The following is a 144179-nucleotide window of genomic DNA, read 5'->3' as shown; positions in this document are numbered from 1 at the left end:
TTTATCAATCTACCAATAGGTGCCCTTCTTCACAAGGCATTGGAAAACTTGGTCTTTGTGGTTGAATCTGTGTTTGAAATTGCCTGCTCGACTGAGCGACCTTACAGATAATTTTATGTGTGGGGTACAGATATATTTTTTATTTTTTTATTTTATTGAACCTTTATTTAAACTAGGAAGCCAGTTAAGAACAAATTATTATTTACAATGACAGCCTACCAAAAGGCAAAAGACCTCCTGCGGGGACAGGGGCAGGGATACATTTTTTTTTTTAAAGAACATTTAAATATAGGACAAAACACACATCACGATGAGAGACAACACAACACTACATAAAGAGAGACCTAGACAAGAACACAGCAAGGCAGCAATACATGACAGCACAGCATGGTAGCAACACAGCATGACAACAACATGGTAGCAACACAACATGGTAGCAGCACAAACATTATTGGGCACAACAGCACAAAGGGCAAGTATGTAGAGACAACAATACATCACGCAAAGCAGCCACAACTGTCAGTACGAGGGTCCATGATTGAGTCTTTGAATGAAGAGATTGAGATAAATACTGTCCAGTTTGAGGGCAGAATTATAAGGCAGTCGTTCAAAAATCAAGTTAAACTACTATTACAATATGTCCATGCAACTTATTATGTGACTTGTTAAGCACATTTTTACTCCTAAACTTATTTAGTCTTACCTAAACAAAGGGGTTGAATACTTATTGACTCAAGATATTTCAGCTTTTCATTTTTTATTAATTTGTAAACATCATTCCATTATACATTATGGTGTATTGTGTGTAGGCCAGTGACATAAAATCTCAATGTAATCAATTTTAAACTCTGTAACACAGGCTGTAACACAACAAAACACAACAAAATTTGGAAAAAGCCAAGGGGTGTGAACACTTTCTGAGGGCACTGTAATGCCCAAGGTGCAATTTCGAAATTTGGTTGTGCATCAGCAGTTTCCTCTTGTTATGTAATTCACTGGTAGACGTCAGAGAGCTATTTATAACCCGTCAGAAATGTCCAGTTGATCAACTAACCCATGTTAGCTAGATAGCTGGTTAGCCTAACGTACCAATCTAAATCTTGTATTTTTCATGGCCAGATTACGTGCCCAGGGGCCCTGACCCCCAGGTGGCCCCTATTGATTTTGTTGAGTCACTCAGGTATCATATGGCTTTCGGAGCCATCATCGACTCAGTGGGTTTTGTCCGACATGTCTCTGGACCTACTCACTGTCACAGTCATACTCTGGACCTAGTTTTGTCCCATGGAATAAATGTTGTGGATCTTAATGTTTTTCCTCATAATCCTGGACTATCGGACCACCATTTTATTACGTTTGCAATTGCAACAAATAATCTGCTCAGACCCCAACCAAGGAGCATCAAAGGTCGTGCTATAAATTCACAGACAACACAAAGATTCCTTGATGCCCTTCCAGACTCCCTCTGCCTACCCAAGGACGTCAGAGGACAAAAATCAGTTAACCACCTAACTGAGGAACTCAATTTAACCTTGCGCAATACCCTAGATGCAGTTGCACCCCTAAAAACTAAAAACATTTCTCATAAGAAACTAGCTCCTTGGTATACAGAAAATACCCGAGCTCTGAAGCAAGCTTCCAGAAAATTGGAACGGAAATGGCCAAGACCAAAGAGCTGTCAAAGGACACCAGAAACAAAATTGTAGACCTGCACAAGGCTGGGAAGACTGAATCTGCAATAGGTAAGCAGCTTGGTTTGAAGAAATCAACTGTGGGAGCAATTATTAGGAAATGGAAGACATACAAGACCAATGATAATCTCCCTCGATCTGGGGCTGCACGCAAGATCTCACCCCATTGGGTCAAAATGATCACAAGAACGGTGAGCAAAAATCCCAGAATGACCTGCAGAATGACCTGCAGAATGACCTGCAGAGAGCTAGGACCAAAGTAACTAAGCCTACCATCAGTAACACACTACGCTGCCAGGGACTCAAATCCTGCAGTGCCAGATGTGTCCCCCTGCTTAAGCCAGTACATGTCCAGGCCCGTCTGAAGTTTGCTAGAGAGCATTTGGATGATCCAGAAGAAGGTTGGGAGAATGTCGCATGGTCAGATGAAACCAAAATATAACTTTTTGGTAAAAACTCAACTCGTCGTGTTTGGAGGACAAAGAATGCTGAGTTGCATCCAAAGAACACCATACCTACTGTGAAGCATAGGGGTGGACACATCATTTTTTTGGGCTGTTTTTCTGCAAAGGGACCAGGACGACTGATCCGTGTAAAGGAAAGAATGAATGGGGCCATGTATCGTGAGATTTTGAGTGAAAACCTCCTTCCATCAGCAAGGGCATTGAAGATGAAACGTGGCTGGGTCTTTCAGCATGACAATGATCCCAAACACACGGCCGGGCAACGAAGGAGTGGCTTCGTAAGAAGCATTTCAAGGTCCTGGAGTGGCCTAGCCAGTCTCCAGATCTCAACCCCATAGAAAATCTTTGGAGGGAGTTGAAAGTCCGTGTTGCCCAGCAACAGTCCCAAAACATCACTGCTCTAGAGGAGATCTGCATGGAGGAATGGGCCAAAATACCAGCAACAGTGTGTGAAAACCTTGTGAAGACTTACAGAAAATGTTTGACCTCTGTCATTGCCAACAAAGGGTATATAACAAAGTACTGAGATAAACTTTTGTTATTGACCAAATACTTATTTTCCACCATAATTTGCAAATAAATTCATTAAAAATCCTACAATGTGATTTTCTGGATTTTTGTTTCTCATTTTGTCTGTCATAGTTGAAGTGTACGTATGATGAAAATTACAGGCCTCTCTCATCTTTTTAAGTGGGAGAACTTGCACAATTGGTGGCTGACTAAATACTTTTTTGCCCCACTGTACCTACACGTACGTTACGGTCACAAGACGCAGGCCTCCTAATTGTCCCTAGAATTTCTAAGCAAACAGCTGGAGGCAGGGCTTTCTCCTATAGAGCTCCATTTTTATGGAATGGTCTGCCTACGCATGTGAGAGACGCAGACTCGGTCTCAACCTTTAACTCTTTACTGAAGACTCATCATTTCAGTGAGTCATATGATTGAGTGTAGTCTGGCCCAGGAGTGTGAAGGTGAATGGAAAGGCTCTGGAGCAACGAACCGCCCTTGATGTCTCTGCCTGGCCGGTTCCCCTCTTTCCACTGGGATTCCCTGCCTCTAACCCTATTACAGGGGCTGAGTCACTGGCTTACTGGTGCTCTTTCATGCCGTCCCTAGGAGGGGTGCGTCACTTGAGGTTGAGTCACTGATGTGATCTTCCTGTCTGGGTTGGCGCCCCCCCCGTGGGTTGTGCTGTGGTGGAGATCTTTGTGGGCTATACTCGGCCTTGTCTCAGGATGGTAAGTTGGTGGTTGAAGATATCTCTCTAGTGGTGTGGGGGCTGTGCTTTGGCAAAGTGGGTGGGGTTATATCCTTCTTGTTTGGCCCTGTCCGGGGGTATCATCGGATGGGGCCACAGTGTCTCCTGACCCTTCCTGTCTCAGCCTACAGGATTTATGCTGCAGTAGTTTATGTGTCGGGGGGCTAGGGTCAGTTAGTTATATCTGGAGTACTTCTCCTGTCTTATCCGGTGTCCTGTGTGAATTTAAGTATGCTCTCTCTAATTCTCTTTTTCTCTCTTTCTTTCTCTCTCTTGGAGGACCTGAGCCCTAGGACCATGCCTCAGGACTACCTGGCATGATGACTTCTTGCTGTCCCCAGTCCACCTGGCCGTGCTGCTGCTCCAGTTTCAACTGTTCTGCCTGCGGCTATGGAATCCTGACCTGTTCACCGGACGTGCTACCTGTCCCAGACCTGCTGTTTTCAACTCTCTAGAGACAGCAGGAGTGGTAGAGATGCTCTTAATGATCGGTTATGAAAAGCCAACTGACATTTACTCCTGATGTGCTGACTCCACCCACGACAACTACTGTGGTTATTATTATTTGACGATGCTGGTCATTTATGAACATTTGAACATCTTGGCCATGTTCCGGCACAGCCGGAAGAGGACTGGCCACCCCTCATAGCCTGGTTCCTCTCTAGGTTTCTTCCTAGGTTTTGGCCTTTCTAGGGAGTTTTTCCTAGGGGTTTTAGGCTGGGTTTCTGTACAGCACTTTGAGATATCAGCTGATGTACGAAGGGCTATATAAATAAATTTGATTTGGTATGAAAACACATAAGACATGGCAAAATGTGTAGTATTGCAAGAAATTTGCTTTAAAACTGGGTGGGGGTTTGTTACTATGCCGATAAATATCTATCCGGACCCTTTGCCACCTAGGAAATTTGTGTGACCGGACCTTCTCAAATAGTAGTTGAGTACCCCTGGTCTAAATGGTATGAGAGATGAGACACATGGAACACAGCACACATACACAAATATCCAGACAGACCTGTGCTGCTGTAGAAGGCGAGCCCACTGGAAGGGTGGAACTTCTTGATGAAGAACTGAGAGAGAACCATCTCATCTGTCCTCAGAGAGTCGTTGCCATTCTTCCAATACAACATCAGATCATTCTCATTATACGCATCTAGAAAGGGGGATGGAGAGAGGGAGAGAGGGAGGCGGGGGAGAGAGAGAGTTTGGTGTGTATTTGTCTAACCAATCAATCAGCAATCAGATTGTTAGTGTGGGTGCAGGTTTGTATTTAGGGAAATATGTGTGTGTGCATGTGTGCTGCTGTGTGATGTGTGTAAGTCAGTGTGACTCACAGCTCTCTAGTTCCAGTGAACAGTTCTGTGTGTCCAGAGGGAAGCTGCTGAAGTCCATGGAGCAGAGAGCAGTCACTGTGATCCTATAACACCCACATAATAATCATATGCCAATAGATAAGATACAGTAAACCTACATATAGTAGCACACACACACACTGATGCTCTACCTGACGCTGTAGAGTATGCTTCCGTCAGGATAGACCCTGATCATGATGTTCTCCATGGTGGTGTCATGGATGAAGGACCTCTTGGAGTGGACGAAGAACACGTCAGGAACCCACATCTTCTTCACCAGACGCCCATCAAATGTCCTGCTCACGTTGCTACGAGATGGAAACGCCAGCCGCTCATCCTTCCAGTAGTGGCGCAGGTACAGAGTCATGGTGAAGTCCTGAGCAGAACAAACACTCATGATTAAAACACACTCACACGTGTGTGGATTATGCACACACGTGTATAGATTATACACAAAGGGTACACAGGCTCATACCATGTTGACCTCTGAAATGCTGTCGATGCTCTCCACCTGAACATCAATGCCTACAGGGATGGCTGCACCTGAGAACAGACACGCACACACATCTCGTCAGGACTGGCAGAGCTCCTCACCCAAAACACCAAAAACAGAGAAACAAACACCAACACCCTCATGCATGCTTCAGTGTTTCTTGCCTCGTAGCGAGCATAAAAGGCATTTAGCTCGCCTGGGGAGCTCATGGCTGGGTTTCCCTTTGTAGTCCGTAATATTTTTCAAGCCCTGTCACATCTGACAAGCATCAAAGCCGGTGTAGTACGATTCAATCTTAGTCCTGTATTGACGCTTTGCCTGTTTGATGGTTTGCCTGAGGGCATAGTGGGATTTCTTATAAGCATCCGAATTAGTGTCCCACTCTTTGAAAGCGGCAGCTCTAGCCTTTAGCTCGACTTTTGGTTGGGAAATGTACATAGGGTCAATGTGGTGACGACGTCATTGATGCACTTATTTATGAAGCCGGTGACAGGTGGTAAACCCCTCAAATCCATTGGATGGATCCCGGAACATATTCCAGTCTGTGCTAGCAAAACAGTCCTGTAGTGTAGCATTCGCGTCATCTGAACACTTCCTTATTGCGCGAGTCACTGGTACTTACTGCATTAGTTTTTGCTTGTATGCAGGAATCAGGAGGATAGAGTTATAGTCAGATTTGCCAAATGGAGGGCGAGGGAGAGCATTGTATGCGTATCTGTGTGTGGTGTAAAGGGGATCTTGTATTTTTTTCCTCTGGTTGCACGTGACATGCTGGTAGAAATTAGGTAAAATAGATATAAGTTTGCCTGAATTAAAGTCCCCGGCCACTAGGAGCGCCGCTTCTGGATGAGCATTTCCTTGTTTGCTTATTGTCTTATACAGCTGGTTGAGTGCAGTCTTAGTGCCAGCATCGGTTTGTGGTGGTAAATAGACGGCTATGAAAAATGTAGATGAGAACTCTCTTGATGTGTGTGGTCTACAGCTTTTCATGAGGTATTCTATCTCAGGTGAACAATACCTCTTTAATATTAGACATCGCGCACCAGCAGTTATTGACAAATAGACACACCCTCGTCCCTCTTCTTACCAGACGCAGCAGCTCTGTCCTGCCGATGCACGGAGAAGCCAGCCAGCTCTATATTATCCGTGTCATCGTTCGGCCACGTCTCGTGAAACATAAAATATTACAGATGTTAATGTCCTGTTGGTATGATAGTCTTAATCGTAGATCGTCCAGTTTGTTTTCCAATGATTACACTTCAGGCCAATAATACGGAGGGTAGTGGTGGTTTACCTACTCATCGGCGAATTCTTACAAGGCACTCCACCCCCTTTTTCTCTGTCTTTTCTTCACGCTGATGACGGGAATTTGGGCCTTGTCTTGATAAACCAGTATATCCTTCACATTAGACTCATTAAATAAAAAATCTTAGTCCAGTTTGAGGTCAGTAATCGCTGTTGTGGTGACCAGAAACTATTTTCAGTCATAAGAGACGGTAGCTGCAACATTATGTTTAAAATGAGTTACAAACAATGCAAAAAAATAAACATAATCGCACAGTTGGTTAGGAGCCCGTAAAACAGCAGCCATCAACGGTGGTGCGATTATTATATGTGTGTGTTTTAATTTATCATTTTTTTATGGTTGTGAAGTATGTTGATGTTCTCTGAATGTTAGCAGCCTTTCAGCCCAATAAACATAGTTTTAAATTAACCTCCCTCACATTTAAACAAACCACACACACACCACATCTTGTAATTAAGCCTCTGCTTCCTCCAGTTGCACAGAGTGACTCATAAACCAACATAATAAACATCTCTATATTACATTTAAAGCCTTATTAACCAGTCAAACCAGTCTCTCTCTCACTGTCAATGACCTGTTTGGGTAGTATGAAGGCCTGTTGTCCACCCTTGGTTGAACTGGGCTGTTTCCAACCCTATTTCCCACCCCTCTATCTGTTTCAACAGTCCTGGATTATAATCCAGATTACTGTTTATGAATCCCCCCCAACACACACACACACACACACACACACACACACACACACACACACACACACACCGTGTAATGTGGGTCAGTGTTGGTTTGGGAGCGATATGTTCAGGGAAACCCAGTGACCTGCAGGTCCTCTCATAGCACGGCCATCGTACGCATCATTAAAGTGGGACAGAGAGTGACTGATTGGATTAGTTTTAGTGTTTCCTGTGTATGGTGGACATGCGTGTTTCTCACCTCCAAAGCCAGGTCTCATAGCGAAGTCGTGCTCCTCGATCCTCAGCAGCTGTTCAGTCTTAATGAGTAGAGACTTGGTGCTGTCCTGCCGCATCAGTTTATGGTCTATACGCCTGGAAAGACAACACACATTATAAACCCACACACCCCGACACCCTGCAATAGTTGAGCAATATGTTTCTTTAATAAGACTAATTGTAAGGTTTGATTGAAGAAACACAGCCTGCGGTTTTCACAACAGCCCTCCCACATACACACACTGCCAAATTTGGTAATTAGCTACTCCCTGGAATCACTCCAGACTTCTTCCGGGCCGGCACTCCGTAACTTGATGAAGACTGATATAGCTGGAAGCCAAGGTGGACCTCAGGTCGGGGAGTAAGTGCAAGGAAAAAATAACAGCAATGGTTCACAAACCTCTCCTTGGGACTGCCAGACATTTCACAATTTTGTTGTAGCACTGAATAGATCAAATACATGGAACTGTTGTGTGTCCCCAGGAGAGGTTTGAGAACCACTGAATTACAGGATGTATAGGGTTATGGAGGTATGTGGTTTACAGGCTTACGGAGTTATGTGTGTGCATGCCAGGGTTGGGGTCAATTCCAGTCAATTCAGAAAGTAAACCAAATTACAATTCCAAACATTGGAGAGAATTTGAATTTCAGTGTACTTTCTGAATCGACTGGAATTCAAAAGGAATTGACCCCAACCCTGATGCATGTGTGCCTATAGTATGTGTCCTCCTACCCTCTGTGTTTGTTTTTGCTGTGCTCCCCCACGTAAACGTCTTTGTGCCTCCGTCGTCCTGGGTTACGGATCCCTGTCACCATGGTTACAGGCCACGTCACGGCCCAGATCAAGCACAGCCACTTCACGGCCAGAAGGACAGCGTTCATGATGTGGTCAGGGTTGGAGTTAAAGGTCAGGAGTTCAGTTCATCTTTATGTAGCCAGTATAGTCCACAGAGCAATAACATGTGTCACTGTTTTTCCAGGGAAACATTGACCAATAAAAGCATATTATAAAAATAAATGACAGTCACTTAAAGCAGGGACTCCAATAGAACTATGATCGCTCCGATCACAGTCAGGGGTTGGGGTTGATGGTTGTGGTCCTTGTTGCAGTGATGATGGTTGTGGTCCTTGTTGCACTGTTGATGGTTGTGGTTGTGGTTGCAGTGTTGATGGTTGTGGTTGTGGTTGCAATGTTGATGGTTGTGGTCGATGATCACTCACCACACAGCTGCATTTCTTCAAATACTCCAAGATGTGATGAGTGTGTTGTTAGCTCTTCCTCCTCATAAAAGTGTCCTGATGTTCCGTTGATCTTTCACTCTCTCGCCAAGTGGAGAAACACCCGGCCAGCGTGTCATGTGTTTTTGTTTTGGAGAACCTCTATATTCTCCAATATTCTCTCTACTCTCATCAGTTGCTTGCTCTCTCTTTCTGTGTTTACCTCTGACACCTTCTCTGCCTCTCTCTATCTCTCCCCATCTATATTATCTGTGGTTCAGTGAATCTGTCTCTCTCTGATTAAAATCAATATAAATCTATTCCTCCGCCGATAGAATGACACAAATTCCACTCAAATCCTCTTATCTGCAGCCCTGGCAATCTCTCACTAACCTACTAACTGAGGGAGGGCACACACACACACACATGCACAAGCACATACACACACATACACATATACACACACACTCCCTTCAGTAATCAGGTTGTACTCCACTTGCGAATTAATACAAATATGGCATATACTGTAATTACACAGGATTAACATCTACGTCCAGGTGTGTGTGCATTAGTGTGTGTCTTTGAACGTCCACATATCTATCAGTATTTGAGTTCTCTCTTGTGTGTGTGTGTGTGTGTGTGTGTGTGTGTGTGTGTGTGTGTGTGTGTGTGTGTGTGTGTGTGTGTGTGTGTGTGTGTGTGTGTGTGTGTGTGTGTGTGTGTGTGTGTGTGTGTGTGTGTGTGTGTGTGTGTGTTGTCATACCCAGTGGTATAAAGTACTTAAGTAAAAATACTTAAAAAGTACTACTTTTTGGGGGTATCTGTACTTTACTTTACTACTTATATTTTTGACATCTTTTACTTCACTACATTCCTAAAGAAAACTATGTTATTTTTACTCCATACATTTTCCCTGACACCCAAAAGTACTTGTTACATTTTGAATGCTTAGCAGGACAGGAAAATGGTCTAATTCACATGCTTATCAAGAGAACATCCCTGGTCACCCCCACTGCCTCTGATCTGGAGGACTCACTAGACAGAGAACATCCCTGGTCACCCCCACTGCCTCTGATCTGGAGGACTCACTAGACAGAGAACATCCCTGGTCATCCCTACTGCCTCTGATCTGGCGGACTCACTAAACACATGCTTTGTTTGTAAATTATAAGTGTGGGAGCGTGCCCCTGGTATTCCGTAAATGTAAAAAACAAGAAAATGGTATCATCTTGTTTGCTTAATACAAGGAATTTTAAATTATTTATACTTTAACTTTAACTTTTGAAACGTATGTATGTTTTAGCAATTACATTTACTTTTGATACTTAAGTATATTTGAAACCAAATACTTTTAGACTTATACTCAAGTAGAACTTTACTGGGTGACTTTGACTTTTACTTGAGTCGTTTTCTATGAATGTATCTTTACTTTTATTCAAGTATGACAATTGTGTACTTTTTCCACCACTGGTCATACCCACCCCCGAACTAATTACCCCCCTGACTCTCCCTCAAAGCACAGTGATTTTTCTGTGTGTTTGTTCTCCAAGTAACCAGTTGGTTCAGTCCAGTCAAACTCCTCACTCAAAAGAAGTTGGGAGCAGTTCTCTCTTTGGCCTCCTCTCTCCCCTCTTCCTCCCTAATGGTCTCTTAAAATGGACTCTTAAAATCTCACGCAAGTCTGCTTTTCATTATCTCCTTCTCTCTTTTTTATTGGAAGTGACTTAGTCACTACAGAGCTATACACAATAAAGCACTGCACACACACACACACACTTTATAGACTTAATAATAATATTAAGTCATTTAGTCCATTCCTTCCTAACACTAACCCTAAAAATCCTAACCAGAACACAAACCAACACCAGGGTGTTTTTTACACACCAGAATCCATAAGTTAGCCAGATAACTCTGATCAACATTTTATACTTTGATTGAAGTATTTAATATGTAGAAGTAATTGTGGTTGGTCGTGCAGGGTTCCCTTGGTCTCTACCTTGGTCTCATACAGGGTTCCCTTGGTCTCTACCTTGGTCTCATACCTTGGTCTCTACCTTGGTCTCATGCAGGGTTCCCTTGGTCTCTACCTTGGTCTCAGTGGGACTCGTTGCTAAAATAACGGTGGAATTAAAATAAAAGTTATAAAGAAGTAAAGAACAGCGGAATACTTGTTGGTATCATTAAGTGTGATCATGTTAAGTGTTTCTGCTTTTATAAACTGGGAAACTGTCACGCCCTGACTTTAGAGCTTTTTATGTCTCTATTTTGGTCTGGTCAGGGTGTGAGTGGGGTGTGCATTCTATGTTCTTTTTTCTATGTTTTTGTATTTCTTTGTTTTGGCCAGATATGGTTCTCAATCAGGGACAGCTGTCTATCGTTGTCTCTGATTGGGAACCTGTTACTGTAATTTAATGATGCCAATGTGTTTTCATTCATTGAAACCCTTAATCTATTTTATGAGAATTTGTAAGATTCTTGTTTGCATAAAATAGACGGAGATCAGTCTTTTCAATAATAGGTAACAGAATTTATTCTCGGAGCGCGCTGCCACTTCACCACGAGCAACAGTTTATATACAAAACATGACGTCATTTCATTGCTTAACAGAAACTCCTCTCGACAGGGACAAAGTGAGGTGAAAAGTTCATTCTAACTTACTAACACACTCCCAGGTAACTTTTGACCCCTCAATATTATCAATCACCACTAAGCTGACAGTTCTAATTAACAGAAAACCTAGGAATGCACTCACTGTCTTATCTAAAAACCCCAGAGCTAAGTTTCGTCGGTTCAACCATAGGTTAACAACCTTATCTGTTTACACAGTCCACTTCTTTCTTCCTAGTTGGAATGGTGTTCATTAACTTTAATTACTCCTTGTCTGTGTCACACAATCCCATCGTATGAACTCATATTGTTAATCAGATCAAATAAAACAGAGTATTAGTTTACTTAGTTACAGTTACATTTAAAATGATTTGTTCAGTCATTTAATCATAATTTTACCAACAGAACCATACTTAGGTAGCTTTTCCCCACAGGGGTTTTGTGGGTAGTTATTTTCTGTTTTGTGTTTCTGCACCTGACAGGACTGTTTTGGTTTTCATGCATTCTCTTTGTTAATTTTGTCATTTAGTGTTCAGTTCAACTAAAAGTATGAACACTTTTACTACGCTGCGCTTTGGTCCACAACTTCTTCAACTTACGATCGTTACAGAAACATTGTTATTTCTGCATAGGTATACACCAGATCATAATTCTGTTCTAGCCCTTCACTAGCACACCTGATTTAGTTAATCAATTAATCATCAAGCACTTGATTAGTTGAATCATGTGCCCGTGTGGGAGGCTAGAACAGAGAAGAGAAACACTGCACCAGAGGGTAATGACTCAACAAGTGTGTGTGATTATCCTGGAGATGTGTTCGATGTCTAACCTGGTTCTGATTCCATGTGTTGCTCCATCCTGTCCTGTGATTTCTCTGCCCTCTTTTCTGATGTATTCCGCTCTCTGTGTATGTGTGTGTATGTTTTGATCTGATTGGATAAATTATATGCCACACTTATCAGGTGGATTGATTATCTTGGCGAAGGAGAAATGCTCACTAACAGGGATGTAAACAAATTTGTGCCCAAATAATCCGGTTTTGTGTGTATCAAAAATTCTGGGATCTTTTATTTCAGCTCATGAAACGTGGGATCAATACTTTACATATTGCGTTTATATTTTTGCTTAGTATACACCCAGTGAAATATCTGTCTCATTGTTCTATCTGTGGTACCACCGTGTGGCTGTCACCTACACTACTGTTCAAAAGGTTGAGGTCACTTAGAAATGGCCTTGTTTTTGAAAGAAAAGCATTTTTTTGTCCGTTAAAATAACATCAAATTGATCAGAAATACAATGTAGACATTATTAATGTTGTAAACTACTATTGTAGCTGGAAACGGCTGATTTTTTTAAATGGAATATCTACATAGGCGTACAGAGGCCCACTACCAGCAATCATCACTCCTGTGTTCCAATGGCACATTGTGTTAGCTAATACAAGTTTATCATTTTAAAAGGCTAATTGATCATTAGAAAATCCTTTTGCAATTATGTTTGCACAGCTGAAAACTGTTGTGCTGATTAACTTCTTTGGGACTGGGGGGCAGTATTGAGTAGCTTGGATGAATAAGGTGCCCAGAGTAAACTGCCTGCTACTCAGGCCCAAAAGCTAGAATATGCATATGATTATTGGATTTGGATAGAAAACACTCTGAAGTTTCAAAAAATGTTGAATGATGTCTGTGAGTATAACAGAACTCATATAGCAGGCAAAAACCAGAGAAAAAATCCAACCAGGAAGTGGGGAATCTGAAGTTTGTAGTTTTTCAATTGATTGCCTATCCAATATACAGTGTCTATGGGGTCATAATGCACTTCCCAAGGCTTCCACTAGATGTCAACTGTCTTTAGAACCTTGTTTCAGGCTTCTACTATGAAGGGGGAGCGAATAAGAGCTGTTTGGACCAGGGGTCTGGCAGAATGCCATGAGCTAGGTCACGCGCCCGGCCGTGAGAGCGAGCTCCGTTCCTTTTCATTTCTAAAGACAAAGGAATTGTCCGGTTGGAACATTTTTGAAGATTTACGATAAAAACATCCTAAAGATTGATTATATACATCGTTTGACATGTTTCTACGAACTGTAATGGAACTGTTTTGACTTTTCGTCTGAACTAAGTGCCTGCACCTTGTGAATTTGGATTTGTGAACTAAATGCGCAAACAAAAAGGAGGCATTTGAACATAAATGATGGACTTTATCGAACAAAACAAACATTTATTGTGGAACTGGGATTCCTGGGAATGCATTCCGATGAAGATCATCAAAGGTAAGTGAATATTTATAACGCTATTTCTGAGTTTTGTGACACCTCTCTTGGTTGGAAAATGGCTGTATGTTTTTCTGTGGCTAGGCGCTGACTTAACATAATTGCATAGTGTGCTTTTACCGTAAAACTTTCTTGAAATCTGACACAGTGGTTGCATTAAGGAGAAGTTGATCGTTAATTGTGTGTTTAACACTTGTATCTTTCGTCAATGTTTATGATGAGTATTTCTGTAATTTGATGTTGCTCTGTGCATTTTCACCGGATGTTTGTTTGAGACAATGCAATTCTGAACATAACACACCAATTTCAAATTAGGTTTTTGGACATAAAGATGAACTTTATCGAACAAAACACACATTTATTGTTTAACATGGAGTCCTGGGAGTGGCATCCGGTGAAGATCATCAAAGGTTTGTGATTAATTTTAATGCTATTTCTGACTTTTGTGACACCTCTCCTTCTTTGGAAAATGGCTGTATGTTTTTCTTTGGCAATTTCACTGGCTGTTGGCGAGGTAGGACGCCGTCTACCGTCCCACATATCCCAGAGAAGTTAAAGAAAAAATAAAACTGTCTTTAGACTAGTTGAGTATCTGGAGCATGAGCATTTGTCAGTACGATTACAGGCTCAAAATGGCCAGAAGCAAAGAACTTTCTCCTGAAGCTCGACAGTCTATTCTTGTTCTGAGAAATTAAGGTTATTCCATGCGAGAAATTGCCAAGAAACTGAAGATCTGGTACAATGCTGTGTACTACTCCCTTCACAGAACAGCGCAAACTGGCCCTAACCAGAATAGAAAGAGGAGTGGGAGGCCCCGGTGCACAACTGAGCAAGAGGATAAGTACATTAGAGTGTCTAGTTTGAGAAACAGACGCCTCACAAGTCCTCAACTGGCAGCTTCAATAAATAGTACCTGCAAAACACCAATCTCAATGTCAACAGTGACTCCGGGATGCTGGCCTTCTAAGCAGAGTTCCTCTGTCTAGTGTCTCTGTTCTTTGCCCATCTTAATCTTTTATTTTTATTGGCCAGTCTGAGATATGGCTTTTTCTTTGCAACTCTGCCTAGAAAGCCAGCATCCCGGAGTCACCTCTTCACTGTTGACATTGAGAATGGTGTTTTGAGGGTACTATTTAAGGCTGCAATCCCACTATCGGGATAAGTGTCATCAACAACCACTGAATAGCATAGCGCTACATTCAATAAATATTACTACAGATATTTATATTCATGAAATAACAAGTGCAATATAGGAAAACACAGCTTAGCCTTTTGTTAATCCACCTGTCGTGTCAGATTTTTTAATTATGCTTTACAGCGAAAGCAATCCAAGCGTTTATGTAAGTTTATCGATCGCACGACAAAACATTAAGTACACTTAGCATCAGGAAGCTTGGTCACGAAAATCAGAAAAGCAATCAAATTAATCGTTTACCTTTGATCTTCGGATGTTTTCACTCATGAGACTCCCAGTTACACAACAAATGTTCCTTTTGTTCCATAAAGATTATTTTTATATCCAAAATACCTCAGTTTGTTTGTCGCGTTATCTTCAGAAATCCACAGGAAAGAGCGGTCATGACAATGCAGACAAATTCCAAATAGTTTCCATAATGTCCACAGACATTAAAATATATAATCGATAATATATCAACCGCAAATGTCTTTCACAGTAGGAGAGGGAAAAGCAATACCTATCCAAACTCTGTTGCGCGAGCAAAACTCATGTGACCACTTGACGCTATGTTATCGTTCTGGCTCATTTCTCAAAATAAAAGCCTGAAACTATGTCTGAAGACTGTTGACACCTTGAGGAAGCGATAGGAAAAGGAATCTGGTTCATATCCCTTTAAATCCAGCAAAGGGAGGCTATGAAGCATGGAGTTTTCAAAATAGAAGCCACTTCCTGTTTGTATATATGAGTTCTGCTGTTAGAGCTCTTGTGCTGAATACACTGAGGTGTTATAGGTGTCACGTTTATGGGCATGTTGCAGCTGCGTGTGCGAGGGAGAATCCAAGATGTGGAAAGTGTGCAGGAGGACATGGAACAAAAATGTATGTGTGCCAACTGTAGGGTTGCCCATGTTGCTGGGGATCGCAGGTGTCCAGTACGAGAGGGCAGGTTGAGGTGGCCATGGTCAGAGAGGCAGGTTGAGGTGGCCAGGGTCAGAGAGGCAGGTTGAGGTGGCCAGGGTTAGAGTAGTGCAGAAGATGTCATATGCTCAGGTACTAAAGACAGTAGAGGAGGGTGGATCAAGGTTGAGGGATTCTGACAGGTTCTTTGTGAATAGTAGATATGTGAAAGAACAGAGGAATAGGCCAATGAGGGATGTACAGTACCGTTCAAAAGTTTGGACACACCTAATTATTCAATGTTTTTTCTTTATTTGTACTACTTTCTAAATTGCAGAATAACAGTGAAGACATCAAAACTATTAAATAACAAATATGGAATCAAGTAGTAACCAAAAAAGTGTTAAACAAATCAAAATATATTTTAGATTCTTCAAAGTAGCCACCCTTTGCCTCGATGAGAGCTTTGCACACTCTTGGCATTCTCTCAACCAGCTTCACCTGGAATGCTTTTCCAAATGTCTTAAATTAGTTCTCACACATGCTGAGCACTTGTTGGCTGCTTTTCCTTCACTCTGCGGTCAAACTCATCCCAAACCATCTCAATTGGGTTGAAGTCGGGGGATTGTGGAGGCCAGGTCATCTGATGTAGCACTCTCTTTCAAATATCCCTTACACAGCCTGGAGGTGTGTTGGGTCATTGTCCTGTTTAAAACAAATGACAGTCCCACTAAGCACAAAACTAAATGGGATGGCGTATCGCTGCAGAATGCTGTGGTAGCCATGCTGGTTAAGTGTGCCTTGAATTCTACATAAATCACTGAAAGTGTCACCAGCAAAGCACCCCCATATCACACCTCCTCCTCCATACTTCACGGTGGGAACCACACATGCGGAGATCATCCGTTCACCTACTTTGCCTCTCACAAAGAGATTAAAAGTTGGACTCATAAGACCAAAGGACAGATTTCCACCGTTCTAATGTTCATTGCTTGTGTTTCTTTGCCAAAGTAAGTCTCTTCATCTTATTGCTGTCCTTTAGTAGTGGTTTCTTTGCAGCAATTCAACCATGAAGGCCTGATTCACGCAGTCTCTTCTGAACAGTTGATGTTGAGATGTGTCTTTTACTTGAACTCTGTGAAGCATTTATTTGGACTGCATTATTTCTGAGGCTGGTAACTCTAATGAGCTTATCCTCTGCAGCAGAGGTAACTCTGGGTCTTCCTTTCCTGTGGCGGTCTTCATGGGAGCCAGTTTCATCATAGCGCTCGATGGCTTTTGCGAATGCACCTGAAGAGAATGTTTAAGTTCTTGAAATTTCCCACATTGACTGACATTCATGTCTTAAAGTAATGGTGGACTGTTGTTTCTCTTTGCCTATTTGAGCTGTTCTTGCCATAGTATGGACTTGGTCTTTTACCAAATAGGGTAAACAGGGTTAACACTTTTTTTGGTTACTACATGATTCCATATGTGTTATTTCATAGTTTGGATGTCTTCACAATTATTCTACGATGTAGACAATAGTGAAAATAAAGAAAAACACCTGAATGTGTAGGTGTGTCCAAACTTTTGACTGGTGCTGTGTGTGTGTGTACGTGTGTACTCACTCTTTAAACTATCACTTTCAGAACATGACTAATTTCCACGCCCAACCTGAACAGGTACTACTGATACTACTGATACAATCTGACTTGATAAGGGAGTGACAGGTGAGATGTTAACAACTGAGTTGCGTTTTGGATTTACAACAATTTAAAACACAGAGACACCGTGCTGGAGTCAGGTCACCATGAAGTCAAAAGGTCTAGTCATGGTGATTCTACTGTCAAGCGTCTGTCTCACAGACGGGGGAGGTGAGTAACAATAACCATCACAGTCTGTCTGTTTTTTTAAATTGTTCATTATTACTGCATCTTATCATAGTTTACTTTAGGCAGCTCACCCACAGCACAGAGAACTTAATGTGATCTTCAGGAATAAGTGTTTTATTTGTCAAAGCAAAACCATTTATGCACAGACTTTGTACTGGAAAAAAGTATGTTGATTCAACTTAGGCAACCAGCTGCAATGGGATTGTGCTCAAACAGAAATGTGGTTGAGCAAACTCACAACAAAAAGTTTGTGTGTAAAAATTATGTTGAGCCAACTCACAATCCTATTGCAGCTGGTTGCCTTATAATTGTACATTGAATCAACATCATTTTTTTACAGTGTGGTGGAGACTGCATTATTATGATCATTGTGAAAATGTTTGATGTTCAGAAAAGGAGCATGGTAAAGGAACAAGTTATTATTTTATGAGTGCACAGCCTGAATGGTCACATTCTCTTCATACCCAAGGAAGCGGCAGGGTAGCCTAGTGGTTAGAGCGTTGGACTAGTAACCGGAAGGTTGCGAGTTCAAACCCCCGAGCTGACAAGGTACAAATCTGTCGTTCTGCCCCTGAACAGGCAGTTAACCCACTGTTCCCAGGCCGTCATTGAAAATAAGAATTTGTTCTTAACTGACTTGCCTGGTTAAATAAAGGTAAAATAAAAAAAAAAAAAAAAAAAAAAAAAAACTTGGCACAGCTACTTAGTGGTCACATTCTCTTCATACCCAAGGAACGTGACACAGTCATTTAATATACAGTACAAATAAATCTCTGAGTTTCCTGGAATAGGTGATGCTGTGCTATGAGTAAGAGGGAGGAATAAGGTGCAGTAGTCTTTCTTCAGGTCAGAGTGTGGCTGGGCCTGTGTGAGGTGGCAGTGGTTTCTCCTGACTGTCTGACCAAACGTACACCAGAATGGAGCATGGTGTGTCTATCTACATGTACTGTGCCAAGCCTTTGTCTAAAGAGCCATGTACCCAAATCAAGACAGTTTTGCTGTTGACTGTCAGAGTTTAACTTACAGTATTTTAAAAAGTATTTTATTTAACTTTTATTTAACTAGACAAGTCAGTTAACAACAAATTCTTATTTACAATGACGGCCTACCCCGGCCAAACCCGGATGACGCTGGGCCAATTGTGCGCTGCCCTATTGGACTCCCAATCACGGCCGGATGTGATACAGACTGGATAACTGAGTTTTTGACTAATCTCAGGAGTAAAGGAGTCAGGAGTAAAGGCAGAGTAATGTACAGTATCAAGGATTGCCATGAACAAATACCAATAAAAAATCCAAGAGTGTTTACCTGCGTTTTTGTATGTATTACACTCACATGAAAACACACTTTTCTATAGAATACTATAATACTATAGAATTTAATATTAAACAGTAGTATACTGTAGAATACTATACTGCACAAGGAAGTATCCCTCGATCATGTGCAGTACTTACTATAGAATGTTGTAGTATACTGTAGAATGATATAGTAAATACTATAGTATTATCTATAACAGAACTCTGTAGTAAATACTGCAGTAATGTCCGCAAAAGCATAAAAGTCATTTTTGTTAACTATAGTAAATACTACAGTATTTAATTAGCATATACCCTGCCTATTCCCCACCCAAGAGTCTTATTAAGTAACTAAATAACGTTCCGATCCCATGGCTTATATGCAACCTTGATTGACTCCACCATATACATTCCTCCTACAGATAATCATTAACTTCTCGTGTAGCAACCAGACTGTGGCCCTTCTCCTTTCCATAGGATACCTGATGTCTAACAATAATGTGTTCTGACAGAACGCATTCCCCTCGCATTCAACTCTCTCCCTCCGTACCATGAACAAGGATATTTCATATTTCAAGTTTAGAAGTCAGAACCCATCACCAAGAGACCATTCTCGAAATGTGAAATAAAACATACCCAGAATGTGGTTACCATGTTCTGAGAACATAAAATATTAATGTTCTAGACACTTTAAATGAGAATGGTGCAGGAACATTTGTGTCCAGTTTTCTATGGTTTAGGAGAATATTCCATCAACGTCCCACCAATAACACACAGAACGTGGTTGACATGTACTCAGAATATAAACTATTAATGTTCTACACACGTTAAATGAGAACGTTGCAGTAATTCTTATTCAACATGTCCTAACCTGGGATTTTTGAAGTCCAACCTCTTGGTTCACGGTACTGCAATCTTCATTTTTCGCCACCATGTCAGGTATAAGTTCATCTGACTATTCTCTCATCATTGATATTCTTCACCTATTTCAGCAACTTAAGGGGTTTCTGTATAGTTGACTAATGTTGGTGGGCCATATTAACCTGTTTTAATGATACTCCTGAATCACCATGATCAATAAAATATTTTCTTGAGTCTACCTTTAACAGAGCTGAGATTTAGTTCAAATTGCATTCACCCTATACTATACTGGTCCAATAAGCACATGCCCTAGAGATATCCCTTATTGGACAGCGATATGGGAGTTAGTCATTGGTGCTGGTGGTCTGGGATTGAGACCCCATAGGGGAGAGTAGGAATGTGAGAGCATGGTGACTCCACTAGCACGTCTCAAACCCAGACCACCACCAATGACGAACACCCTAACCACTGTCCAAATAAGGGATATCTCTAGTGCCTGTTCTTAGTTGACCAGTGTAGTTAGGCTCTGTCCAGAAGAAACCCTAACCCACTCCTCCCTAGGCACTTGTGTAGATCTAAAACAACTTGATAGGTGTAAGCAATAGGGTCAATGCACTTTGAAGTAACTATCAGCTCTGGTAAAAGTACACACAAGAAAAACTTTATTGATCGTAGTGATTCAGGAGTATCATTAAAAAAGGTTAAATATACCCCACCAACATTAGACAACTATCAAATCAATGATGAGAGAATAGTCAAAGTAACTGATAACTACCACAGACATGGTAATGTAGAATGAATATCTGAATGCAGTGAACCAAAAGGTTGTGAGTTCAAATCCCAGGTGACGACATGTTGAATAATAATTTCTGTATAAATTAACATGCCCAATGTAATCACTTGTGTTAAATATGTAAGTTGAAAACATGTTAAAAGCACTGTGTGCGTGCCTTGCCAACAGACAAAAAAGAGCTGTGAATGCATCAGTGGTTCACCAGTCATGGGCTTGGCAACTAACAAGGTGTAATTTTAAAAAATGGGGGGCTAACGTTTCTTTAGAATCATCAGGCGACTTCCTGACAACTGATACACAGAAATGTTTCTTGCCTTATGCTGGGCATCATTCACAAGTGATAATATATCATTCACAAGTGATAGGCTAATATTGTGACCCAAATATATGTCATTTGTTTTTTGTAGAATGGACCATTATCATGGACCTGTCTCGAAACAGGGGATGGGGGGAATAGCAGAGAATGCTTTTCTCGTGGTTCATTTTCATGTCAGCCAGGTAGGCTATACTCCTGTTGTAAAGCAATGTACTTAATATTAGGAAAGTTGATAGATACATTTAGTAGGCCTAGCCTATAGAAAGCTGATTGGATCCTCCTCTTTTTAACAGAGGCTATCACTCTGTTTTCTCTCGCAATTGCATAGCCTATAGAAATGTTACGATAACATCAGCTCACATGTTAGGCCTACTCATCTTGAAGGGTCAGTTGTACAACTGAATGCCTTCAACTGAAACGTGTCTTCCGCATTTAACCCAACCCCTCTGAATCAGAGAGGTGCGGGGGACTGCCTTAATCAACATCCACATCTTCGGCACCCAGGGAACAGTGGGTGAACTACCTTGCTCTGGGACAGAACAACAGATTTTTGTCACGTCCTGAGCTTAGTTCCTTTTTTATGTTTCTATTTTGGTTTGGTCAGGGCGTGAGTTGGGGTGGGCATTCTATGTTTTGTTCTAGGTTTTTTACTTCTGTGTTTGGCCTGGTATGGTTCCCAATCAGAGGCAGCTGTCAATCGTTGTCTCTGATTGAGAACCATACTTAGGTAGCCTGTTCCCACCTGTGTTTGTGAGTAGTTGTTTTGTGTGTTTTCATCTTACAGAACTGTTTCGTTTCGTTCACGCTCTCGCTTTGTTGTTTTTTTGGTTATTGCAGTGTTCCGTTTATTTATTAAAATCAACATGGACACTTACCACGCTGCGTTTTGGTCTGATCCTTCCTATTCCTCATCAGATGAAGAGGAGATTCGTTACAGATTTTTACCTTGTCAGCTCAGAGATTCAATCCAGCAACCTTTCGGTTACTGGCCCAACGCTGTCGCACCTGTGTTAGATTAGATTTTCAATTACATTTGCATTGATGTCAGAATGATTAAAGGGACAACAGAGTGCTGAGTACCAGGCAGTTAGCAAGTTTGGTAGGCTACTAATGATCAAATCAAATGTTATTTGTTACATACGCATGTTTAGCAGATGTTATTGCGGGTGTAGTGAAATGCTTGTGCTTCTAGTTTATTTATTTTACCTTTATTTAACTAGGCAAGTCAGTTAAGAACAAATTCTTATTTTCAATGACGGCCTTGTTCAGGGGCAGAACGACAGATTTTTACCTTGTCAGCTCAGGGATGCAACCTTCCGGTTACTAGTCCAACGCTCTAACCACTAGGCTACCTGCCATCCCTAGTTCTGACAGTGCAGCAATAGCTAACAAGTAATATCTAATAATTTCACAACAAATACCTAATACACACAAATCTAAGTAAAGGAATGCAATTAAGAATATATAAATATATGGAGGAGCAATGTCAGAGCGGCGTAGACTAAGATACAGTAGATAGGATAGAATACAGTATATACATATGAGATGAGTAATTATTAAAGTGACAAGTGTTCCATTTATTAAAGTCTCGATGATTTCAAGTCTGTGTATGTAGGCTGCAGCCTCTCTGTTCTAGTGATTGCTATTTAACAGTCTGATGGCTTTGAGATAGAAGCAGTTTTTCAGTCTCTCTGTCCCAGCTTTGATGCACCTGTACTGACCTCGCCTTCTGGATGATAGTGGGGTGAACAGGCCGTGGCTCAGGTGGTTGATGTCCTTGAAGATCTTTTTGGCATTCCTGTGACATTGGGTGCTGTAGGTGTCCTGGAGGGCAGGTAGTTTGCCCCCAGTGATGCGTTGTGCAGACCGCACCACCCTCTGGATAGCCCTGCGGTTGTGTGCGGTGCAATTGCAGTACCAGGCGGTGATACAGCCCGACAGGATGCTCTCAATTGTGCATCTGCAAAAGCCACATTTCTTCCACCTCCTGAGGTTGGACCTTCTTCACCACACTGTCTGTGTGGGTGGACCATTTCAGTTTGTTGGTGATATGTACGCCGAGGAGCTTAAAACTTTCAACCTTCTCTACTGGTGTCCCGTCAATGTGGATCGGGGAGTGCTCCCTCTGCTGTTTCCTTAAGTCCACGATCATCTCCTTTGATTTGTTGACGTTGACTGAGATGATATTTTCCTGACACCACACTCCCAGAGCCCTCACCTCCTCCCTGTAGGCTGTCTTGTCGTTGTTGGTAATCAAAGCCTACTACTGTTGTGTCATCTGCAAACTTGATGATTGAGTTGGAGACATGCATGGCCAGACAGTCATGGGTGAACAGGGAATACAGGAGGGGGCTGAGCACGCACCCTTGCGGGGCCCTAGTGTTGAGGGTCAACAAAGTGGAGGTGTTGTTTCCTACCTTTACCACCTGGGGCGGCCCGTCAGGATGTCCAGGACCCAGTTGCACAGGGCGGGGTTCAGACCCAGGGCCCCGAGCTTAATGAGCTTGGAGGGTACTATGGTGTTGAATGCTGAGCTATAGTCAATGAACAGCATTCTTACATAGGAATTATTCTTGTCCAGATGGGATAGGGCAGTGTGATGGTGATGGCGATTGCATCGTCTGTGGACCTATTGGGGCGGTAAGCAAATTGGAGTGGGCCTAGGGTGACAGGTAAGGTGGAGGTGATATGATCCTTGACAAGTCTCTCAAAGCACTTCATGATGACAGAAGCGAGTGCTACTGGGCGATAGTCATTTAGTTTACTTACCTTTGCATTCTTGTGAACAGGAACGATGGTGGCCATCTTGAATCATGTGGGGTAAATGTCTTACTCGCGTTGGCCACGGAGAAGGAGCGCCCACAGTCCTTGGTAGCTCACCACGTCGGATGCAGAGTGTTATCCTCAGAGAGGGCAAAGAACGATTTAGCTTGTCTGGAAGCAAGGCGTCGGTGTCTGCGACATGGCTGGTTTTCATTTTGTAGTCCGTGACCATCAGCAGCATCAGAGCTTGGAGAAGCCTAATTACCGTGACTAAACGGTCACATGGAATTTGACTGCCTTCATGACTCGTGACCGCAGGTGTGGCGGTAATACGGTCACCGCGACAGACCTAGCACATGCACACTAGGCTAATTCAGGACACAGATTGTAGTTTTAATGCCCTGATATAAGGAGCTGGTGGTGAAAAGTTAGATTGAACAATTCAGAGACTGAAATTAATATATCAGATGTCAAATATTTAAGGACAGTGAATCGATTTACAATCCAGAAGTGTCAACAGTAAAACAAAGCTTAAAATGGACGTTTGCGTGAACCTGAATCCAGAAAATGAACGGTGAAGTAGTTTCCGGACAAGGTAGACTCCTCTCCCTCACCACTATATAGTATATACTACAGTTTTCTTTTACTACAGTGTTTATACTATAGTTAATATTACTACAGCGCTTATACTATAGTAAATATCACTGCACACTACAGTGAATACTACAGTAAAGTCAACAAATACACTACAGTATACATGTGGGTCTGCTTGTTCCACTCTGCTTCAGATGCCCATTTAACTTGTGTGTGTATGTTTCTGTTTACAGACGTCTATGTAACCTGTGTGTTCTCGGAGGATTGTGTCATGCCCTGCAGCTTTATGCCTGGGAGTGAGGAAGTCATCCACTGGCTGAAACCAGTTGCGGACCTGACTGTCCACTCCTACTACTACAGTACAGATCAGCTCCAACAGCAGAGCCTGCATTACAGAAGGAGAACAGCCCTGTTCAATGACCAGATCCACAAAGGAAACGCATCACTACTGCTGAACGCGATCACTCTCCAGGACCAGGGTAGATACAAGTGTTACACCAGCACTGTTAAAGGCAACAAGGAGTCCTTCATTAACATATCAGTGGAGGGTAAGGAATGTCTATCTGTCTGTCTGTCTGTGATGATCACTTTATGGCTGCTCCATGTGTAATGTCTACTTTGTTGCAGCTCCAGTCCACTTGGTGAACATACAGTTATCAGATGACATCATCACCTGCAGTTCCAAAGATATCTACCCCGAGCCTAAACTCACCTGGTCCACTAACCTTCCCTCTGATATGCCCTTGGACCCCGGAACCATCCAGACCAGCACCAAGGTAGATGACCGGGGCCTTTATGACATCACAAGTACGAAACAGTTTAGCAGAGACCGAACCAACATCTGTACCGTGACCTCTGGGACACGAGGGGAGACAGCAACCCTGAGACAGCAAGGTAATCAATCAACAAATTAATCAAACAATTTATCAATCAACAAAATAATTCCATAAATGTATCTGTCTGCAAACTGTACAAAAACCAGTGGTGGAAAAAGTACCCAACTGTCATACTTGAGTAAAAGTAAAGATACCTTATTAGAAAAATGTTCAAGTAAAAGTGAAAGTCACCCAGTAAAATACTACTTGAGTAAAAGTCTAAAAGTATTTGGATTTAAATATACTTAAGTATCAAAAGTAAAGTATAAATCAATTAAAAAACCTTATATTAAGTAAACCAGACGACACCATTTTCTTGATTTTTTAAATTAACAGATAGCCAGGGACACACTCCAACACTCAGACATATTTACAAATGAAGCATTTGTGCTTAGAGAGTCCGTCAGATCAGAGGCAGTAGGGATGACCAGGGTCGTTCTCTTGACAAGTGTGTGAATTTAACCCTTTTTTTGTCCTGCTAAGCAACGAGTACTTTAGGGTGTCAGGGAAAATGTATGGAGTAAAAAGTACATTATTTTCTTTAGGAATGTAGTGAAGTAAAAGTTGTCAAAAATAGAAATAGTAAAGTAAAGTATGGATACCCCAAAAATGACTTAAGTAATACTTTAAAGTATTTTTTACTTCAGTACTTTAGACCACTGACAAAAACACAGTGAGACAGTATACACAAAGAACATGCTAAAAAGGTACTTTCTCATGACATCATTTCAGATCCGGTCCAGTGTTCTCCTAGCAGTGAGGTGTCTATCCCCTGCAGGATCCCTCAGTCTGACCTCCTGACCTTTAACCTCACCTGGAGGTTTAACCAGATAGTCAATATCCTCACCGCTACCTACACCAAGGGCACACCTCAGATGTACATTAATGACCAGTGGAAGGAGCAGGTTCAAGACATGTCAGAGTCCGGCAGCCTTCAGCTCCACAGGCTAACCGTGATTCACCAGGGGAGCTACAGCTGTGAACTCTATACTTCTAGAGACACACACCTGTTCCTCACTTACCTAGAGATCACACCGGATAAACCATCTGCTGGTAATATACTGTAAACATAACATTAATTTGGACCAGATTCCTGCTTACAGTTCTACCCTGATATCATCCTGATTTAACTAAAGGCTAGATTCCAACCAGACCACAGAAGATTTGCATTATAGTTTTTATTTATTTTTATTTTACCTTTATTTAACTAGCAAGTCAGTTAAGAACAAATTCTTATTTTCAATGACAGCCTAGGAACAGTGGGTTAACTAGTTTGATTGGCATTTAAAGGTAATTTCCGATTGAGCCGACATATGCAGCATTTACTGTGAATGTGGTCTCTGCGAACGCAGGAACATTGCTTTTAAAAGGTGCATAGCCAAAAAGGGCCGATCGGATTGAATCTAGCCCTAAATACTCATGCTTATGGTTGTCATCGGGATACATTGGCACTGACAGTATCATTGGTAATAAAGTGATAGACTTTCTCTCTCCTGTCACTGTCTCAGGCACCATCGTTGCTGTAGTGTTTGTAGTCACTATAGCAGCAGTAGCAACAGCAGCAGGGGTAGACATGTATCTTAAAAAAAGAGGTAAGATGGACATCATAATCAGCCTCTACTAAACCATTTAACACCATAATGTCGTGTTTGTACTAGTCAAGGAGATGACAGTGATTGTTGAATTTGATTGTATTATGCAGGCCGGGAAGATACTTTAGAAGGAGAGGGCATTTCAGGTACAGTAAGATTGACTATTATGTGTATTTGCATCAAGTGATAGTTTAAAGTGGCAATGTGTAACTTTTTGGGCGACCCGACCAAATTCACATAGTAATGTGAGTTATAGATTTATCATTCTACTTGAAAGCAAGTCTAAGAACAAGTATATATATTCTACGTGGGCTATTTCTATGCTTCCCAATCTTAAGTTTAGTTTTTGCTTCTTTAACTTTCAGTTTTGTACACCAGCTTCAAACAGCTTAAACAAAAATATTTTGGGTTATGAAAGATATATTTCATAGCAGTTTGGGTGATCTATTAGTTTTAGAAACCATATATATATATATATATATATATATATATATATATATATTAGACCATGTTATTAGACCATGTCCATGTAACTGACTAACAATCCCTCTTGTGTAGATAATGAAGTTAATCATCTCAACAAGCCCCTGAATAAACGAGGGAAGGAGAGGAAGACAGAAGGCCAACAAGTAGCGCAGGGTGATGCAGTGACAGAAAATGGAGAATGACTGGGGAGGAAGTGTCTCAGTGTTCTACAGGAAGCGGTTACACTAATTTGCTTGGCTTATAACCTTTTGCTCTTTGGGCAGCATATGTCATTCACCAACTTCTTCCATCAGATTTGGTGTTGAGAGGACGCAGGAGGTGAGGAAATCTAATTGATAATACACTGTGATAGCGAGTTTATCTACTGTACCATCACATCTTGATGAACACACGTCATCTCTAGGCCTGCCTAAAGATACCGGTATGTAACATGATCCATCTGGAACTCCCAGACAGGCTCTCTCTGGGGAAGACAACGACAGAGAGAGAGAGAGAGAGTCAGAGAGAGAGAGTCAGAGAGAGAGAGAGTCAGAGAGAGTCAGAGAGAGTCAGAGGCTGGAGTAGGGCTGTTATGGTGACCATATTTCCGGCACACCAGCGGTTCCGAGTCATGACCGCAGTCAAATTCCACGTGGCCGTTTAGGCTTCTCCAAGCTCTGATGCTGTTGGTCATTAGTAGCCTACCAAACTTGCTAACTACCTGGTACTCAGCACTCTATTGTCCCTCTAATCACTCTGACATCAATGCAAACATTTTTGAAAATCCAAAATCCACTTCGAGAGCCCATGTTGCACAACCTTTCTATAAGCTATGCAACTTCGTGAGGATCCCATCAGCTTCCTATATATATATATATATATATATATATGTTTTTAACTGTTGATGCAATATGAAAAAAATGGGTGGAGGAGATTAATCATAAACCCAAATTGAGAACCTTTTGTTTAAGGGTGAATTTGTGTGTGAGATATGTATTATGTATAACCTACCTAAAAGCAAGAGATCGCTATGTTGCACAGGTAAGATCAGGGATATTGTCTCTGCATATTAAAACAGGTAAGATCAGGGATATTGTCTCTGCATATGGAAACAGGTAAGATCAGGGATATTGTCTCTGCATATTAAAACAGGTAAGATCAGGGATATTGCCCCTGCATATTGAAACAGGTAAGATCAGGGATATTGTCTCTGCATATTAAAACAGGTAAGATCAGGGATATTGTCTCTGCATATTAAAACAGGTAAGATCAGGGATATTGTCTCTGCATATTAAAACAGGTAAGATCAGGGATATTGCCCCTGCATATTGAAACAGGTAAGATCAGGGATATTGTCTCTGCATATTGAAACAGGTAAGATCAGGGATATTGCCCCTGCATATTGTAACAGGTAAGATCAGGGATATTGTCTCTGCATATTGAAACAGGTAAGATCAGGGATATTGTCTCTGCATATTGAAACAGGTAAGATCAGGGATATTGTCTCTGCATATTAAAACAGGTAAGATCAGGGATATTGTCTCTGCATATTAAAACAGGTAAGATCAGGGATATTGTCTCTGCATATTAAAACAGGTAAGATCAGGGATATTGCCCCTGCATATTGAAACAGGTAAGATCAGGGATATTGCCCCTGCATATTGAAACAGGTAAGATCAGGGATATTGCATCTGCATATTGAAAGACAATGTAACTATTGTGACCTCGAAGAAATAGAGAATGAAACTAATTTTATTCTCTATTGCCCTTTGTACCACGATATACGCTTGATCTTATTCCAGAAAGCACACCAGATATACCCTGGCATTATGTGGCTGAGCCATGAGGAGAAACTGCATTTTTTTTGTTGTCCATTGTATATATTCCCTTTGCAGAATATTTAGACAAAGCCTGGAATAAAAGGAAAAATGGCTGTCTATAATTAAATTATAAAAATATTTAGCTTCTATGTGGTAAATGGCACGTGTGAATATAGATTGTGTATAGGCTTGTCTCCCACATGAATCTTCTCTTCATGCCTGACTGCATTCAAATGCCTTCGGTTTCCTTTTTCTGTATTTGTTATGTATGTATGCATGTATGTATGTATGTATGTATGTATGTATGTATGTATGTATGTATGTATGTATGTATGTATGTATTTGTTATGTATGTATGTATGTATGTATGTATGTATGTATGTGTCTATACAGTGTGTAAGTATGTATGTGTATATATGTATGTATGTACAATATATGTATTACTGCTCTAGGGATATAATTATTGTTTGGATAACCTATTATGTATTGATTTCTATCTTAAATTTTTTCACTCTTTATGCAATGACCACTGATTATCACTGAATTATCTCAGTGAATTATTGTAATGTTTGTTTGTGTCAATTCATCCAATAAGGGATGGGTTGCCAACTGACGATTTGACACAAAAATAAAATGTAATCCATTCATGTCCTTAATTCCTGTCATTCATTCATTCAGTATTCAGACCCTTTGCTATGAGACTCTAAATTGAGCTCAGGTGCATGCTGTTTCCATTGAGATGTTTCTACAACTTGATTGGAGTCCACCTGAGGTAAATTCAATTGATTGGACATGATTTGGAAAGGCACACACCTGTCTATATAAGGTCCCAGAGTTGACAGTGCATGTCAGAGCCAAAACCAAGCCATGAGATCAAAGGAATTGTCTGTAGAGCTCCGAGACAGGATTGTGTCAAGGCACAGATCTGGGGAAGGGTATAAAAAAATGTCTGCCGCATTGAAGGTCCACAAGAACACAGTGGGCTCCATCATTCTTAAATGGAAGAAGTTTGGAACCACCAATACTCTTCCTAGAGCTGGCCTCCCGGCCAAACTGAGCAATCGGGGGAGAAGGGTAGATCTCCAGAGTACCTCTGTGGAGATGGGAGAAGCTTCCAGAAGAACAGCCATCTCTGCAACACTCTACCAATCAGGCCTTTATGGTAGTGGCCAAGCAGAATCCACTCCTCAGTAAAAGGCACATGACCGCCTGCTTAGAGTTTGCCAAAAGGCACTTAAAGGACTCTCAGACCATGAGAAACAAGATTCTCTGGTCTGATGAAACCAAGATTGAAGCATCAGGTCTGACGGAAAACTGGCGCCATCCCTACGACGAAGCATTGTGGTGGCAGGGACTGGGAGACTAGTCAGGATCGAGGGAAAGATGAACGGAGCGATCCTTGATGAAAACCTATCTGGCCGGCCGGACCTACTAAATTAACTACTGCATAAGGACAACTCAGAGTATGCTATTCTGTTCTTCTGAAATAGACTACATTTTCTTCATATCATGATTCTTTCCTGTTTAAAATAAATAATTGATTTGTCATGGTGCAGCCTATATTACATGGATTCATTAGACTTGTTTAAATGTAGATGTTCCAAAGGTCTGCATCAGTGCCTTGTAGGCTGTGTACAGTTGAAGTCGGAAGTTTACATGCACTTAGGTTGGAGTCAATAAAACTCGTTTTTCAACCACTCCACACATTTCTTGTTAGCACACTATATATATATTTATTTTGTATTTTTGTATTATTTATTACAAAAAACACAAGGAAGGGGTAACATTAAAGTATTAGAACATGAAGGATAAACAATACAGCATCAAGACACAATCAAACATGTATCAGTCTTTCCGCAACAGAGCCATCATTATGTGTGAGGGTGCATGTGCATGGTAGTGATATAACATATGTCATAGTTTCCTTTTTCATGATCACAGTCTTGTGAAACCCGAACCCCCCCAAGATCCCCCCACAGTTCCCCAATAGCTGTCCCTCAACCATTCGAGATCCCTCCCACAGCCCCGGAAAAAAGACATACAGTTCATTTCAATCCCCCAAGAACCCCCCAATGCACCAACAACCAAGAGAATGAACTAAAGAGAAAAAAAGGAAAAGACAGAAGAAAACAGCAAACAACAATGCAATTAAAAAAAATAAAAATAATACATTTAAAACAAAGGACATCATGGACAACTGAAATCATAACAGCAATGCCAACTGTATATGTTTGTGTGTATGTCTGGCACTATTACATGTATGTGTGTGTTCTTGTATGTGTTTATTTGAATGAGAGTGTGTGTATATGCATGTGTACAAACACCTGCATGACATCAGCCTCAGGCAAACCGGCATTAGTTGTAAAAACAGTGCCACTTAGTGTCATTCAAATGTACTTTTATTCTGTTTAATTTTGACTCCCCCCCCCCCCCCCCTTTATCTTAGACTCTGTGTCATGTACCATATGAGTACAAGGTACAAGGAGTGGAATGCAGCTGAACTGAGGGTAGCAAACAAGCTATCAGTTCTTGTCCAAGAGTTTGAAATGACTCCTGGCATGACTCTTGACACACTGGATGGGCAACATTCTTTTACTTGGTAAACACCCAGATGAAAAAATACTATAGTATACTATGGTATAAATACAATAGTGTTCACTGTAGTGTTTTTGCGAACTTTACTGTCGTATTCAATGTGGTGTTTTTATGCACTAAATTCGGACAGGACTCACCCTGGCCCAGCCACTCTGAGCTGAAGAAAGACTACTGCACCTTATTCCTCCCTCTTACTCACTCCCCTACTCACAGCACCACCTATTCCAGGAAACTCAAGCTGTATTTACTTATACTGGATAGTAAATAGCTGTGCTAAGTTCCCTGGCTATGAAGTGAATGTGACCATTCAGACTGTGAACTCACTCAGTATAACGTGTTCCTTTACCATGCTCCTTTTCCGAAAGTCACAAACATTTTCACAATAATTCGAATAATGCAGTCTCCACCACACTGATTCAACTTACAATTGTAAGGATACACACATACACACCTAATCTTACTGTATAAAGGTCATGTTACAGCCAATCAAAAACACTTGTTTTTCCTATGAAGATCAGTCACTCTGGGTGGATGGTCTGGCTTTGATATGTGTGATGTTCAGTCTCTTGATAATTTAGACTAACTACTGATTTCTGACATTTACATCTATACGTTTGTGTTTTTCATGATGAGAAAGATGGGGCCACTAGAGGGTGATGTTCAATTGTCTTTGACCAGGGCTCTGTAGGCTGGTGCAGTGGTCAATTGATTGTTTCAAGGACAAAATTACATGATATTTAACTGTCATTGTTAGTATTCTCAAAAAAGTATACTTTAGGAAAATGTTTTAACATATTTTTATGTTCAGTTCACGTACTATAATTTAATACTATGCATTAAGGTGTCTGTAATATAACATTTCTCTATAGCTTTACAATGGTGTAGGAGTATAAAAAAGGCTTCACAACAGCGCCTCCTATCTGTCATCTAGGGTATATTATACACATCACATTTGAGTTATTTAGAAGACGACATCTTTTCACTCCAATATAATAAAATCCTTTAAAAACATCCTGTAAACATCCACAAATAATAAATACATCTAGAAAGTAAAGCACAAGCGTTTAATATAGATCAGTTAAAATGAAGGCTATTAAAATACCTATTTATTTTACTTATATTTGTATTTGTTTTCAAGCATAGGTTTATAGTTCAGTAATTCATCATAGAGGTAGTGGAAAAATCCTTATCAACATCGTCATTATGATTGTCCAGCTCCCCTACCCATTCCCAACCACTGCGGAATGAATGTCAATACTATGTGTCTGTGCTACGTGCAGTCAACAAACCAGTATACAATAAACCAGAAACTATACAATTAAGCAACAAAAGGAAATAAAATAATTTGAAAAAATAAATATGTTGCAAGTGGATGAACGTGCCCAGGTAGCCTACTAAAGGAGCACATTGAAGTGATTGTTTGAAAATCAGATGAAAACATCATGACTGGTAGTGTATATGCCACAATAAAAGGTCATACATTTTTAAAGTTAAAATGAGAAATCTCTATGACTAGGCCCACACAGACGCTATTGAATTAAATATAATTTTATGATTAGGCCCCACAGCCGGCCCCACAGCCGGCCCAGCCATCAGGATAACATGCTGATCACACTGCCCACTTGAGCCCACAAGCGTTGCAAAATAAATGTATGCATACATGTTATTCAAATAATTTCATCCAAACTGCTTGCGCTAGTCAATGAGCGTCTGTGTAGCCAGGCACTAAAATAGAACATGGATCAGAACATGCAGGTTGAAATATAAAAACAAACCTGGAGGGCGGGCTGGCCGCACCTAGCTGGTCGCGTCGCCCGGCTGGCCAGATAGGCAGGTCTGGCTGGCCTGCCAGATAGCTAGGTCCGGCCTGCCACTTAGCTAGGCTGGAACTACCTGTCTGTCCAGCCAGACAAGACCAATCTGGCCAGCCGGACAAGACCTATCTGGCCGCCCGAACCGGACAAGACCTATCTGAACAAGACCTTTTCTCCCCCCCCCCTATCTGAACAAGACCTATCTGGCCGCCCATAACCACCTATCTGGCCAGGCCGGCTGGATCTACCTATCTGGCTAGATAGCTAGGTCCGGTTGGCCAGCCGGCCAGATAGCTTGGTTTGGCATGCCAGATGGGTCTGGCCGACCGGACCAAGCCATCTGGCCAGACCTACCTATCTGGCCGGCTGGGCCTACCTATCTGGCCGGCCAGATCTACTTTTCTGACCAGCCGGCCGCACCTACCTGGTCTGGTCGGTCAGGTAGGTCTGACAGGCCAGATAGGTAGATCCGGCCAGACAGCTGGGTCCAGACTTAGCTATCTGGCCGGCCAGTCAGCCGGACAATACCAATCTGTCTCTGTGCAGGCAAGTCAAGTTCTTTCAAACCGATCTCGTTAAACCATTTCTGTATAGACCTTGTTTTGTGCACAGGGGCATTGTCATGCTGAAACAGGAAAGGACCGACCTATCTGGCCGGCCAGACCGGACCTATCTGGCCACTGGGCCCACTGGTGTAACTACTAAACTGCTTGCTAACAGTACACTGTACTGCATGATTGTAGCAGGTTTACTAACGCATCGGTTCTAGTAGCTATTTTGCCTTGACGTTAGCTAATATGGTAACAATGACGTAGGCTGTGTGTAGCAGTTAGCTGTTATATGATATTAAAGTTTGGCTTGGAAAGGTTTTTTTACCTGGTCACTGACAGCAGATGTGTTGTACACTGAAGTCCACTAGCGAAGGGAAAAGGTGAGAGAAAGAGGGCGCGTAGATATGAGAAGGAATTATCCAACAATCAAAGGGATCATGCTGTTTTTATGTGGCTGCTATGCAAGTGAACTGTGCTTGCGTGTGATCAGGGGTGTATTTATTGAATGTGTCACTGTCTGTCACCTTGACTACTCAAATGTCTCTCTACCCGTGCACCTACGTTGTAAACATTCAGTCATTCATGACAGGTATAGGGAAAATTCTAGTATCATGTAGTAGCCTAAACCTATCAATGTTACATTGAGCTGGGTGAATGAAATATGAATGACAGTCATCCAGTATGCTGTGATAGAAAGAAGGCCATGCTCATAATAAAACGGCTCATCTTAAACGGCACCGACCGCCACTGACATGTGCTTTGCGGAGACTAGTACATCCAGGAGGGTATTACTATGAAATGCACAAGATTGCCTATTTAACTTTTTTTCTGTGTCATCTCCGCCCAGACTTAAACCGAAATCAAATCAAATGTTATTGGTCACACACACATGGTTAGCAGATGTTAATGCGAGTGTAGCGAAATGCTTGTGCTTCTAGTTCCGACCATGCAGTAATATCTAACAAGTAATCTAACAATTTCACAACAACTACCTTATATACACAAGTGTAAAGGAATGAATAAGAATATGTACATATAAATATATGGATGAGCGATGGACGAACGGCATAGGCAAGATGCAGTAGATGGTATAGAGTACCGTATGAGATGTATGCATGAGTATGAGATATGAGATGAGTAATGTAGGGTATGTAAACATTATATGAAGTGGCGTTGTTTAAAGTGACTAGTAATACATTTATTACATCCAATTTTTAATTATTAAAGTGGCTGGAGTTGAGTCAGTGTGCTGGCAGCAGCCACTCAATGTTAGTGATGGCTGTTTAACAGTCTGATGGCCTTGAGATGGAAGCTGTTTTTCAGTCTCTCGGTCCAAGCTTTGATGCACCTGTACTGACCTTGTCTTCTGGATGATAGCGGGGTGAACCGGCCGTGGCTCGGGTGGTTGATGCCCTTGATGATCTTTTTGGCCTTCCTGTGACATCGGGTGGTGTAGGTGTCTTGGAGGGCAGGTAGTTTGCCCCTGATGATGCGTTGTGCAGACCTCACTACCCTCTGGAGAGCCTTGCGGTTGTGGGCGGAGCAGTTGCCGTACCAGGTGGTGATACAGCCCGACATGATGCTCTCAATTGTACATCTGTAAAAGTTTGTGAGGGTTTTAGGGGTCAATCCAAATTTCTTCAGCCTCCTGAGGTTGGGTGGACCATTTCAGATCGTCAGCGATGTGTACACTGAGGAACTTGAAGCATTCCACCTTCTCCACTGCGGTCCCGTTGATGTGGATAGGGGCGTGCTCCCTCTGCTGTTTCCTGAAGTCCACGATCAGCTTTTTTGTTTTGTTGACGTTGAGTGAGATTATCTTCCTGGCAAAACTCTCCCAGGGCCCTCATCTCCTCCCTGTAGACTGTCTCGTCATTATTGGTAATCAGGCCTACTACTGTTGTGTCATCTACAAACTTGATGATTGAGTTGGAGGCTTGCATGGCCACGCAGTCATGGGTGAACAGGGAGTACAGGAGGGGGCTGGGCACGCACTCTTGTGGAGCCCCTGTGTTGAGGATCAGAGAAGTGGAGGTGTTGTTTCCTACCTTCACCACCTGGGGGCGGCCAGTCAATGTCCAGGACCCAGTTGCACAGGGCGGGATTCAGACCGAGGGCACCGAGCTGAATGATCGTGGAGGGTACTGTGGTGTTGAATGTTTAGCTATAGTCAATGACCAGCATTCTTACATAGGTATTCCTCTTATCCAGATGGGATAGGGCCGTGTGCAATGTGATGATGATTGCATCGTCTGTGCATCTTTTGGGGCGGTAAGCAAATTTAAATGGGTCTAGGGTGTCAGGTAGAGTAGAGTTGATATGATCCTTAACTAGCCTTTCAAAGCACTTCATGATGACAGAAGTGAGTGCTCAGGGGTGATAGTCATTTAGTTCACTTACCTTTGCTTTATACGGGAACAATGGTGGACATCTTGAAGCAAGTGGGGACAGCAGACTGGGAAAGGGAGAGATTGAATGTGTCTGTAAACACCCCAGCCTGCTGGTCTGCGCATGCCGAGGAAACAGCTAGGGATGTCCTTTGGGCTGGCAGCCCTGCGAAGGTTAGCACTCTTAAATGTCTTGCGTCAGTCATGGAGGAGAGCTCACAGTTCTTGGTAGAGGGCTGCACTGGTGGCAGGCACTGTGTTATCCCTAAAGCGGGAGAAAGAAGGTGTTTAGCTTGTCCGGAAGCAAGACTTCGGTGTACGTGTGGCTGTAGACCCTGCCACATACGTCTCGTGTGTTGAGGAGTTCAATTGCGACTCCACATTGTCTTTGTACTAACGTTTTAACTGTTTGATTCCATTACGGAGGGAATATTTGTTGGTATTTGGCCATATTCCCAGTCTCCTTGCCATGGTTAAATGCGGTGGTTCGCGTTTTCAGTTTTGTGCGGATGCTGCCATCTATCCACAGTTTCTGGTTTGGGTAAGATGAGTGGGTACAACATCTCCTATACACTTCCTGATGAACTCAGTCACCGTATCCGTGTATTCTTCAATGTTATTCTCAGAGGCTACCCGGAACATATCCCAGTCCGCGTGATCAAAATCTTGAAGCATGGACTCCAATTGGTCAGACCGCATTGAATAGACCTTAGCATGGGTACTTCCTGTTTGAGTTTCTGCCTATAGGAAGAGAGGAGCAAAATGGAGTTCTAATCAGATTTGCCGAAGGGAGGGCGGGGGAGGGCCTTGTAGGTATTTTGAAAAGTTGAGTAGCAGTGGACCAATGTTTTACCAGCGTGAGTATTACAGTCAATGTGTTGATAGAACTTTGGTAACATTTTCCTCAAATTTGCTTTGTTAAAATGCCCAGCTATAATAAATGTGTCCTCAGGATATGTGATTTCTAGTTTGCACAAAGTCCAGTGTAGTTCCTTCAGGGTTGTCATGGTATCAGCTTGAGGAGGAATATACACGGCTGTGGCTATAACCGAAGAGAATTCTCTTGGGAGGTAATATGGTCGGCATTTGATTGTGAGGTATTCTAGGTCAGGTGAACAAAAGGACTTGAATTTATGTGTTATCACAATCACACCATGGGGGGTTAATAATGAAACATACACCCCCGCCTTTCTTCTTCTTCCCGGAGAGTTCTTTATTCCTGTCTGCATGATGTACCGAGAACCCAGATGGCTGTATGGACGGGGACAGTTTGTTTCCGTGAAACAGAGCATGTTACAATCCCCGATGTCTTTCTGGAAGGAGATCCTCGTCCTGACCTCGTCTACTTTATTATCCAGAGACTGAACATTAACGAGTAATATACTCGGAAGCGGTGGATGGTGTGCATGCCTCCTGAGTCGGACTAGAAGTCCACTCTGAATACCTCTTCTCCACCGGTGGTATTTAGGAGCTGCCTCTGGAATGAGTTCAATTGCTCTGGGGGTACGAACAAAGGATCCAATTTGGGAAAGTCGTATTCCTTGTCGTAATGCTGGTAAGTTACTGCCACTCTGATATCCCAAAGTAATTTCTGTCTGTATGTAATAACATAAAACAATTATTGGCTAATAATGTAAGAAATAACACACAAAAAACTAAATACCGCAAAGTTGCTTAGGGGCTAGAAGCAGAGCTGCCATATCTGTCGACGCCATCTCTGAGACCCGTCTTTCACCTGTCTTTTTACAACCTCTTCATATGATAATACCACACTGAACACAGACACAATAGGCAAATAGCTTTTTTAAACACACCTGTTGTAAATATTTATTAAAAACGCACACATATATTAGTCATAAACAGTCAAGTTAATCCAAACTGCCAAGACACTACCCAGGGGAAGTTTTAAGTAAAAAAAAAAAGTCTAGGCACCTAGGCAGTTAAAGATTACACATTGAAACCAGGCCGTCAACCCAGAGTGACTGAGCCTTATAGGAAAGACAACAAATGTTTTTGATTGGCTGTAGCATGGCCTTTAAGTGTCTTGCGTGTGTGTGTGTGTGTGTGTGTGTGTGTGTGTGTGTGTGTGTGTGTGTTTGAGTGTTTGCGTGTTAGCGTGCGTGTGTTAGTGATGCGCGGTTGACTCAACCTGTATATATATATATACGCGGATCAGGTGGGATTAGGGTCATGAAATATTGTGTGGATGGCGGGTTGAATAAAGAGGAAACAATGCATTAACATTCATATCTATATGCCACATTGTTTTCTATTTCAGAATTTGTATCTGCTGTTAGTGTGTAGCATCCCCTGTATACAGTGCCTTGCGAAAGTATTCGGCCCCCTTGAACTTTGCGACCTTTTGCCACATTTCAGGCTTCAAACATAAAGATATAAAACTGTATTTTTTTGTGAAGAATCAACAACAAGTGGGACACAATCATGAAGTGGAACGACATTTATTGGATATTTCAAACTTTTTTAACAAATCAAAAACTGAAAAATTGGGCGTGCAAAATTATTAATTAAGTTCAAGGGGGCCGAATACTTTCGCAAGGCACTGTATAGCCTCCTTATTGTCATGTAATTTTGTAGAGTTACTTTTTTATTTTATTTTTTTACTTTAGTTTATTTAGTAAATAGTTTCTTAACTCTATTTCTTGAACTGAATTGTTGGTTAAGGGTTTGTAAGTAAGCATTTCACAGTAAGGTAATACCTGTTGTATTTGGCGCATGTGACAAATAAAATTTGATTTGAAGCCTAAACATTAGGGCCCAACTGTAGCGCTCCACATTGTCCAACACGCCAATTGCAAACTTCTTTTAAAAAGTTAACGTCAATCCACTGAGGCAAAAAGGACAATGTCAGAGTTAATTCAATACAAGAAAAGCTGCGAAATAGAGAGTTGAAAATAAATAAAAGGAGGGCCAGAACAGTAGTCTAATGTTTGGGAAAGATTAGGTGAAGTGGTAAAAGAAGATGATAGCAGTGGTAACTATGTTATGTGTGATGATTGTGAGGCGCTATACAAATTCAACAGTCACAGGACGGGGACTTCAAAATGGCACGTCAAGAGAATTGTACTGTTCAGATGGGTTCAATGGAATAGTAGCCTGACTGAAATCTGGACACTGACTGTAGGTCTATAACCTCCCACTTAGCCTGATATAATATTAACTCCTGCAGAATAAAGAATTGCATGCAGTAAAATGATACACAACATTTTGACTCAGGAACAGAATTAGAAAAATGGTATTTACAGTGCATTCGGAAAGTATTCAGACTTTAGATAGAGTGGAGTAGAGTGGCCAGTAGAGTGGTAGAGTGGTAGAGTGGCCAGACAGAAGCCACACCTCAGTGAATGGCACATGACAGCTCACTTGGAGTTTGCCAAAAGGCACCTAAAGGACTCTCAGACCATGAGAAACAAGATTCTCTGGTCTGATGAAACCAAGATTGAAATCTTTGGCCTGAATGCCAAGCGTCACATCTGTAGGAAACTTGGCACCACCCCTACGGTGTGTGAAGCATGGCGGTGGCATTATCATGCTGTGGGATTGTTTTTCAGGGGCAGGGTTTGGGAGACTAGTCAGGATCGAGGCAAAGATGTACAGAGCAAAGTACAGACAGATCCTTGATGAAAACCTGCTCCAGAGCTCTCAGGATCTCAGACTGGGGTGAAGGTTCACCTTCCAACAGGACCACGACCCTAAGCACATAGCCATGACAATGCAGGAGTGGCTTTGGGACAAGTCTCTGAATGTCTTTGAGTGGCTTATCCGAGCCCGGACCTGAACCTCTGGAGAGACCGTAAAATAGCTGTCCAGCAACGCGCCCCATCCAACCTGACAGAGCTTGAGAGGATCTGCAGAGAATAATGGGAGAAACTCTCCAAATACAGGTGTGACAAGCTTGTACCGTCATACCCAAGAAGACTCGAGGCTGTAATTGCTGCCAAAGGTGCTTCAACAAAGTACTGAGTAAAGGGTCTGCATACTTATGTAAATGTAATCTTTCATAATAATTTTTTTCTGTTTTTGCATTGTCATTATGGAGTATTGTGTGTGTAGATTGATGAGGGAAAAAACTATTTAATCAATTTTAGAATAAGGCTGTAATGTAACAAAATGTGGAAAAAGTGAAGGGGTCAGAATACTTTCTGAATGTACTGTATTTCTTTCAGGATCTTGAGAGAATGAATGCATGGTTAGGGAACGTCTGTGAAGGTGGCGGTGCTATCTTTATCAGCATCATAAAAGCTGATAGCATTTCAATCACACAAAATATGCATCCAAGCCGAACTTAAATCTTATCAAAAACATGTTGGGTCTTTTTAATAGCTTTTACATTTCTAAAAACCGGTCAAACTGATGTCATTTGGAAATTTCGCAAAAAAATCTTTCCCAGTTTTTTTTTTGTTATAGAATTTTCTCCCGGGCCCTACATGTCTTTGCTGCAAAAGAAGCAGAGATGAAAGAGAAAACAAACTTTACCGATGTCAAGTTGACTGAAACATTAATTCTATGGATTAATTACATTTTGGTTAAGGGATTACTTAGTCTTCTAGGTCAACTAGTAATGACAGTAGAGGAGCTACATTTAGGCCTATCTAATTACAAACAAGTTGACTAACAAATAACCTACCAAAATGTTGGAAATGATAAGCAGAAACATAGGCCTATATACAAAGGCCTGTCCAAAAATAGTTCTGCCATCTGACTGTAGGCCTACAGTGCATTTTCTATATTTGTGGGTTAGGGTCGGGGGCAGGCCTCATATTTTATATTTGGGCGGTTGCGGATGTGTTAGTGAAGGTGAAGGTGAACAAACAGCAGAACCACACTTCACATGTGTGCGAACGTGTGTAAGCGTTGGTGTGTATCAGACGTAGCGCTTGTTCTCCTCCAGGTAGTTGTAGGGGTCTCCCTCGAAGGGCAGGGGCGGAGGGTGGTTGTAGATACCCATGAGGAAGATGACGATGGTGCCTGCTGTCATGACTGGGGTGACCAGGAACAGACACAGACGGTCCACTGTACGAGCTATACCACTCCAGTTATCCTTCTCCTACGGGGGGAGCAGAGAGAAGACGAGAGGAGGGGGGGTCAGCAAGCATTGCATTCATGTATGTCATGATCACCATTGTTGAGCCGTAATGACACACTAACACACTAGTGACTGAAGCCTTGGTTACAGACCCAAGTCCCACTGGGGAGTTTAACATGAATAGGATAATGTATTGTATTATATCTAATGTTCTGTTCCTCCCTCCTTTCCCCCTGCCCCTCCCCCTCTTTCTCTCCATCTCCCCCTCTTCTCTTACCTCGTTGTAGTCATTCTTGTCATGCATGTGTTTGACAATGTAGTTGGCTCCATCCACACCAGGCTTCATCTCAGAGTACAGCTGCTCTGTCACCTCTCCATCTGACTGGGGCTTCACAGCTACACGCACACAAAGTAAGGAATCATATACCTTCCCGTACATAACATTCACTATAGAAGATTGTGCATGTTCATGTGTCTGTTCTCTGTGCCTATATATGTGTGTCTGCTCTGTGTACCTGCCGCAGGTGTAGCCCGTGTGGCCAGCCCATGTCTCTCAGACTGTTTCTCAAACATCAGCTCGCTGCGTGACTTCACACTGTAGTACTCTTCCGCCTTAGCAATGTAACCAACCGAGCTAGATCGCCTTGGCAACGCCCCCTCCCAGCTAGACTCTGACTCTGCAGGGCGGGACATCCGCAGCAGGCGGGGCAACCTCTCCAGGAAGAACTAGTGGAGGAGAGGACACAGACACACACAGAGACACAAACACAGAGACACACACACACAGAGACACACACACAGACACACAAAACCATGTCACATTTTAGTTTAAATTGCAGTTGCAGGTAACCATCGAGTAACAATTAGGCCTGCTCTACTCCTTGTGTAGTCTGTGTGTACCTCTCTAGTCCACTCTGTCATGATGTGTGTACTGGGGCTCCTGAAGTGCAGGTTGAGGACCACCACACAGTGCAACACCACCACCGTAACCAGAACCATGATGAACATCAGATACCTACACGCATGTATGCACACACAGACAAAAGACACACACACAAACACCATGATCATCATGGGGATTCTTCTCAAAATCAAACAACTGGTAACTGACAGTCTGCAACCCAAACACACAAACAGTGTGTCTATGAAACACAAACACATACAAAAGGGTGTGTGTGTCCTACTTGACAATAAGTGGTATAGCCATGGAGGTCTCTGGCAGTCTCTGTGAGATCAGCAGCAGGAACACAGACTGAGCCAGCAGCACCGAGATGGACAGAGTCATCTTCTCCCCACCTAGACACACACACACAGTAATCACTGTGGACGTAGTGTGGTAGTTAGGTAGTAAGGTCAGTGTTCATGGTAGAGGTAAGGGATAAGAGATTAAGGGTATACTTACTGTCAGCTGGTAAGTAGTAGACCAGTGTAGCCATGAACGAGATGAGGACAGAGGGGATTATGATGTTGACGATATAGAACAGAGGTTTGCGTTTGATGATGAGATAGAAGGTGATGTCCTGGTGCTTGTTGCTCTCTATAGGGATATTCTTATAGGTGTTCCTACGGGCCGGTTTATGAATGATCTCCCACTCTCCATTCTCTATAGGGGGAGGGAGAGATGAAAGTGAGCGATGAGTGAAAGAGTGGTTTATATACTGGCATTTCTATGGGCTGGCTTATGGATGATTCAGCAGAGAGAGAGAGTGTGTGTGTGTGTGTACCTGTGAACCCTGCAGGGTCTATGATGATCCACTCCACCTTGTAGGACTTGTCATCTTCCAGCTCCTCTTTCAGCTGCATGGTGATCTCCTTAGCATTGTAGGTCAGGGAGCTGCATCATGGGAAACAGCGTTTTACGTGTGTGTGTGTGTGTGTGTGCATGCCTGCGTTTGTGTGTATGTGTGGGGGGTGGGGGGATCAGACCCTTCCTTACGTGAACTTGAGAGTGCAGTTCTGCCAGTCGAAGGGGAAGTAGTTGACGTTGATGGCACAGGAGGATCTGAAGATGGCTGGCGGCAGCCAGTACACATAGCCTTCCGGATTGATCAATACGTTACAGTAGTACGCCACCTGGAACTGGGCATCGTTACTGACACACACCCACAGCAATATATTAGAGTAGGAAACAGTCTGGAACTGGGCATCGTTACTGACACACCCACAGCAATATATTAGAGTAGGAAACAGTCTGGAACTGGGCATCATTACTGACACACACCCACAGCAATATATTAGAGTAGGAAACAGTCTGGAACTGGGCATCGTTACTGACACACCCACAGCAATATATTAGAGTAGGAAACAGTCTGGAACTGGGCATCGTAAGACAGAGGAGAAAAGGATAACAGACCCAGAGAAGATGAGGGTGTGTGTTACTTGTTCTCTAGGACGATCTCCGGCAGCCACACCATGCTGGGCGGGAGGCGCAGGACATCGATATCGTCAAACTCAGTGGTGTTCCAAGACAGCCTGGTGTCATACCAGCCCTGGACACAAACAGTGAATAATGTGAGCGTGTATGTGAATAGGAAACTGTTATAGATGTATTATATTTATAAAGATACACAGTGATAAGACCAACTGGTTGAAATAAATCAGAAGAATATACTCACATGTTCCATCCACACATTGGTCAGCAGAGTCTCGGTTACCTCTTTCTACGGAGAGAGAGCGAGAGAGAGAGAGAGAGAGAGAGAGAGAGAGAGAGAGACAAGGCAGTGTCTGTTTTTCTACATTCTCCAGGTTGTTCAGGCTGACTGGATCGTGGTCCTCTTTGTGACATACAGTACCAGTCAAAAGTTTGGACACACACAGGGTTTTTCTTTATTTTCACTATTTTCAAAATTGTAGAATAATAGTGAAGACATCAAAACTATGAAATAACACATATGGAATCATGTAGTAACCAAGAAAGTGTTAAACAAATCAAAATATATTTTAGATTTGAGATTCCTCAAAGTAGCCACCCTTTGCCTTGATGACAGCTTTGGCATTCTCTCAACCAGCTTCAACCAGCTTCTCAACCAGTCACCTGGAATGTATTTCAAATAACAGATGTGCCTTGCTAAAAGTTCATTTGTGGAATTTATTTCCTTCTCAATGCGTTCGAGCCAATCAATTGTGTTGTGACAAGGTAGGGGTAGTATACAGAAGATAGCCCTAATAGGTAAAAGACCAAGTCCATATTATGGCAAGAACAGCTCAAATAGGCAAAGAGAAACAACAGTCTATCATTACTTTAAGACATAAAGGTTAGTCACTCCGGAAAATGTCAAGAACTTTGAAAGTTTCTTCAAGTGCAGTCGCAAAAACCATCAAGCGCTATGATGAAACTGGCTCTCATGAAGACCGCCACAGGAAAGGAAGACCTAGAGTTATCTCTGCTGCAGAGGATACATTCATTAGAGATACCAGCCTCAGAAACTGCAGCCAAAATAAAAGTAACAGACATCTCAACATCAACTGTCCAGAGAAGACTGTGTGAATCAGGCCTTCATGGTCAAATTTCTGCAAAGAAACCACTACTAAAGTACACCAAGAAACACGAGCAATGGACATTAGACAGGTGGAAATCTCTCCTTTGGTCTGATGAGTCCAAATTTGAGATTTTTGGTTCCAACCGCTGTGTCTTTGTGAGGCGCAGAGTAGGTGAACGGATGATCTCCGTACTTGTGGTTCCCACCGTGAAGCATGGAGGAGGTGGTGTGATGGTGTGGGGGTACTTTGCTGGTGACACTGTGTGTGGTTTATTTAGAATTCAAGGCATACTGAACTAGCATGGCGACCACAGCATTCTGCAGCGATAGGCCATCCCATCTTTTATTTATTTATTTATTTATTTTTATTTCACCTTTATTTAACCAGGTAGGCTAGTTGAGAACAAGTTCTCATTTGCAACTGCGACCTGGCCAAGATAAAGCGTAGCAATTCGACACATACACAACACCGAGGTACACATGGAATAAACAAAACATACAGTCAATAATACAGTAGAACAAAAGAAAACAAAAAGTCTATATACAGTGAGTGCAAATGAGGTAAGTTAAGGAAATAAACAGGCCATGGTGGCGAAGTAATTACAATATAGCAATTAAACACTGGAATGGTAGATCGGGAGAAGATGAATGTGCAGGTAGAGATACTGGGGTGCAAAGGAGCAAAATAAATAAATAAATACCAGTATGGGGATGAGGTAGGTAGATGGGCTGTTTACAGATAGGCTAAGTACAGGTGCAGTGATCTGTAAACTGCTCTGACAGCTGGTGCTTAAAGCTAGTGAGGGAGATGTGAGTCTCCAGCTTCAGAGATTTTTGCAATTCATTCCAGTCATGGGCAGCAGAGAACTGGAAGGAAAGACGACCAAAGGAGGAATTGGCTTTGGGGGTGACCAGTGAGATATACCTGCTGGAGCGTGTGCTACGAGTGGGTGCTGCTATGGTGACCAGTGAGCTGAGATAAGGCGGGGCTTTACCTAGCAGAGACTTGTAGATAACCTGTAGCCAGTGGGTTTGGCGACGAGTATGAAGCGAGGGCCAACCAACGAGAGCGTACAGGTCGCAATGGTGGGTAGTGTATGGGGCTTTGGTGACAAAACGGATGGCACTGTGATAGACTGCATCCAGTTTGTTGAGTAGAGTGTTTAAGGCTATTTTATAGATGACATCACCGAAGTTGAGGATCGGTAGGATGGTCAGTTTTACGAGGGTATGTTTGGCAGCATGAGTGAAGGATGCTTTGTTGCGATATAGGAAGCCGATTCTAGATTTAATTTTGGATTTGAGATGTGAGTCTGGAAGGAGAGTTTACAGTCTAACCAGACACCCAGGTATTTGTAGTTGTCCACATATTCTAAGTCAGAGCCGTCCAGAGTAGTGATGCTGGACGGGCGAGCAGGTGCGGGCAGCGATTGATTGAAAAGCATGCATTTAGTTTTACTTGCGTTTAAGAGCAGTTGGAGGCCACGGAAGGAGAGTTGTATGGCATTGAAGCTCGTCTGGAGGTTAGTTAACACAGTGTTCAAGGAGGGGCCAGAAGTATACAGAATGGTGTCGTCTGCGTAGAGGTGGATCAGAGAATCACCAGCAGCAAGAGCAACATCATTGATGTATACATAAAAGAGAGTCGGCCCGAGAATTGAACCCTGTGGCACACCCATAGAGACTGTCAGAGGCAGTAAGGCCCTCCGATTTTACACACTGAACTCTATTGATAGAGAAGTAGTTGGTCAACCAGGCGAGGCAATCATTTGAGAAACCAAGGCTGTCGAGTCTGCCAATAAGAATGTTGTGATTGACAGAGTCGAAAGCCTTGGCCAGGTCGATGAATACGGCTGCACAGTAATGTTTCTTATCGATGGCGGTTATGATGTCGTTTAGAACCTTGAGCGTGGCTGAGGTGCACCCATGACCAGCTCTGAAACCAGATTGCATAGCGGAGAAGGTATGGTGGGATTCGAAATGGTCAGTAATCTGTTTGTTAACTTGGCTTTCGAAGACCTTAGAAAGACAGGGTAGGATAGATATAGGTCTGTAGCAGTTTGGGTCTAGAGTGTCACCCCCTTTGAAAAGGGGGATGACCGCGGCAGCTTTCCAATCTTTGGGAATCTCAGACGATACGAAAGAGAGGTTGAACAGGCTAGTAATAGGGGTTGCAACAATTTCGGCAGATAATTTTAGAAAGAGAGGGTCCAGATTGTCTAGCCCGGCTGATTTGTAGGGGTCCAGATTTTGCAGCTCTTTCAGAACATTGGCTATCTGAATTTGGGTAAAGGAGAAATGGTGGGGACTTTGGCGGGTTGCTGTGGAGGGTGCCGGGCAGTTGACCGGGGTAGGGGTAGCCATGTGGAAAGCATGGCCAGCCGTAGAGAAATGCTTATTGAAATTCTCAATTATAGTGGATTTATCGGTGGTGACATTGTCTTCTAGCCTAAGAGCAGTGGGCAGCTGGGAGAAGGTGCTCTTATTGTCCATGGACTTTACAGTGTCCCAGAACTTTTTTGAGTTAGTACTACAGGATGCAAATTTCTGTTTGGAAAAAGCTTGCCTTAGCTATTCTAACTGCCTCTAACTGCCATATCACGGGGACTATTCGATGCTAATGCAGAACACCACAGGATGTTTTTGTGCTGGTCAAGGGCAGACAGGTCTGGCGTGAACCAAGGACTATATCTATTCCTGTTCAAAAAATTTTGAGAGGGGCATGCTTATTTAAGATGGTGAGGAAGGCACTTTTAAAGAATAGCCAGGCATCATCTACTGACGGGATGAGGTCAATGTCATTCCAGGATACCCCGGCCAGGTCGATTAGAAAGGCCTGCTCACAGAAGTGTTTCAGGGAGCGTTTGACAGTGATGAGTGGTGTTCGTTTGGTCGCAGACCCATTACGGATGCAGGCAATGAGGCGGGTGTATTTGGAGAGAGGTGTATTTCGAGGACGAATTAGTTAGGATGACATCTATGAGGGTGCCCCTGTTTACTGATTTGGGGTTGTACCTGGTAGGTTCATTGATAGTTTGTGTGAGATTGAGGGCATCAAGCTTAGTTTGTAGGATGGCCGGGGTGTTAAACATGTCCCAGTTTAGGTCATCTAGTAGCACGAGCTCAGAAGATAGATGGGGGGCAATCAGTTCACATATAGTATCGAGGGCACAGCTGGGGGCAGAGGGAGGTCTATAGCAAGCGGCAACAGTGAGAGACTTGTTTCTGGAAAGGAACATTTTTAGAAGTAGAAGCTCAAATTGTTTGGGTACAGACTTAGAAAGTAATACAGAACTCTGCAGGCTATCTTTGCAGTAGATTGCAACACCGCCCCCTTTGGCAGTTCTATCTTGGTGGAAAACGTTATAGTTAGAAATTGAGATTTCAGGGTTTTTGGTGGTTTTCCTAAGCCAGGATTCAGACAAGGCTAAGACATCTGGGTTGGCAGAGTGTGCTAAAGCAGTGAGTAAAACAAACTTAGGGAGTAGGCTTCTAATGTTAACATGCATGAAACCAAGGCTTTTACGTTTACAGAAGTCAACAAATGAGAGCACTTGGGGGTTGGGAGTGGAGCTAGGCACTGCAGGACCTGGATTAACCTCCACATCACCAGAGGAACAGAGGAGAAGTAGGATAAGGGTACGGCTAAAGACTATACGAACTGGCCGTCTAGCACGTTCAGAACATAGAGTAAAAGGAGCAGGTTTCTGGGCACGATAGCATAGATTCAAGGCATAGTGTACAGACAAAGGTAAGGTAGGATGTAAGTACATTGGAGGTAAACCTAGGCATTGAGTAATGAAGAGAGAGATATAGTCTCTAGAGATGTTTAAACCAGGTGATGTCATCGCATATGTAGGAGGTGGAACAACATGGTTGGTTAAGGCATATTGAGCAGGGCTAGAGGCTCTACAGTGAAATAAGACAGTAATCACTAACCAGGACAGTTCCAAGTAGCTCTAGGTAGCTAGCAGGCCGATATTGTAGCCCAGGAGTATGCTTCGGTGGTAGCACAGGAGCCCTGGCCGGGCTAGCTTCAAGCTAAATTGGTGCTTGCTCTGGGATGGAAACGCTAGCCAGGAGTAGTCATCCGGGATTGCGGTTAGCTAGTTGTGAAGATCCAGATGAAAATGTTCAGTTTGCGGTAGGAATCAGTGGATAAAAATAACAGGTCCGTTTTGCTCTGGTTAGAGTCACGTTGTTCGAACTGGCGAGAGCTTTCCGAGCTGAAGGTTAGCTGATGACCGCTAGCAATGGTTTGCTGACTGATATCTGGTAGTTAGCTGGCTAGCTTCAGTTGAGAGATTCCAGATCCGAAGTAAATATAAATACTTTAGGAAAAAAAAGCAGATCCACGCCACATTGGGTGAGGCGGGTTGCAGGAGAGTATTTAGATGATGAGGTTTAGCAAAATATTTTAAACCTGTTAAGGATGCTGCGAATTTTCGCAACTTTTTGTTAAAAATCGCAACATTTCAAAGTCCTGCTACTCATGCCAGGAATATAGTATATGCATATGATAAGTATGTGTATATAGAAAACACTCGGAAGTCTCTAAAACTGGTAAAATCGTGTCTGTGGCTATAACAGAGCGTGTTTAGGAGTAAAAATCCCAGGGAAAACTGTTCACCAAAAACACAAAAAAAAAAATCATCCGCCAGTCTTTGAATTGTCTAAGGCGAAAGAAAATAGATCCGGTTCCGTTTACAACGCCTACAGCTTCCACACGATGTCGCCAATACTGGCATCTTAGCACATTTATCCTTGGTGGGATGACGTATAGGCACTTCCTGTCTTGAGGTGCACCCAGGAAATTATGAAAGTAAAAAAAATGGACGATGATTTCAAGACTTGCTGCTATCGAATACAGATTGCCCCGTGATCAATTTGATCGATTATTAACGTTTATTAATACCTAAAGTTGGTTTACAAAAGTCGTTTGAATTTGATTTGTTAAAGTTTATAGGCAACTTTTTTAATTTTAAAAATTGACGCTGCGTCTCGTAAAGGTGACTTTTCCTTGGATCAGACGGCCTTCATAAATGGACATTTTGGACATACTTTGACAGATTTAATCGGGAAAAAGACCCAATTGTGATGTTTATGGGACATATAGTAGTGCCAACAGAGAAGCTCGTCAAAGGTAATGAATGTTTTATATTTTATTTCTGCGTTTTGTGTAGCGCCGGCTACCGCAAAATCTGTTGTTTAGGTGACGTTTTGGTATTTTGGGGGGGTGCATGCTATCAGATAATAGCTTCTCATGCTTTCGCCGAAAAGCATTTTACAAATCTGACTTGGTGGCTAGATTCACAACGAGTGTAGCTTTAATTCAGTACCTTGCATTTGTGTTTTAATGAAAGTTTGAGATTTATCGAGTACTATACTATAGTACTATAGGTGACGCTCTGAAATTCCCGCTGAGGTGTTCCTGTGCAGGAACCACGTCGGTAAGAGATATGTGACGAAAAATATGTAAAACAATATATACAAGGGACACGACAGGACAAGGACGTCTGACTGCTACGCCATCTTGGATCATAAGTTGGGTTGCACTTAGTGGTGTAATGAATGTCTTTGGGAGAAGGAGAGGAGGACCAAAGTGCAGTGTGGTACGTATCCATTATACTTTTAATCCAGAATGAATACACGAACAAAAACAACAAAACGATAAACGAACAGTTCTGAAAGTTGCAACAAACACTAACAAGAAAATAACTACCCACCACCCATAGTGGGAAAACAGGCTGCCTAAGTATGGTTCTCATTCAGAGACAACGATCGACAGCTGCCTCTGATTGGGAACCATACCAGGCCAAACACAGAAATACAAAACCTAGACTACACAACATAGAATGCCCACCCCAACTCACGCCCTGACCAAACTCAAATAGAGACATACAAAAGGAACTAAGGTCAGGACGTGACAAGCCGGACTAGCATTTGTTTTTCAACAGGACAATGACCCAACACACCTCCAGGCTGTGTAAGGGCTATTTGACCAAGAAAGAGAGTGATGGAGTGCGGAGGCAGATGACCTGGCGTCCGCAATCCCCCAAGCTCAACCCAATTGAGATGGTTGGGATGAGTTGGACCGCAGAGTGAAGGAAAAGCAACCAACAAGTGCTCAGCATAAGTGGAACTCCTTCAAGACTGTTGGAAAAGCATTCTGGGTGTAGCTGGTTGAGAGAATGCCAAGAGTGTGCAAAGCTGTCATCAAGTCAAAGGGGGGCTATTAGAAAATATATTTAGATTTGTTTAACACTTTTTTGGTTACTACATGATTCCATATGTGTTATTTCATAGTGTTGATGTCTTCACTATTATTCTACAATGTAGAAAACAGTAAAAATAAAGAAAAAACCCTTGAATGAGTAGGTGTGTCCAAACTTTTGACTGGTACTGTACATCCATGAGGATCAGACTGGGCTATAAATAACACACACACACACACACCCACACCCACACACACGCACACGCACACGCACACACACACCACACACACGCACACGCACACGCACACACACACACACACACACACACACACACACACACACACACACACACACACACACACACACACACACACACACACACACACACACACACACACACACACACACACACACACACACACACAGAGAGGAGTAGAGGACCCAGAAACACCACAGAAACGCATACCAGTCACAAACACATCGACACACACACACACACAGAGTGGTCATACCAGAGAGATGAGGTTAGAGAGTGTGAGGGCGATGTACACAACGACAGCTTCGCCCTGTTTTTCTACGGGCCGGAGGTCCTTGTTGTAAGCCTTCTCCTTGAACAGATGTTGAATCAACCGCTCTTCCTCATTCCTGGCCAAACACTCTGACACACACACACAGAAGTCAATGCACAGATACATCCATTATAGGCTTCGAACAGCAATATTCATAGGATTGAATAATAGGGTACTTGTATTAAATAGCCCAGATAGTAGCCTCAATCCAATGGAGAGTAGCCCTTTGCTGCAGTCAAATGACCTAGTGGCCTCATGGGTTGAATATTATTCATACTTTTCATATTTAATAAACATAAATAAATCAAATAAACAATGAAAATCCAGTGTTTCTATGTCAGTTTTGTTATATTTCAGTCTTATGTGACATATACTATATAAAGTGTAATATTGGGATGCAAACTCAAAATGTAATACATTTCAACTTTGTATGTGACATGGTACAGGCGTCTTCTTTTTTTAAGCCCATAACCATGTGTTTGAGGTATATACTTTTGTTTCATGGTAGATTTGTTTAAGACTACCAAGAAACACTGTGACTCTGATTTAGCCCACTGCAGTAAAAGGTGTTAAGAAGTCTTGGACATTGAACCAGTGTGTGTAGTAAATCACAGGCCTAATACTGGTCATAACTCACTTTTAGGCTACAATTAGGCATCGGCTACAGAAAATATAGTCCACTTTCAATAGAACATGTTGAAGGATAAACGTTATTTTGGGAATAAATAGCCCTAATTGAACAAAAACAATATATCCAAAATGCTCACAAGGAAAAAATAAAACGTTACACGTCAACGGACTTACCTGTTACAAGGACCGCGAACAGAACCAGGGCTCCCGGTCCCAATAAACGGCGGTTCATGGCTGTTCGGCACCGGACAGACTCTGGAACTTAAAAAAAGTTATCCATTCTCTCCTTGTGCTCGTGACGTGACCCCCGGAGCCGTGAGTGGCGGGAACAGGCGGAGACAGGCCGGGGTAGGCATGCAATCCCCCACTTCCGCCACAGAGATACAGGATAGGGGGTAGGGTGTGTGAGAGACAGAAAGTATGTAAGGGGACACAGTACACGTATGAGCTTTGCTTCACTAATGTGTGGCCTTCCAGGCAATGAATTTACAGAAATGGTTCCTGCATTACAGATACATTCATTGAGGACTGCAGAATATAAAGAGCAATTACAGGCCTACTGGGTCCCTATACAGTACTGTAGGTTTTGGATGAGTAAGTTGGATGTGTATAAAACTCCTTCATTTTAATGTACCTCCCTGTGTAGCTTTGTCTACTACAGAGGTCTGGACTTGTATAACAGGTCAGGTTCTGGTTGCTGGTTCAAACCCCACTCCAGTTGTTCCCACTGCAGGAGAAATGTAGGAGTTTTGATCAAACAATGAATACACTGATCATCTGACCAGTCAATATTTATTTCAATATCAATACAGTGAACAGTAAAACAGTGACAGCCCACTGGACACACACTGGTTGAATCAATGTTATTTCCACGTCATTCCAATGCAATTACATTGAACCAAAGTGGACTAGACATAGAATTTATGTCCGTGCCCAGTGGGAGGACTTGACATTAACTTCTTTAGACGCTTGTCCCTCTGACATGCAGAACAGATTTTTTACTTGGCCGAAAGCTGAAGTCACTTGTCCCAACAAGAACAAAAGGTATGTAACACCATTGGCTAAAAGGGTGACTGTAAATGAGTGAAGTACATAGGAGGGATCTGAAAACAAATCTGTGCTTGCCCATAGACGATGTTAAAAAAGTTTTAAATAAATAAATAAAAAGACAGCTACACATTTGGGGAGGGATGAGAGGAATCATGACATTGAACAAAGATATTCAGGGAGTGGTTGATATTTACACAATTGTTACCCAGAGGAAAATGTATGTTTTTTAAATTTCAGTCAGGGGAGGGTTTAGTATTTTTTATTTAGTCCACAGGAGGGTCATGTAATTTGTAATCGATTGACAAACCTAACGCAATGGTAAATCTAAGCTCTGGCAGTAGCACTAGGGGTGTGTCAGAAATATGTTTATCTACTTTCACAACCAATAATGATCAGCGCAGTGCTGGTGTAACCGGTGTTGCACCGCGGGAGCTCCTCTTTGTGTGTGATTGATACCAAAAGACGTGGACTTTGGAGATCCGGTTGTTTTAACGTATCAGAATTCTCTCTAAAGCCTCCAAATGAAATGACGAAACATTTGCAGAGCACAAATATATTCTGCCAATATCATCCTAAAAAGTACAATAACAATTGAATCTTGACAATACCATCCCATGAAATTCACAAAGTATTTTAAAAACTGTTACTCTGGGTGGCACGAAAGGACTGGGTTTTGATGAAGAAGCAAGTTGTGGTTGTGTCGAGGGTTGGTCCCTCACATGCCAATCAGAACGTGCTCCATAGCTATACAGTACATGTGGATGCTTGAAGTTGTGTATTTATGGTCTTTTATTATTGCCTTGGAAAAAACTCAAATTCCAATGTTATTCTGTTATAGTTTTTAAAATATCTAGACCCATCCCATCTTTGCTAAATTTGTTCTAAGCAATTCCACTGGCTTCAGTGTAGAAATATATACATAGCATTAGCACTGATATAGGGGATATGCCTACTGTAAATTACATTATGGCTGAGCATGGACATGCCAAACATTGTCAATAAGCAACATTAAAGAGATAATAATTCTAATCAAATCAAATTCTAAACACCACAACTTGTTTTAAACAGGCTATGCCTAAATACACTTCCAGGCTCCATAATTGCTCCCTGCGGGCCATCATGGAGGATTTTAAACACATCTCAACTTTTCACAGTAGCTGGACAGATCCAATATAAAGAGAAAGGGAGAATGTCCACTCACCTTTATACTGCTCCCAAATAAAAACAATTATATATTGGAACCAGAGATCGCATTGCCACTTCTCCAGAAGTTGCATTGCATGTGTACCATGGACGTTCTCACCATAAAACCAGGACAGTGTGGATCATTCTAATTAGTTTGGTTTTATTTTTATTAATAGACGAAAAACAAGCAATCTGTTATTTTTTTCCATCGGCAACAACAATAAATAAATACGTCAAATGTAATGATATAATAAAATCGGCAGGATAAAAAGACATGACGTATTGCTGTTGAACTAGAATTCATTATAGTAGGCCGAGTGTAAGGGAAGCCTAAGGAGGCATTTGGGTTTTTAAAATGTGAAAGGAGAAACAAGCAATTGTTACAGGGAAAATAACTTCTAAATAAGAGGTTTACCGGTATTCACCGAGGTTCTCATCTGATGTCATCTTCTTTTTTTTGATGGGCATATGTAGACTACAGGAGTATACCACATCAGTCACTGGCTTCATCAAAAAGTGCATTGATGACGTTACCCCCACCAGAAGCCATGGATTACAGGCAACATCTGCAATGAGCTAAAGGGTAGAGCTGCCACTTTCAATGAGTGGGACCCAGAAGCTTAAAAGAAATCCCGCTATGCCCGCCCGACGAACCATCAAGCTTGGCATCCAACCGCAAGGCACTACAGAGGGTAGTGGACGGACGGACCACTACATCACTGGGACTGAGCTCCTTGCCTTCTAGGAGTTATATACCAGGTGGTGTCAGAGGAAGAACCTCAAAATTGTCAGACTCCTGCCACCCAAGTTATACCCTGTTCTCTCTGCTACCGCACAGCAAGTAGTACCGATGGACCAAATCTGGAACCAACAGGACCCTGAACAGCTTCTACCCCCAAGCCCTAAGACTGCTAAATAGTTAGTTTAATAGTTAGCAAAATAACTACCAGGACAATCTGCATGGATCCTTTTTGCACAAACTTTGACTCATCACATACACTGCTGCTACTGTTTACTTTCTGTCACTTTATTCCTAGGTTTATGTACATATCTACTTCAATTACCTCGTACCCCTGCACATCGACTAGGTACAGTGTGAAAACAGCACACTTCCGCATTTTTGTGCTGCTTGTTGCGACTTGGCTACCTACCAAACTTTTCATTTTTTAAACTTTAAATAGCCTTTTAAATCAAAACTCTGCATTTTACACATCTTCCAACATCTTAGTTTTTTCCTCGCTTAACCGAGCCAGGCTACCAAGAGCTCAACATACAAAGCTCTCTATGGAACTACTAAAGGAAATAGCTTTTTTCCAGTGTGTGAGTGTGACTCCAGTTGTTGGACAGTACATGCTGTAACTGTATGTTGTGTATTCCCCACGACTACAGACACTGGGGATACGCCCGACACAGCTCTGAGGCTACACCAAACGTTAACACGCAGCCGAGCAGGTGCGTAGCAAGGAACAGCCGGCAACCTGCCACTGACAACTGACCCAGCCATCACCCGCCTCCCTTCTCTCTCACTCTTCACATTCAACAAGACAGACAACACAATTGTGCGAGGCGCTGGTAGGGGCGGCCATGGAGGGTGCATCTAAGTCCCCGGCGGCGTGGCAAATCAAATCAAATCAAATCAAATGTATTTATATAGCCCTTCGTACATCAGCTGACATCTCAAAGTGCTGTACAGAAACCCAGCCTAAAACCCCAAACAGCAAGCAATGCAGGTGTAGAAGCACGGTGGCCAGGAAAACTAGGTTTCTTCCTAGGTTTTGGCCTTTCTAGGGAGTTTTTCCTGGCCACTGTGCTTCTACACCTGCATTGCTTGCTGTTTGGGGTTTTAGGCTGGGTTTCTGTACAGCACTTTGAGATGTCAGCTGATGTACGAAGGGCTATATAAATACATTTGATTTGATTTGAAATACAAACTTTGACCAAGCGCCTTGAACTGAATAAGGATCGGCATCTTTAAATGATTCCTATCAAAAGGATCATAACGGGGCTTTCCTGGACTATTATCAGTTTCTGCCACTGCACCCCTCTACTAGCTTGAACCAGAAAATGGATGCTCATTGTTGGACTCCAGGTGAGCGTAAATCGATGTGTGTCGGAACCAGAAAGAAGAAGAATCATTCTCGGCGCATCTGCCTTCTTCCCCCGATTCATAAAATCCATAATTTGCTAGATGACAGATGACATTCATATTCTGACAATTTCTGAAACTCACTTAGATAATACCTTTGATGATACAGTGGTAGCAATACATGGTTATAAGCTCTACAGTGAAGACAGAAATGCCCAAGGTGGAGGTGTGGCTGTTTATATCCAGAACCACATTTCTGTAAAGCTTAAGAGGATCTCGTGTTAAATGCTATTGAAGTAATATGGCTCCAGATTAATCTGCCTCACCTAAAGCCCATTTTTGTGGGAAGCTACTATAGATCACCAAGTGCTAACAGTCAGTATCTGGATAAAGTGTGAAAATCTTGATAATGTATGTGATATAAACAGAGAGGTACATTTTCCGGGTGATTAAAATTTACTTGCTTTCATCAGGCTGCCCACTCAAGAGAAAGCTTCAAACTCTAACTAATGCCTGCAAGCTGGTTCAGGTTATCAATCAACCTACCAGGGTAGTTACAAACAGCACAGGAATGAAATCATCAATTGATCACATCTTTACTAATGCTGCAGATATTTGTTTGAAAGCAGTATCCAGATCCATCAGATGTAGTGATCACAATATAGTAGCCATATCTAGGAAAACCAAAGATCCGAAGGATGGGCCTAATATTGTGTATAAGAGGTCATACAATAAGTTTTGCAGTCATTCCCATTATTGATATAAAGAATTGTTGGTCTGTGGTGTGTAATGAGGAGCAACCAGACGCTGTACTTACCACATTTATGGAATTGCTTACCCCAGTTACTAATAAGCAGGCACACATTGAGAAAATTATTGTAGAAACTTAAATCCCTGTGGATTGATGAGGATGGTTGAGAGGGATGACGCGAAAGAAATGGCAAATAGGTCTGGCAGTACAGCCGATTGGCAAACGTACTGCAAATTCAGAAATCATGTGACTAAACTGAATAAAAAGAAGAAGAAACTACACTATGAAACAAAGATAAATGACAAAGAATGATAGTAAAAAGCTTTGGAGAACCTTAAATGAAATTATGGGCAAAAAGGCAAACTCCGCTCCATCATTCATTGAATCAGATTGCTCATTCATCACAAAACCCACTGATATTGCCAACTACTTTAATGATTATTTGGCAAGATTAGCAAATTTAGGCATGACATGCCAGCAACAAACGCTGACACTACACATCCAAGTATATCTGACCAAATTATGAAAGACAAGCATTGTAATTTTGAATTCCGTAAAGTAGGTGTGGAAGAGGTGAGAAAATGGTTGTCTATTAACAATGACAAAACACCGGAGTCTGACAACTTGGATGGAAAATTAATGAGGACAATAGAGGACGATATTGCCAATCCTATTTGCCACATCTTCAATTTAAATCTACTAGAAAGAATGTGCCCTCAGGCCTGGAGGGAAGCAAAAGTTATTCCCCTCTTTACTGGCTCAAATAGCCAACCAATCAGCCTGTTACCAACCCTTTGTAAACTTTTGGAAAGAATTGTGTTTTACCAAATACAATGCTATTTTACAGTAAACAAGTTGACAACAGACTTTCAGCATGCTTATAGGGAAGGACATTCAACAAGCACAGCACTTACATTTTGTTAGACTTCAGTGCGGCTTTTGACATTATCGATCATAGTCTTGAGTAAAGCCAGTGTGTCTATGTATGCGGATGACTCAACTCTATACACGTCAGCTACCACAGCGACTGAAATGACTGCAACACTTAACAAAGAGCTGCAGTTAGTTTCAGAATGGGTGGCAAGGAATAAGTTAGTACGTACACATGGATTTTGTGTTATAGATATGTGGTAGTAGAGTAGGGGCCTTGGCAGCAGCTAATGGGGATCCATAATAAATACAAATAGCCAAGTTATTTATTATTACTTTTATCATTACATGTTATTACTTTTCTATATTTTCTTTCTCTCTACATTGTTGGGAAGGGCCCGTGAGTAAGCATTTCACTGTTAGTCTACACCTGTTGTTTACAAAGCATGTGACAAATAACATTTGATTTAATTGTGCTTGTTTATGTTTGTGTTCAGTCCCTCACGCTAGTGAAGGAAAGTCTGGGAGAGGCGTGGCCTCAAACAGTAGACGAAGCCCGGTCTGAACATGTTCTTAGTGATTGAACGTGAGAGCCAGAGAGAGGAATGTGACCATCCTCTGGTCCTACAGGGAGAGAGATTTAACGTGTCCATCATTTAGCTCAGCTCCACAGGTGTGTGTGTACCTGTAGTATTCTGTAGAAGCTGGTCTCCATGTCTTTCACCTTCTGTCTCAGTTTACTCATAACTCCAGAGGCTTCAAAACCGCCTCACCACACACTTGACTGAAACACACACACACATAATTTTAAGTCCATCTCTTTGGTATGAGAATGCTTGATGCCTGTGTTGATGCATTTGCAGTCGTGGCTGGTGAGGGGGTCATTGTTATGGCAACAGGAGAGCAGTATTTGAACCTGAGAGAGACAGACCTGGGAGCTCACCTGACGAGACACCATGCTACACACAATCCTCATTACACAGCAGTGGAAGAATTAAGGCTGATCACGCACACACACACACACACACACACACACACACACACACACACACACACACACAGACCAACACACAGACCAACACACAGACCAGTCCCCCCCTGTAATTTATATTTAGTAGCAAGCTGGTGGTGTGTGTGGTGCGGCTGGGTCCCGTCCCTGTTGTAGACCCAACACCATTGGAACCAACAACTCAACAAAGCCCAACACACGCACACAACCTCAACCCAACCCCTCCTGAAGAGAAACACATAAGAAAGGACAAAGAAAAATCACTTTGGATGTACATACAGGAGTTATCAATGATTTAGACTGGACAATGTTTGGCATGTCCATGCTCAGCCATGCTCAGCCATTAGCTATGTAGATACAGGCTTCCACTTTTAGTTCTGTACGTCCACGTTGGGTTGCCGTGCCTCCAGTAGTTCAGTCAGCAGCTGCAGCGCCTGTAGACAGCATGACTCCTCCCCGTCAGCCAGAGAGCTGTAGCCATTGGATGAGAGCTAAGCCCGGCTCTGTTTTCTGGCCTGCATCTAGGCCCGCCCCCTGTCTGCGACTTGCAGCTCGGAGCCGGATAACACACACACACCGGTAGAACGATATCAAACCAAAGTAAAGGGTTGTTTAAAAATAATTTAGATAACAATTTAAGTAATTGCTGTAAAAAAGAAACCAGCCTTAGAACTATCATCACCCCCTAGTTTAGCACACACTTTCAAGATTGTAAGTATTACGTAGGCAGGTGCCATGCAAGACATGACCGAAATGCGCAAACAAGGCAAGTCGGTGCCACGCTGTGCTGTTCGGTTTCCTTAATTAACTATAATAAGGATAAATCTAATTGTGGTAATGGAAAAATTCACTAATAAAAAAACACTTCCGTGTTTTCTATAAGGAATTCGAGCAGTACATTCTTTGACACGTTCTGACCTTAGTTATTTTATTATGTCTTTGTTTTAGTATGGTCAGGGCGTGAGTTGGGTGGGTTGTCTATGTTCCTTTTTCTATGTTTTGGGATTTCTGTGTTTGGCCTGGTATGGTTCTCAATCACAGACAGCTGTTTATCGTTGTCCCTGATTGAGAACCATATCGGTTGTTTATCTTTGTTATTTTGTTATCTCCGTGTTCATTTGAATAAATATGGACACGTACCACGCTGCACCTTGGTCCTCACCTTCTTCCACCAACAACGGCGGTTACATTCTTCTAATAAGAAAGCTGTTAAAACAATCAATATGTGTGTATCTTTTAAGGTCATTGTATAATCTGTCATTTTTTTCGTGGTATCCAATTGTTAGTAGTTACTATCTTGTCTCATCGCTACAACTCCCGTACGTATACTTCTTGCATGTTTACTGTTTTTTCTGAATTAAAAAAATTAAAAATAATTAAAGAAAAAAATTATTAAAATAAAGTTGGTGCCACGCACTTCTATAGACCCCTTTCAATCAGCCAGTAAAATGTCACTTTGGCTAGCTTTTGCTACAGCCTTATTCAATGAGAGTTAGCATTCTAGCTAACAATTGCTGCATCCAAAATAATTATTTTGCAAATATCACAACCAAATATAATATTAGAGACTGTTCAAGCAAGAATCAAAACATAATTGTAAGTGTATGAGAACCCTAAAGGGTTATTATGTTTAGAAGTAATATAAATGTAAATCTAGGCTATGTTGAATGGGCGAAGATGGCGATGGCTTTTTTACTGTAAGGCAGAACACAGGGTCCGCGTCGCGAAAAACATATTCTTGGTCGTACTGATGGTGAGTTGACGCTGATCTTATATTCAGTAGTTCTTCTCGACTGTATGTAATGAAACCTAAGATGACCTGGGGTACTAATGTAAGAAATAACACGTAAAAAAACAAAAAACTGCATAGTTTCCTAGGAACGCGAAGCGAGGCGGCCATCTCTGTCGGCGCCGGAAGTAGGGAGCGCATCCTGGCGGGCTGTATCACCGCCTGGTATGGCAACTGCACCGCCCTCAACCGTAAGGCTCTCCAGAGGGTAGTGAGGTCTGCACAACGCATCACCGGGGGCAAACTACCTGCCCTCCAGGACACCTACACCACCCGATGTCACAGGAAGGCCATAAAGATCATCAAGGACATCAACCACCCGAGCCACTGCCTGTTCACCCCGCTATCATCCAGAAGGCGAGGTCAGTACAGGTGCAACAAAGCTGGGACCGAGAGACTGAAAAACAGCTTCTATCTCAAGGCCATCAGACTGTTAAACAGCCACCACTAACACCGAGTGGCTGCTGCCAACACACTGACACTGACTCAACTCCAGCCACTTTAATAATGGGAATTGATGGGAAATGATGTAAATATATCACTAGCCACTTTAAACAATGCTACCTTATATAAATGTTACTTACCCTACATTATTCATCTCATATGCATACGTATATACTGTACTCTATATCATCGACGGTATCCTTATGTAATACATGTATCACTAGCCACTTTATACTATGCCACTTTGTTTACATACTCATCTCATTTGTACATACTGTACTCGATACCATCTACTGTATCTTGCCTATGCTGCTCTGTACCATCACTCATTCATATATCCTTATGTACATATTCTTTATCCCCTTACACTGTGTACAAGACAGTAGTTTTGGAATTGTTAGTTAGATTACTTGTTATTACTGCATTGTCGGAACTAGAAGCACAAGCATTTCGCTACACTCGCATTAACATCTGCTAACCATGTGTATGTGACAAATAAAATTTGATTTGATTTGATTTGATTTGACTTTTTTACTGTCGCCAATAGTCTGCTAGCATCTGAGCATGAAGTCAGTGTGTTGTATACTGGAAAGGGGTCTATAGCGTGCCACATGAGTCATAATACCCATAAAACCTACCGGTCAATCAGGGAAATAGTTCCAATCATTTTTCTACCTTTCATTTTTCCCATAGGGGATTTTAGAAACACTTCAAATAAGGGCTGGGTTTCGTGTAGGCTTACCCTGATATGACATTTTGATAACTGTGTAAATCTCTCTAGGACAAGGTGACTTTTATCAATATTATAATGAAACAGCAGGGAGCAGGTCTCGAACCCTCGACCTTCTAGCCCGAGGTCCGGCGCGATATCGACTGAGCCGCAAAAGTATGCTTGTGCAGCAGAGTCGATTTCCGCGCTTATAAACCCAGGGTCGTTACACTATATTTGACTATATCTAACCCCAAAAAGTGAAACGCTAATTATCTGCTAATGTGGCAATCATATATAACTACTAATGCCATGATGATCTGGACGAGATTGTCGAATCGATGCAAAGGTAAGACTCTCTGGATTAACTATCTAATGTTAGCTAACTGTAGTAATGAATAAATTGGCTATATTTCTTTAGATGGACAACTCTGTGAATTGTCTTGTGCAAGTGTTAAATGGACACAATACATGTGTGTCAGCTAGAGATGATGTACAGCAGCTTGCAGGGATTTGTAGTTTTGCATGACGTCTACTTTAAAAGAGATTTATTTACGTTATCAAAAAGTCACGCCAGGGTAAGCCTACACAAACACAGCACTTATTTGAAGTGTTTCTAATTCCTATATGGGAAAAATTGGTGATGTAAAAATTATTGGAACCATTTCCCTGTTTCACCGCTATGTTTAACGGGTTTTATGACACCTCCACTGTGGGGCTTTATGGCTTGAGCAAAGACCGTACAATATGAAGAAAGGCTAAAATTGCTTCTCCAATAGCAATCCCCAATCCCGTTTGCAGCCGTTGTCATGGCGACGTTGGCTAGCTAATGCTGCATTCAAAACAACTGGGAACTAGGAAATCTCCGACCTCCGACTTCAGTGAGTTCAAGACTACTGGGAACTTGCAAAAAAAAAGAGCTCAGACTGGAAATATTTTTTTGAAAGGTCATGCAACTCGTGCCTCTTTCCAGATCTCAGACTTTCCGACCTGAAGATCACTGACGTCATGATTTGACCACGTATTTTTCCGAGTTCCCAGTTGTCGTGAACTCACTGAAGTCGGAGGTCGGAGATTTCCTAGTTCCCATAGCTCATGCATAGAAAAACGTAATGGAGTCCAACAGTCGTCTTGCGCCGAACTGTCCATGTGCAGCCTGTCAATTCCAAAGGCAGCCCTTCGATATCCTTGTTTGACAAAAATGAACACTCCACAGTATTTATGCAAGTAAAGTCATAATTGTTTTCTTTTTTTATCATGAAAGCTGTGATGGAAACAGGTATCCATAATAATTTCATTATGTATTACTAGCCTACCAGCACAGCCCATCTGCATTGTATCCGCAAGCTGTTGGCTAGAGCGCATGTGCCAAGTCCAGAGTAGACACATTTGCTATTCAATTACAGTTTTTGTGACAAATCTATAGGTAGAGTTGAAAATGTGATGGAAACACATTGAACTTTAGAACTGTATTCGGTACATGAAAACTTAAGTGAAAAGGTACATTTTGTGTGCACTATGTCATCGCACACTGACTTGTATCTGCAACAAGCGTGTTGGGTGGAAACACACCACTGGTGGAAAAATTTGCATATATTCTTTATGCAGATATTAGAATATTTGCATGAAAATCTGTCGCCAATTGGATGGAAACCTAGCTAGTTTGTCACTTTCACGAAGTTGGAGTAATAACATATTCAACTACTTATGACGATAGCTATGTTAACATGAATGTGCACAGAGAATTTTAGGTCAACATTTCGAAAGTTCGCATTGAAAATAGATGCAACAATTGCTTGCTAGGGTACGTCTCCATTGGACTATATTGTGTCAATAAATACAGCTGAAAGTCATGTCACTTATATAAAAAAAATACAATTTTCTCAAAAACCTACAGAGGCAATTAAAAATGTAGTGATTGAAGTGTTTCCATTACCCATTTAGACAAATTGCGCATTAATAAATTGGCTACAGCCTGATACGCCCTTCCACCGATCTGTTTTATGTCTCAGGTAGCCCACAAAAGCCAGCATGGATGGAATGCAATAATTGACTAATATTTGCCATATTCAAATAATTATTTAACGTATCGCCAAGGTCCATGGTGAAACTTCACTCCTGTAGATCTGAAATAATTGGAAGATGAAACTTGCCAGCCAACCAGAACAGCAAGGCAAAGCAATTCAGGCATTCTTGAAAGTTAGGACAATCCTTGTCCTGCAAAGAAACATTATTTTTTATAGTTTAACAATGTTATTTTGCAAGCACTAGGCATTTATAATTAAATATGGAGTGGAGCTTATAGTTAGTTACGCGATAACATTAAGTGCCCCGTGTAAGAATTTGGCAATCAGAATTTATTAAACAAAAAAAAAAACAGTTTCCATCATAATTTGTCGCAATAACAGAAGTTAGACAAAATAAAATCCACCCCTGTGGAGCTATAGAAAATGTATCCTACAGTGCCTTCAGGTCTCTCCAGAGATGTTCGATCGGGTTCAAGTCTGGGCTCTGGCTGGGCCACTCAAGGACATTCAGTGACCACTCCTGCGTCGTCTTGGCTGTGTGATTAGGGTTGTTGTCCTGTTGGAAGGTGAACCTTCACCCCAGTCTGAGATCCTGAGCACTCTGGAGCAGGTTTTCATCAAGGATCTCTCTGTACTTTGCTCCGTTCATCTTTGCCTCGATCCTGACTAGTCTCCCAGTCCCTACCGCTGAAAAACATCCCCACAACATGATGCTGCCACCACCATCCTTCACCGTAGGGATGGTGCCAGGTTTCCTCCAGACATGACGCTTGGCATTCAGGCCAAAGAGTTCAATCTTGGTTTCATCAGACCAGAGAATCTGGTTTCTCATGGTCTGAGAGTTCTTTAGGTGCCTTTTGGCAAACTCCAAGCGGGCTGTCATTTGCCTTTTATCGAGGAGTGGCTTCTGTCTGGCCACTACCATAAAGACCTGATTGGTGGAGTGCTGCAGAGATGGTTGTCCTTTTGGAAGGTTCTTCCATCTCCACAGAGGAGTTCTAGAGCTCTGTCAGAATGACCATCGGGTTCTTGGTCACCTCTCTGACCAAGGCCCTTCTCCACCGATTGCTCAGTTTGGCTGGGCGACGAGCTCTAGGAAGAGTCTTGGTGGTTCCAAACTTCTTCCATTTAAGAATGATGGAGGCCACTGTGTTCTTGTGGACCTTCAATGCCACAGACATTTTTTTGGTACCCTTCCCCAGATCTGTGCCTCGACACAATCCTCTCTAAGAGCTCTACGGACAATTCCTTCGACCTCATGGCTTGGTTTTTGCTCTGACATGCACTGTCAACTGTGGGACCTTATATAGACAGGGGAGTGCCTTTCCAAATCATGTCCAATCAATTGAATTTAACACAGGTGAACTCCAATCAAGTTGTAGAAACATCTCAATGATGATCAATGGAAACAGGATGCACCTGAGCTCAATTTAGAGTCTCATAGGAAAGGGTCTGAATACTTATGTAAATAAGATATTTCTAAAAACCTGTTTTCGCCATGTCATTATGGGGTATCGTGCGTAGATTGCTGAGGGAAATGTTTTATTTAATACATTTACAGTAAGGCTGTAACGTAACAAAATGTGGAAAAAGTCAAGGGGTCTGAATACTTTCTGAAGGCACTGTATATCTGCTGTTTCCATTATCCATGTCGCAATTAATTTTTTTGCTACATTGCTTTTGTCGAACAAACCTGGGTCAATGGAAACTTGTTTAATGGCTTGAATCTAGGTTGTGCCTTTAGAAAAAGGAACAACTAAGGAAGAATTCTTCACTTCTTTCATTGACTTCTCAAACCCCAAACCATTTGGTCTTTTTGTATGCATTCCCGGAAGTCTTGTGATGTTGCATACTTAGAAGCTCTGTGGTTTGTGCATTTCAGTTGGTCATGACATGGGTGGCCCGAATTGCCTACAGGGGGGTGGAAACTGTGGTTGGACAGCATTGGAGTATTGTCTCGTCAGTAAACCCAGAAAAGTCAGCAAGCCTATAAATATCACTTATTTGGTCAACCACATGCAGCCATTTTCTTCTAATGCTGAATGTTTCCATTCTCTGTAGACAAATTCAGCCAAGAAACATTATTAGTGAGACATTTTATCTTTCACACAAAATGTTCCTATTGGCTTGGCAAAATTTACACATAAGTAGATGGTAATTTCCATTAAGAAAAATTGGTGGGACTTGCTTCAACTCTTTACAAGTATTGTTGTGTTAGTGGAAGAAGTTTAAACTGTTTTACTTAAGCCAAGCAGTTAAATATAGTCAAAGTTAAATGTAATAAAATAATTGGTCCGATTACTTTGATACACTACCCTGTCAACCTTATTACTTTGGATTGTGGGGCAGTTTGAGCACATATTTCACCACAAATAACAACACTTTGACTACTACACTTTCAGACAGTCTCCTGCTAGAATACCACAGTATAGGCAAACTGTAATAGTAGAGTACAGAAAACAAGGAGGCATTGTTGAAGTTTCAAAGAAATTAATCAACTTTATCTCAAGCATTTATCCCTTACTTCAAACATATGTTAATTATTAATCAAATGATAAATCTGTTAAAAGATAGTTATTACTGGATAGATAAATAAATGGATAGATAAATAAAGTAAGGATAATGGGATGGAAGACCTAATGGATGGAGGGTTGAAGAGATGAAAGGAGGTTAAGTTGGACTGATTGGTATGATAAAGGAATGAATGTGTGGTTGAAGGTGAGGATGGTGTGTATGTCTGTCTGTTTTTATCTACGACGCATTGTTGGGAAAAGTGTTTAAGGTAATTGATTATTCATGTCAAAAGTCACAATATTTACTCATTGTCTCATGCTTAGAATGTGGTCTCCCATTGTTATCATTTGAAAGTTCCATGGAAGTTAGCTAAATTAGTTAGAAGTAGACCAAGATGTCATTCCCTCACATTTTTTGCCTAACTTATGGGGAAATTGATCAAAGTAGCAGCTACATTGTTTACAGTGAATATTGAAGTCATGAGTTTTAGAATGTTGAGGAAATGCCATGGAAGTGTTATGGTGAGTGAATGAGGACCCAAAAGCGAACTAACTTAAACAGAGCTTCTTTAATAACCAAACATAGGTAGGCTCAGATAGACCGGCAGATTCCGACAGGACAGGACAAGGTTACAGCAAACATGACGATAGTCTGGCTCAGGCATGAAACACAAACAAGAATCCGACAAGGACAGGAACAGAAACAGAGAGAGATATAGGGACCTAATCAGAGGGAAAAAGGGAACAGGTGGGAAACGGGGTGAATGGGTAGTTAGAGGAGACAAGGAACAGCTGGGAGAAAGCGGGGGAGAAAAGGTAACCTAACAACGACCAGCAGAGGGAGACAGGGTGAAGGGAAAGGACAGAGACAAGACACAACATGACAGTACCCCCCCACTCACCGAGCGCCTCCTGGCGCACTCGAGGAGGAAACCTGGCGGCAACGGAGGAAATCCTCGATCAGCGCACGGTCCAGCACGTCCCGAGAGGGAACCCAACTCCTCTCCTCAGGACCGTACCCCTCCCAATCGACAAGGTACTGGTGACCACGGCCCCGAGGACGCATGTCCAAAATCCTGCGGACCCTGTAGATGGGTGCGCCCTCGACAAGGATGGGGGGGGGGGGGGGGAAGACGAGCGGGGGCGCGAAGAACGGGCTTAATACAGGAGACATGGAAGACCGGGTGGACGCGACGAAGGTATCGCGGAAGAAGAAGTCGAACTGCGACAGGATTAATGACCCGAGAAATACGGAACGGACCAATGAACCGCGGGGTCAACTTGCGAGAAGCCGTCTTAAGGGGAAGGTTCTGAGTGGAGAGCCAAACTCTCTGACCGCGACAATATCTAGGACTCTTAGTTCTACGCTTATTAGCAGCCCTCACAGTCTGCGCCCTATAACGGCAAAGTGCAGACCTGACCCTCTTCCAGGTGCGCTCGCAACGTTGGACAAAAGCCTGAGCGGAGGGGACGCTGGACTCGGCGAACTGAGATGAGAACAGCGGAGGCTGGTACCCGAGGCTACTCTGAAAAGGAGATAGCCCGGTCGCAGACGAAGGAAGCGAGTTGTGGGCGTATTCTGCCCAGGGGAGCTGTTCTGACCAAGACGCAGGGTTGCGAAAAGAAAGACTGCGTAAGATGCGACCAATAGTCTGATTGGCCCGTTCTGCTTGACCGTTAGACTGGGGGTGGAAGCCGGAAGAGAGACTGACGGAAGCCCCAATCAAACGGCAAAACTCCCTCCAAAATTGAGACGTGAATTGCGGACCTCTGTCCGAAACGACGTCTGACGGAAGGCCATGAATTCTGAAAACGTTCTCGATGATGATTTGTGCCGTCTCTTTAGCAGAAGGAAGCTTAGCAAGGGGAATGAAATGAGCCGCCTTAGAGAACCTATCGACAACCGTAAGAATAACAGTCTTCCCCGCTGACGAAGGCAGTCCGGTGACAAAATCTAAGGCGATGTGAGACCACGGTCGAGAGGGAATAGGAAGCGGCCTGAGACGGCCGGCAGGAGGAGAGTTACCGGACTTAGTCTGCGCGCAGACCGAACAAGCAGCCACGAAACGACGCGTGTCATGCTCCCGGGTGGGCCACCAAAAACGCTGGCGAATGGAAGCAAGCGTACCCCGAACGCCAGGGTGGCCGGCTAACTTGGCAGAGTGAGCCCACTGAAGAACGGCCAGACGAGTAGGAACGGGAACGAAAAGAAGGTTCCTAGGACAAGCGCGCGGCGACGGAGTGTGAGTGAGCGCTTGTTTTACCTGCCTCTCAATTCCCCAGACAGTCAACCCGACAACACACCCCTCAGGGAGAATCCCCTCGGGGTCAGTGGAGGCTACTGAAGAACTGAAGAGACGAGACAAAGCATCAGGCTTGGTGTTCTTAGAGCCCGGACGATAAGAAATCACGAACTCGAAACGAGCGAAAAACAGCGCCCAACGCGCCTGACGCGCATTAAGTCGTTTGGCAGAACGGATGTACTCAAGGTTCCTATGGTCAGTCCAAACGACAAAAGGAACGGTCGCCCCCTCCAACCACTGTCGCCATTCGCCTAGGGCTAACCGGATGGCGAGCAGTTCGCGGTTACCCACATCATAGTTACGTTCCGACGGCGACAGGCGATGAGAAAAATACGCGCATGGGTGGACCTTGTCGTCAGAGAGGGAGCGCTGAGAAAGAATGGCTCCCACGCCCACCTCTGACGCGTCAACGAACTGTCTAGAGACGTCAGGTGTAACAAGGATAGGAGCGGATGTAAAACGATTCTTGAGGAGATCAAAAGCTCCCTGGGCGGAAACGGACCACTTAAAGCACGTCTTGACAGAAGTAAGGGCTGTGAGAGGAGCTGCCACCTGACCGAAATTACGGATGAAACGACGATAGAAGTTCGCGAAGCCGAGAAAGCGCTGCAGCTCGACGCGTGACTTAGGGACGGGCCAATCAATGACAGCTTGGACCTTAGCGGGATCCATCTTAATGCCTTCAGCGGAAATAACAGAACCGAGAAATGTGACGGAGGAGGCATGAAAAGTGCACTTCTCAGCCTTCACAAAAAGACAATTCTCTAAAAGGCGCTGGAGGACACGTCGAACGTGCTGAACATGAATCTGGAGTGACGGTGAAAAAATCAGGATATCGTCAAGGTAGACGAAAACAAAGATGTTCAGCATGTCTCTCAGGACATCATTGACTAATGCCTGAAAGACAGCTGGAGCGTTAGCGAGGCCGAAAGGAAGAACCCGGTATTCAAAGTGCCCTAACGGAGTGTTAAACGCCGTCTTCCACTCGTCCCCCTCCCTGATGCGCACGAGATGGTAAGCGTTACGAAGGTCCAACTTAGTGAAAAACCTGGCTCCCTGCAGGATCTCGAAGGCTGAAGACATAAGAGGAAGCGGATAACGATTCTTCACTGTTATGTCATTCAGCCCTCGATAATCTATGCAGGGGCGCAGAGACCCGTCCTTCTTCTTGACAAAAAAAAACCCCGCTCCGGCGGGAGAGGAGGAGGGGACTATGGTACCGGCGTCAAGAGCTACAGACAAATAATCTTCGAGAGCCTTACGTTCGGGAGCCGACAGAGAGTATAGTCTACCCCGGGGGGGGGTGGTTCCCGGAAGGAGATCAATACTACAATCATACGACCGGTGTGGAGGAAGAGAGGTGGCCCTGGACCGACTGAACACCGTGCGCAGATCGTGATATTCCTCCGGCACCCCTGTCAAATCACCAGGCTCCTCCTGTGAAGAAGAGACAGAGGAAACAGGAGGGATAGCAGACATTAAACATTTCACATGACAAGAGACGTTCCAGGAGAGGATAGAATTACTAGACCAATTAATGGAAGGATTATGACAAACTAGCCAGGGATGGCCCAAAACAACAGGTGTAAAAGGTGAACGAAAAATTAAAAAAGAAATGGTTTCACTATGATTACCAGAAACAGTGAGGGTTAAAGGTAGCGTCTCACGCTGAATCCTGGGGAGAGGACTACCATCCAGGGCGAACAAGGCCGTGGGCTCCTTTAACTGTCTGAGAGGAATGTCATGTTCCCGAGCCCAGGTCTCGTCCATAAAACAGCCCTCCGCCCCAGAGTCTATTAAGGCACTGCAGGAAGCAGACGAACCGGTCCAGCGTAGATGGACCGACAAGGTAGTGCAGGATCTTGAAGGAGAGACAGGAGTAGTAGCGCTCACCAGTAGCCCTCCGCTTACTGACGAGCTCTGGCCTTTTACTGGACATGAAGTGACAAAATGACCAGCGGAACCGCAATAGAGACAGAGGCGGTTGGTGATTCTCCGTTCCCTCTCCTTAGTCGAGATGCGGATACCTCCCAGCTGCATGGGCTCAGCACCCGAGCCGGCAGAGGAAGATGGTAGTGATGCGGAGAGGGGGGCGACGGAGAGCGCGAGCTCCTTTCCACGAGCTCGGTGACGAAGATCAACCCGTCGCTCAATGCGAATAGCGAGTTCAATCAAGGAATCCACGCTGGAAGGAACCTCCCGGGAGAGAATCTCATCCTTTACCTCTGCGCGGAGACCCTCCAGAAGACGAGCGAGCAAGGCCGGCTCGTTCCAGCCACTGGAGACAGCAAGAGTGCGAAACTCAATAGAGTAGTCTGTTATGGATCGATTGCCTTGACATAGGGAAGACAGGGCCCTGGAAGCCTCCTCCCCAAAAACAGATCGATCAAAAACCCGTATCATCTCCTCCTTAAAGTCCTGATACTGGTTAGTACACTCAGCCCTTGCCTCCCAGATTGCCGTGCCCCACTCACGAGCCCGTCCAATAAGGAGAGATATGACGTAGGCGACACGAGCAGTGCTCCTGGAGTAAGTGTTGGGCTGGAGAGAAAACACAATATCACACTGGGTGAGGAACGAGCGGCATTCAGTGGGCTCCCCAGAGTAACACGGCGGGTTATTGATTCTGGGCTCCGGAGATTCGAAAGCCCTGGAAGTGGCCGGTGGATCGAGGCGGAGATGGTGAACCTGTTCTGTGAGGTTGGAGACTTGGGTGGCCAGGGTCTCAACGGCATGTCGAGCAGCAGACACTTCCTGCTCGTGTCTGCCTAGCATCGCTCCCTGGATCCCGACGGCTGAGTGGAGAGGATCCGAAGTCGCTGGGTCCATTCTTGGTCGGATTCTTCTGTTATGGTGAGTGAATGAGGACCCAAAAGCGAACTAACTTAAACAGAGCTTCTTTAATAACCAAACATAGGTAGGCTCAGATAGACCGGCAGATTCCGACAGGACAGGACAAGGTTACAGCAAACATGACGATAGTCTGGCTCAGGCATGAAACACAAACAAGAATCCGACAAGGACAGGAACAGAAACAGAGAGAGATATAGGGACCTAATCAGAGGGAAAAAGGGAACAGGTGGGAAACGGGGTGAATGGGTAGTTAGAGGAGACAAGGAACAGCTGGGAGAAAGCGGGGGAGAAAAGGTAACCTAACAACGACCAGCAGAGGGAGACAGGGTGAAGGGAAAGGACAGAGACAAGACACAACATGACAGGAAGTGGATGGAGGACAAAAAGAGGGCCAAAAAGTTCAATAGTTTAAAAAGTATAAAATATTTTATAAAGTCAAATAATGTAAGCAACTCAATGCAGACAAGTCTGCATGTTTTAAAGTTTGAACGGCGTTTCTAGCTAAAACGGTGTAAAAGGAGTAGCGTGCAGCAGAATTATAAGAAGAAGAGTCGCAAGTCCCACCTAATTAATTAAGAGATATTTGAGTAAACGGTTTCCATTGCAAGACGTAATGATTACACCCCAGTGTCCTCTGGTTCAGGGAAGGCTGAAAGTGAAACACACTGTCTACAGCAGGGGACCTTGCAGAGAGGTGAGAAAACAAGTGTGACAAAAACAAGTGGATGTGTGTGAGCATGAGTGTGTATGTCTATGTAGCCCAGACTGAGTATGGGGGGGGGGGGGTTGGGTTGTTGGTTTATGTTACAACAACACACAGTTGGTTACATGTTACATAACAGCATTTTAATTTAGTTAGGGGAAAAGTAGATAAATACTGGTGTTTACAAACTTTTTATTTAAGCTAGGAACATTTACACATTACAGCTTAGTCTTATCCAGAGTAGGCCTAAATCTTTACAAGTAAATAAACTCTATTCGGAATGCCATAGTAACAAAAATATATTAATGTTTCTATGGGATGTTTCAAACCGTATGTGCACTGATACTATTCACTCACAAGATGATATATACATATTATACATACACTGACTCTCTCACAAACCCACATACATTTAGATACACTACATTCGCACAACACATACACGCATACTGACGCCACACACACACATATGCTGCTCTGTTCTTTATTTCACTCTTATTATTATCTATCCCGATGCCTAGTCACTTTACGCTGCCTTTATGTACATATCTACCTCAAAAACCTCATACTTCTACACATTGATATGGTACTGATACTGGTACTCCCTGTTACCCCACTCTCTGAAGGTGTCTCCGGGAGAGTGGATTATGCAAAAAACAAATTTCCAATTCACACATGCGTATTAATACACACCTGTAGATGTGTAAGACAGGACAAATATAAGCACCCACCAAAATATTATTTTTATGATATAGCTTAATTCTTGTTTTTTTCTTCCTCTTGTGTTACTATATATTTTATAGTATATAAATATATATATATTTTTTGACTCAGCATAGTAGGAAAGGGCTCGTAAGCAAGCATTTCACAGTAAGTCTACACACGTTGTATTCCATGCATGTGACAAATAACATTTGATTTTAACTTCCACTTCAACAACCAGACAAACACTATTCTCAGCACACAACACATTGCATAAGGAAGGGGAGGACTGAGACCAAAAATCAGCCCTAGCATTTCTAACACACCAGCCCATTTTTTTCCTTAGAGGCCCCAATTACAGTATTAGCCAGATAATGATAATTTAGCTTAAAAAAAATGAATTAGACAGGCCCTGTGGGCTAACATTTGACCAGCTCATCTGGCATTTCGAGCAAGATGACCAATCCGCCCCTGGCATCAGGATAAAAAAATAAAATAAAACCTGGCTGCAGGCACCACACCTAGATATTTACAGGCTCATAGATGATGTAGGTCAGGGGTGTGCTGCTGAATCAAGAGGGCAGGACAACAACGTAGTCTGATGCATCCACATCTAGACAAGAGAGGGACAGAGAAAGGACAAGTAGTGAGTGGGTATTTAAGAATGATAACGATCTGGACATCTGAAAAAAAGTCAGTGACAGATGGAAGTGAAACTAACAGACAGACAGACAGACAGAGTGTTACTTACTTTCATAATCAGGCACCTCGTCGATGACATTGGGGGCGGGAAGTTGTAGCAGTGTCTTCCGCTTGACTGAGTGGCGCAGATGCTGAGCCAATCCCTGTCCCCGACGCTTATAATGGCGGACCAGCTCCTCTAACGTCTTAAAGAATTTCTCCTCTACACCAGACGCTGTCTACACACAGACAGACAGACAGACCATCAGAAACACATACAAACGCAAGCGCACACACACACACACACACACACAGGGTGTACCTGCAGGGTGTAGCTTCCAGTGTGGGTCTGGAGGATTCTGTAGGTATACACCACCTTCTTTTTACTGCAGAAACACAACACACAAATACAGCAGCAGTCAAACGTTTGAACACCTACTCATTCAAGGGTTTTTCTTTATTTTTACTATTTTCTACATTGTAGAATAATGGTGAAGACATAAACTATGAAATAACACATATGGAATCATGTAGTAACCAAAAAAGTGCTAAACAAATCAAAATATATTTTATATTTGAGATTCTTCAAAGTAGCCACCCTTTGCCTTGATGACAGCTTTGCACACTCTTGGCATTCTAACAACCAGCTTCATCTGGAATGCTTTTACAACAGTCTTGAAGGAGTTCCCACATATACTGAGCACTTGTTGGCTGCTTTTCCTTCACTATGTGGTCCAACTCATCCCAAACCATCTCAATTGGTTTGAGATCGGGTGATTGATTGTGGAGGCCAGGTCATCTGATGCAGCACTCCATCACTCTCTTTCTTGGTCAAATAGCCCTTACACAGCCTGGAGGTGTGTTGGGTCAATGTCCTGTTGAAAAACAAATGATAGTCCCACTAAGTGCAAACCAGATGGGATGGGGTATCGCTGCAGAACATGCCTTGATTTCAAAATAAATCACAGACAGTGTCACCAGCAAAGCACCTTCCTACTACATGCTTCATGGTGAGAACCACACATGCGGAGATCATCTGTTGAAGTACTATGCGTCTCAAAGACACGGTGGTTGGAACCAAAAAACTCTAATTTTGTCACGCCCTGACCTTAGAGAGCCGTTTTATTTCTCTATTTGGTTAGGTCAGGGTGTGATTTGGGTGTACATTCTATGTTTTCTATTTCTTTGTTTTTGGCCGAGTGTGGTTCCCAATCAGAGGCAGCTATCATTGTCTCTGATTGAGAATCATACTTATGCAGCCTTTTTCCCACCTATGTTTGTGGGTAATTATTTATTTTCTGTGTGTGTTTGTGGGTAACTATTTATAGTCTATGTGTGTTTGTGGGTAATTATTTATTTTCTGTGTGTGTTTGTGGGTAATTATTTATTTTCTGTGTGTGTTTGTGGGTAATTATTTATTTTCTGTGTGTGTGTTTGTGGGCTCCACGGTTGCATCACGTTCGGTTTCTGTTTACCTGTTTTTTTGTGAAAGTTTCACTTTATTAAAAGATGTGGAATTACATGCTCATCTATGACAGGGAGTTTGAAGACAGCGAACGTGACACATTTGGACTCATCAGACCAAAGGACAGATTTCCAGCGATCTAATGTCCATTGCTCGTGTTTCTTGGCCCAAGCAAGTCTCTTCTTATTGGTGTCCTTTAGTAGTGGTTTCTTTGCAGCAAATCGACCATGAAGGCCTGATTCACGTAGTCTCCTCTGAACAGTTGATGTTGAGATTGTCTGTTACTTGAACTCTGTGAAGCATTTATTTGGACTGCAATTTCTGAGACTGGTAAATCTAATGAACTTTTCCTCTGCAGCAGAAGTACCTCTGGGCCTTCCTTTCCTGTGGTGGACCTCATTAGAGCGAGTTTCATCAGTGAGTGAATATTTAATAAAGAAACGGAACATAATACAAAACAAGAAACACTAACAGCATACAGACATGAAACAGAAACAACATCTGGGGAATGAACCAAAGGGAGTGACACAAATAGGGCAGGTAATTAAGGAGGTGATGGAGTCCAGGTGAGTGTCATTAGGCGCTGATGCACATGACAGGTGTGCAAACACCCTGGTGACCTAGAGGCCAGAGAGGGAGCACACGTGACACTTGGTCTTTTACCAAATAGAGCTCTCTTCTGTATACAAACTCTGACTTGTCACAACACAACTGATTGGCTCAAATGCATTAATAAGGAAAGAAATTCCATAAATTAACTTTTAATAAGGCACACCTGATAATTGAAATGCATTCCAGCTGACTACCTCATGAAGCATTCCAGATGAAGCTGGTTGTTAGAATGCCAATAGTGTGCAACGCTGTCATCAAGGCAAAGGGTGGCTACATTGAACAATCTCAAATATAAATTGTTATTTCATAGTTCTGATGTCTTCGCTATTATTCTACAATGTAGAAAATAGTACAAATATCGGGGCACCATCAGTACAGAGCTTGCTCAGGATTGGCAGTAGAGGGGTGTGAGTGCATCTGCACGCACAGTGAGGCAAAGACTTTTGGAGGATGGCCTGGTGTCAAGAAGGGCAGCAAAGAAGTCACTTCTCTCCAAGAAAAACATTAGGGACAGACTGATATTCTGCAAAAGGTACAGCGATTGGACTGCTGAGGACTGGGGTAAAGTTATTTTCTCTGATGAATCCCCTTTCCGATTGTTTGGTGCATCCGGAAAAAAGCTTGTCCGGAGAAGACAAGGTGAGCGCTACCATCAGTCCTGTGTCATGCCAACAGTAAAGCATCCTGAGACCATTCATGTGTGGGCTTGCTTCTCAGCCAAGGGAGTGGGCTCACTCACAATGTTTCCTAAGAACACAGCCATGAATAAAGAATGGTACCAACCCATCCTCTGAGAGCAACTTCTCCCAACCTTCCAGGAACAGTTTGGTGACGAACAATACCACTCAAAATTAAAGTGGAAAACCACACTACAGGCTGATCCAACTTTGATGTAATGTCCTTAAAACAAGTCAAAATGAGGCTCAGTAGTGTGTGTGGCCTCCACGTGCCTGTATGACCTCCCGACAATGCCTGGGCATGCTCCTGATGAGGTGGCAGATGGTCTCCTGAGGGATCTCCTCCCAGACCTGGACTAAAGCATACGCCAACTCCTGGACAGTCTGTGGTGCAATGTGGCGTTGGTGGATGGAGCGAGACATGATGTCCCAGATGTGCTCAATTGGATTCAGGTCTGGGGAACGGGCGGGCCAGTCCATAGCATCAATGCCTTCCTCTTGCAGGAACTGCTGACACACTCCAGCCACATGAGGTCTAGCATTGTCTTGCATTAAGAGGAACCCAGGGCCAACCGCACCAGCATATGGTCTCACAAGGGGTCTGAGGATCTCATCTCAGTACCTAATGGCAGTCTGGCTACCTCTGGCGAGCACATGGAGGGCTGTGCGGCCCCCCAAAGAAATGCCACCCCACACCATGACTGACCCACCGCCAAACCGGTCATGCTGGAGGATGTTGCAGGCAGCAGAACGTTCTCCACGGCGTCTCCAGACTCTGTCACGTCTGTCACATGTGCTCAGTGTGAACCTGCTTTCATCTGTGAAGAGCACAGGGCGCCAGTAGCGAATTTGCCAATCTTGGTGTTCTCTGGCAAATGCCAAACGTCCTGCACGGTGTTGAGCTGTAAGCACAACCCCCACCTGTGAATGTCGGGCCCTCATACCACCCTCATGGTCCTGCTGCTGGGTTGTTGCCCTCCTACTGCCTCCTCCACGTCTCCTGATGTACTGGCCTGTCTCCTGGTAGTGCCTCCATGCTCTGGACACTACGCTGACAGACACAGCAAACCTTCTTGCCACAGCTCGCATTGATGTTCCATCCTGGATGAGCTGCACTACCTGAGCCACTTGTGTGGGTTGTAGACTCCGTCTCATGCTACCACTAGAATGAAAGCACCGCCAGCATTCAAAAGTGACCAAAACATCAGCCAGGAAGAATAGGAACTGAGAAGTGGTCTGTGGTCACCACCTGCAGAACCACTCCTTTATTGGGGGTGTCTTGCTAATTGCCTATAATTTCCATTTTTACAGAAGTGTGATTGACTTGGAGTTACATTGTGTTGTTTAAGTGTTCCCTTTATTTTTTTGAGCAGTGTATTTTGGGTCCATGGCCAGGAAACTCCCCAGACCTTTGTCCCATTGAGAACTTAATCCTCAAGAGGCGGGTGGACAAACAAAAACCCACAAATTCTGACAAACTCCAAGCATTGATTATGCAAGAATGGGCTGCCATCAGCCAGGATGTGGCCCAGATGTTAATTGACAGCATGCCAGGGCGGATTGCAGAGGTCTTGAAAAAGAAGGGTCAACACAAATGATTCAAATATTGACTCTTTGCATCAACTTCATGTAATTATCAATAAAAGCCTTTGACACTTATGAAATGCTTGTAATTATACTTCAGTATTCCATAGTAACATCTGACAAAAATATCTAAAGACACTGAGGCAGCAGGCTTTGTGAAAATTAATATTTGTGTTATTCTCAAAACTTTTGGCCATGACTGTACATGGCCAAAAGTAGGTGGAAATCCCTTCAAATTTGAGCCACACCCATTGCTGACAGGTGTACAAAATCGAGCACACAGCCATACAATCTCCAGAGACAAACACTGGCAGTAGATATATAGCAATAAAATCTGTACCATAGAATAAGAATAAGTTAGAGGAAAAACTAAAAGAACTGGAGGAACTTATTCAAGAAATAAGATATTATAACAAAGCGAACTGGATGGAATATGGGGAAAAATGCACCAAATTATCTTTTAAATCTTCAACATAGAAATACTCACACAAATAATTGACTGAGACGTGTTACAAATGACAGTCACCCATGTTCACCAAATTACATATTGAAAGAAGCAAAGTAAGCAAAGTACTTTAAGCATATGTTTTCCTTTCATCTCCACAAGCCAAAGTTAAATGTAAAGATTTTTGTTTAATAATGTAAAATTAACAGCTATACAGAATGAATCATGTGAATGCCAAATTACAGTGGAGGAACTTCTTGATACAATTAAAGTATTTAAGTCTGGGAAAAGTCTAAGGCTGGATGGCATACCAGTTGAGGGATACCAAACCTTTTTTGATGTACTCAGAGGACCATTATTAGCATGTTTTAACCATTCCTATAAAAATTTTATATTATTAGATACTCAACTAGGTCTGATTTCATTATTACTGAAACAGGACCCAAGTGGTAAATATAAAGATCCAGTCCATTTAAACAATTGGAGGCCCCTTACACTTCAATGTTGTGATGCAAAAAAATCTAGAAACATTTATAGTGCATAGAATTAAAAAGGTATTGTCGTATATTATTCATCCTAATCAGACAGGTGTTTTACATGGACAATAAATTGGAGATAAAATAAGCCAAGTACCGGAAACAATAGAACACTATGACATTTTTTTATTAAACTGTCAAGAGGAGTAAAACAAGGTTGTCCACTATCGGCATATCTATTTATTATGGCATCAAAATGTTATCTATTAAAATCAGATCCAATAATACTATCAAGGGCCTAGAAATCCAGTGCTTTAAAAAAGGTGTTTTCTTTTAAATCCATAATTCGGATCCCTCCACAGCCTCATAGAGGATCTAAATACATTTTCTAACCTTTCTGGTTTACAATCAAATTATAATAAATGTACCATATTAATTATTGGATCAATAAAAAAGAACTAACTTTAACATTACCGTATAGTTTACCAATAAAATGGTCTGATGGTGAAATGCACATATTCAGTGTTCATACCGCAAAAGAAAAACATGCTCTCACTACAATAATTTTTTAAAGTAAGTTAGCAAAATAAATAAGATCTTGCTACCGTGGAAAGGAAAATACCTGCCCATTTGTGGACAAATCACCCTGATAACTCTTTAGTCATATCCCCGTTTACCTATTTGCTTATGGTTTTGCCTACACCTAGCAAACAGTTTTTTGAATTATATGAGCAAAGAATATTCAATTTTATTTGGAATGGCAAGGCAGACAAAATTAAACGGGACTATTGATATAATATGTCACACTTGTAGCTAACAAAAAATACATGTAAAAATATGCTCTATTGTAAATATATCTATCTATGTCTATGTAAATATATGCTCTATTAAAAATTACAACCAACTAATTGCAGCATTACTGCAAAAATGGAAGAGGCAAGTGGAAGGGGGAGAAAGTAAGGCAGTTGTCTGCCCTACATTAAAGAGCAAAATTGGCTAAAGAAAATTGTGATAAATAAAAAAAGTATACCAGTTTCATTTAAGGTCCAAAACATTTACAGCTGTGCCATATAGATTGCATAATAGTTGGGAAGAGCTTTTCAATGTACTGATTCCATGGCACATGGTTTATGAACTGATACACAAAACAACTCTGGATTCAAAACTTAGAGTTTTTCCATTTAAATTATTCTACAAAATTATTGCAACCAATAGAATGTTATATATATGGGGGATACAACCATGCCAGTTCTGCAGATTTAGCTGCAAAGAGACAGAATCATTAGATCATTTTCAGTTTTTGGTCGCAGGTTCAGGAATGGCTGAAGAATTGCAACATTTACCTGGAGCTAACTCTGGAAATAGCACTGCTGGGTGATTTTAAAAGTCATAGTCAATCGATCAATACTATAATAGTACTCTTAGCAAAAATGTTTATCTTTAATTTAAAATATGTAGAATCTGTAAGATTAGAAAGGTTCAGATCTTTTGTGAAACATCATAGCACAGTTGAAAATGTATGGCAAATAGAACCTGGATGGTGTTCAGAGATAGATGGGAGGGGTTGAGTGGGAGGGAGGATGGGACTACAAACAAACAAAAGATAACTATTGTAATATATACTGTATCCGTAAAATGTATATGGTATGTATAAGCTGGAAGTAGAAGCCTAAGTGTTGTTGTCCACTAGTTTACTCCAATTAGGGGAGGGGTGGCAGAGTTAGGGGAAAATAATACTTTTTTCTTATATTTACAGAAAAAATATATGGGAGATTGGAAATGATGGAGACAATTATAATTACATACATTGTGGAAGCCACAATCTATATGCAACAAAATAAAATAAAAAAATAAAAAATAGAATGACTTTCAACATGGCATAGGATGCCACCTTTCCAACAAGTCAGTTCATCAAATTTCTGCCCTGCTTGAGCTGAGCCAATCAGCCACACACAAGCCTAAGATCCCCATGAGCAATGCGAAGCGTCGGCTGGAGTGGTGTAAAGCTCACCGCCATTGGGATCTGGAGCAGTGGAAACGCATTCTCTGGAGTGATGAATCATGCTTCACCATCTGGCAGTCCGGTGGATGAATCTTGGTTTGGCAGATGCCAGGAGAACACTACCTGCCCGAATCCATAGTGCCAACTGGTTTGATGGAGGAAGAATAATGGTCTGGGGCTGTTTTTCATGGTTTAGGGTAGGCCCCTTAGTTCCAGTGCAGGGAAATCTTAATGCTACAGAATACAATGACCTTCTAGACAATTCTATGCTTCCAACTCTGTGGCAACAGTTTGCGAAAGCTTCTGTCCTGTTTCAGCATGACAATGCACCCATGCACAAAGTGAGGTCCATACAGAAACAGTTTGTTGAGATCGATGTGGAAGAACTTGACTGACCTGCACAGATCCCTGACCTCAACTCCATTGAACACCTTTGGGATTAATTGGAATGCTGACTGTGAGACAGGCCTAAACACCCAACATTAGTGCCCAACCTCACTAATGCTCTTCTGGATGAATGGAAGCAAGTCCCTGCAGCAATGTTTCAACATCTAGTGGAAAGCCTTCCCAGAAGAGTGGACGCTGTTATAGCAGCAAAGGGGGGAACAACTCCATATTAATGTCCATGTTTGACGAGCAGGTGTCCACATACAATTAGCCATGGAGGGTAGGGGGCTGTACTGATCATCAAGTGTGTAATGTGTAAGGTTAATTGTTACCCTTCTTCCTCACTCATTTTTTTATAGATGTCACAGGGGTTCCTGGCTTTCTCCAATGAGTACTGACTAGTATTCCCTAAAGCACCAAACCACCCTGCAATATTAAAACTAGGATGGATTCTATAAAGCATTTATAAAATGCTTGGATGATGGATTGGTATACATTAAACGTCCTACATTTCTGTAAAAAGAACAAGGAGTGTAATACTCACTAGACACACAGACACATGGCTCCTTGGATTGTTTCGCTGTCTCTGATGAGGTAGGCTCCATCCTTCCCCTTCTTCCCCAGCAGATCCTCACAGTCCAGTTTACTGATTGCCCCGTGGTACATCAATGGAGGCGATGCCATTGTAACTATCCCAACAGCGGGGCAACAGGGGGTCAACACCCTCCCTCTCTACCGCTCTTCCTGTATCAGTCCAGGCCTGGTCCTCCCACTCTCCTCAGTCAGTCCTCACCTCTTCTTTTGATACTCTTCCCTGCTTCTTCACTCCTCTCTTCTCTTTCTTGCCTGTCCTCTCCTCTCCCTGTGTTCTCTGTCTCCTCACCCCAGAGAGAAGCTAGCAGAGGTAGCGTTGGTAAAGTTACTCTCTGATAATCAATCAACCAATCTCTCCATAATCTGCAGTGAGAGCAGAGACAGACACAGACAGAGAACACTCTTCAAAGCTTCAATATCTCACAGACCCTCTTTCAAATGCGCCTCTGCGGCCACAAGATCACAGGAAGTGTGTGCAAGATAAAGAGAGAGAGATAAAGAGAGAGAGAGAGAGAGAGAGAGAGAGACAAGAAAAGGGCAACCAGTGAAGAACAAACACCATTGTGAATAGAACCATATTTATGTTTATTTATTTTCACTTTTGTACTTTAACTATTTGCACATAATATGACATTTGAAATGTCTTTATTGTTTTGGAAATGTTTACTGTTATGTTTACTGTTAATTTTGATTGTTTATTCCACTTTTGTTTATTATTTACTTCACTTGCTTTGGCAATGTTAACATATGTTTAAAATGCCAATAAAGCCCCTTGAATTGAATTGAGAAAGAGAGAGACATACCCTAACCCTCTTCCTCACCTTATCTTAATTATTCTAACCTGTTATGTTAATTCTCCTAACCTACCACCAGGTTAGATAATCAGTGTTGCTGCTAGTCACTCTCGAAATAACTCTGGACAGTAGCTCATACTTCGTTTTCCAATGTTTACAGACTGATTAACCTACTTCTATTCAACCAGAGTCAGAATGCCCCGTAACCGGTGTTGGGGGTAACACGTTACTTTTATGAGTAACAGAGTAATGAAACAAGTAACATTATTACAGTTACTTTTTCAAACAACTTGTGCGGAAAAGGATACTGATAGCCGAAAAGTTCAACTGGCACAATCATCAGGTAGCCTGTGTGTGTGTGTGTGTGTGTGTGTGTGTGTGTGTGTGTGTGTGTGTGTGTGTGTGTGTGTGTGTGTGTGTGTGTGTGTGTGTGTGTGTGTGTGTGTGTGTGTGTGTGTGTGTGTGTTTGTGTGTGTGTGTGTGTGTGTGTGTGTGTGTGTGTGTGCGTGCGTGCGTTTACAAAAAACTGTAACCAATTGCATTACCAGCAAAAATATTGTAATCAGATTATATATACTTTACATATACTTTCTGTTTTCTCAATGACATTCAATTTTGCATTAAAAAAAGCGCAAGTTTAAGTTTATTCCACCTGAGCTAGTCTGACCACAAGTCAGAGACCACTATATGATGACACCCCAAATGTGTTTGATGGATCCTTTGGTTAATTGGTTAATCCAAAAGTTACATGACTGATTCCAATTTTGTGCAGGTAAAGGTGTGTGTGTGTTGGGGGGGATTCATAAACATGCGCTGAATACAACAGGTGAAATACTTACTTACAAGCCCTTAACCAAAGATGCAATTTTAAGAAAAATACCAAAAAATAAAAAAAATAAAAGTAACAAATAATTAAAGAGCAGCAGTAAAATAACAATAGTGAGACTATATACAGGGGGTACTGGTAGAGAGTCAATGTGCACGGGCACCGGTTAGTCGGGGTAATTGGGGTAATATGTACATGTAGGTAGAGTTATTAAAGTGACTATGCATAGATACTAAACAGAGTAGCAGCGGCCGTTCATGTGCAAAGGATTAGCATTTCAATGAATATAATTGTGTAGTGAATCCATTTTGTCTTTCCCACTCAGTCCCCACCCCCTTTCCTTTGTCTATCTACCAAGCCGTCATATTGGTTTCGTCCGCTAGGGACTTTATCTTTGCATCATGTAGAAACCCAAATATCTACTGTGTGTTTGCTATGTAATTCTGTGTGATTATTTAGTTAGTTAGTAAATAAATAATTAAGCCAATTTGTATATTGCTGATTCTTGACTTAGGCTAGGGTTCGTGCAGATATCCAAGGGTTTACGACGTTCAGTAATGAGAACTGGTGAGGTAATAAAAATAATAATAATTAACTGACTTGCCTAGTTAAATAAAGGTTAAAAAAAGGTTAATATTCAGATTCAGAAAGATTACCAGGACGCATACTCAGAGCATGCGCTGACCAGTTGGCAAGTGTCTTCACGGACATTTTAAACCTCTCCCTGACCCAGTCTGTAATAGCTACATGTTTAAAGCAGACCACCACAGTCTCTGTACCCAAGAATGCCAAGGTAACCTGTCTAAATGAATATCACCCTTTGGCTCTCACATCTGTAGCCAGGAAAGCATTCGAAAGGCTGGTCATGGCTCACATCAACACCATCATCCCAGACACCCTGGACCCACTCCAAATTGCATACCGCCCCAACACATTGACCTTTCCCACTTGGACAAGAGGAACACCTTCGTGAGAATGCTGTTCATTGACTACAGCTCAGCAGTCAATACCATAATACCCTCAAAGCTCATCACTAAGCTAAGGTCCCTGGGACTGAACAACTCCCTCTGCAACTGGATCCTGGACTTCCTGACGGGCCGCCCCTAGGTGTTGAAGGTAGGCAACAATACATCCACCACGCTGACCCTCAACACGGGGGCCCCTCAAGTGAGTGCTTAGTACCCTCCTGTACCACCTGTTCACCCACAACTGTGTGGTCGCGCGCGACTCCAACACCACCGATAACACAACAGTGGTATTCCTGATCATCAACAACAATGAGACGGCCTAAAGGGAGGAGGTCAGAGACCTGGCAATGTGGTGCCAAGACAACAACCTCTCCATCAACGTCAGCAAGACAAAGGTGATCATGGACTACAGGAAACGGAGGGCCGAGCACACCCCCCATGCACATCAATGGGGCTGTAGTGGAGTGGGTTGGGATCTTCAAGTTCCTCTCTGTTCACAATCTGAAAAGATTTGGCATGGACCATCAGATCCTCAAACAGTTCCACAGCTGCACCATCGATAGCATCTTGACTGACTGCATCACCACTTGGTATGGCAAATGCTTGGCATCACACCTCAAGGCGCTATAGAGGGTAGTGCATACGGCCCAGTACATCAAAGGGGCCGAGCTCTCTGCCATCCAGGACCTATGCAAGGCGGTGTCTTAGGAAGGCCAAAAAAATTGTAAAACACTCCAACCACCCAAGTCACAGATTGTTTTCTCTGATACCACACCGCAAGTAGTACCAATGCGCAAATTCTGAAACAAACAGGACCCTGAACAGCTTCTACCCCAAAGACCCCAAAGACTTCTAAACAAGACTGGTACTGTAAATAGCTAAACAAATGGTTACCCGGAATACTTGCATTGATCCTTTTTTTCTCTGACTCTATGCACACACACTGGACTCTACCCACAAACTCACACATACTTACACTGAAACCCAACACACACACTACATACGCCCACACAAACATAACATGCACACACATGCATACTGACGCCGCACACTCACACACATTGCTGCTACTGTCTATTATCTATCCTGTTGCCTAGTCACTTTATTCCTACCTAAATGTACATACAGTGCCTTGCGAAAGTATTCGGCCCCCTTGAACTTTGCGACCTTTTGCCACATTTCAGGCTTCAAACATAAAGATATAAAACTGTATTTTTTTGTGAAGAATCAACAACAAGTGGGACACAATCATGAAGTGGAATGACATTTATTGGATATTTCAAACTTTTTTAACAAATCAAAAACTGAAAAATTGGGCGTGCAAAATTATTCAGCCCCTTTACTTTCAGTGCAGCAAACTCTCTCCAGAAGTTCAGTGAGGATCTCTGAATGATCCAATGTTGACCTAAATGACTAATGATGATAAATACAATCCACCTGTGTGTAATCAAGTCTCCGTATAAATGCACCTGCACTGTGATAGCCTTAGAGGTCCGTTAAAGCGCAGAGAGCATCATGAAGAACAAGGAACACACCAGGCAGGTCCGAGATACTGTTGTGAAGAAGTTTAAAGCCGGATTTGGATACAAAAAGATTTCCCAAGCTTTAAACATCCCAAGGAGCACTGTGCAAGCGATAATATTGAAATGGAAGGAGTATCAGACCACTGCAAATCTACCAAGACCTGGCCGTCCCTCTAAACTTTCAGCTCATACAAGGAGAAGACTGATCAGAGATGCAGCCAAGAGGCCCATGATCACTCTGGATGAACTGCAGAGATCTACAGCTGAGGTGGGAGACTCTGTCCATAGGACAACAATCAGTCGTATATTGCACAAATCTGGCCTTTATGGAAGAGTGGCAAGAAGAAAGCCATTTCTTAAAGATATCCATAAAAAGTGTTGTTTAAAGTTTGCCACAAGCCACATGGGAGACACACCAAACATGTGGAAGAAGGTGCTCTGGTCAGATGAAACCAAAATTGAACTTTTTGGCAACAATGCAAGACGTTATGTTTGGCGTAAAAGCAACACAGCTGAACACACCATCCCCACTGTCAAACATGGTGGTGGCAGCATCATGGTTTGGGCCTGCTTTTCTTCAGCAGGGACAGGGAAGATGGTTAAAATTGATGGGAAGATAGATGGAGCCAAATACAGGACCATTCTGGAAGAAAACCTGATGAAGTCTGCAAAAGACCTGAGACTGGGACGGAGATTTGTCTTCCAACAAGACAATGATCCAAAACATAAAGCAAAATCTACAATGGAATGGTTCAAAAATAAACATATCCAGGTGTTAGAATGGCCAAGTCAAAGTCCAGACCTGAATCCAATCGAGAATCTGTGGAAAGAACTGAAAACTGCTGTTCACAAATGCTCTCCATCCAACCTCACTGAGCTCGAGCTGTTTTGCAAGGAGGAATGGGAAAAAATGTCAGTCTCTCGATGTGCAAAACTGATAGAGACATACCCCAAGCGACTTACAGCTGTAATCGCAGCAAAAGGTGGCGCTACAAAGTATTAAGTTAAGGGGGCTGAATAATTTTTCAGTTTTTGATTTGTTAAAAAAGTTTGGAATATCCAATAAATGTTGTTCCACTTCATGATTGTGTCCCACTTGTTGTTGATTCTTCACAAAAAAATACAGTTTTATATCTTTATGTTTGAAGCCAAGAAATGTGGCAAAAGGTCGCAAAGTTCAAGGGGGCCGAATACTTTCGCAAGGCACTGTAGCTACCTCAATTACCTCGTACCTCTGCACATCGACTCGGTGCTGGTACTCTCTGTATGTAGCCATGTTATTTCTTCTTGTTATTTTTATTAGTTATTCACTGTGTATTCATTCCTCTTGTCAGTATTTCTATTTTTTATTGTATTTTATCTTTAACTTGTTGTCTACAAAGCATGTGACAAGTAAAATTTGATTTGAAATGTGCTCCTATCTACTGTACCACAAAGTGATGATCTGTTGTGTAAGTCTGTTCTTTGTGATTCCATGGTTAGACGTCATCCAAGGAGTCGACCTGAGAATCACCTCCTTTGGCATCCCTCCACAAGAGGTCAGTTTCGGGGGCTTTGTGTTATCCTCCCTCTCTCTTTCGTTGCCTTGCTGTATGTATCTGATATAAAGGTGTCTGGTGCCTTTTTTAATAGAAAACACTGCACCAAACATCTTAGTTAGATGCAAAAACGTCAACATTTCTTTCTCTCCCTCTCTCACCGTCTCTCTCCAGGTAATAATATCAGACTAGGTCCCGTTAAGGGTGGATACAATGGACAAAATACAATTATAAAATACAATTCAAAATACCATAAAGATCAACGTATCAAAATAAACTACAAAATACTTATTTTTAAAGTTATTTAATTAAAAAACACATAGGCTATTTTGGATTTTAAAATAAAGAAATACATTTGCAAATCAAATCAAATTGTATTTGTTACATGTGCCGAATACAACAGGTAGATCTTACAGGGAAATGCTTACTTTACAAGCCATTAACCAACAATGCAGTTGTAAGAAGATTACCAAAAAAAAAAGAAATAAAGCAGCAAATAATTAAGGAGCAGCAGTAAAATAATAATAGCGAGGCTATATACAGGGGGTACCGATACAGAGTCGATGTGTGGGGACACCGGTTAGTCGAGGTAATTGAGGTAATATATACATGTGGGTAGAGTTATTAAAGTGACTTGTGCATAGATAATAATAGAGAGTAGCAGCAGCATAAAAGCGAGGGGGGGGGGGGGCAATGCAAGTAGTCTGGGTAGCCATTTGATTAGATGTTCAGTAGTCTTATAGCTTGGAGGTAGAAGCTGTTAAGAAGCCTCTTGGATCTAGACTTGGCGCTCCGGTACTGCTTGCCATGCGGTAGCAGAGAGAACAGTCTATGACTAGGCTGGTGTCTTTGACAATTTTCTGGGCCTTCCTCTTTCACCGCTTGGTATAGAGGTCTTGGATGGCAGGAAGCTTGACCCCAGTGATGTACTGGGCCGTACTCAATACCCTCTGTAGTGCCTTGCTGTTAGAGGCCGAGCAGGTGCCATACCAGGCAGTGATGCAACCAGTCAGGTTGCTCTCGATGGTGCAGCTGTAGAACCTTTTGAGGATCTGAGGACTCCTGAGGGGGGAATAGGTTTTGTTGTGCCCTCTTCACGACTGTCTTGGTGTGCTTGGACCATGATAGTTTGTTGGGGATGTGGACACCAAGGAACTTGAAGCTCTCAACCTGTTCCACTACAGCCCCGTCGATGAGAATGGGGACGTGCTCAGTCCTCCTTTTCCTGTAGTCCACAATCATCTCCTTTGTCTTGATCACGTAGTGGCCCGAACAGCAACAACATGCTGAGTAACGGTTACAGAAATGTTTTACTTGATATGACTGTTATACGTTGCTGTTTATCTACCTTAGTTGAATGCTCTGATGTCACTCTGACAAAGAGTCTGCCAAACAGGCATGTGCGCACAGGGTTGGTGAGTAAACAGATTACATGTCATATGTTACATGTAATGGATTACAAAAAACTGTAACTTTAATCCGTTATGTTACCAGCAAACATATTGTAATCAGATTACCGATACTTTAGAAAAACTAGATGAATACTCCTAGGATTACTTTTAAATTCAGAAAGGATGTTTGCGAAACAATTATTTGACACCTTTCTGTTTTCTCAATGATATTCAAATCAGCATAGAAAAAAATACAAATGTATTCTGCCTGAGGGAGTCTGACCACAGGTCAGAGACCACTATGATGACACACACCAAATGCGTATGATGGTTCGCAGAGTACTTTATATTGAAAAATATGCACAGACACATGAGGACAAACAATATAGCATAGTTATAGAAATAATGAAGTGTCTTACTATTCGCCATGGCTGGCCCTCTTGCCTATTCGTTGAAGGTGAAAGGAGCCACAGTTATACACCTGAGCATTCTTACTGCACAACAATCCATCAATCAGATTGATACATGTGTGTAGGTGTGGGTTATAGGGTGTCTAATTGTTCCTACATTTGTTCTATATGGATGACAAAAAAAATAGCCGGTTTTGTTTTTGTACAGACATCACACCCTTACCTAAACAGGACCCTCAAAATAGAAATAGAAATCAAGGGGAGAGTAGCTGGGAATTGAATAACTGCATTTGACATAGCTAAGTAAATGGAAGAATATTCTTATTGCAATGTGGATGGCTCTTAACTTAGGGCTAGGTGGTCCGTTAACGGGACACCTGCCGACAACATCTGGTGAAATTGCAGGGTGCGCAATTCAAATAAATATTCGTAATATTAAACATTCATGAACATACAAGTGTCTTATATAATTTAAAAGCTCAACTTCTTGTTAATCCAACTGCGTTGTCAGATTTCAAAAAGGCTTTACAGCGAAAGCATACCATGCGATTATTTGAGGACAGCACAGGCATCACAAATAGCGATTAAATAAATCACTTACCTTTGAAGATCTTCCTCTGTTTGCAATCCCAAGGGTCCCAGCTACAACATGAATGGTCATTTGTTCGATAAAATCATTCTTTATATCCCAAAAATTATGTTTAGTTTGCGCCATTGATTTCAGTAATCCACTTGTTCAACATGCAGACAACGGAGTCGAAAAAGCTACCAGTAAACTTTGTCCAAACAAGTCAAACGACATGTCTATTTAATCCTCAGGTAGTCTAAAATGTAAATAAACTATAATATTTTACACAGAAAGTACTATGTTCAATAGGAAAGGTGTCACGTTCTGACCTTAGTTCTTTTGTTTTGTCTTTGTTTTAGTATGGTCAGGGCGTGAGTTGGGTGGGTTGTCTATGTTAGTTTTTCTATGATTTGCTATTTCTGTGTTTGGCCTGGTATGGTTCTCAATCAGGGGCAGCTGTCAATCGTTGTCCCTGATTGAGAACCATATTTAGGTAGCCTGTTTTCTATTGTGTTTCGTGGGTGATTGTTTTCTGTTGTGTGTCTGCACCAGCCAGAACTGTTTTCGGTCATTTCTCTTTGGTATTTTTGTTATTTCCGTGTTCATTTTAATAAATATGGACACATTCCACGCTGCACCTTGGTCCTCTTCTTTCTTCCACCAACATCGGCCGTTACAAAAGGAAAATTCATAAGCTTGCGCTGAAAGACTGATTTGCTCTAGGTGGTCCTATCACAAAAACCCGAAATACTTGTTCGTTTAAAAAAAAATAAGCCTGAAACTTTGAATAAAGACTGTTGACATCTAGTGGAAGCCAAATGAATTGCAATTTGGGTGACAGATATATAGAAGCAATAGGTTTCCATAATAAGAGCCTAGGAGCTGAAAATCAAATGTCTGGTCAGATTTTCGCCTGCCAAATCAATTCTGTTATAGTCTCATACATTATTTTTAACAGTTTTAGAAACTTCAGAGTGTTTTACATCCAATGTTACCAATTATATGCTTATCCTGGCTTCTGGGCCTGAGTAACAGACAGTTTACTTTGGGCACGTCAGTCAGGCGGAAATTCAGGAAACTAGACCTTAGCCCAACAAGTTTTAAAAGAGCCTTTGGTTGTGGATAGTGTAGTCTATAGTGTTGCCGGGGAACAGCACCCTCTTCCAAGAATTAGGAGGTGAAGATCTCCCGCACACGGATTGCCTCACTTGTTACATTGTTGGACCCCATCCTTGAAACATCCAGCAGAGCAGCAGACTACTCCTCTGGCACACGGCGGTGAGCTGCAGATCCTCTCCTGATCCTCGTGTCCATCCTCATGAAGTTATGCAGGACATAGTTACCCTTTACTAGCCTGAATTCCTCCAGGAGGCAGTCCCAGATGGCCATGGTCACCCAACCTTGCAGCGCCCTATATGGTAACTGTAGGCAATCCGTTTGAAAGAATCAGATCAGTACACAAGGTATCTGTAGGAATATGGAAGACTTTTACATCACCAGGTAATTGTGGATTACTAATCCCTATATATATATAATATATAATATATTATATAATATATATAATCATGATAACATTGGATTGATAGATGCATGTGCATGTGTAGCATGTGACAATAACAGGACCAGATCAAGGATAGCATCACAAATGGATACATGTTTAAATACCACTTGAAGCTTCATGATTAGTTGATCATTTGAATCAGCTGTGCAGTACTAAGGCAAAAGCATGCAGCCCTTTGAGTCCCCAGGACCAGGACTGAGAACCACTGCTCTTCATTGGGACCTCTTCATATGTAGACAGGCTTTCATAGCTCTCTTTTTATCTGAGGACAGAAAACCTCACAAGAAACAGACTTTCTTATATTCAAATTACACTGCACTGAATATTATGTTACTATTATCTCCATCCTCACTTCTATGGCCTGGAACTACACAAAAGTACCTGCCCTATCCAGAATAGCCTACTCTCTCACTTTGGCAGTTGGGGCTGCTAACATGATCCTTTCACCCTCCTCCATGGCTGTTAGCTAGCTACCTACAAATGCATTTGGAGTTTGTTATTTACAGTGATAAATGCATCAAGATAGCTAGCTAATATGAAGTTAGGTAGCTGGTGATATTTAATTAACTTAGCCAGCTATCTATACAGTATGTAAAGTTGTCTAGATAGCTAGCTAGCCAACTATCTAGCTCATTTGAGTTTGTGGCTAGTAATACATAATAATTTTTTTTACATTTTCGAAATGTATTTATATACTTGAATAGGTTCTCCCAGCGATGTGGACAATTGGAAACAGGGCAGAATTACAGACCATATTACTATTGAAATATTTACCCATTTAATAACCAGACCTTCATACAAACTTGCTATGCTGAATTCTTGACGCACAATCGAATATGCTGTCATTTGCGTCCAGCACGCCCACAAGCGAGTCACAATGGGCGGTCTAAGCAGCACGCGGCAATTTACCGCTTGCTTGCTAGAGAACATGCCCTGTAATTGCTCACACAAAAAAGCTACGTTTGTAGAATTTGTTTCAGGTGGATGATGGTAGTTATTTGGTAGTTATTTAATTACATTTATTTTTTAGGAAAGGAGCATTTTGCCAGGGCATGTTTTTTTTTTACCTCACCTGCACATAAATTATCTTTCTTCTGTTACCTTTTCCTTACACTCCACTATGTACAGTTAAACTAAAATCATTATCACTTGAATACCGCAAGATTTTAAATTCCAGCAGTCTTTAAAATAAAATTCAAGAGCAATGGTTTTCAAATATTTGTCATATTTATACATTTTTTAAAACAAATTCATTGGAATATAACTGATTAAATGTTGATTAAACACACACTCACATTCAACACTTCATAACAATGACAATCATTTAACACAATGGCATTTTCCCAGATTTTTATTGACACAGAGGACGCAAATTAATCCCGCCCCATCCGACGATACCCCTGGACAGGACCAAACAGGCAGGATATAACCCCACCCACTTTGCCAAAGCAACAGCCCACACACCACTAGAGAGATATCTTCAACCACCAACGTAATATCCTGAGACAAGGCCGAATATAGCCCACAAAGATCTCCCTCACGGCACGAACCTGAGGGGGGGCGCCAACATGGACAGGAAGATCACGTCAGGGACTCAACCCACTCAAGTGACGCACCCCTCCTAGGAACGGCATGGAAGAGGACCAGTAAGACAGTGACTTAGCCCCCGGAACAGGGTTAGAGGCAGAGAATTCCAGTGGAGAGAGAACCCTATTACGGGGGCTGAGCCACTGAATTACTGGTCCTCTTCCATGCTGTCCCTCGGAGGGGTACGTCACTTCAGTGGGTTGAGTCACTGACGTGATCTTCCTGTCTGGGTTGCCTCCCCCTCTTGGGTTGTGTCGTGGCGGAGATCTTTGTGGGCTATACTTGGCCTTGTCTCAGGATGGTAAATTGGTGGTTGAAGATATCCCTCTATTGGTGTGGGGGCTGTGCTTTTGCAAAGTGGGTGGGTTTATATCCTGCCTGTCTGGCCCTGTCCGGGGGTATCATTGAATGGGGTCAAAGTGTCTCCTGACCCCTCCTGTCTCAGCCTCCAGTATTTATTCTGTTGGGGGGCTAGGGTCAGTCTGTTGTATCTGGAGTATTTCTCCTGTCTTATCCGGTGTCCTGTGTGAATTTAAGTATGCTCTCTCTAATTCTCTCTTTCTTTCTTTCTCTCTCTCGGAGGACCTGAGCCCTAGGACCATGCCTCAGGACTACCTGGCATGATGACTCCTTGTTGTCCCCAGTCCACCTGGCCGTGCTGCTGCTCCAGTTTCAACTGTTCTGCCTGTGGCTATGGAACCCTGACCTGTTCACTGTGATTACTATTATTTGACCATGCTGGTCATCTATGAACATTTGAACATCTTGGCCATGTTCTGTTATAATCTCCACCCGGCACAGGCAGAAGAGGACTGGCCACCCCTCAAAGCCTGGTTCCTCTCTAGGTTTCTTCCTAGGTGCTGGCCTTTCTAGGGAGTCTTTCCTAGCCACTGTGCTTCTACACCTGCATTGCTTGCTGTTTGAGGTTTTAGGCTGGGTGTCTGTACAGCACTTTGATATATCAGCTGATATAAGAAGGGCTATATAAATAAATTTGACATACAATTGAATAAAACGCTCATCGTAAATAAGGATATTTAGCACCCCAACAACCGCTCATTCGGATTTAAAATCACATTTCATCTTCTCACAAATAGTTTAATATTTAATCATATACGTTTTACAACATTTAGATGTAAACCTGACAACTGGGACGTATACATTTTTAGAGTTATTGATTTTGACATGATTGTTCTTTAAGTCCTTCCCACCGTTTTCTCACATTATTTAGGTTAGAAATATTGTTTCAATGTCTAACCTTTTGATGTTACAGTATTGCAAAATCTCTCTCTGTGGTAATAACATTTTTAACTTCCATTTCTGCAGAGTGGGAGAGAGAGTTCCTGCAAGGTATTTACGACCCTGTTGTTAAGTCATAAAACTGGTGGGAGGGAGGGTCTGTCTATCTGTCAGCTCTGTGCGGAGCTGATCTGGCGCCTATGATCCTCACCCAAGAGGGAAAGTCATGACAATAAAATACCCCATAATGACAAAGCGAAAATAGGTTTTTTGAAAATGTTGCAAGCATGGGTTAGACCACTGAGCTACAGCCTAGTCTTCAAATCTGATACCAGCACCACCTTGGTCTTCCCATTCACCACAGGACTGGATCAGCCCACTGAGATTATTATTTCAAAAATGACATTAGAAAATGTTGTACATATATAATATAATCATGTTGATAGATCACATCATGTTGTTATGTAGTGCAGAGATGGGCAACTTTGATGGAGGTGGGGGCCAACAAAAATCAGAACTGATCATGATGGGCTGCAGTGACTCGCAGGTCTGCGCACCCACATCCACACATGCAATGGGTCTTTTGGGGGTCCTAATTTTATAACTAATTTCCTGCAACTCTACATATTTTGCCATAGGGTGGAGAGAAATGTTTGTAGTTTTTAAAACGATATCTGAGTGAGAGTGACTAACAAAATCAATGGGGGCCACCCGGTCGGTAGTTTGACCATGATTACTACAAGTTTAGATAGCTAGCCACTGTACTAATTTACTAATCTAAAAATATTTAGCTGACATGGGCTAATTGAGTTACTGTCAGTGACTGACATAACAAGTGAAAAGCTGCTGATGCAAAACCCCATAAAAAAATGTCACCTTGTGTCACCTGTTCTAACCCTCAACAGCAAGTTGAGACCCCAACTGAGTTCCCCCCCAAATAAATGGAAATGGAATCACGGCCTACAAAAGGGGTGGGTGATGTTATAGGGTGAAATACAACACACAAACACACCGTTTGTTTGAGTGGTTATCTCATGCTCTAGTTCCCCAGAGAGGTTAATATTCTGAGAGGTTTAATCTCTGATTACCTAATCACCTAATGAGACTAATCACTGACTAACTAACCATAGAACATCCACTGAGGTTAGAGGTTAGCCTCGCTATGACCTGCTGGATAACTCTCTCTGACCTGTGTGTGTGTGTATCCGTGTCTCTGACCAGGGCTGACCAGATGGTAAGAGCTAGAAGGAAGGCCGGTAGGCCCATAGACCAACCACTTAGCCAGTCTATGGTAAGTAAGCATTTAAATGTTTGTCTTCTGTTTACGAAGCATGTGACAAATGCATTGGATTCGACACACACAGTCGCCTACAATCTCTCTGTCTACAGTGTTATCCAGTCATAGCCAGATGACAGAGGAAAAGCTGCTGATGCAAAACCACATAAAAAAATGTCACCTTGTGTATTGCACTGTTCTAACCCTCAACAGCAAGTTGAGACCCCAACTGAGTTCCCCCCCAAATAAATGGAAATGGAATCACGGCCTACAAAAGGGGTGGGTGATGTTATAGGGTGAACTACAACACAAAGCATGGCTTCAGGGTTAAGATCTTAATCCAGAGGGGAAACAGAATGACCTGGTAGTGGCCTCAGCCTGGCTCTTCACCTAGAGAATGATCAGGAACTGACTCTTCAACTGGAGAAAAATCAGGACCTGGCTCCCCACCTGGAGAATGATCAGGACCTGACTCTTCAACTGGAGAATAATCAGGACCTGGCTCCCCACCTGGAGAATGATCAGGACCTGACTCTTCAACTGGAGAATGATCAGGACCTGGCTCCCCACCTGGACAATGATCAGGAACTGACTCTTCAACTGGAGAATGATCAGGACCTGACCCTTCAACTGGAGAATGATCAGGACCTGACTCTTCAACTGGAGAATAATCAGGACCTGACTCTTCACCTGGAGAATGATCCGGACCTGACTCTTCAACTGGAGAATGATCAGGACCTGACTCTTCAACTGGAGAATGATCCGGACCTGACTCTTCAACTGGATAATGATCAGGACCTGGCTCCCCACCTGGAGAATGATCAGGACCTGACTCTTCAACTGGAGAATGATCAGGACCTGACTCTTCACCTAGAGAATGATCAGGACCTGACTCTTCAACTGAAGAATGATCAGGACCTGACTCTTCAACTGGAGAATGATCAGGACCTGACTCTTCAACTGGAGAATGATCAGGACCTGGCTCCACACATGGAGAATGATCAGGATCTGACTCTTCAACTGGAGAATGATCAGGACCTGGCTCCCCACCTGGAGAATGATCAGGACCTGACTCTTCAACTGGAGAATGATCAGGACCTGACTCTTCAACTGGAAAATGATCAGGACCTGGCTCCTCACCTGTAGAATGATCAGGACCTGGCTCCTCACCTGGAGAATGATCAGGATCTGACCCTTCACCTGGAGAATGATCTGGTCCTAGCTCCTCACCTGGAGAATGATCAGGATCTGACTCTTCACCTGGAGAATGATCTAGTCCTTGCTCCTCACCTGGAGAATGATCAGGACCTGGCTCCCCACCTGGAGAATCAAGGTCCTCTGGAGAGTAGCTCTTCAGGAGGAATGCTGGCTGACCCTGCCCTAAACTTGGTGGTCTAAGACTCCATAGACCAACCCCTTACCCAGTCCATGGTCCAGATCATCGCCCCCCAAAGACTACAGAATGAACAGAAGGCCACTGCATTGGCCCCTGAACTAAACCATCTCAACTGGCATTAGCCTACACAATTGAAGTTCAACTAGATGGGAAACTTTGAACCAGGCAGCAATGGGACATACAATAAGTATTCATAAGTATACATTACAAATGTGTAAGTATACATGCCCTGCAGCCTGGACCATTATGAAAGATTCTCAGAGGTAACCAGGGAAATGGGCAGGGTTGGACAGCTTCTGATTTGTTGCTTTTGATGCCTCTGCCCTGTACTCCGCCTTTAAATTATATGTATTTAAAGCCCATACTGTACATTTAATGCTGTAGTCAGTAAATAGTGGGTATAGGCAGGGCCGGTTAGTGTTACCACAGCTCTGATGCTATTAATAACCCTGCTCATGTGGAACTCCATAGGGAGATGCTCCTGTCAGAACACAGCTGCCCCACAGAGAGCACTCCTGCCTGGGCTGGCCAGCGACAACCCCGGTCCTCACATGTATGGGAGAGATGCGATTGATGGAATTGAGTACATAGAGGCAGATAGTATGAGAGAGGGATGGAGAGAATAGAGAATAAAGGAGAGGCAAGGAAGGAGAGATGGAGAAAGACTGATTAGGAGGTACATGGTGACTCATTGGAAACAGAGGATAATAATAGTAAGTGTCATGTCTCGAGCCTTCTCTTTCCCCTCTTGCAGTACAAGTCAATAATGCTTTATTAGCACTAAATATTACCAAAGACAAAAAAGTATAGGATCCAGTAGGAATAAAGAAATACGGTTAGAATGACTATAATATACTGATGTACTTCGTCTCTCTCCTTCCATCGATCCTTCTCCTCTGTGTACAGTGAGATGTGTAATGAGTGGGGTGTTGTTGGCAGTGTGTTTGTGTTTTGTTGGCAGTGAGCGTGTTGCTCTACTCAAGAGTTTTATTGGTTCACCCAGATACCAACACACCTAGTCACCTCAACATCTCTCTGCTCTGGTCAGTTAGCTCTTCCCTCCCCTGCTCCCTCCCTCCCTCCCGCTCTCTGTATTACTAAGAGCTCCCATTCTTTCCTCTCTCAGACAAACCTCCCTCTAGTATCTCCCTCCTTCTTTCCATCTGTCTTGGTTGTAAGGATGTTACTCTGGCAACTCCTCGGTTTGGTGGGCTCCCTCATGCTCTGCAAAGGTAAGATTCATATTTCCATGATCAAAGTGTGTGTGTGGGTGTTGAGCTAGTTGTGTGAGGTCTGCCTGTTCTGACCCTATCACCCCTCTATCCCACAGTTTACAGAGAGAAAAGTGTTGTTTTCTGTCTCGTATCTGTTGGCACAGTGTTTCTCCAACCTCTCCCCCGGGACTTCCAGCCGTTCCATGTATTTCATCTATTCCACAGCTAGCACACCTGATTCAACTTGTCAACTAATCATCAAGCCCTTGACTAGGTGAACCAGAGCTGAAAAAGCTAAAAATAATAATAATAATAATTAAACACAGCACACTGCTGCTCATGTTCCCAGGTGATTTTATTATAAGAATGTTTTTGACACGTAGGTCTTCATCAGGCATCCGTATCCCAGATGGGCAGTACTCAGTGATACTTCCTGAAACAGGAGGTACAAATATATAACATAAGTGCACAATATCAACATTGTGCACAATATCAACATTCATCAAAACATATGACCATACACCAGGAATGTGATCAATATTTACAGTAAAATATATATATTTACAGTAAAATATATACACACACACAGAATATTCAATTTGGGTGAAAAAGTACACAAATCATTTGGACATTTTGGAACTATAAAAATGGTTTTAAGTCGAATTAAGGCCAAGAAGAGACTGTGGATCCAGAAAGATTCCCTTTGAAGAAGTTTCCTCTCCGTCTTCCTCCCCTCCGTGACATCTTGACCATTTCTATTCCAATGTATCTCAGAGAACTAACAGGATGTCCAGCTTGAACAAAATGAACAGCAACAGGGTTTTTTGTCTCACCTGTCCGCCGTATATGCGGCGGTGCTCACTGATCCGCGTCTTAATGCTTCTACGGCTTTTCCCTATGCAAGACAGACCACAGGGACATTTCACCATGTAAACAGCATTGGTGGGCATGCAGGTAATCAGGCCTTTGATCTTAAATCTTACTCCTGTGCGGGGGTGGTTAAATGAGTCACATTTCTACGTGAAACTGCATTGAGCACATTGGCCACATTTGGAATTAGTTCAGAGCTACAACAAATTTGTTAAAACAACGGGGGTCACTGAGGAGTTTTGAGAACCACGGTGTTAGCAGACTCCAGTTTTCAGACGTCATTCTACACTCCCTCCAGAACAGACTCAAATAACTGTGCCTTCTATTCCCCAACTATCCCTGAGTGGAGAAATTAGAGTGTGCAGTGTGTGTGCATGGGCGTAAGTGTGTACTTCTGTGAGGTCACGGGTCATGAATTGAGGACAGGAAGATTGTTGAGAAAGGGGATTGGGGCCACAGAGGAAGATAGAAAGCTGTGACAGGATGAGCTGCTTTTTTATAGCACCTTGATCCAATTGAGAGTAACAGCAGAGGACAATCTGCTAATTAGAGAGCATGGATCACCACTAAAGCCGCTAGCATGACACTGAGAGCTAGCCTACATGCTAACACTAATAACCTATGTGGTTTGAACGTTAACATGCTACATGCTAATGCTACCGAATCATGACACTCAATGCTACATGGTAAAACTCATGATGCAGTCTTGTAGTTAATGCTACTTGGTAAAAGGCTAAAGCCCCTAGCGCCATACAGTCAAAGCCTGGCTGCAGTCAAGGAGGGACACTACAGTATCACAAAGCAAAACAAACCACAGAGGAGGATAATTTTCCAGAGCAAGGTTCAGACCGGCACCTTTAACCTTTCACCTGTGACAAAGAACAGTGGCTAGGGGAGGGGGAGAAAGTGAGACAGAATGGTAGGGGTGAATAGCAATGTAAAGAGGTCAGAGTTAGGCCAGTGCTTATCTATCTTTTATAAATGCAAATCTTTGGTATTCACTCTGTCTTCATTCACCAGCTGTCTGCTCATGTTTAAATGCATAAGGAAAGAAGAATAGGTTGGGGTTCACAGTAAGATCAGAGAATGACCTGATGCTGACCTAGCAGGGTATCAATGAGCACATGTACACATCCTCCCCTTCTCTCCCCAGGCCAGAATAATGGTGTAGGTGAACTGTGTGATGACTTTACAGACCTGGACTTCCATGAGTGCTTCCTTGGGACCACCCTGAATGTTAAGCTGCTGCTCTATACCAAGTAGGTTAGAGTGTGTGTGTGAACATGAATGTGTGTGTCTGTGGTTCGGTTAAAAAGTAAAAATGACACATTTTCCACGTAAAAGTATTCCCCTCCTTCCACTAGGTCTAACCTGCGCTGCGGCAGAGAGGTGAACCACCACCACCTGTCCTACCAGCCACTCTTCAACTTCTCCCTGCCCACGGCCTTCGTCATCCATGGCTACCGGCCCACTGGGGCCCCTCCGGTCTGGGTGGATCACATCGTCCAGCTGCTGTCTGAGCAGGAGGACATGAACATCCTGGTGGTGGACTGGAACAGAGGAGCTGCTAACCTTAACTACTTCACTGCTGTGGCCAACACCCGACAGGCTGCCAACAACCTCACCGGCTTCATACTCAGCATGCAGGTGTGTGTGTGGGGGGAGGGGGATATTGCTCGTTTTCTGTGACTCATTAATCAGTTGTTCTATGAGTCTTGTGTCAATGTTGCTAATTGTTCACTGTGTGTGTTTAGGAGGAGGGAGCGCCTCTGAGTTCAATCCACCTGATCGGGGTGAGTCTAGGAGCTCACCTAGCTGGGTTTGTAGGAGCAAACCTGAAGGGCAAGATTGGCCGCATTACAGGTAGGAGAGAGAGACTGTTTGTGACTGAAAAGCTACTATTTGATTGACTTAATTTATTGATGCATTAATGAATGTATTAATTGATTCATTGTTGTCCAGGTCTGGACCCAGCAGGGCCCATGTTCACTGGAGCGACTGCTGAGGAGAGACTAGACCCTTCAGATGCCATGTTTGTAGACGTACTACACACTGACATGAACTGCAAGTACTGACATGCTGTGTGTTTGTGTGGGCGGCGAGGGATTCTCTAGGTGTTTTTGTGATAAGTGTCATTTCATGTGCTGTATTATCTGTAACTTTGGGATCTTCCTATTTTTTTCACGTAGCGTTTGGTCTCAGAGGTCAACATGGCCATATTGACTACTATGCCAACGGAGGATCTGATCAGCCAGGCTGCCCCAAGACCATCTTCTCAGGTGAGACTAACACACACACACACCACACACAATAACTCATGTTATAACTCACAGCTTTTCTCTTTCGTAGGGAAGTCGTATTTCGTGTGTGACCACCAGCGCTCTGTGTTCCTGTACCTGTGTGCTCTCAACCGGACCTGCAGCCTCACAGGCTACCCTTGCTCCTCCTACAGCGACTTCCTGGATGGGCGGTGTCTGCAGTGTGAAGCCTTTAAACCCGCCCCCTGTCCCATGCTAGGTGAAAGGACAACCTTCCAACTAAACCCAGAATCTCACTCAATCTGTAAACATGGGAAAATTTGTTTGTCATCAAATCTTCTATCAAGTAGTTTGATTGCCATACCAACCATCCTGAATGATGTATCCATGGTTACCCCGCAGGTTACGACATCAGCAGGTGGAGGGATACTCTGTTGCGATTGGGTCAGACCAAGGCCTATTTCACCACCACTGCCACATTACCTTATCAAAGTAAGTCCCACACCCCTTACTATCAATCAGTGATTAACATACATAATGCTTCTATAGCAGTGATTTCTCAAATATGAATTGTGTGTGTATAACACAATGTGTGTCCTGTGTGTGTAGAGACCAGCTACAGGGTGGACATGGTGACATGGAACCAGTACCTGCGCTGGGGAGTCGTCATCCTCAGACTACACAGTGGCAGGAACTTCAGTGAGGCACGCATAGACCGGTAAGTCTCTCACACACAGATACACATTTGACAGTAAGACCTCTAACTCTCTATCCCACTTACCCTCTCCATTCCTCTCCTCCACAGTAAGCGGTTCAAGTTTGAGCAGTATACCTCCACCCGTCTGTTGGTCCAGTTTGATGAGGACCTGCAGCCCGTCCAGAAGATATCCCTCCGCATCGCAAGCGGCAATATGATAGGCCCTCGCTACAAAATCAGACTACTCCACATCCGCCTCACCCCCCTGGAGCAACCCGACAGGTGAGACCCCCCACACACACATACACTTTTCCCTTCCTCCTCTCTCCCTCCATCCCTCCTCTCTCCCCAGTCATCCTCCCTCCCTCCCTCACGCCTCTCTCCCCAGTCATCCTCCCGCCTCTCCCCAGTCATCCTCCCTCCCTCCCGCCTCTCTCCCCAGTCATCCTCCCTCCCGCCTCTCTCCCCAGTCATCCTCCCTCCCGCCTCTCTCCCCAGTCATCCTCCCTCCCGCCTCTCTCCCCAGTCATCCTCCCTCCCGCCTCTCTCCCCAGTCATCCTCCCTCCCGCCTCTCTCCCCAGTCATCCTCCCTCCCGCCTCTCTCCCCAGTCATCCGCCCTCCCGCCTCTCTCCCCAGTCATCCGCCCTCCCGCCTCTCTCCCCAGTCATCCGCCCTCCCGCCTCTCTCCCCAGTCATCCGCCCTCCCGCCTCTCTCCCCAGTCATCCGCCCTCCCGCCTCTCTCCCCAGTCATCCGCCCTCCCGCCTCTCTCCCCAGTCATCCGCCCTCCCGCCTCTCTCCCCAGTCATCCGCCCTCCCGCCTCTCTCCCCAGTCATCCTCCCTCCCTCCCGCCTCTCTCCCCAGTCATCCTCCCTCCCTCCTCTCTCCCCAGTCATCCTCCCTCCCGCCTCTCTCCCCAGTCATCCTCCCTCCCTCCCTCCCTCCCGCCTCTCCCCCCACTCATCCTCCCTCCCGCCTCTCTCCCCACTCATCCTCCCTCCCGCCTCTCTCCCCAGTCATCCTCCCTCCCGCCTCTCTCCAGTCATCCTCCCTCCCTCCCGCCTCTCTCCCCAGTCATCCTCCCTCCCTCCCTCTCGCCTCTCTCCCCAGTCATCCTCCCTCCCGCCTCTCTCCCCAGTCATCCTCCCTCCCGCCTCTCCCCAGTCATCCTCCCTCCCTCCCGCCTCTCCCCAGTCATCCTCCCTCCCTCCCGCCTCTCCCCAGTCATCCTCCCTCCCTCCCGCCTCTCCCCAGTCATCCTCCCTCCCTCCCGCCTCTCCCCAGTCATCCTCCCTCCCGCCTCTCTCCAACTATACCTTTCTCTCATCCCTCCAGCCCGCTGATGTGTCGCTATGACATCATCATGGAGGAGAATATTGAGGTGGCGTTCCGCCCACTGCCCTGCGACCCTCGCCTCTGAGCCATCACCGGCGACCGCTCCCCTCACATACACACAGGGCCTCCATGGTCTCCCCAGTCACACGCAGAACCAAAAGGGGCAGAAAGTTGACCGCGTTCACCTTCACACTGCCCGTCTTGTCTAGCCAAGCTGTGGGATCACAGGCTTTGGCATACCAGGGGTGTCAAACTCATTCCATGGGGGGCCTAGTGTCTGCTGTTTAGGTCTTGAATTCTTACAAAAATTAATTCAAGGGAGGAGCGAATACCCTCAGACACTCGGCCCTCCGTGGAACAAGTTGACACGGTGAAGACTAGGTGGAGCCATCACCATGTTTCTGACTGCTCTCCAGTTCTTTCAGATGATTACAGAGGGCCTTCCGATTGTTCTTTGGGAGGACAACAGAACACTGGTGGACCATACAGACATTATTGAAGTCATTAATAATGATGCTGCTCAGAGGGATTTAACTTATCATGAGGGTTTTTTTACTGCTCTCGCTCTCTGCCTTACAAAGGATGGTCATGTTGCTATGACATTTCTGTATTTTAATGCAGACAGAGGGCATTCATAACCTGCTATAGCCAGTCATAGGCTCTTAACGTCAGTGTAGCTCCTGGTTTGTGTGGGAGTCAGTATCTTGTCCATTTGTATTGCAACTCTGACATAACTGAGCAGCTGAAAAGAAAGACTTGAAATAATGGAAATTGATTAAAAAGTCAAGATGTTTTTATTGTGTAAAAGTCTATGGTACTGTGGTGTAAAGACATTTTTTATGGACTTTGTATTTCTACCTACATTTGAAATAAATGCTGTGTGCGTTTCACTGTGATCGTCTGACTGGATTCTCTGCCAGATCCCATATCACCTCTGCTTGCTCTTGTGGGGTTAAAGGTTAAGGCCTGCCTGTGTTTCTGCTAAGCACTATCCCAACTTGATATCCACCTGTAGAGCTGGGCATCCTCTTCCCCAGTCAGCTCTGGTTAGTCCAGCGGGGCATCAATCCACCGGTCAGTCTCCACTGACCATAGAATAGCAGTCTGACCTATCCGTAACTACCTACAAATTTGGCCTAGGTGGAAGTAGGCACCTGTTAAATATCAGCAAGGATCACCTCTGTACCTGACCTTAAGCGCTCACACACAGGTGTACAGGTGAGAGCTGTGGGGAATACTGAGTATTATTACAGGTAATGACCAAATTGTCTGTACTCATGTAAGATGCATTTTTACTACTACGCTCAAGAGGGACTTTTACTACCTTACACTAACACGCTTGCCAACATGGTATTTGAAGTAATCTATTATTTGATATTTTTTTCCTTCGGTAAGCAATGCATACAGCCAACAAAAAGCAGCGTTCACTTACTCAGAATATACTTCATGAATGAAAGGACCAATGAATGAATTAGGTGGCTCCTCATTAACAGGATGTTCCCCTTCTGGCTCAGGGTCCTCCCCCCCTGCATTATGACATCACTTCCCCACAACACTACTTTGTCAGGAGACTTTACATGTTCTGTTGGCCAGTGTCAGTACAGGTGTAGGTCAGATAATGGAAAAGGTGCCAGGTAATCAAGCAGCAGAAAAATAAGAGATGCCGGTTCTAAGGTCAGGCTGTCTACGTGTGTTATAATTTCCACCACATGACCAAAAGTATGTGGACACTTGCTCATCGAACATCTCATTCCAAAATCATGGGCATTAATATGGAGTTGGTCCTCCCTTTGCTGCTATAACAGCCTCCATTCTTCTGGGAAGGCTTTCCACTAGATGTTGCTGTGGGGACTTGCTTCCATTCAGCCACAGGAGCATTAGTGAGGTTGGGCACTGATATTGGGCGATTAGGCGTGTTCTAATTCATCCCAAAGGTGTTCGATGGGGTTGAGGTCAGGGCTCTGTGCAGGCCAGTCAAGTTCTTCCACACCGATCTCGACAAAGCATTTCTGTATGGACCTTGCTTTGTGCCGGGGGCATCGTCATGCTGAAATAGGGAAGGGCCTTCCCCAAACTGTTGCCACAAAGTTGGAAGCACAGAATCATATAGAATGTCATTGCATGCTGTAGTGTTAAGATTCCCCTTCACTGGAACTAAGGAGCCTGAACAATGAAAAACAGCCCCTGACCATTATTCCTCTTCCAAAGTTTACATTTGGCAGTAGGCATTTGGCCAGGTAGGGTTCTCCTGGCATCCTCCAAACCCAGATTCGTCCGTAGGGCTGCCAGATGATGAAGCATGATTCCATGAACCCATTTCATGAAGCTCCCGACAAACAGTTCTCGTGCTGACATTGCGTCCAGAGGCAGTTTGGAACTCTGTATTGAGTGTTACAACTGAGGACAGACGGTTCTGTGAGCTTGTGTGGCCTACCACTTCACGGCTGAGCCGTTGTTGCGCCAAGACGTTTTCACTTCATAATAACAGCACTTACTTGACCGGGGCAGCTCTAGCAGGGCAGAAATTTGACAAACTGACTTGTTGGAAAAGGTGGCATTCTATGACAGTGCCATATTGAAAGTCACTGAGCTCCTCAATAAGGTAATTCTACTACCATTGTTTGTCTATGGAGATTGCATGGCTGTGTGCTCGACTTTATACACCCGTCAGCTACAGGTGTGGCTGAAATAGCTGAATCTACTAATTTGAAGGGGTGTCCACATACGTTTGTATATACAGTTGGCCTGGTCACTCCTCTGAGCTCAACAGCTAACCTCACACAACCCCAGGCTCCATCCAAGAGTCCATTCACCAGTTGGCACCTGAGAGGGCGAGAAAGAGAAATTAATATAGGTGTTAAGTTAAAAACAGCAGGTCCGCTATGGTTGTAATGGTCCCATTAGTGGACAAGATGATTGGCTAAATGGGAGGATTTTATTCGCTCAGGGTCAGACATGGAAATGAATGAGATCTAGGAACCAGATGAACAGACTAACAATGTAACCAGACAGGAAGGTAAACAGTCAAGACCCTGTCATAGGAATTACATAGTCAATCAATCAATCAGTGATCGATTGAGGTCACTTAACATGGTTGGGAAGTTCTGCTCGTCTGAACAGGTCTGTGTGTTACAACAGTCTAACTTCTGTGTCCTTTTGAGTACTTCTGTGAAACATCACAGTTGAAAAATATATGGCAATTAGAAATCCAAAATGGATGGTGTTGAGAGATAGATGGGAGAGGTTGAATGGAGCTGAAGGGTGGGACTAATAACAAGATAAAGAATGTAAAACATACGGGGTCTGTAAAATGTATATAGGTTCAGAAATGTTGTGAAATAGCATAGTTACAAATATAAATCAAACTGTTGGACATCAGAAATAGAGGAAGGACTAAAAACAAACAAAATATAACTATTGTAAAATAGATTGTAAAATGTGTGTAATACTGTAATTGCTGGACTATTAAGCACACCTGAATATAAACCGCACCCACTGAATTATTTAAAAAAATATGTATTTTGTACATAAATAAGCCGCAGGTGCCTACCGGTACATTGAAACAAATGAACTTTACACAGCCTTTAAAACGAAACACGGCTTGTAACAAAAATAAATAGGCTTTAACGAAACACGGCTTGTAACAAAAATTTTAAAAAAACAGTAGCCTACCAAGAAAGTCATTGGTCACCATCTTCCTCCTCCTGTGCACTGAAACCACTGAAGTCATCTCCTTCGGTGTCGGAGTTGAATAGCCTCAGAAATGCTTCATCCGATGTTGGATCGTTTTCATTGTCGCTCTCGTCACTTTCATCCGGAGGCAAATACCCCGCTGAGCGCATGCTGCCCCTTCAACACGCAGCAGTCCAGCCTTTCCAAACCCGTTGATGATAGTGGATTTTTTGACAATGCTCCACGCTGTCAGGACCCACTGGCAGACTTGACCATAAGATGCTCTTCGCCTGTGGCCCGTTTTAGTGAAGGATTTCGCCCCACTTGTCATCCAAGCCTCCCACTGAACAAGGAGCGCCACCTTAAATGCACGATTTACACTGATGTCGAGTGGCTGCAAATACTTCGGGCCATCTGCTTTTCTTCCCTCTGAAAGCTTTTGTTGTCTTTTTGCAGTCAGTTCCCCACGCTGCTGTTTCCAACGTCTTATCATCGACTCATTAAGGCCAAGCTCCCGTGCAGCAGCTCTATTTCATTTTCCAACAGCCAGAGTTATCGCCTTCAACTTGAAAGCTGCATCATATGCATTTCTCCGTGTCTTTGCCATGATGAGGGTGACAAAATGACTACCGTAATCAGAATGATGGGAAGTTTGGGCACGCTCGATTTACGTCACATTATGTGACGGTGCTCAGTTTTTTGGCGGCATGAATCTTGTGAAAGCGGGAAAAATCCATAAATTAGCCGCGTCATTGTATAAACCGCGAGGTTCAAAGTGTGGGAATAAAGTAGCGGCTTATAGTCCGGAAATTACGGTAGAAGCCTAAGTGCTATTGTTTATTAGTTTACTCCAATTGGGGGAGGGGTTGTAGGGTTTGCGGGGAATAATAAAGGTATATTCTAAAAAAGTATGTATGTATGTACACACACACACACACACACACACACACACACACACACACACACACACACACACACACACACACACACACACAGCTCAAAAAAATAAACGGAACACTAAAATAACACATCCTAGATCTGAATGAATTAAATACTCTCATTAAATACTTTTTTCTTTACATAGTTGAATGTGCTGACAACAAAATCATACAAAAATTATCGATGGAAATCAAAATTATCAACCCATGGAGGTCTGGATCTGGAGTCACACTCAAAATTAAAGTGGAAAACCACACTACAGGCGAATCCAACTTTGATGTAATGTCCTTAAAACAAGTCAAAATGAGGCTCAGTAGTGTGTGTGGCCTCCACGTGCCTGTATGACCTCCTTACAACGCCTGGGCATGCTCCTGATGAGGTGGCAGATGGTCTCCTGAGGGATCTCCTCCCAGACCTGGACTAAAGCATCCGCCAACTCCTGGACAGTCTGTTGGTGGATGGAGTGAGACATGATGTCCCAGATGTGCTCAATTGGATTCAGGTCTGGGGAACGGGCGGGCCAGTCCATAGCATCAATGCCTTCCTCTTGCAGGAACTGCTGACACACTCCAGCCATATGAGGTCTAGCATTGTCTTGCATTAGGAGGAACCCAGGGCCAACCGCACCAGCATATGGTCTCACAAGGGGTCTGAGGATCTCATCTCGGTACCAAAAGGCAGCCAGGCTACCTCTGGCGAGCACATGGAGGGCTGTGCGGCCCCCCAAAGAAATGCCACCCCACACCATGACTGACCCACCGTCAAACCGGTCATGCTGGAGGATGTTGCAGGCAGCAGAACGTTCTCCACGGCGTCTCCAGACTCTGTCACGTCTGTCACATGTGCTCAGTGTGAACCTGCTTTCATCTGTGAAGAGCACAGGGTGCCAGTGGCGAATTTGCCAATATTTGTGTTCTCTGGCAAATGCAAAACGTCCTGCACGGTGTTGGGCTGTAAGCACAACCACCACCTGTGGACGTCGGGCCCTCATACCACCCTCATGGAGTCTGTTTCTGACCGTTTGAGCAGACACATGCACATTTGTGGCCTGCTGGAAGTCATTTTGCAGGGCTTTGGCAGTGCTCCTCCTGCTCCTCCTTGCACAAAGGCGGAGGTAGCGGTCCTGCTGCTGGGTTGCCCTCCTACAGCCTCCTCCACATCTCCTGATGTACTGGCCTGTCTCCTGGTAGCGCCTCCATGCTCTGGACACTACGCTGACAGACACAGCAAACCTTCTTGCCACAGCTCGCATTGATGTTCCATCCTGGATGAGCTGCACTACCTGAGCCACTTGTGTGGGTTGTAGACTCCGTCTCATGCTACCACTAGAGTGAAAGCACCGCCAGCATTCAAAAGTGACCAAAACATCAGCCAGGAAGCATAGGAACTGAGAAGTGGTCTGTGGTCACCACCTGCAGAACCACTCCTTTATTGGGGGTGTCTTGCTAATTGCCTATAATTTCCACCTGTTGTCTATTCCATTTGCACAACAGCATGTGACATTTATTGTCAATCAGTGTTGCTTCCTAGGTGGACAGTTTGATTTCACAGAAGTGTGATTGACTTGGAGTTACATTGTGTCCCCTTTATTTTTTTTAAGCAGTGTATATATGAATATGTACGGGTGTGTGTGTGTGTGTATACCAAAAAAAGATATGGGGGATTGGAAATGATGCAGACAATTACATTACTGCTTCCATCAATCTTTCTGCAATATTAAGCTGTTCCACAAAGAAAAAAAAGAAAAGGCTTGTCTCCTTGTTTTGAACTCACTATATATATTTATGTTTTGGGCTGCTTACTGACCGTTAATGTTGCGGTTCTGTTGCCTTATTGGTCCCAGATGGTTGCCGGGGAGATTAGGAGACCGGTTGTTCCTCCGCTGGCCGCCCATGTTTTGTCTAACTATGCCTCCTCTCCTCTGAGCCCGAGAGTTAGAGCAAGAGAGAGAGCGAGAGAAGTCAGAAGCCTGAGAGATATTTCAGAGAAAGATACAGATCCTTTCCACTGTTCCACCTACTAAATGTGAACACATACATGCACACAGTTCTCACCATCTCTCCGGGCCACCTCCCTCCTCTCTGTGGTAGGCCTGGCCAGCCTGAAGAGAAGCCATCCTCTTCCTCCTGAACCTCCTCTTCCCCACTACCATACTCCTCATGATGGTCACTGTGACAGAAGGTGTGAGAGGGCGGGAGAATGACGAGACTGTGAAGTGTAAAAACGCACCCTTCCTCTACTTCTTGAGGTAATCACTGATCTGCCAGATTGGGTGAACACAAGGATCCATAGATCAGTGATAACTCCAAGAAAGGAATCATTTTCGTACTCAAACAAGGCAACTGTAGACATGCCGTCCCCCATGAATGACAATTCAAACTAGAATATACTGATAGTAACAAAACATCTGCCCGTTTTAGCGCCACCGTGTGGTCGACATTGAAGTTCTTGCATATGTTGAGTCTTGACAGTGTTTGTAACCTGTGTGACTGATTTATATGCAGCGGCCATGTTGTTTTAGGTACTAGTCTGGAAAATATTTTTCCATAGATGCCACATACTGTATCAAGTTTCATGCAGATCGTTCATTCGGTGTCAGCGTAACGTTTTAAGTGTTTTTCACAAAATTAAAAATGGCGGAAAATCCATCATGGCAAACTTGGGACCTATGTACCGAATTGTATGACTTTAGGTCAAATGAGGTGAGGGGCGTGACCTTTTAAAGTTTGAAAATGCAATCGCTTATTATAGTGCCACCATCTGGCCAGTCAGTGTAATTTTGTAAATGTCAGATCTCTATGGCAAGACGCATCATTCACTCAAGCTGTTAAAATCACAACAGGGCAGTCTGAAAAATCGTGACGAATGTACGAGCGTACTATAGTAAAAAGACAGATCCACTGTCCGCTCCCCGATTTCATTGTGGAGGACCACAAACCCCATCATGGCGTCACTGTGTTTTAGTGTGTAGTAGTACCTCCCAGCAACCAGGGGGCGCTGTGAGAGCCTGCCTCCAGGGATGGTGACCTTCACCCCTTCCAGCCTCTCCTGTCTCCTCCTCTCCAGGTCATGTCTCAGGTCTCCTGGGTCACTCACCGCCTGCTGCTGCTTCTGATCTCACACACACACACACACATTAATACACCATCAATAAATCCATCAGCCAATGAATCCATCCATCGACATATCAATCATTCCCCATTTAAAAACATGCATTGTACCTGCATGCGGCCAACTTTGGAGAAGAGAGGTTCCATGCCTGGCTCTGACAGACTCATGTTGAACCGCCTAGAGAGGAGAGAAGGAATAGAATATAGATACAGTTTATAAACAGCACATTGAAGATTTAAACAAAAGCCATGGCTCTTAGAGTCTCATCACCGTGGTACCCAAGCGTGTGTGTACCTGTTCAGAGTAGGCCTCTCTTCCTCCTGTTCCTCCTCAGGCAGACCATCTTGGGCGCCACAGAAACGCTCGGTCAGCTTTACACTATCACCCCTAAAGTAATGCTCTGGAGAGGGGGAGAGAGAGAAATATCTTTAGGTTCTGTTTAAATGTGTGTGAAGGAGCGTCTATGGGCTGTGCATGTGTGTACAAGTGACTGTGTGCACGCGCATATTTGTGTTGTGTATAGTATTTCTGCATTTCGCGTCCTAACCTTTGACCTGGTGCACCAGAGTGATGATCTCCTGGGCAAAAGTCCCAGAGTGCATTGTGGACTCCCGGTAAGTCCCAGAATGCTCTAGCATGGGTAGGAAGTCGAGGGGCTGGCGGCCCACATTGACCAGATCCAACGACAGCTGGCGGTCTGAAGAGTAGCACAGCTGGCTGTAGGGTAGATGAGAGCGAGATGAGCAATGGAGAGGAAAAAAGCAGTAGTCCCTTTACCCTCTTGGATCAGGCCTGAATACCAGGGCTTAACTGTGTTGGACAATCAAGGCTAATTAATAATAGTACTAGTAGCTGGTTAAATAGAGCGTGTACTGCTGTAGCTGGTTAGTGGAGCGTGTACTGCTGTAGCTGGTTAGTGGAGCGTGTACTGCTGTAGCTGGTTAGTGGAGCGTGTACTGCTGTAGCTGGTTAATGGAGCGTGTACTGCTGTAGCTGGTTAGTGGAGCGTGTACTGCTGTAGCTGGTTACTGGAGCGTGTACTGCTGTAGCTGGTTACTGGAGCGTGTACTGCTGTAGCTGGTTACTGGAGCGTGTACTGCTGTAGCTGGTTACTGGAGCGTGTACTGCTGTAGCTGGTTACTGGAGCGTGTACTGCTGTAGCTGGTTACTGGAGCGTGTACTGCTGTAGCTGGTTAATGGAGCGTGTACTGCTGTAGCTGGTTAATGGAGCGTGTACTGCTGTAGCTGGTTAATGGAGCGTGTACTGCTGTAGCTGGTTAATGGAGCGTGTACTGCTGTAGCTGGATAAATAGAGCGTGTACTGCTGTAGCTGGATAAATAGAGCGTGTACTGCTGTAGCTGGTTACTGGAGCGTGTACTGCTGTAGCTGGTTAATGGGAGTGTGTACTGCTGTAGCTGGTTACTGGAGCGTGTACTGCTGTAGCTGGTTAATGAGAGCGTGTATTGCTGTAGCTGGTTAATGAGAGTGTGTACTGCTGTAGCTGGATAAATAGAGCGTGTACTGCTGTAGCTGGTTACTGGAGCGTGTACTGCTGTAGCTGGTTACTGGAGCGTGTACTGCTGTAGCTGGTTACTGGAGCGTGTACTGCTGTAGCTGGTTACTGGAGCGTGTACTGCTGTAGCTGGTTACTGGAACGTGTGGAAAGGGTGTGATTTAAGTAACAACTGTAGTTTGGGACAGCAGTCATTTGTTCTCAATTAAATTTGCTGTAGGGAGTTGTGGTTATCTGCTGGATCTCTTACATAAATATAATATAGCTTAATATTGTACTTAACAACCTTACCTTGACCAAAGTATCTGTAAAACACACTATACTTACCTTTACATTGTAAAGCTTTAGGAAAAATGGCTGATTAAGTACACCATCTACAAGAGCTGTTGGTTTGAATTATTTGTAAGTCCAAATAAGGCCTATAGGAGTTTGAAACGCAACAGGAAGAGACATTTCTCGTCTCCAGGGATGTATTAGCGAAACGCTGAATGTCAGTTGAGATAACGGGTGGTAACGTAAATGCTTATGCTAAAAGCGTATGTGGCGTAAAAGGTGTGTAAATCGCCCTGCAAAAAAATGTAAAAGTGAACAGCATTTAACCTCGACTACATCCCTTACCACTTCCTGTGCCAGTGTGAGGTCGTGTAAAGGACACTGGCATGGGTCAAAGGTGAAAGTTCATGCTTCTTCCATTTTTTTCACTCTCTGCATTTCTCATCAACCAATTTCTGGATGTTAGTGATCCACTTGCTGTGGTGAAAGGTCAGCATTGTGGTTCTTGTCCTTGATCGGTCTAAATTGGAAAGTATGGCTCGTCCTTGAATGGTCCAATGTGGACAGTATGGTCTCTTAAAGGAGTCGTTATCGCTGTGAACAGGTTGCATCTTGAGTATGTAGTGTAGACTGCGAAGGGCAGATCCCATCAGTATAGGAGACCTTATTACTAAGGGGTATTTGAGAGCAATACTCTGTTTTCATAAGGATTCATCCACACTGTACTAACTATTGGCTGATGCATTGGCTGTGTTTGAAGTTTGAACCATTGGTTTTAGTTATTTTTTTCCAAGTGTTAATTCTGGGGCCATTTCACTAGGCTGAGTCCAGTTTCGCTGTCAGGAATACCTTAGTCCTCACTGGGTTGGGTTTCCCCTCACTGTCATAGTACTTTGACAGAGCTCTGTTTCCCTGGTGCAAAATGGATGACAGTTCATCAATAGTCATGGTTCTGAGAGCCTCTTGGAGAAGAGACGTTCTTAGAGCTTGATGATTCTTACTGCATGAGAAGTCCACGAGTACCACTGTCAATAGTGGTGGTACAGTTAGTGGAATAGCTTCTAAGGGTCAAACCAAAAGCTTTATTTTCACGTGTTAAGTCCCAAAGTCGTTTTCACTCTTCATCGTGGTGGTTATAGGCAGACGTTCATCAAGCACTGCTTTTCTGACTGGACATCATCCTGATCATCGCCAGACCTTCACATTGCCTTCTGCTCTTCTCCACTCTTGCTTCTGTCTACTAGTTGGTCACCCAAGCTTTCATTTCATGCAGAAGGTGGATTACTCTTGAAGGGTTTAATGACTGTGCTTCTCTATCCACTGACTTGGATTCTCCCTCGTCTGTTCACCTCCCTATGAGTTAAGCTGTAGCATCCAGTCTTTACTTGTCGTCATGCATCAAGCGGTGAACTCTGGTCTGGTAGAACTCAAAGCGAGTTGTAGTATGAACCGGTAGCGCTCGGTTGCTTTAAGGCCAACATCGTTACTTTGGATTGTCCTTCAGAGGTGAGATCAACTCAGTGCTGTGCTTTCAATTTCTTTGAGTGAACAGTTCTGCTTAAAGGAGAGCAGATTGAAACACACTGTGGTCAAAAAAGCCAAGTAGATCAGAGGCCAGGCATCCGAGGATATGTGGCGTAAACGTTATGGGAATGTTGGATCGATTTTGGCCTCAGAATTAAAGGTTTTGTGATGCAGTGGCTGCATCGAGTCCCAGTCTATTATTAAGATAAACATTTCTCAAACTCCTTTAGGCTTTGACACTCAAGAGCATCATGGTTGATGAGGGTGAGCAATACCAGGCTTGAGGTCGCTTAAAGTCTTTGGAAAGCTTCACAGTGGGAATGAGTCCATCTCGCGTGAACCACTTTGGATGAAGAATGAAAATTGTCCTAGAAAAAAACCTGCCTCTTTAACAGATAAAGTATAATGATCCTCTAGGAGCCTGCAGGATACAATACACACTCAATGACAGAAAGAACATGTTGACTTACCTTTAAACATTGATCTGAATGAAAGACAAAAGTTGAAACTGTCTTGACTAGAGCTGGTGTTTTGGTGTATCATCTTGCAGAACATGAGAAGGGGAATTGCTTATCGCAGTGACTAGCACTAAAACACTGTGCTTCTGAATGAAATAAGTCATTTCACAGGGGTCTTTCTCTGATTAGCTGATCAAGAGTTCCCGGGTGGCACAGCGGTCTGAGGCACTGCATCTCAGTGGTAGAGGCGTGACTACAGACCCATGTTCGATCCCAGGCTGTATCACAACTGGCCATGGTCAGAAGTCCTATAGTGCGGCACAGAATTGGCTCAGCATCATCCGGGTTGGGGAGGGTTTTTAACGGACTTGCCTAGTTAAATAAAAGGTAAAAAGAAGAAGAAAAAAAAAGAGCTGATCATTCCAAGTGTTTCAAGGCATTGAAAACAAACATGGTGTTTCCAAATGGATGTTCCTGAAGTTCAGGGCACTTTCCCCACCCAAATGGTCTTCAGTCAGCCCCAGACCAAGACATTGATCCGGCCATGCAGTGGGTCAGTGACTGACATCTTATCAGGCTCACCAACACAATATGTATATGTGCAATCCTTCACTATAACAGAAAGACGCTTCTGCAGTTAGCGCAGTTCGGTTAGCAGCAAGACCTTTCCATTTTGTCCAGTAAGCTGTAGCGTGAGTAGCAGAAAGGTCTTCTCCACTCCTCTTCATCCAGTCTTAACCTCCCAGAGGTCCTTCAGCACGTTACACCATGCAGGCTCCTTGCTCTGTATAATTCCCTTGTGCTTGTTAATATCATTTCAGTTGTGTAGGATGAGATGGGTCTGATGACAGTAAATCTTTGCAAACATACAGCTGGTGTCTTTTCACACGTCAGCTGGTTGGTCTCTTGGTTGTCAGGGCTGCTCTTAGGGAAGTTGCAACCACTCCCTTTGTGAGTTGCCAATCATGTTGAATTGGATGAAAGGGAGATTTCTGAAGAACTGATGAGGAAAACCTCTGCCCTGAGCAGATGAGTGTTAGAAGTAGAACTACAGGTCCATTAGGTTATTCAGCCGATAGGTAGCCTTCTACTGTACCATCGCTGTTCTCTATTGTTGTGAAGCTGGTCTAATATTTTCTGCTCCTCTGGATGAGCAAGGAACACATTTTTCAGGAGATCCAGAATTTGTTCTTAACTGCATGCTCGGAGTTGCTGTCAAGTATTGATTCCACCTTCATATAACGCGTTTGAGAATGTGTCGGACAATAATGTAAAATGGCCACTCTGCTGAAAGAAGGCTTTGGCAATTCTCCATGTTTATCACTGAGTGATGCCCCACACCATGAAGGATTAGTTTGACGTAGGTATATAAATTGCATCCCATCACAGTAGAATACTTGCCTTGTAGAATCCTTGCTTTGTACAATCGAGAAATCAGTTTGACGAATCTTTCCTCCTCTAGCTGTCAATATTCTCAGGGCTTCTGACTATATGTCTTCCTGCAGTCGAAAGCAAGCACTAAAAAGAAGCATGACCTTTCACCCTTGACCCCTAAACGTTGCTGCCCGAAACACCTTACCTGTTCTGGCCCATGGTGCGCTTCATGTCCACTTTGATGGTGAGTGTCTCCTCCTTGCCGGCGCCTATGCGAGGCATTGCCATGTCGTTCTGCTGCTGGTTCCAGTTGGGGTTGAGATCTCTAAGCTGAGGTTTCCTGGGTCCCATCCTGCACCGTGCCGGTGGCCGGCCTCCTCGTGGCCCTTGTCCCCGGTCCTGCTCCCAGCGGGGCTCAATGTCGCTCTCTTCTGCCCAGACGGGCTCCTCCTCTCTGGGCTCCATGTCCCAGTCATCTCCCCTGGGTTGGTACCTCTGGTGCTCCGGAGGGGAGTGCTGGGAGTTGGCACCCCGTGGTTGGTACCCCTGCTGTCCCTGGAGGAGAGGCTGGGGTTGGTTCCTGGAGGGCCCCATCTGTCTCTTGCCACCCCGGGCTGGGGCCTCCCTTGCCCCACAGAATGTACTGTTTCTGGCCTTGGGATCCGTGGGACTACCTCTATCCTGGAAGCCTATAGGCCGGGCTCTCCCCTGACGGTTAGGGCTTCTTTTGGACTCATGTATAGGCCCCCTCCTCTCATGTGCAGGCTGGCGCCTGGCCTCCTCTCTAGTATTGGACCTGCTGCCTGACTTCCTGAACCGCTCCTCAGAGGCTCCGACCCGGTTGTGATGGTGACTGAATCGGTCGTGGCTGTGGCTCCGGTCGGGGCCCCTGTGGTTGTGGTACGGTTCTGGCCCTCCGCTGTTCATAATACCATGTTCATGCTCCACGATGAGGGCTTTAGGCCCCCGGCCATTGTGGCCCCCTAGGGGGCCACTACGCCCCAGTGGCCTCCCTCCTCCGTACCCTTCCCGGGGCCTCTCCAACGAGGGGCGGCGCTCCCTAAACTCTGTCTCCCTCCCGTACCTGTGTCGACATAAAGAGCAGGTGACATGGTTCAGCACTGACAGATGACATACAATTACGCTGACTACAGCTAATAGTTGGATTGATTTGTAATGTAGCTTTTGATTTATTTAGGAAAACATTTATTATAGGAATAGAATTTAAGGGCCAATAGATCACAGGCTCGCACAGCCTCTAGATGGCAGCGGGTAATAATAGTAACGTTTTCAACTATGTCATGTACTTAAGTGGTTCTCGAGGATCACAGAGACAATAACATGCGATGCATTTTAAGCCATGCAATTAAATCTACAACTACTATCTCGTTACACTATTGCAGAAGGGACATATTAGCAGGGTGAAGTTTGCACTTAGAAAAACAGGAAGCTGGGTTCTCCTCCAATTTTCTTCAGGCTTTTGGTCATAAAACTCCAGCGGAACACTGTTCAAATTTACCCAGGATTCACCGGTTCAACAGTTTCCCTCCGGTTCCGGTCAGAGATGGTGCTCCACTCTCTTTGCATGTCGTCTCTCTTCCTGTCTCTATAGGAACCGGGAGAATCTCCACCCTCACCCCGCCTCTCCCACTTCCCACCGCCCTGAACCCTCTCCCTGGGGCTGCGGTCCCTGGACCTCTCCTGGCTATGGTCCCCCTCTTCTCTCCTCCAACCTGCAGAGGGCGCTCTCTGGTGGTGGCTAGGACTGTAGTGAGTGTGCTGCGGGGCCAGTGATGGCAGCCTCTCTCTGGGTAGCCTCTGCGGGGAGGGGGGCAGCTTTCCTTCGCATCTTTGGAATTCTTCTTTCACTCTTCCTCTGCCACCCCCTCCTCCATCATGGGGGGAGAGGCTCCTGCGCTCGGCGTAGCCCAGCTCGTGGGGGGGTGGTGGGGTCCTGCAATAGTGGAAGTCCTCTGGGGGGAGGTATTGGTCAGGCCTGTGGAGACCTGGGGAAATAGGTCTTCTGTGGCCCTTTGGCCGAAGGCTCCCTCTAGGCATAGGTCTTCTGTGGCCATCTGGGTGGATCTCGTCCATGAAGCGGACCCACTGGTCCTCGTGAGACTCTCCAGGGTTGCGGTTCTCTTCCCAGGGCAGCCTGCCCAGGTCAGCCAAAACCTGCTGGGGGTCGAAGTCTGGATCGTCCCAGGGGAACCTCCGGGCATCTTGCCTCCGTGGACTGCCTCTGTAATAACACAAAAAACAATAATATATTTTAACTGTAAAGCACCCTTCATACAGTGTGCCGAGTTGAGCCAACATTGTGAAGGAAATGTATTGACCCACACACTGGACTAGCATGTCAAATGAACAGTGTGCAAGGTATTCACCTGTGAGAATAATGTGGCGATCGTGGCCTTGACATTCTCTCCACCTTGAGAAATCAGTGGACAAAGAGAAAGAGTATGAATGAGTAACATACTGAGATAGTGAAATGACCACCACAAACCGTTGCCTAGCCGTGACACCATACACCATACATCAACATCAGATTTGTTTACATTTTGGCAGTTGATACAGCAAGATAATACCACCAAAACTCCGGTTATGAGAGTCTCCTTCTTTCCCATGTTGCTTAACTTAGGGCAGGCAACAAAGGGCTTGAAATGTACAACATCATAACACTCGCATTAATACAAACATTTCGCTACACTCGCATTAACATCTGCTAACCATGTGTATGTGACCAATAACATTTGATTTGACCAAAGCCACGTTACGCTAGCTATCTAGACCAGGCTAAAAACCAACTTACCACGAAGAAAACCACTGGGGACGATGAGAGCAGCTCAAAATAGACCTTTTTTACAGTTTACTGAAGATTGACACAAATAGCTAAACATCTGTATGGTTAATTGGGGACTATTTTGACGTTGTAGCCAACTAGCTAGCTAACTAGCATAGCTAATATTGCAATGTAGCAAGCTAGCATGGCACTTACCCGATTGCACGTTTCTGTCGAAATTAGAAGATACGAACACCAAAACACCAGTCTCGCACACACGATTACACTACTAGCTAGACAGAAGTAATACGTAGTGATGTTACGTTTGACACCGGAGCACCGATGTATGCGTCGAAATCGCTAAGCTGCAGATAGAACAATGAGACAGATATTTCACCGGATGTATAAATGTGAAGCATCCGCTTGGCGTTTTGAGAGGAAGCCCACTGGCGGGTGTTGTGCCGAAAATCCCCCCACATTGCTGCGACTTGCTTGCTAGTTAAGATATCTGCTCTTCACTCCGTTGTCCGTTTAAACTACATTTCACTGATCTTAGTAGCAGAAATCATTTTTGTCTGCAGTTTTCGGTTTGGCCATTTGTTTCAAGTGTATGTGGCGGTTCTAGCTTGTATGGCGCCCGGCAAGATGCCGCCCGTACCTAAATCCGCTACTGATTTGTATTAGTCTATAAATAAATATCTTTGCCAAAATTAGTCATCTCTCCCTTGTCTTATTCGACTAGTATTTTTGAAGGCATAAGGGTAATAATTCAGCCATAGTTGTTCGACTCTAGCCACAAAATTAAGGAAATTAGAAGGGGTGGATTTTCTGCACAACACCTGTTCCGAAGGTGAACGCGATAGATTTTGACAGACATTCCCACTTTCTCATCCATGAAACATTTGATTTCGATACATTTTTCTGTTGCCAAATCTAAAATATGTTTTGAACAACGTTTGCCAAATCTAAAATATGTTTTGAACAAAGTTTTCTATTTTTTACCATTGCAAACGTTAAGAATCACGTTGTTTAGAAGGACAAGGCAGACATTCCCTGACGAAAATATGCAGATAATGCTAGAACGCGTCAATAGAATCTTGCTAGCTCGTGCTTGTTCTGCCCACTATGACTAATTTGCTCCCGTTGGAAATGACAAGCAGTGGTCTATCTTAGTTAGTTGTAAAACATTTTAGGTTAGCAGTGTATTGATGCCTGTAGCGCTTTTTCTTCCATTGGGTTTAACGGCGGCATCCAACGTTTAATGGCGCATTACCGACAACAGCTTTATTATTTATTTAACTAGGCAAGTCAGTTAAGAACAAATTATTGTTTACAATAACGGCCTACCCCGGCCAAACCCTAATGACGCTGGGCAAATTGTGCACCGCACTATGGGACTCCCAGTCACGGCCGGTTGTGATACAGTCTGGAATCAAACCTGCGCCTGTAGTGACACCTCTAGCACTGAGATGCAGTTTCTTAGACCGCTGCGCAACTCGGGAGCCCCAGCTGGATGGGGTAAGGAACTATACAAATTTAAAAAATGCGGGCAAAGGAGAAAAACGACATCATACAAAATACAGAAAATAGACACGTCAATAAACAAAACCCATCCCACTTCTTCAATCACAGTCCATTCCAAACTACATTCCTACACAGGCCCAGGGGCATGTAATAGCGGAACATTCACTGACAGGATTTCTTGCAAAGCCTCGGCTGTGAAATCATGATGACCCCAAAAACGTTAAGCTGCATTCACAACGATTCCAATTTTTGCAGACTTCTTATTCGCTTGTGCTGTAGTTTACGACCATTGCGATAAATAATACAGAGGCACGTGATCAATGACGTCCAAAACGTCTTATTTCAAGTCACCTTTGCACACAAAACATCCATTACGTTTTTCAAGTAATTGTTTCAGAGGCCGTTTTTTTCCATCACGCAAAGTGCTCGTGTGCAGGCATTATGCGCGCTTTTAAACCGGATCTAGAAAGATGGCAACAGCCAGAAACGCTGTATGCGAATGTGAGTAGATTACATTGAAAACAACGTGCTCATAACTCCAAAAACATCAACAGCACATCTGCCTTTGACACTGGAAGTAAGCGTGAATGTTTCCAGAAACTCTATGCAAGTTGTTTCTTCATAGCCCAAGACTAGGGGTGTACTCATTACAGAAACCGTTTAAGAAGCAAAGAGCAAAACAATCGTTTTTATTGGACCAATTTTGGTAGGGCCTGTCCGATTTCGTTCACTTTCCTTCTGTTAAATAAACATTTTCCAACAGAATCAGGCAGAATGAATACACGCTAGGTGTGTCCCATAGAGATACTTTACCTAGAAATAACCTGTTTTTGCATGGACATTGCCATTGAGGGCTTCCACCATTTTTTAAAGTAGTCAACTGTGGGTGGTGATTCCTATTGGTTGGGAGGGATCAGCCAATGATCAGAGCGTTGGCTTTTTCTTCAAATTGGGTTAACTGGTTTGAACATGGCTTTAAGCTATATCACTGCCAATCTAGTGGCCACAGTCAATTAATGACACACACTATTTGGTCCAGCGCTGCAGGTGGCGGTAAATCACCATTATAAGCTTTATGCTTTTTTCCAAACACAATCGAAGAAGAAAATGTACTGGAGATGGCCTCAATGGCGCTGCCCGTGCTCTCACAGATGTAATAATGGGACCGATACAAAGATGAGTCGTCTAACTATGGTCTATGGTGTGTCCCGTACAATTTCGAAATAAACCTCACGGTAAAATAATTTATTTTTCACAAGACATATTTCCTTCCATTACTGTATTCTATATCTCATATCTTTATAAATATGTTTTATATCAAGGTGTACCATGTGAGACGGACCAATGCAGAGGTATCTGTTTGTGCCATTGGTTGATAAACAAAGTCCCAAACATGGCTTGATGATGTTTTATTGTTGTTTTTCAGCAGTTAGAACCATGCACCACATCTACAGTTATATATTCCGCCAAGCTGCAGTGACATCTGTGTTAAGTGACTTTTAGTGAATAACATTCTGACCTTAAGTCTTAAGTTTAACTACATTTTCCCTTAGGATACAATGAATGTTAACAGCCTCTGAAAGCATGAGATAATGAACGAGTACAGGAAGAGAGATGGACGGAAATACATGTTAACTAAATCAAGAGTCCAATGCACTGAAGACAGCAAAGATAAGTGGACATTCCAGGCCTCTGCCTACTCTAGTCCAGTAATTGAGATACAGCATCATTATTACAGCCATTAATGCACACAATTCAGAGTGTTCCCCCTCACAGGGTTAGCTGGGTCATGAGGAATGATTGACACCTTACACTGCCCTTCAGGGGGAACTGAAACAGAGATTGAATCAGCGAGGAGAGGGAGCGCACATGCTGAGCTACACCTTACCCCAGAGCAAAGCATAGGCAAGGGTTACAGTAAGACCTGAACCAGACAGTTACAGTACAGCGAGAATGTATGATTATAGAATTCACAGCAGTAGTAGACAGCAGACTGTGAATTGTCCTCTGTAGTGAGATAAATCTCCATGAGGTAAAGCCACAGTCATAGTGAATATAGCGGTTGCACACCAGAGTCTGTTACAGAGTTGACTGACTGAGTGAGTACACAGACTGGTGAGATACTGTAGGACAGGGTTCTCCAACTTTGGTGCTAGAGAACTACTGACCTGGCTATGCAGGCTTTTGTTTCAGCCCTGTCCCAAACCCGCTTGATTCAACTAATCACCGTCTTCAGTATGAACCATGATCAGTGGAATCAGGTGTGAACGAAAGCCTGCACACGCAGTAGCCCTCCAGGACTGCAGGTGAAGACCCCTGCTGTAGGTTGACTGGTAGTTGCAGCATAAACAGTCCAGTTCAGAGCAGAGGCAAGATAAGGAGAGCAGTGTTTCCAAAGCAGAGATTAGTGTTTTCAGAGCTGTTACACAACCACACCGTGCACACTAACTACACCACAGCTAGCGTACACACAGCGAGCCAAAAACACACGCCACATCTTTTCAATATCCCCCAACCCTGTAAATAGCTAAAAAATACGACACCATTCACAGTTTTCATTTGTTTTTGTAGAGATTATATTCAGAGATGCTCCAGTCTTCCACATGTGTTTTGATGCACCACTGTGGAGCGGTGGCGGACAAAAGCATATCAACTGAGGCCAGACTTTTGTCTTACTATATCATCCACATCTGTAGATGAGTAGGTTTCTCCAGTTGCAGGAGGTTAACATATCTAGACTGGCTAGCTGAGTTCTAAGTACCAATAGTAGTCGAATAGACTCCTGAGTCCTGGCAAACAGTAGTGCAGCACATCAGTGGTGGTGGGATATAACCTTCCACCACTAGAAACACTGACAGACAGAAACTCCAAACAAAGTCGTTACAACCTGACGTTGTAACGACTGTTGCCACTAACCACTGATACAGGGTCAGACTATATTTTAATCTCCCCAATAGTTAAAGTCATTGAGGGTTAGAAAGATCTGATCCTAGATCTGTGGTTAGGGGCACCTTCTACCTAGAGCTAGTTAACAGCTGTGTGACTATAGTATATACAGGAGGAGGAGAGGTGTTCTCCAATGAAGTTGCTACAGGGTCACATGATCAGTGTTAACCACATAATTAATGCTACAGGAGGATAACACAACCATACTATTACATCATCCTCCTCTCAACACAGACACACCTTTATGCACAATATCATACAGCCAGGACACAGAGAAAAAGCTTTACTTTACCGGGAGAGTATTAACCATGTGTGTACATGTCAGTGTGTGTGAAGGGGGAATTCAGCGGTAGATATGTTGAGGAGGTTGGTGGCACCTTAATTGGGGAGAATGGCTCATGGTAATGACTGGAACGGCATTAGTGGAATGGTACCGAATACGTCAGGCACATGGTTTCAAGGTGTTTGATGCCATTCCATTTGTGCCGTTCCCGGACATTATTATGAGCAGTCCTCCCCTCAGCAGCCTCCTGTGGTTGAGTTGTATAGATGAGGGCGAGCCATACATTGAGCGGTTGTTGTTCTCTGTGGAAGCCGGGGGTGCATGGGGAGGGTCTCTCCCCTAAAGAGGGGTGAGGGCGGAGGTGCAAGGAGCTGGTCTCTCTCTGATGGGGGGAAGCAGGAGGAGAGGAGAGACCCCCTTGCTGCTCCTAGCTCCTCTTTGCACCCAGCAGCTAGTTGTCCTACCCAACGCCCTGGAGGAAGAGGAGAATAAATATTAGAGCAGAGCTGTATAGTGTGTGTTCGTTTGTGAGTTTTTAAAATGTAACCAGGCAAGTCAGTTTAGAACAAATTCTTATTTACAATGACGGCCTTCCCCGGGCCAAACCCGTTACCTGGTTACTAGATGTCCAGTTTGCCAGAGCTGAGGCTGTGGAGAAGTTGGGCGGAGCTTGGGGAGGAGCTAGTGAAGGAGGAGGGGTTATAATCCTGTATCAGCAGGTTCTTGTTGAGGTCTCCCAGGGCTGCAGCACTGCCGGCCTGCAGCATGGGGTAAAGGGACGTTTCTGGCTGGGCGGTGAGATCCAGGAGGTGCTCAAGGGTTTGGGTGTTACTCATGCTGTTTAACCCATCGCTGATGGAAGAGAACTCTTGAACGCTACCCAACTCATCCCTGGACACTGGACTGGGAAGACACACAGTATGAAAAATGAGTGTTAAGAATTGGGGACCTGTGTGTGTGTGTGTGCAGCTCACCTGACGTCCATAGACTGCACCCCGTCAGACAGCTCGTCCCCTCCACAGCTCTTACTCTCCAGGGGTCCCAGCGTGATGATGGGGGACTCGTCCTGATCCAACTCCCTGACATGTCCTGCCTGGCCCCCGTTCACCTCACACACACCTGAGAGAGAGGAGGGGGTTAGACACACCATATTAATAGTAGCTTAAAACCTTAATGCATTAATGGTCAAGAGTCATATATACTGTAAGGCAAACAATACAACCCAACATACCCTCCTCTCCACCACATGGGGGAGCTGTAACCCTGGCCGGTTCACTGTCTGCTGAGTCACCCTGCAGACAGTACACCCTGTGTATGTGTGTGTGTGTGCGCACGCTCTTGTTTGTATATACCTGGGCATAAGGAGTCCGTCTCACTCTTACGTGTCCTCTTCATGATCTCCTCAATCCGCTGTGGACACACACACACACAGGAGTTTAGGAAAACAGTTTAAATGGCAGCGTTCGGGGGAGGGGGGGGGTAGGTGTGCTAACCTTCTTCCTCTGCAGTCTCTCCTGCTCCTCCTGTACCTGCAACAGTTCTCTCTCCTGCCTCTTCCTATCTGTCTCCCTGTGAGCACGCAGACACGCCTCCTCTCTCTGCACACAAACACAAGCAAAACATTAATGCCCTGAACTGATAAGAACTAAGGAAGCTGTGGGTCAGACATAATGTGGGGTCAGATTGCATGAGATCAGCAGAAGTAGGGAGGTTATTCAAGGCTAAAAGCATAATGTAGCAGACAGACCAATATATATATAAACCACATGGATTTGAAACTGCTAGCAACATGGCCTTTGAGATATATATTTTTTTATTGACTATCTGTCATTAGACATCTTAGACAGGCCTACATGCTGCAGTAATGCCTCTTTGGTTTGACATTTAACCCCTGAGACTTAACCCCTGACCTCTCGGTCCAGCTGATCCTGCATGTCTTTCCAACGTCTCTCCTTTGTCCTTCTCTCCTCGTCCTCTCTGGTCTTCCTCTCCTCCTCCCATCTCTCTCTCTCCTCCTCTGCTTGTTGTGCCTCTCTTGCCTGCCGCTCCAGTGCCTCCTGCTCTCTCCTCTGCTCCTCCTCCGCTCTCAGCCTACACACACACACACACACTCAGTGAGAAAACGCGCGCACCTTATACACTCTAAATACCCACATCCTTCTTGCCAGACGCTCTATACCAAGGATCATCAACTAAATTCAGCTGCGGGACGATTTCTTTCTGGAGTGGATGGTCAGGGGGCCGGAACATCATTTCAAATCATGTGTTGTCTGCAAATTGGCCACAAGATATAATATCTGGCTAAAACATATTCATTTCAAGCCTTGCTTACATTTATATACAATCACATATATATTTCTATTATGCGTTGAAATATTTTGGAACATTTTTCCAAAATTACAATCACTTGGAGATGATTTGCTGGTGTTTTGACATTCTTTAATGTCCTACAAAAAATAATTTGTTTGCTTTTTTGCTCAGAAAACATTGGGAGGCAAATAAACAATTGGCCCAGCGTTTCCCAGGTTAGGGGAGGGTTTGGCGGCCGGGATTTCCTTGTCCCATTGCACTCTAGCGACTCCTTCCGGGTTAAGCGAGCAGTGTGTCAAGTGCGAGCAGTATGTCAAGAAGCAGTGCGGCTTGGCAGGGTTTTGTTTCGGAGAACGCGTGGCTCTCGAAATTCGCCTCTCCCAAGTCCGTAGGGGAGTTGCAGCGATGGGACAAGACTATAACTACCAATTGGATATCACGAAAATTGGGGAGAACAAAAATAAAACAAAAATACTCCACACACACCTCTCCTCCTCCTGTCGTAGTTTGTCCTCCTGTTCTTTCTGTATTCTGGCCAGACGACGCCTCTCAGCCAACAGTCTAGAAGCCTCCTCCGCATCCATTGTCCCGGCAACGTTCCTGCTTGTGGGCGTACCTGGAGACTCTGACAGGAGAAGGAGGGAAGCAGTGGGGGAGAGAGACAGAGATGACTTGGGGTACAGCAGACACTGATGAAAGCAGTTCTCTGAAGCGTTCTGTTCTCTCGTCTAGGGTGGCTCAGGTTACAGACCTCTCTCTCCATCCACCTCTCTCTCCTCTCAAGGGCAGTGCATATCAGTAGTGAATTCTGAGCTCACTGATCATCTCTCTAACTGCTCAAACACGCACGCACACACACACCTTACCTGCCGCAAGGTCTCTGCTGGAGGACTTGGAGGTCTTCTTCTCTGGTGTGTCCAGCTTAGAGGACTTCCTCTCTAGGTTTCCATGACCCCTGGCCTCCTGGTTGCCCTCAGTTATCGGGGTTCGCTGGCGGAGGGGGGAGGGAGGATACTGTCCTGGAGAGCAGGGGGACTGGGCGCGACTCTTAGTTGACCTCACCCTGTAATAACAATCAACTTTCATTTAGTGGTGAGTATTCATGGGTGCCAAGGGAAGCCAGGCTTCCCCAAATATTTCACCAATAAAAACAATACATTTCGATTCTGAATCTCACCGGAGAAATCATCCAAGTGAGGGAAACAGTGCCCCTCTGTCTCAGTATGTATAGCCCATGTATCTGATGCTGTCTGGACCAAAAGAGTATAACATGTTGCTGCAGTAGCATTTGATTGATTGATGCCTTCCTTGATAAAAAAACATTAGAAAATAGCCAATCAGCATTGAGCTGAGCTCAACTGTGGGTTGTCCTGGTGCAGAAAAACACCCCAAGGGAGGCCAGTGTGAATTTGGCTTCACACCAATCCTAAGCAAAACTTCCTAAGCAAAACGTCATTTTCAATGTGTTTCTGGTCTGCTTGTGTTGATGTCCTGCAGTAGCTAGCTTGCTAAATCGTCCCTTTCCTAAGCCATGGATGGAGATGTGGATTTGGATTGTGGTTTTGACTTAATCCTTTGTACAGGCCAATGATTATGACGGTGATTCTGATCTAACCATAAATGAACATGTTGTGCCACTGGCCTGACGATTGAAGTTCAATATGTAGCCTAGTAGACTCACGTTAACTAGCTAGCTAACTTAGCTGGTTCATTGTTGCCCATGCCAGGAAGTTAGGCTAGCAAATATTTTAGCTAGGTAGCCTATGAAAACAAAAACTAAAAGTATACTGTATGACAGAGCCATAGAACATAGACCGTTTTGCCAACACACGTGTGCATACACACGGACAGAAATCAGTACCATGGACAGCCACATGATATTTAGAAACATTGTTTGGACAAAATTGTTTTTGGTATTTTTAAGTTTGTTTTCAGTGTATTAAACTAAGCATATATAGCCTTGTTGATGTTTAAATTTAAATTGTGCTGGAATAGTGGAGGCAGTGCTCCTGTTGTCTTTGTGCTGACTTGCGGTAACTCTGTGGTTCTAAATCAGTAGTTGTTTAGTAAACTGTCAGAAACATTAACATGCTTGACCATGCTGCAGGTCATATAACTGTTTGTTTCATGCATTATTTGCTTTGTGGACGTCACCGGACAGATGTTGGTCTCTGGTTTTTGATGAAACAAACATATGTGTAGTTGACTTGTCTTTTTGCTGTGACGACCTTATTGTATATCATGGTGGCGTATGAACAAATAACACAATTATCACAATATAGGTTGTATTATGGCTTTTTTTACTGGCTTGGCTTGCTCAGGGATTTTACCCAAGAACCTTTACTGCTTTAATTGAACCTTTCATACAACCTTGCAGTACTTAACAATAAGCACAATAACAAGGTCAGCAATGGCCCACAACACTCCCACAATGTTCAGATAACCTATGTGTGTGCAACTGCACATTTCTGTACCTTTTGGGCGTGCCCAGTCCTTTGCTCTGGGCTCTGGGGGAGGAGCTTCGGGTCGGAGTGGTTGGAGATTCAAGGCGTCTCATTGAAGAGTCAGTCAGACAGGGGGCGGGGCCTCTCTCTGTCTAAAAACACAACAGAAGAAGTCAGGTTTTGCTCAGAATTCTAATGTGGTAATATAAATGCATGTACAAACACACATGGTACCGACTGTGGGTGTTTTGGGGGTCTTGTCCTCCGGGGGCCCATTACTGGTCTTCCTGGAGGGGGAACCTTTGTAGGCCGGCCGCTGGGGGCTTGGGGACGCTAAACGAGGGGACACACCACACACTGCATAGTCATAGGGCAAACAAAGAGACGGACAACGAAGAAACACACCAACAGAGGGGTGCAGAGAAATACATAAAAGAGAGTCATATTATATACTGTTGCTTGGCAACACTAGACACACGTCCTCATGAATCGACTCACACACACACGCACAGACACACGCGGGCGCACACACACACCTCTATCTGGTGAGTGCAGGGAGGCTGAAGAGTTGGAGAGCCGTTTGGTGATTGGCTGGTCCGAGGAGGGCGGTGTCAGGAAGTCACACACTGCAGCGAGATGCATGATGGGAGAAAGAGTCAGACGTTCCACCCCATAGGGACATGAAGAGGTTCGAGTCATCTTTAACCACTAATACTGAATTCACATTATCTACCCTCATCCTTGATGTGTGAACTCATTCACTTCCGCTCATGGGGAAGGTTAGGAATGGGCTGAAATATGGTGGAAAGTCTTAATTGCTTACACCAATCTTCACGAGAGAGAGATGAGTGCACACTTCAGGGAGGTAGGTAGAGAAAATAGCTAAGGTCAGATATGTCTATCTGTGATTAGGGCCAACTTGTACCTGGTGCAACAGTGACACAAATCACATTACACACAAATACGAGACACACAACACGCTTTACAAACACATACCACCAGAACACTCCAACTAAAATGTCACTCTGGTTAGTGAACAGACCATTCAACCAATAAATCACAACACACTCACTATCTAAAACACACAACTACGCCACAAATTCACACACACCAAACCATCAATCCCACCAAACACACACTGATTGGGCTTCAGTTTGACTTCAGTCTTGTATATTAAGAGACTAATGCATGTTCCATATTTACATGGATAAACAAGGATACACAGACCGTCTAGCACAAAGGAGAGAGGAGGGTTTTAACCAGACTGCCGCATATCCTATAAAGTGTGTGTGTTTGGTTAGACTGCTACAGGGGCAGTCTGCTACAGATCCTGATGGGGGGGGGGGGGGGGGGGGTAGTTGGACCCCCTACTGTGAACACTGTGCATCACCAAGCATCGCCATAGGCCAGACAGACAGGAAGTACATAAACTTTTTGTTCTGATTGGGCAAGGAGGGGGGGCTGACGGACCCCAAAGACCAAAGGGAGACAACAAACACACACACATTTACTTGATGTGTGGGGAGCACAACCATAACCATATTCACAAACACTCCCATGCAGGAAGGCAGCAGAACTCACTGCAAAACACATAGCATACCAATGAAATGGGACATAGGCTACTTGGGCCAAAATATACTAAAATGTGAATACGGACAATATAATACAATGTCATATTTTATTGCCCAGAAGGGGGAATAACGGTCTTGCACTGGCAACACAAAGCACAACATGCATGCAGCCACACAACAACAGCACATGTACGGTATATACACACACATGCAGGCAGCGGATCACGCTAAGGGTGTCAGGTGGTCTGTACCGTTCCTGGATTGGTTGGGGCTGGCAGCGGAGGCGGGATGATGAGGCAGAGCTGAGCCAATAGCATGAGAGGGCGGGGTCTTAGAGTGACCTGGTAGCAGGTGTGTCAGAGCGGAGAAAGCAAAGCGTTACACACGCACCTGGGCATAACAATCATACACACACACCCGAGTGTTGAATTTATACTCACTTATGTACTGCGTACCCAAACCTACGTGGAGCATTTGTATACACGCACAGACCTATGAGTCTCTGACACACGCACCCGGTGCACTGCAGTCAGACTGGAGCTGTGTAATCTGATACCCTGCATGATGCAGCATCAACTGATCTCAGTTCAGATCTACTGTCCATCCGCTGGTTATCACCCCAGTGAAATATAGTCATGTTTTGATCAGTAATTGAAGAAGAATAGAATGGGTGCTGATACTCCAGGCTTTACCAGCGTTTGTACTCTAGAGACGCTATTCTGTAGGATTCTATAAGGTATTGTTGAAGAATGTGGTAGCCTGTGTATTCTATAAGAGGGGCCGATTCTCCACTTCATCCTAGGCCTGATGGGGTGTGTGAATAATTGATTGCATTATGAATGCGTCACAGAGTCTGGTTACTGCTCCAGTACTGCTCACTGATGGGAGCGTCATCGCTGAAAACAAATAAACGCACGCACGCACTCACACACATACCATGAAAATACACAGATAAAGATACAAATGCAATTGCAAATCCTATAATCCCCTTAGCCTTAACAGTGCCATAACATCAGGCCTAGACATATGACAAGGGGTGTGTGTGTAGAGAGAGAGAGAGACAGACACTAATGCAACAATGGATGTTTACATACGCAGTAAATATAGCGTCAATGTGTGTGTGTGTGGTTAGATACGTATTTCAGGCCTGTTTCCCAACGCACGCAAACACACACACACACTACTGAGGGAGTGTAGCAGCATTTCACAGAAACAGATATACCCAACACACACAGGATTCCTCAGCTAAACTCACACCTGTAACAGCAGGGTAAACGACAGTGACACAGACAGAATTCTTTTATCATCACAGAGTAATGTTATGAGCCATAATACTATGGGCCCACACACACACACAGCAGCCTCTCCCAAGCTGATGAGTTTAAGACAAAGCGTTGTCCTCCCCTGCATTGCAGCCTCCACACCCTTTTCCTCTTTCTGTCCTCCCCCTCTCTCTCTCTCTCTCTGGTCTCTGTCCTCCCCCTCTCTCTCTCTCTCTGGTCTCTGTCCTCCCTCTCTCTCTCTCTCTCTCTGGTCTCTGTCCTCCCTCTCTCTCTCTCTCTGGTCTCTGTCCTCCCTCTCTCTCTCTCTCTCTGGTCTCTGTCCTCCCCCTCTCTCTCTCTCTCTGGTCTCTGTCCTCCCTCTCTCTCTCTCTCTCTCTGGTCTCTGTCCTCCCCCTCTCTCTCTCTCTCTGGTCTCTGTCCTCCCTCTCTCTCTCTCTCTCTCTCTCTGGTCTCTGTCCTCCCCCTCTCTCTCTCTCTCTCTGGTCTCTGTCCTCCCCCTCTCTCTCTCTCTCTCTGGTCTCTGTCCTCCCCCTCTCTCTCTCTCTCTCTGGTCTCTGTCCTCCCTCTCTCACCCCTCGTTTCTCTCCTTATTGTCCTTTATCTCTCATTCACATGCCCCCATTATCTTTATCTTCATCCATCCCTCCCCTCTCTTCTCTAGTTTCCTTTTCCTTGTAGCTGTCCTAAACTGTCCCCACCCTTTCCCCCATCCTGAACACATCCCATCAACCCCTCTCCTCTCTCTCTTCCTTTGTCCCCCCTCACACACACGTCATCCCATACCTCCTAAACCTCCATACTTCCTGTCAATCTCTCCCCTCCCCCTCCCGGTCTCTCCCTCCGGTTTGACTCCCATGCCCCCACCCTCCTCCTCCCCAGTGTACTCACCCTCTCCCCCTCCAGGCGGTCCTCCCCAGGTCCAGCGTTTAGGCCTGTTCTCCATAGAGTCTCTGCTGTCCTCCCCCATCGGTCTCTCCCTCTCTCCCCCTCTCTCCCGTCTTCTCACCAAGGCCTCCAGTCTCTCCTGTTCGTTACGTTCCAAAACGGGGAAAAATAGACACTCTCTCACAGAGCCGTCGCTACGGCGACGAACACCCGGTGATGCACATGGAGACGGCTGCGCCATGGTTACCAGAGCAACTGCAGCCTCGCCACTTTTTCTCTCCTCCAAGTGTGTCAGTTCGTTCAATCACTCACACTGTATGCTGCTCACTGATAAATATACCAGAGTCTCAGACTCGCTATCTATCCCTCTCTATCTATCCCTGTCTCCACCGGTGTCTGCCGCTCCCTCTAGGTAGCTCTGTTTCTCTCTCTCTTGCTCTGTCACTCTCTCTCCCTCCCCTCACTTGTTCACTCCACCCTTTCTCTCTCTGCTCACCTCTTTCTCCCTAGATTCTCTCTCCTTCCCCTCCCTTTTTTCTCTCTCTTCCCACTCCCCTTTTGCCCCCCCCCCCCCCCTCTAATAACTGATTCTATTTGAGGAAGCATTTAGCCAGCTAGAGGGACAACATATAACCTCTACTCCGTTCCCCTCTGTTGACGACACCCAACTGAGTGCACACAGACACGTCATAGGGACATATACACATATACACACACACATATACACACACTATGGTACTGACACAGGTTGCATTTGTCACATTGCAGATGCTCTTTTTTCCTTTGTTTTCTCCACTCTCTTCCTTTGTTTTCTCCACTCTCTTCCTTTGTTTTCTCCACTCTTTTCCTTTGTATTCTCCACTCACTCCCTCCTTTCCTCCAACCCTCCCTCCATCGTTCCATCTATCCCTCCTTCCTTCTTCATCTGCTCAGTGACTGTATTTCTCTGCTGGGTTAACTCCTGCATGTCTGGACTACTGAGATCTACAGCAGAGAGAGAGAGAGAGACAGAGGCTCTGATGTCATTTACCAGAGACAGACACACACACACACACACCCCCACTCTCATTTCAATCAATCTCCTATACATATTTCAATTCACATGCATTGCATGAGCTGCTGTAAATCTTCTGTATAAGTTGTTGGGTATCTTAAGTATGTTGGGGAAAGGCTGCAGTATTCTCTGTGAGGAAGGGAAAGCCCCACCTCAGATTGGGAGAGAAAGAGGGACTCGCACACACCACTGCAGGAGAGGAGAAGGGGAGGAGGGAGGGATGGGTGAGGGGGATGAAGATCAATAAGAGAGAAGAAAAGAGAGAGATAGCGATAAAGAGATCCAGAGAGATATAGGGAAGCCGAGGGTGGGGGAGAGGGAGAAAGAGGCAGAGGGGGAGGAGAGGTAGAGAGAGAGAGTCATCTGAGGTGATAGCGGACAATATCGCTACGGCAACCCAGAACCCGACCGGTGCCAGGACTAAAATAGAACCTCCACAGAGTTCTACAGCAGAACACACACACACCTAAATAACCAGAGACAGAGTTCTACAGCAGAACACACACACGCCTAAATAACCAGAGACAGATTAATCAACAGTGTTTTTTATCAATACATTAACTCATATTGTTTGCATATCTAATTGATAATTCTGCAGTAATAAACCAACATCAATTCCATAGGCTACCACTGGCCTCATATCCTATCACATCCTATTATATCATATGGAAACTCTATCTGGTCCTACACATAATCAAATATTCATATCCATGTGCGTGTGACAGATATATATCATGTATTGTCTGATTCCAGGAAATGACACATGATACGTCAACGATGACATCATGGTGCAGCCACAGAGACCGCCCAATCATTAATCTATTAACATAAACGGGAGAGTCTGTCTGCATAGATGGGCTGTCTCCCAATCAATTTCAAATCATCAGTTGAGATGTTCACCATTAAAGCACATCTAATATAACCCAACAGGCAGACCATACTCAACCCAAATCAGAGAGAGAGTGAGAGAGAGGTAAACAGGGTGTGGGGGAGTTGGAAGGAGTCGTTGAGGACAAAAAAAACGAGGGTGCATAGTAGTTTGACCTCTGACCTTCTCCTCCTCTTCCTGCTGTTGTCTCCTCTCCTCTCTTTTTTTCTGCTCCTCCATCCTCCTCCCTCCGAAAAACGCTCCAGCTGCTGCTCTTTATCACGCAGGAACTCTCCTAGGTCTCTACACACACAGTTCATATTGGTTTATTGAATGTGTGTGTGACTCATACCCTGACTCTTCTCTGTCTCCTCCCTCTCACTAGCTGCACTCTGTCCATCCGCGGTGACCCTTACGCACGAGGACGAGAGAAGATAGAGAGTCAGTGAGCACATAGAAGGCAATTATGAACCGAAGAGAAACTCAGAGCATGTGTTTCATACTTATTTAACATCAGTGGAGAGGTTGAAGTATACTGTTGCTGAATGAACAACGAACTACAGTAGATCAGCCAGTATTAGAGGTAGCTACACAGACGCGGATAGCATTTTAGTCCAGGAGTAGGTAGCTTAGCTTGGTCTCTGTTAAGAAACAGATAAGTATGATGCTACCGGTGGCTTACTTGCTGGACAGTTGCGATTGGACGACAGGCGAGAAGGGGACATGTGCCCATTGTTGAGTGGCCTTGTCCTGGTGATGTAAGGCGAGGTCATGACTGCTCATTGGAGGGTAGAATCAGTACCACACTTGACACACACACACAGAGGCCAGAGCTAATGCTTAGGCTTTTGCTCAGTGGGCTCACACAGTCGATCTTTACACACGCATGTGACAAGGGTACGATTCCATAGAAATATATTTTCTAAGTTTGATTTCCGGTCAGTAAGACATCAAATTTCCCTAGATGATTCCTGACCCTGTCTGTGTGTAAGGGGGAAGAGACACACATCCAGCTGACCTGGGGGTCATCCCTCCATGTCAGGGTCAGACAGACAGCTCTATAAACCTCTATAGCTCTATAAACCTGTTGTAAATCTGTTGTAGCTAGAGGTCAGAGGTCAGGGCATTGTGTGTGGTTTATGTCTACCTATCTGAAACACTGTCAATCAACATATAAACTACGAAACAAGAGGAGCTGGAGGGTCTTGTCTATGCTCAAACACACACATACAGAGAGATGCACACTTACTATATATGCAGACTATTTGCACACAGCACGCAATGAGCTAGTGTTTTTTTTACTTTCATAAGATATGTAAATGCATGCAGAGTCAGATCTGCCCCACAGCTTATGTTAAGAGATAACTCACACACTTTTAACATCAAGACATCCAAACATTTGCTAAACACTCCCTGTGTCAGGTGAGTTATAGTAACATTCTCTAGTCACAAACATACCGATGCTTTAATCAATACAGACATATTTCATTTCAATTTAAAGCATTTAGGCTACAGCACAAGAAGAGCAATTTAATAGAGAAAAAAAAGTATCCCCTAATAATATTGTTATCCCAAGACTAGTCTCAAAACACCCGCCTGTGACTCCTGGGCCCTCAACATCATCATCTCACCTCGTGCTGAGCACCGGGTGTGACTGTGGTCATCTCTGTTCCCTCCACTCCTGTCCCTGTGTCTGTTCCTGTGTTTGGATGCCTCCTGATTCCTGCCGGCCGCTGCAGAACAGCAGTAACAAATCAAATCAGCCTGAATACGACTGCAGCAAAACCGTACGGAGAGAGATACATGGCAGAGAAACAGAGTTTGAGAGTGGAGGGATGCCAAAAAGAGAGACACCAACAGGAGAAGTGCATATTTGACTGTCTTCGAATGGAATTGAAGTCCCGCCATCTGATGAACTTGACCTCTTTTTATTTTTAATTAGCTTATTTTTGCTAATGACAGTTTAATCCATATTGGCTTGGTTTGTCTATGAGTTTAAGTCACAGAAGAGCACACGTACCAGGCATGCACCCGAAAGCACTGCATTACGTCATTATTTACATCAGAGTGTACGCATGTCTGGTCAGTGGTCTGTCTCTCTCTCACACACACACAAACACAAACACACACACACACACACACACACACACACACACACACACACACACACACACACACACACACACACACACACACACACACACACACACACACACACACACACACACACACACAGCCTTCCAGAGGTTTATTCATAGACTAAAAATAGAGCTGAGGAAACATCAAAGCTGCAACAACAAGCTGTTAGAATCAGCAGAAGGGTCTATGATAAAGATGTTGGGGAAAATACTCCCATAATGGAGAACATAAAAGGGTTGAGAGAGACCAACTGACAAGAAAGAAGCCAAAGGGCAAACAGACTTTAGGCCCTGGTGTAGAGCTAGAGAGAATGGTGCAATTGTGGCCCACGATTCGGGGAGTTCCTGCATGTAGGCATTCCTTCATCTGCAGGAATCCCTCTCTATACTTCTATTGGTCCATTTTTAAGCTAGTCAAGAGCAGGCGGTGGGGGTGTTCCAGTACAGTAGGTTGCATAATGTTGGATGCCAACTGCCGATAAACCCCACAGAATATGAAGAAGAGGCGAGGGCAACAACGGTAGAAAGTGTCCTCCCCCCGCCTGTCGGGCACCGTTTCCCCGCAGTTCTGTTAATGATGGTGAGAGCAGGCGTGAGCAAAAGACACGATCTACTGGTGTCTCCCGCTGTAGGCTAGCTAGCTAGCTAGCATAATTCCTGTACAGGGGAGTCGGGGGCCTAAAACTCAGATAATACTTTTATTTCTCTTTTTACCAACATTCAAAAGTGTCACACAAGCATGAAGATGTAGTTCTCAAGGCAGGTATTAATGCAGGAACCAATGAGATGCTTGAGGCAGGTTCATGAAGGAGCAGGAATGCTCCCAAGCAAAAACACCCCAATTGCAGCTGCAATCACACACTCCTGGGGCTAACGGCAAACAGGGGCCACATGCATGGTTATGCCTGCAGAGGCTGTTGAGGCACAAAGTTTGGCTCCATAAAAATATTTATGGAGCCCTGTGGTCGTTGGGAAAACGTGTAGCAATAGCCTGGGCTTAATGCACTAGATGTGTTTTTATATGTGACCATTGACTTATAATTACATTACCCAGGCTGGCTATTATAGTCCCCTATGTAGTCGTTTGGTCACGGTGCTGCAATTGACCATTTCTGGGGTGGGATTAACTGAAATGCAATTTACAGGTTCTTTCAGACTTCCATTTCACGCAGAAATCGGATTATCCCTTCTTTCCAATGTTTTAGGCTAATAATGGTCATGAAAACGCACACAACATTTTTTACCAAGGTCTGATTTCCTATAGAAAACGTGATGCGCAAGAGCTGCAGGGTATATGACACGGGCAGTAAGTGGAAGCAATTGGGTCTCATAGGGGTGTGTCATTCGGGAACAGCGACACCAATTAAAGGTTCACACATGCGCGTGTCAGATCCTATCTGTTGCCCTGGATAAAGAAAATGAGACAAGGCATCAGCCATTTTAAGAAAGGGTTTGTTCACGCTACATTTCTGAAGCAGAAATAGTATAAGATTGGGAGAGGTTAGAGTGAACAGATATCCAGCCGAGTAGGCCTACAGCTTGACTTAATTTGGCTCAGTATTGTGAAAAGTGTCAAATATGTATATTGTATTCTCTCCTGCTGCATCATCCCAACTCTGACCGTGACGAAAGGGTCCGCATACATAGGCTCTGTTTGCTCCTAGCATAACTCATTTTGCTCCTAGGCGAAGCGATATGGAAACCGGTTTGGGTCTTTGTGTGTCAAAAAGATACGTCAAATAACACTATTTGACCAATCAGGACCTGAATGACTGCACGTCACATAATTTAACACGTTCATGATTTTTTACGTAGTTGTTACACATTGATTACGCTTTCACTCGTGTTACATATGTCACAGCGAATCACCGATATGTATGCTATGATGCTGGTAAAGTTTTGACGGACCTGCCGCACGAGCGCAGACACACCTCCCCAAGCTCTGGACAGTGCTGGTCATAAAAAAAGCCAGCTAGCTGATGGACGCAAACAATGTTCTTCCCCAAAAACAGTTTTAGCTAAATATCTAGCTAGGTGCCATCATCTAAAATACTCCTAATTAATAAGACAGTTTGTATTTGATTAATGGTGGTCGGACCCACATATGTGAAGCTAGCCACAATAAGTATTACACACAGGCGGAATTTGCGGTTCACTTTCAAAATAAAAGTACCTCATTCAAAGTGATACAAATGAATACAAATAGTGGAATCATGACATAATGGAATAGATAATGCTAAACAAGTTTGGAATGTTCTTATATAAATTAAGCAAAAGACAATCATTTCTTAATTAGAAAAAAATCTGTTTAAATCAACTGGATGTATTAGACTTTAGAATTGCATTGGGGGCATACTTATTTCACTGTACAGCCTTACCTATGGATTGTGGATCAATGACATGGAGTATCAGTCTACACAGTGACACCCACAGAACATTAACGTCGTAGCTCTTATTGTGGGACATTGAAACCACTGAATTGAGCCACATTTGTATTGAACACTATTCCATAAGGGAAAACAATACAATGTGGATGTTTTGGAGCTTGATAACGCAAGGACTTTGGGGAAAATAAGCACTTGGGTACTGAGTAGACTGATACCCCATTTCATTGATCCCCAATCCTTAGGTAAGGCTGTACAGCGCAATATGAATGTCAATACACACAATAGGCTGACTGGAGAGTTGATTTCACACAGTTACAGTCCTGCAATAAGAGCCAGGATACTAATATAAACACTTCACAGTTCTGTTCTGTGGGTTTCACCCAGTAGACTGATACCCCATTTCATTGCTCCACATTCCAACACTACAAACTTGTTCAACATTATCTAGTCTAAATATGTCATGATTCCACCAATTGTAACCTTCTGCATCACTTTCAAATAGGGACTTTTATTTTGAAGGCAAAACGCAAATTCCACTATTGTGGCTAATCATTATTGTGGCTAACTTCACAACACACATCCCGGTCTGGCCAAGCCATACTAGCCTGATGAAGATAGCTGGCTGCTTTTAACAGTTAGTTTTGGGCAACAGGGTTAAGTAGCTGGCTAGCCAGTTATTTCAATAGGAGAACAACAAGTGGCTACCTAGCTAATACTTACGCACATGGATTCCTAAATCATTGCTAAGAATATTGAAAATGACTGCAGTTTCTACTGGTCATTGTTTTCAGGCTGATTGCTTTTGTGCTAGCTAGGTACCATGCTAAAGCTACCTACCACAGAAGTTGCTAATAACATCTGTATCAAAGATATTTGCAAACATTTTTGATCCTGTTCATTTGATCTTGATCTAATGTCAAAACAAAGATGTTTTCTCATTTGGTTTAACAAATAATACCTTATTACCAATGCAGTATTGTATATCTTTGATAGCGCTACTGATCGAAATGGTTTTTAATCATTTATTTTTAAATGTAACCTTTATTTAACTAGGCAAGTCAGTTAAGAACAAATTGTTATTTCAATGACGGCCTACCCTGGTCGACGCTGGGCCAATTGTTCGCTGCCCTATGGGACTCCCAATCACGGCAGGATGTGATGCAGCCTGGATTCGAACCAGGGACTACAGTGATGCAATGCCTTAGACCGCTGCGCCACTCGGGAGCCCCATGGTGGCGCTTGTCAATTAAAAGCTTATTGTATCTGTAAGCTTTTATTTGCAAAGACTCAAACAGCGTTCCATAAAGCAAACACCTGTGCTCGCATACTTAAATAAAATAAACAAATACTCCCTAAAGACCTTTGCCTGAAAAACAAAAAACGGCCATATTACTGTTTGTCCCTTTTGAGCAACCATGGCAACAACATCGCCAGAAACACTTCCTCAAAATAGTCCAAATGTATCTAAGATAAATCAAGAAATCTGTAATTAATTTCTATGTTTTTCCCAGGAGTTCTTAATGTACAATTGTGCGACTAAGATGCTTGGTGCAGTATTTCTCAAGTGAAAAAAATTGCATGATAACTTGTCATCTCATTGGCTGCATTCCAAACACTTAAGACACACCCTCTCCCCTCAGCCATCAAATTAAGTGGACACTTCTGATGACATATCATGACGTCTGACGAGTATATGTAACAGTTGTTAAAGTACTATGTGAATTTCACCAGGTTCATATATCAATATGTTGTGTTGATTTGTTATGCATGCCTGCATCCTGGGAGAAGGGGAGGTGTACTTACGTGTTGCCCTGCGTGCTCGTGCTCAAGTCATTTTGATGCACTGAGAGAGGTAGGCACGCTTTTTTTGTCTTCAGAAAAGTTTGATTATTTTAAGTACAAAGTCATACACACAGTGCTCTGTTCATGAATAATGATGTATATTTAGAGGTTACTCATAAGTGAATGGTATTGTTAAGATGCACTGGTAATTGTACTTTTTAGGATGATATCAATATTCTGAATTCAACATGTGGTTAATAGCTAGCTAAGATATTAGCAGGCTATTGTATGTGTGAACGATGGCTAGCTCCTTGAATGATCCCAGTCCCTCCTATTGTGCATCTGTTGTAGAAAGAGGCGACGATTCTCAGAACATATGTGCTCTACAAATGTTTTATTTCCTTTTGAATGCAGATGCAGGATGCAGAGTCAGTTCTGGTTGATTAAAACTACCTGATCTCCAAAGTCCACGTTTATAGTCTCAATCAACCACACACAACGCAGAGTTACAGCGGTGCAGTATAGCACCGGCTACATTGGTGCCGTGACACGGATTCATCGTTGATCCCACGCTGAGGTCTGTCCAACGCTGGTCCGACCAAGCTGACTCCACACTCCAAGACTGCTTCCATCACGTGGACTGGGACATGTTTCGTATTGCGTCAGACAACAACATTGACGAATACGCTGATTCGGTGTGCGAGTTCATTAGAACGTGCGTTGAAGATGTCGTTCCCATAGCAACGATTAAAACATTCCCTAACCAGAAACCGTGGATTGATGGCAGCATTCGCGTGAAACTGAAAGCACGAACCACTGCTTTTAATCAGGGCAAGGTGTCTGGTAACATGACCGAATACAAACAGTGCAGCTATTCCCTCCGCAAGGCTATCAAACAAGCTAAGCGTCAGTACAGAGACAAAGTAGAATCTCAATTCAACGGCTCAGACACAAGAGGCATGTGGCAGGGTCTACAGTCAATCACGGACTACAGGAAGAAATCCAGCCCAGTCACGGACCAGGATGTCCTGCTCCCAGGCAGACTAAATAACTTTTTTGCCCGCTTTGAGGACAATACAGTGCCACTGACACGGCCTGCAACGAAAACATGCGGTCTCTCCTTCACTGCAGCCGAGGTGAGTAAGACATTTAAACGTGTTAACCCTCGCAGGGCTGCAGCCCCAGACGGCATCCCGAGCCGCGCCCTCAGAGCATGCGCAGACCAGCTGGCCGGTGTGTTTACGGACATATTCAATCAATCCCTATACCAGTCTGCTGTTCCCACATGCTTCAAGAGGGCCACCATTGTTCCTGTTCCCAAGAAAGCTAAGCAAATTGCTAAACGACTACCGCCCCGTAGCACTCACTTCCGTCATCATGAAGTGCTTTGAGAGACTAGTCAAGGACCATATCACCTCCACCCTACCTGACACCCTAGACCCACTCCAATTTGCTTACCGCCCAAATAGGTCCACAGACGATGCAATCTCAACCACACTGCACACTGCCCTAACCCATCTGGACAAGAGGAATACCTATGTGAGAATGCTGTTCATTGACTACAGCTCGGCATTCAACACCATAGTACCCTCCAAGCTCGTCATCAAGCTCGAGACCCTGGGTCTCGACCCCGCCCTGTGCAACTGGGTACTGGACTTCCTGACGGGCCGCCCCCAGGTGGTGAGGGTAGGCAACAACATCTCCTCCCCGCTGATCCTCAACACTGGGGCCCCACAAGGGTGCGTTCTGAGCCCTCTCCTGTACTCCCTGTTCACCCACGACTGCGTGGCCACGCACGCCTCCAACTCAATCATCAAGTTTGCGGACGACACAACAGTGGTAGGCTTGATTACCAACAACGACGAGACGGCCTACAGGGAGGAGGTGAGGGCCCTCGGAGTGTGGTGTCAGGAAAATAACCTCACACTCAACGTCAACAAAACTAAGGAGATGATTGTGGACTTCAGGAAACAGCAGAGGGAACACCCCCCTATCCACATCGATGGAACAGTAGTGGAGAGGGTAGCAAGTTTTAAGTTCCTCGGCATACACATCACACACTGACACTGACTCAACTCCAGCCACTTTAATAATGGGAATTGATGGGAAATGATGTAAATATATCACTAGCCACTTTAAACAATGCTACCTTATATAATGTTACTTACCCTACATTATTCATCTCATATGCATACGTATATACTGTACTCTATATCATCGACTGTATCCTTATGTAATACATGTATCACTAGCCACTTTAACTATGCCACTTTGTTTACATACTCATCTCATATGTATATACTGTACTCGATACCATCTACTGTATCTTGCCTATGCTGCTCTGTACCATCACTCATTCATATATCCTTATGTACATATTCTTTATCCCCTTACACTGTGTACAAGACAGTAGTTTTGGAATTGTTAGTTAGATTACTTGTTGGTTATTACTGCATTGTCGGAACTAGAAGCACAAGCATTTCGCTACACTCGCATTAACATCTGCTAACCATGTGTATGTGACAAATAAAATTTGATTTGATTTGATCGACGTCAGCTCAATCACCCCGGCACTGCTGCTCTAGAGACTAATTATATCATTGAGGTACTCTTGCCGCCTTGTGGCAAAAATTGGAACTACAGTATTTTTTTCCTGTTTATATTTTTTTGACAACGATGTATTGAGAGCGCTGTTTATCGTTAACCAACATAGAAGTGTGTTCATCAACAGACATTTTAACGTAACTTTAGTGGCATGGCATCTTATAATGGTGATGAACCCAAATTCACTGCTGGGAGGGGGAGGTTTTTCTCATACTCTGATCAAACCCCTGTAAAGTGTGTAGGTGCAGGAGGTTCCCCCATGTTTTGCTCCACAAAAAAATTGGATGAAAGCCCTTCATCTATCTAGTGTTAATCCAAATGCCCCTGTAGATGGTCTAGCTGAGCTGGTCACTCAGCTAGCCCGGGAAATAGGGAGCTCCATTAGGGAAGAACTACAGAGTGGCAGGTCCAGTACTTATGAGCCACCAGTAAGTACAGAAAAGATAAGTGATCATCATTCAGAGTCAGTAGGATATGTAGATCTCAGTCAAATTAAGTTCATCATGCAATCAGACATAAAGGAACCTCCTACATATAGAGGAGATGGTACAGACAAATGCTCCATTCATGAATGGGAGGAGTTGATGAGAATATACTTGAGGAGGAAGGGATGTCCTGTTGGGGAACAATCAGATGAGTTGATTAGTCGATTATCTGGCAAAGCAAGAGACATGGTAAAGATACATTTACGCAATGAGATAACAGTTGACTCTACAGAGAAGCCAGAGATTGTATTTGACATTCTGAAACAGAATTTCAGCGAATTGGCCTATTCATGCATTCCCTTGGCTGATTTTTACAATACTAAACCTGTACCCGGAGAGGCTGTTATGGAGTACTGGGTTCGATTGAACAAGGCCGTAGATGTCGCTG

General features: G+C 43.7%; 6 protein-coding genes across 13 annotated transcripts in view; 1 reads left to right on the top strand and 5 right to left on the bottom strand.

Annotated features, from left to right (window-relative positions):
- Window positions 1–8393, bottom strand: part of LOC139420652 (gamma-aminobutyric acid receptor subunit rho-3) — an 11220-nt gene extending 2827 nt beyond the window's left edge. Inside the window, exons 1-6 of the mRNA XM_071170861.1 lie at window positions 8245–8393; window positions 7495–7607; window positions 5241–5308; window positions 4918–5141; window positions 4748–4830; window positions 4429–4566 (exon numbers count right to left, since the gene is read on the bottom strand). Of these exons, the coding sequence (XP_071026962.1) occupies window positions 4429–4566; window positions 4748–4830; window positions 4918–5141; window positions 5241–5308; window positions 7495–7607; window positions 8245–8393 (775 nt within the window). The remainder of the gene's footprint in view (window positions 1–4428; window positions 4567–4747; window positions 4831–4917; window positions 5142–5240; window positions 5309–7494; window positions 7608–8244) is intronic.
- A 32183-nt stretch (window positions 8394–40576) lies between these two features.
- On the bottom strand, window positions 40577–52571 carry LOC139420290 (cholinergic receptor, nicotinic, delta (muscle)). Its single transcript, XM_071170204.1, has 12 exons — window positions 52385–52571; window positions 51524–51669; window positions 43933–43977; window positions 43697–43806; window positions 43254–43409; window positions 43042–43151; window positions 42720–42920; window positions 42502–42613; window positions 42218–42332; window positions 41833–42043; window positions 41595–41713; window positions 40577–41338 (listed from the first exon to the last, which is right to left on the bottom strand). The coding sequence occupies exons 1-12, from the start codon at window positions 52440–52442 to the stop codon at window positions 41156–41158; spliced, it is 1566 nt and encodes a 521-aa protein (XP_071026305.1). The 5' UTR covers window positions 52443–52571; the 3' UTR covers window positions 40577–41155.
- Window positions 52572–73674: 21103 nt separating this feature from the next.
- Window positions 73675–82456, bottom strand: LOC139420651 (SH2 domain-containing protein 1B). Its single transcript, XM_071170860.1, has 4 exons — window positions 82078–82456; window positions 74208–74271; window positions 73956–74124; window positions 73675–73817 (listed from the first exon to the last, which is right to left on the bottom strand). Exons 1-4 carry the CDS (start codon window positions 82215–82217, stop codon window positions 73777–73779), a joined length of 414 nt encoding a protein of 137 aa, XP_071026961.1. The 5' UTR covers window positions 82218–82456; the 3' UTR covers window positions 73675–73776.
- A 15851-nt stretch (window positions 82457–98307) lies between these two features.
- Window positions 98308–104086, top strand: LOC139420289 (lipase member H-like). The gene is made up of 11 exons (XM_071170203.1): window positions 98308–98436; window positions 100442–100547; window positions 100653–100935; window positions 101043–101151; window positions 101251–101352; window positions 101478–101567; window positions 101638–101805; window positions 101949–102038; window positions 102156–102264; window positions 102352–102525; window positions 103581–104086. Exons 1-11 carry the CDS (start codon window positions 98385–98387, stop codon window positions 103663–103665), a joined length of 1368 nt encoding a protein of 455 aa, XP_071026304.1. The 5' UTR covers window positions 98308–98384; the 3' UTR covers window positions 103666–104086.
- Window positions 98756–120678, bottom strand: LOC139420288 (BCLAF1 and THRAP3 family member 3-like). Of its 3 annotated transcripts, XR_011635491.1 has the most exons (13): window positions 119444–120678; window positions 118833–118876; window positions 117965–118687; window positions 116651–117529; window positions 111850–112019; window positions 111597–111702; window positions 111413–111479; window positions 111169–111302; window positions 110246–110360; window positions 109998–110112; window positions 106307–106403; window positions 99252–99313; window positions 98756–98851 (listed from the first exon to the last, which is right to left on the bottom strand). XR_011635491.1 is itself a non-coding variant. In XM_071170201.1 (12 exons), exons 2-12 carry the CDS (start codon window positions 118865–118867, stop codon window positions 106390–106392), a joined length of 2322 nt encoding a protein of 773 aa, XP_071026302.1. In that variant the 5' UTR covers window positions 118868–118876; window positions 119444–120678; the 3' UTR covers window positions 104352–106389. The 3 variants fall into 3 exon arrangements, 2 of the variants coding, with proteins under 2 accessions (XP_071026302.1, XP_071026301.1); XM_071170201.1 differs by lacking the exons at window positions 98756–98851; window positions 99252–99313 and having other exon boundaries at window positions 104352–106403; window positions 116651–117429; window positions 117466–117529; XM_071170200.1 differs by lacking the exons at window positions 98756–98851; window positions 99252–99313 and having other exon boundaries at window positions 104352–106403.
- Window positions 120679–122145: 1467 nt separating this feature from the next.
- LOC139420286 (MAP7 domain-containing protein 2-like) lies at window positions 122146–134643 on the bottom strand. 6 transcript variants are annotated; one of them, XM_071170196.1, is made up of 14 exons: window positions 134579–134643; window positions 132477–132612; window positions 130557–130646; window positions 129271–129360; window positions 128973–129091; window positions 128765–128886; window positions 127157–127353; window positions 126777–126915; window positions 125891–126071; window positions 125474–125578; window positions 125333–125390; window positions 124955–125099; window positions 124594–124883; window positions 122146–124452 (listed from the first exon to the last, which is right to left on the bottom strand). In XM_071170196.1, the coding sequence occupies exons 1-13, from the start codon at window positions 134633–134635 to the stop codon at window positions 124601–124603; spliced, it is 1722 nt and encodes a 573-aa protein (XP_071026297.1). In that variant the 5' UTR covers window positions 134636–134643; the 3' UTR covers window positions 122146–124452; window positions 124594–124600. The 6 variants fall into 6 exon arrangements, with proteins under 6 accessions (XP_071026297.1, XP_071026295.1, XP_071026296.1 ...); XM_071170194.1 differs by lacking the exon at window positions 134579–134643 and having other exon boundaries at window positions 132477–132905; XM_071170195.1 differs by lacking the exon at window positions 134579–134643 and having other exon boundaries at window positions 128973–129067; window positions 132477–132830.
- Between the last annotated feature and the right edge of the window lie 9536 nt (window positions 134644–144179).

This window comes from Oncorhynchus clarkii, chromosome 11, assembly GCF_045791955.1.
Source record: "Oncorhynchus clarkii lewisi isolate Uvic-CL-2024 chromosome 11, UVic_Ocla_1.0, whole genome shotgun sequence".
NCBI classification, from domain to species: Eukaryota; Metazoa; Chordata; class Actinopteri; order Salmoniformes; family Salmonidae; genus Oncorhynchus; species Oncorhynchus clarkii.
Note: the sequence above shows the minus strand (reverse complement) of the source record. Positions and strands in the feature narration are given on the sequence as shown.

What these genes read in the sequence shown, in the direction of transcription:
- LOC139420286 (XM_071170194.1), bottom strand. Translation starts at nt 132,714, where the DNA reads ATGGCGCAGCCGTCTCCATGTGCATCACCGGGTGTTCGTCGCCGTAGC. An exon ending in CCCCAACCAATCCAGGAACG is followed by an intron (nt 129,361 to 130,556) that starts GTACAGACCACC and finishes ATCTCGCTGCAG; the next exon opens with TGTGTGACTTCCTGACACCG. An exon ending in CAGCAGAGACCTTGCGGCAG is followed by an intron (nt 126,916 to 127,156) that starts GTAAGGTGTGTG and finishes TTCTCCTGTCAG; the next exon opens with AGTCTCCAGGTACGCCCACA.
- LOC139420651 (XM_071170860.1), bottom strand. Translation starts at nt 82,217, where the DNA reads ATGGCATCGCCTCCATTGATGTACCACGGGGCAATCAGTAAACTGGAC. An exon ending in CTGGAAGCTACACCCTGCAG is followed by an intron (nt 74,125 to 74,207) that starts GTACACCCTGTG and finishes GTCTGTGTGTAG; the next exon opens with ACAGCGTCTGGTGTAGAGGA. An exon ending in CGAGGTGCCTGATTATGAAA is followed by an intron (nt 73,818 to 73,955) that starts GTAAGTAACACT and finishes TCTCTTGTCTAG; the next exon opens with ATGTGGATGCATCAGACTAC.
- LOC139420290 (XM_071170204.1), bottom strand. Translation starts at nt 52,442, where the DNA reads ATGAACCGCCGTTTATTGGGACCGGGAGCCCTGGTTCTGTTCGCGGTC. An exon ending in AGACCCTGCAGGGTTCACAG is followed by an intron (nt 42,921 to 43,041) that starts GTACACACACAC and finishes CTCCCCCTATAG; the next exon opens with AGAATGGAGAGTGGGAGATC. An exon ending in TGACAGAGTGGACTAGAGAG is followed by an intron (nt 42,044 to 42,217) that starts GTACACACAGAC and finishes CTCCTCCACTAG; the next exon opens with TTCTTCCTGGAGAGGTTGCC.
- LOC139420288 (XM_071170200.1), bottom strand. Translation starts at nt 118,867, where the DNA reads ATGTCAAGGCCACGATCGCCACATTATTCTCACAG. An exon ending in CGCACCATGGGCCAGAACAG is followed by an intron (nt 112,020 to 116,650) that starts GTAAGGTGTTTC and finishes TCTACCCTACAG; the next exon opens with CCAGCTGTGCTACTCTTCAG. An exon ending in CGCCCCCTGGTTGCTGGGAG is followed by an intron (nt 110,361 to 111,168) that starts GTACTACTACAC and finishes CTTCTGTCACAG; the next exon opens with TGACCATCATGAGGAGTATG.
- LOC139420289 (XM_071170203.1), top strand. Translation starts at nt 98,385, where the DNA reads ATGTTACTCTGGCAACTCCTCGGTTTGGTGGGCTCCCTCATGCTCTGC. An exon ending in GCTTCATACTCAGCATGCAG is followed by an intron (nt 100,936 to 101,042) that starts GTGTGTGTGTGG and finishes GTGTGTGTTTAG; the next exon opens with GAGGAGGGAGCGCCTCTGAG. An exon ending in CAAGATTGGCCGCATTACAG is followed by an intron (nt 101,152 to 101,250) that starts GTAGGAGAGAGA and finishes ATTGTTGTCCAG; the next exon opens with GTCTGGACCCAGCAGGGCCC.